Raw genomic sequence first — 144,179 nt, 5'->3', positions numbered from 1 at the left:
ATAGCTTACAGCAGGCTCTGCGTGAGACATAATGCACAACACTCAGTGGGTGGGAGGGAATGGCAGCACTACACTTGCTTTAGCAATGCTAATGTGCATTTGGTTCTGTCAATAAAACTAATTTGAATGCAAGAGGAAATCTACGGGAAGTGTTTGCAATGAGTGGAAATTTCTTTAGGACTGCCCTCCCCCCCCCACCCTGACTGCTGGAGATGAGCTAAAAGTTGCGTGTTAAACGCACTAAGGTCTGCTGTGCTCAAGCACATGTAGCCATTCTGCAGTGAGGAGAGCAGACTTTATTAATTCTATTGAGGGGGCTTCTTTCCCCAGGGTGTTGCTGGTTGCTTATGATTGGTTAGCATTAGAAAGAGGAAGACACACACTCCCCCAGTGAAATCTGTCTGGTCATTCACACTTGGACTTGAAAAATAATTCTGTTTAGGTGCACAATGCTTTGATCTTTAAAGTCTCTGCAATAGTGAGGTGAAGTAATTAAAAAGTGTTGTTCTGCTCTGCACTGCTTATTATATCGTGTGTACAGTTCAACATGAATCTTTGGTGAGAAGTCCTCTAATAGCGTTACCTGATGTAACCAGTTTCCTTTGAACGGCTGTCTGAGGTCCATAGCTGGAATCGAGATTAGTCTGGCGCCACCGCCGAACAACCATTTCCCGCATTGCTGCATGTGACCGACAGGTATCTCACTATGTACACGTGATGGAGAGAAATGTGGGTCCCCTGCAGCCATGCTGAGAGAAGCCGGCCAGGGGCAGCAGCAGGCTATTCTCTGTGTATGCTCCCTGGCCGAATCGTTCTAGTTATTTAGTCTGAAATGCCAGCATGGCTATAGAAAAAACAGGTCAGTTGTGTTTGACTGTGTCATCATCCATGAAACAGACAGGTGCTGATGCTGGGCTACGTTCACACGATGAGGTTTCGGCACGATTTTGATTAGGTTCCTTGCGTTTTTTCACTTCGTTTTCTTGTTTTTTTTCTTAGGCTACTTTCACACTTCCATCGGTATGGGCCCGTCGCAATGCGTCAGGCCAACGTACCGACGGAACCTGTGAAATAACTGCAAGACGTGGGCAGCGGATGCAGTTTTACAACGCATCCGCTGCCTATTCTGCAGTCCGGGGAGAAGGGGGCGGAGTTTCGGCCGCCCATGCGCGGTCGAAAATGGCAGACGCGACGCACCAAAAAACGTTACATGGAACTCTTTTGTGCAGACGGTCCGCCAACACACGACGCATCCGTCGCACGACGTGTGGCAATCCATCGCAATGCGTCGCTAATGCAAGCCTATGGAGAAAAAACGCATCCTGCGGGCAACTTTGCAGGATGCGTTTTTTCTCCAAAACGATGCATTGCGACGTACGTCACACGAGGCAAGTGGGAAAGTAGCCTTACCATGCGTTCTTGATGCTGCGTTTTTTTGCCTGTTTGGAGTGCCATGCTGTAAATAAAGTTTCGTTTTTGAGACTTCCTGTTTATTTTGCTTTGACAAAACTTTGACACGCTTAGGTGCGGATTATATGCATTTTTACGCATTTCCGCCACAGAAACGCACAAAAAAAGCATTGGCATACTGGCAAGAGAAATTGACATACTGCGGATTTGAAACTCGCACCTCAGATCAGTTTACGTTACATAAAATAAAAGTGCAGTGGTCATGAGATTTCTATAAATCCCATCTACTTTGCTAGAACTGTAAGACGCTGTGTTTTTTATGCAGCATCAAAAATGCAGCAAAAGCTCATCGTGTGAACGTAGCCTTAGACGTCGATCTGCATTCCAATGGTGCGATCTTCATGTGGAAAATTTGCCATCTGCCGCGGTGGCTATAATGGGTCAGTGTACTCTCCATGTGCAATACATAGCTGAATATATGCTTGTTTGAATGATCTTTTACTCTTTACAAGGAGGCAATTCCGTTCCATCATTTTCTATACTGACCTGGAAGAAAGTGATGTCTGCAGTCTGACTGCTATTTGGAATTGATTCTTTTTTTTTTTTTTGTATACACTTTATTTTGTATATGAGGCCAATGAGGAGATGAATTGTTGCAGACCCCACCGTTTTCTGGTGTAATTGAAGTAAAACCAAGGTCCTTACATCAGTCACTTATTTAGCTCCATCACTTTCACATTGCTCATAAGACTGACCCATCTCACGTAATAAATATGCTCCAACATTACAGTTTAAATGAGAGAATATCACTAGGTGAAGCCTGACATTAACACCCGCCCGTTTCAGCCAATTTTTGTTTTTGCGCTTGTATTTTTTCCTCTCCTCTTCCAAGAGCCACAACTTTTTAATTTTTCTATAAACATAGCAATATGAGGGCTTGTTTTTTGCAGGATGAAATTTTGAATTCCTGCAATTGCTAACGAGAAGCGCAAACGCTATTCTCGGCAGCCATTTCTCTGTTCTCGCCGCAAGGCACCTGCAGAATGCACAGGGGAATGCTGGATGCGCAAAAATCCCGTTGCCTGAAATCTCTGGGGGCGCAGGACCTGGGTAAGGCTGCTTTCACACTAGCGTCAGTACGGGCCCGGCGCGCTGCGTCGGCCCGACGTACCGACGCAAACTGTGATAAAAATGCCCGACGTGGGCAGCGGAAGCTGTCTTAAGACGCTTCCGCTGCCCCATTGCAAGGTCCGGGGAGGAGGGGGCGGAGTTTCAGCCGCGCATGCGCAGTCGGAAATGGCGGTCCCGACGCACAAAAAAAGTTACATGTTACTTTTTTGTGCCGGCGGTGCGCCAAAACACGACTCAACCGTCGCACGACGGTTGCGACTTGTGGCACTGCGTCGCTAATAAAAGTCTATGGAGAAAAAACGCATCCTGCAGACAACTTACTCTGTCGCCTCATTGGGGGACACAGGACCATGGGTGTTATGCTGCTGTCCACTAGGAGGCGACACTATGCATAATCTGAAAAAGATTAACTGTGGCTCCTCCTGTGCAGTATACACCCCTGGACGGCATCAGCCTTCTCCAGTTTTTGCTTAGTGTCGCAAAGGAGGCACACCTAAAGATTTTTACTCCGTTTTACTCCGTTTCCCGTTTTCCGACGGGATTACAGATGAAGAAAAGAGGGTCTCCTGTGAGACTCCCGGCATGGCTCCTTCCTCGGCCCCCTATTATGGGGTGCCCAGTTGAAGTTGAGATGGCTATTCCCCATGCTGCTCCTTCCCCAGCCCCTCGGGTGTTGGTTCGAAGTCGAGACCCCCCTCCTTCCCCAATTCCTTTTGGTTTCTGGGTTGAGGTCGAGGCGAGGATAAAGGCCCCTGAAGGTGTGACAAAAGCACCCTCCCTATCCCCCTCTGGGGGTATTAGGTTGAGACACCTCAGGTAGGGCCTGTGCAGGCAGCATCCTACAGCTCCCAGCAATGGGCCAGCATACTGCGCCTGCATCCAGGGACCCCAGCCCAGCTGCGGGCTCCTGTTGGGGCCGGGGGGAGTGCAGGCAAGCATGGCACATACAGACACAGGGCTCCCTGCGCCCCTGTCTCTGCGGCAGCACCAGCTCTATACTGCCTCAGGGGGACCCCAGCCGGGCTCCCCCTTCCGCTTATAGCCCCACCGCCATCCTGCCTTCAAATCCGGAGGGGTCCGGTTCAGATCCGACCCCCTCCCGGACTTTCGCGCCGGCCTGGAGCCCTTCTGGGCCTCAGGCATCTAATTTAGGCCCCGGCTTCGGCCTAGCTGAAGCAGCAGCCTCCTCTCCGCCCCCCGGCCCGCCCCCCGGATGACAAATATGACACTCTACAGTGTCATACAAGGGGCGGATCGAGAAAGAAAGGGCGGGTTTTTTATAGCCTTGCCGCCTTTTTCCAGCTCTCCGCCCCCTTCTCCTCCTCTCTCCTCTGTCTCTGCAGCCATTTTCGGCTGCAGATTAACCCTGCATCTCCCGGTCTGCTGGACCAGGACCAGGCAGCCAGTCTCCGGGGGGCACAGGACTGGATTTTCGGTGCTGGACCTAGGGGTACACTGGTGGGGTAAGATCACAGCTGGGTTATCTTTACTCAGCTGTGAATCCATATTACCTATAAGGCTCCCCTGTAGGTTCTCTACCCCTGTAAGGTCCATCTGCTGGCAGCACTTCTGCACTCTGTGCACTATGCCGGGCTCAAGGTCTAAGAGAACCAGGCAGAACTGCTATTATGCATTCTGCACAGCCTGCGGGACCGCTCTCCCCAGTAGTAGCACGTACCCGCATTGTCAGAACTGTATACAAACTACTGTGTCACAGCCTCAAGAAGCCCCTGCCAATGCCTCGGTGTCTAATGCCACACCGGAATGGGCTACTCAGATATCGCAATCTATGACGCAGTCTATAGATAACCTAACTTCCACATTGCTTCAGGCTCTGCAGGGTCATGCCCTGGCTATGACCGTTACCCAGCAAAGGGAGAGCTTGACTCAGGAACAAGATGACCCTGGCACATCCACGTCTAGGTCACGACGCAAGCGGATCCATAGATCAAGTCCATCTGCGTCATCCCATAGCACACGGTCATCCCCCTCTAGGGAGAGACACCGTTGCTCCAGGTCATCTAGACCGTCCCATTCCAGGGACAGACAATGCAGATCTCCGCAATCCCCAACCAGAGAAGGCCTCCTCCCCAGCTCAAATCCCTCCTAGCAATACAGCGCTAGTTGAGGACATAATATCGTCCATCCATCGGGTGCTGGACATTTCTGATCCGCCACCAGAGGCCCCAGAACATCAGATTTCCTTTGAAGGACCTCTGAAGCCGCCTAAGGTTTTCTCTAACCATCCAGAGTTTAAGGCGATCCTTAAAAAACAGCTCTCACAGCCTGAGAAAAAATTCGCTAATCGCAAATATCTGGAGGCGAGGTACCCCTTCCCACAGAAGGACACCAAGGAATGGACAGATCCACCTGAAGTGGATCCCCCAGTCTCCAGGCTAGCAGCACAGACTCTCCTTTCACTGCCAGATAGCTGAACCCTAAGGGACGCAGCAGACCGGCAGGTAGAACGCATGGCTCGTTCAATTTTCGAGGCAGCAGGGGCATCCCTGGCTCCCGCGTTCGCCTCAGTTTGGGCTGCCAAGGCCATCCTGGCCTGGGCAAACAATTTACAAGCCTTCCAAGCATCCGCTCCTGAACTGTCGGACCAAGCGGTTCAAATTGCTGTTGTAGCAGATTACATGCTCCATGCAGCTCTGGATTCAGCAAGGGGAGTCGCGGGGATAGCATCAAATGCCATCACGATTCGGCGTATCGTCTGGCTGCGGGAATGGAAAGCGGACGCAGCCTCAAAGAAGTCCCTCACGCACCTCCCCTACCTCAGTGGGAGACTTTTCGGTGAACAGTTGGACACTATGATATCCAACGCCACAGGGGGTAAGAGTACTTCTCTTCCCCAACTGAAACCTAAACGCACTTACAAGAAGCGTAACCAAACTCGATTCCGATCCTTTCGGAATTCCTCCGGCTGGTTCTTCTCACGTCCAGTACAAAATCGTAACCGTTCCCCACGCAGGGACAACTCACGATCGACGCAAAGGTCGGACAAGACCTGGCAGTCAAAAGCAGGCCAGTCTAAGCCCAGAGGAGGAAAATCTCAGTGTCTTCCGGATACAAAATAGAATTCACCTCCAACCCACCGGACCGGTTTTTCCTCTCTGTCCCCCCAAAACCGCCAGCCAAGGCTCGAGCCTACCACCAAGCGGTCTCCTCGCTTTGTCAATCAGGAGTCATAGTACCGGTACCCACGACCGACCGCTTCCGAGGGTTCTACTCCAATCTGTTCGTAGTTCCCAAAAAGGAGGCAGCGTACGGCCCATACTAGACCTAAAACAGCTCAACAAATATGTACGGGTCCGTCATTTCGGCATGGAGTCCCTTCGGTCCATCATTGCGTCCATGGAGAAGGGAGAATATCTCGTCTCCATAGACATACAAGACGCATACCTGCATATACCCATTGCACCTGCCCATCAGAGGTTTCTCAGGTTCGCAATAGGCCAGGACCACTACCAATTCGTGGTTCTCCCCTTTGGACTCGCCACGGCTCCCAGAGTGTTCACCAAGGTCATGGCAGCCACCATGGACGTCCTGCACTCCAGAGGCATAGTAGTCGTTCCATACCTGGACGATCTACTCATCAAGGCTCCCACCTTCAAGGACTGCGAGCTCAGCATCTCAATCACAACCGATACTCTCAGTCGCATGGGCTGGTTAATCAACCTACAAAAGTCATCACCAACCCCGAGTCAGTCCCTGACCTTCCTGGGAATGTTATTCAACACCTCCAGGGGTCTAGTGCTCCTTTCCAAGGACAAGGCACTGGCTCTCCGACTAGCAGTTCGCACCCTCCTCCGCAAACCCCCTCGATCTCTCCGGTTTGCCATGAGAGTCCTCGGCAAGATGGCAGCGGCAATAGAAGCTGTCCCATTTGCCCAGTTTCACCTCAGACCTCTCCAACTAGCCATTCTCAAGTCCTGGGACAGGAATCCCTTTTCTCTCGACAGGGAGTTCCAGCTAACGTCGTCAACCAGGAGGTCCCTGCACTGGTGGCTCAAGCCAACCTCGCTAGCAAAGGGGAAATCCTTTCTCTCAGGTCAGTGGAAGGTCCTGACCACCGACGCAAGCCTGACGGGTTGGGGTGCGGTGCACCTACACCACAGGGCACAGGGCAAGTGGTCCCCAGCGGAAGCGACCATGCCCATCAACATCCTGGAAATTCGTGCCATCCTACTGGCATTGAGGGCCTTCCATCACTTACTAGCAGCCTCTCACATCAGGATACAGTCGGACAATGCCACGGCTGTGGCATATGTGAATCATCAAGGGGGGACCCGCAGTACCCAGGCGATGCGGGAAGTGTCACATATCCTCCGCTGGGCGGAGGACACAGGGTCGGTTCTTTCGGCGGTCCACATTCCGGGTGTGGACAACTGGGAAGCAGACTTCCTCAGTCGACAAGGAATAGACTCGGGAGAGTGGTCTCTCCATTCCGAAATTTTTCAACAGATCTGTCTCCGCTGGGGGACCCCGGATGTGGACCTAATGGCATCCCATTTCAATGCCAAGGTCTCCAACTTCATTGCCAGAACACACGATCCGCGGTCGCTCGGAGCAGACGCTCTGGTTCAGGACTGGACCCAGTTCCAGCTTCTGTACATTTTTCCACCTCTCCCCCTGATATCCAGAGTGGTGAGGAAGATCAAACAAGAGGGAGTTCCAACCATCCTCATTGCACCGGACTGGCCCAGACGTACATGGTACGCCGACATCGTACAACTCACAGCAGACGCCCCTTGGCGTCTCCCCGACCGCCACGATCTTCTATCACAAGGGCCGTTCTACCACCAGAACTCAGGGGCTCTCAATTTGACGGCGTGGCCCTTGAGACCTGGGTTCTAACCCAGGCAGGGCTCTCGGCAGATGTCATTGGAACCATGATCAGAGCACGAAAACCAGCCTCTGCCAAGATTTATTACCGTACCTGGCCAGATCCCACTCCCTTATTCCATACCCAAAGTACTTGGTTTTCTCCAATCGGGTCTGGAGGCCAGGCTGTCATTGGGCTCGCTTAAGAGCCAGGTGTCAGCCCTCTCAGTGCTTTTCCAAAAGCGCATTGCTACCAAGCCGCAAGTAAGGACTTTCCTTCAGGGGGTTTCCCGATTGGTTCCCCCCTACAGACGACCACTAGAAACGTGGGACCTCAACCTGGTCCTGACAGCATTGCAGGAACCACCCTTCGAACCTCTTAAGGAGGTCCCGCTCCGCCTTCTTTCCCAGAAGGTGGTTTTCCTGGTGGCAATCACCTCGCTACGCAGGGTGTCTGAACTGACAGCACTCTCCTGCAGACGGCCTTTCCTGGCATTTCACCAGGACAAGGTAGTTCTTCGTACGGTCCCATCCTTCCTCCCGAAGGTTGTGTCCGACTTCCACCTCAATGAGGAAATTTCACTACCATCCCTTTGTCCGGTTCCGGTTCATAGAGTGGAGAAGGCTCTGCATACGCTTAACCTTGTCAGGGCTTTGCGTATATACGTGTCTAGGACTGCGTCCTTCCGGAGGTCTGATTCCCTTTTCCTCCTTCCGGAAGGCGGCCACAAGGGTATGCCAGCTTCCAAAGCTACTCTTGCCAGGTGGATCAAATCCACCATACAAGAGGCGTACCGCCTTAAGAATTCTCCTCTTCCAGCCGGTATTACGGCACACTCTACACGGGCGGTAGGGGCCTCCTGGGCCATTCGGCACCAGGCTTCGGCACAACAAGTGTGTAAGGCGGCCACTTGGACTAGCTTACACACGTTTACTAAACACTACAGGGTTCATACCCAGTCCTCAGCGGACGCGAGCCTGGGTAGACGTGTCCTGCAGGCGGCGGTGCCCTAAGTGTACGGGCCTGTCTGCACAATATTCGTCCATTGCTTCCCACCCAGGGACTGCTTTAGGACGTCCCATGGTCCTGTGTCCCCCAATGAGGCGACAGAGTAAAGGAGATTTTTGTGTACTCACCGTAAAATCTCTTTCTCTTAGCCTCTAATTGGGGGACACAGCTCCCACCCTGTTGCCCTTTCCGGGCTGTTGTAACTGTTGAGTTCTCATATTGTTTCTTGAGCTCGTACATAGTTGCCTTCTTACAGGCATAATTATGTTATTCATGTTACGTTCCTCCTACTGCTTTTGCACAAAACTGGAGAAGGCTGATGCCGTCCAGGGGTGTATACTGCACAGGAGGAGCCACAGTTAATCTTTTTCAGATTATGCATAGTGTCGCCTCCTAGTGGACAGCAGCATAACACCCATGGTCCTGTGTCCCCCAATTAGAGGCTAAGAGAAAGAGATTTTACGGTGAGTACACAAAAATCTCCTTTTGCAGGATGCGTTTCTTTCTCCACAACGACGCATTTCGACGTGCAGTGCCCGACGCTAGTGTGAAAGTAGCCTAAGCTGCAAACGTTTAACCCCTTCCCTGCAGTATTCATTCTCTGACCAGCCATAAGGGCCAATATGTCTCAGCCTAAGACCTCTAAGAAGGCTACTAAAACACACACAGTTGTGTATGCCTCATATAACACATGTAATGACCCTCTGCCCCGAGGGCCACAGTACTTAATTCTGTATGGCCTGCGATCCTACATTCGCACAGGAGCCCTCCACTACTGCCGACCCTAGTGGACCAAGCCCCCCTGAGTGGGCTATGTCTCTGGCACAGTCCATGGCTTCTCCGGCTAAGGCTATAGAGTCCTTCCGTGATTTCTCCTCAAGCCAGGGCATCTGCTTGCCTGGCGCAGAGAGCCCTTCAGCCATGCAAGAGACATCCTTTGAGAGGAGCCGTCCCACAGCAAGGAACATGCAAACTTCTAGAAAACGACTCCGTAGGCCGTCCCCAAGGCACTCTTGTGCCTCGGCGTCTGCGAGTTCTGTTTCCCACTCCCCCTCTCCAGGGGTTCGCAGCGAACATGACTCAGAATATGAGTCTGATATGTCTATAGACCTGGACTCGCAAGAATACCAGGAGTCACTGGACTTCCTCATTGAAGTGGTCAATAAAGCTCTGAGGGTGGACGAGGAGCCCAGGACTAGTCTGAGTCACACTGTGACTTTTAAAGAGCTGAATGTCCTCACAGGGTGTTTTCTAACAACCATCCCGAGTTTACGGACATCGTCCAGAGGCACAGGATTTGCCTGGACAAACGATTCACTGGACAAAAGCCGCTTGAGACACGATATCCCTTTGCTCCTACTCTAAAGAAAGAGTGGTCTGAGTCCTCTTAAGTGGATCCCCCCCATATCACGTCTCGCTTCCAAAACCCTCTTGTTTTTGTCTGATGGCTCTTCTATTAAGAATCCCACAGACCGACAGATTGATAATCTCGCCCAGTCAGTCTTTGAAGCTATTGGCGCAGCACTTTCCCCATCCTTTGCTGCAACATGGGTGGCTAGAGCTATGTTGGCCTGGGCGGAGGCTCTGGCTAAAACTAGCCAAGACAATCTCGCCTACCTGACTGCCCGGGCCGGGGATTATGTTGTTCATGCCTCACTAGATGCAGCTAACTGCGCCGCCCTAGCAGCTGTGAATGCCATTACCATCAGGAGAGCACTATAGCTCAGAGAGTGGCGAGCAGATTCTGCTTCCAAAAAATCTCTTCAACTTCTCTGCCTTACCAAGGTGGGCACTTTTTTGGAGATAAACTGGACCAAATTATCTCCGATGCTACTGGAGGGAAGAGCAAATTCCTTCCTCAACGAAGGCCCAGTCGGCCTTTTCCGAAACCAACACCAAGTTCGGTTCTGGCAATTTCTCGTCACCACAGGCTTGTCCTCCACGACCGCCTCCTCTGGCTCGGCTCGCCGCCCTCTGCATATAGACAGGGATTCCCAGGCTTCGTACAAACCCTCGCATTCCTGGAGGGTCTCAGAGTTAGAGGCCATGTCTTGCAGGCCACCATTCCTGGTTTTTCTTTATCAGGACAAGATGGTCTTGAGGATGCCTCCGTCCTTCCTACCCAAGGTTGTCTCTTCCATCTGAATGAGGACATCGTTCTGCCCTCGTTCTGCCCAGTACCGGTTCATCGTGTCGAGAAGGTCCTTCATACATTGGATTTGGTTAGAGCGCTTAGGAAATATGTTTCCCAAACGACACCTTTCCGCAGGTCGGCTCTTCGTGCTTCCAGAAGGGCACAGGAAGAGCTATTGTAGCCTTAAAAGGCAGGTAGACCAAGTGGATCCTTTCAGCGATCCAGGAAGCTTACCGTATCAGAGGAAAGTCTATCCCAGCGGGAATTAAGGCACCCTCCACTCGGTCAGTGGGGGCTTCCTGGGCCATCTGGCATCAGCCTTCGGCTCGGCAAGTCTGCAAGGCTGCGACTTGGTCCATCTTGAACACGTTTGTGAAACACTACAACATTCATTCTCGGGCTTCTGCAGATGTGGCCCTTGGCAGACAGATCCTGCAATCGGCAGTATCTCATCTGTAGAACAAATGTAGCCTGATGGTACAAGAGGTTTTAGCTGTCGTGCGGTTTCCCACCCAGGGACTTCTTTAGGACTTCCCATGATCCTTTGTCCCCCAATGAGGCGAAGGAGAAACGGGGATCTTTGTATGTACTCACCGTAAAATCCTTTTCTCCGAGCCAATCATTGGGGGACACAGCACCCACCCTGTTAGCCTGATTGGCTGGTGTTTGTTCTTTGGTTTTGACATACAGTGCCTAAAAGTAGTATTCAACCCCCTGCAGATTTAGCAGGTTTAATAAGATGCAAATAAGTTAGAGCCTTCAAACTTCAAACAAGAGCAGGATTTATTAACAGAAGCATAAATCTTACAAACCAAAATTTTGTTGCTCAGTTAAATTTTTATAAATTTTAAACATAAAAGTGTGGGTCAATTATTATTCAACCCCTAGGTTTAATATTTTGTGGAATAACCTTTGTTTGCTATTACAGCTAATAATCGTCTTTTATAAGACCTGATCAGGCCGGCACAGGTCTCTGGAGTTATCTTGGCCCACTCTTCCATGCAGATCTTCTCCAAGTTATCTAGGTTCTTTGGGTGTCTCATGTGGACTTTAATCTTGAGCTCCTTCCACAAGTTTTCAATTGTGTTAAGGTCAGGAGACTGACTAGGCCACTGCAACACCTTGATTTTTTGCCTCTTGAACCAGGCCTTGGTTTTCTTGGCTGTGTGCTTTGGGTCGTTGTCTTGTTGGAAGATGAAATGACGACCCATCTTAAGATCCTTGATGGAGGAGCGGAGGTTCTTGGCCAAAATCTCCAGGTAGGCCGTGCTATCCATCTTCCCATGGATGCGGACCAGATGGCCAGGCCCCTTGGCTGAGAAACAGCCCCACAGCATGATGCTGCCACCACCATGCTTGACTGTAGGGATGGTATTCTTGGGGTCGTATGCAGTGCCATCCAGTCTCCAAACGTCACGTGTGTGGTTGGCACCAAAGATCTCGATCATGGTCTCATCAGACCAGAGAACCTTGAACCAGTCAGTCTGAGTCCTCCAAGTGATCATGAGCAAACTGTAGACGAGCCTTGACATGACGCTTTGAAAGTAAAGGTACCTTACGGGCTCGTCTGGAATGGAGACCATTGCGGTGGAGTACGTTACTTATGGTATTGACTGAAACCAATGTCCCCACTGCCATGAGATCTTCCCGGATCTTCCCCTTCCTTGTTGTCCTTGGGTTAGCCTTGACTCTTCGGACAAGCCTGGCCTCGGCACGGGAGGAAACTTTCAAAGGCTGTCCAGGCCGTGGAAGGCTAACAGTAGTTCCATAAGCCTTCCACTTCCGGATGATGCTCCCAACAGTGGAGACAGGTAGGCCCAACTCCTTGGAAAGGGTTTTGTACCCCTTGCCAGCCTTGTGACCCTCCACGATCTTGTCTCTGATGGCCTTGGAATGCTCCTTTCTTTCCCATGTTGACCATGTATGAGTGCTGTTCACAAGTTTGGGGAGGGTCTTAAATAGTCAGAAAAGGCTGGAAAAAGAGATAATTAATCCAAACATGTGAAGCTCATTGTTCTTTGTGCCTGAACTACTTCTTAATACTTTAGGGGAACCAAACAGAATTCTGGTGGGTTGAGGGGTTGAATAATAAATGACCCTCTGAAAAGACTTTACACAATTTAAAAAAAAAAATAAACAAAGAAATAACATTCTTTTTTGCTGCAGTGCATTTCACACTTCCAGGCTGATCTACAGTCCAAATGTCACAATGCCAAGTTAATTCCAAATGTGTAAACCTGCTAAATCTGCAGGGGGTTGAATACTACTTGTAGGCACTGTATTGTTCTCGTTTGCTAGTTATGAGCTCCTACTCCTATGTCACCGAACTGGTTCAGGCTAGAGCCAGCGGGATTTGGATGTTTCGCCCCCAGCAGTTCGCCCCCGGGTACATTTCACCCTGTTTGTACCCTGTTTTGCCCCCAGAATTTTGTTTGGATATTTAGCCAGTTTGTCCTTGTGGTTCATGAATTCCTGTCCGTCATCAATCCACATGTCACAAAAGTACTGTACAGAGTGCTTCACTTTTGTGACATGTTAAATCAACTGTTTCCATCTGACGTCGCAGGGAACCGGTAGACTGCACTCTGTGACCCAAGGAGCTGCAGCTGCGACAGGTAAGTATCATCCTGGGGGGCCAAATGCTGGGGACAAAATGTACCTGGGGGCGAACTGCTAGGGGTGAACTGCTGGGGGCGAACTGTTGGGGACGAAACATCCTATAACCAGAGCCAGCAGAGAGTGTATACTGCAGAGGAGGAGTTATTCTTTTCTATGTTTACTTAGTGTCCTCCTAGTGCCAGCAGCATAACACCCCATAGTCCTGTGTCCCCCAATGATTGGCTCGGAAAAAAGGATTTTACGATGAGTACACAAAAAAATCCCTGTTTATTTCAGTTCTTCGCTACAAAAAGTGAAACTCATATATTATATAGTCATTACAAACAGAGTGATCTATTTCATGCTTTTATTTTTGTTAATGTTGATGATTATGGCTTACAGCCAATGAAAACCCAAAAGTCATTATCTCAGTAAATTAGAATTCTATATAACACCAGCTTGAAAAATGACTTTAAAATTTGAAATGTTGACCTACTGAAATGTATGTTCAGTAAATGCACTCAATAGTTGGTCGGGGCTAGTTTTGCATCAGTTACTGCATCAATGCGGCATGGCGTGGAGGCAATCAGCCTGTGGCACTGCTGAGGTGTTATGGAAGCCCAGGTTGCTTTGAGAGCAGCCTTCAGCTCATCTGCATTGTTAGGTCTGGTGTCTCTCTCATATTCCTCTTGACAATACCCCATAGATTCCCTATGGGGTTAAAGTCAGACGAGTTTGCTGGCCAATCAAGCACAGTGATACTTTTGTTTTTATTGGTATTGGTACTTTCGGCAGTGTGGACAGGTGCCAAATCCTGCTAGAGAATTAAATTTCCATCTCCAGAAAGCTTCTCTGCAGAGGGAAGCATGAAATGCTCTAAAATTTCCTGATGGATGCACTGACTTTGGTCTTGATGAAACACAGGGAACCTACACCAGCAGATGGCATGGATCCCCAAACCATCACTGATTGTGGAAACTTCACACTAGACCTCAAGCAGCTTGGATTGTGGCCTCTCCACTCTTCCTCCAGACTCTGGGACCTTGATTTCCAAATGAAATGCAAAATTTTCTTTCATCTGAAAACACCTTGGACCACTGAGCAACAGTCCGGTTTGTTTTCTCCTTGGCCCAGGTAAGAAACTTCTGGCGTTTTCTATTGGTCACGAGTGGCTTGACACAAAGAACGCAACACTTGTAGCCCATGTCCTGGATTCTTATGTGTATGGTGGCTTTTGAAGCAATGACTCCAGTAGCAGTCCACTCCTTGTGAATCTCCCCCAAATTTTTGACTGGCCTTTTCTTTACAGTCCTTTCAAGGCTGTGGTTATCCCGGTTGCTTGTGCACCTTTTTCTCCACACTTTTTCCTTCCACACAACATTCCATTAATGTGCTTGGATCCAGCACTCTGTGAACAGCCAGCTTCTTTAGCAATGACCTTTTCTGGCTTATTCTCCTTGTGGAATGTGTCAGTGGACATCTGTCAAGTCAGCAGTCTTCCCCATGATTGTGGAGCTACTGAAACAGACTAAGGGACCTTTTTAAACGCTTAGGAAACCTTTGCAGGTGTTTTTTGTTAATTATTGTAATTTACTGAGATAATGACTTTTATCCTCAACATTAACAGAAACAAATGCATGAAACAGATCACTCTGTAATGACTCTATATAATATGAGTTTCACTTTTTGTGTTGAAGAACTGAAATAAATTAACTTTTTGATGATATTCTAATTCTGTTAGCAGCCCCTGTATATTGAATTCTAATTGTGCAGGCTTGGATTAAGGTTGCCTGCAGTTTGGGCAACATGAATAGGGTGAAAGTTTCCCTTATATGTAGTGAATAAAAAACCCTGATATTTATAAAATCGCCACATAAAAAAAAAAATGTAGACTTGTAACTTTTTTAGATTTCTCCATCAATGGAGCTGTGTGAGGGGAGCTAGTTTTTTGCAAGCCAATCTGACATTTATGATACCATTTTGGGGTAGATACGAGGTTTTGATTGCTTCATATTGCAATCAAGTAACAAAAAAAAATGCAATAGTGATGTTTTCATTTACGTCTTGTATCGATCGGGTTAATGGATCTGACTTTTACAAACCTAGTGATACCAAATATGTTTTTTTATTACATTTATTAATGGGAGAAAAGAGGGGTGATATATAATTGTGTATAGCTAATTTTGATGGGTGTATCCTGGTATCTTCACTAAGTTTCCCCCATTGTGTTTCTTTCTTGCAGCAGAGAAAGACCACAGTGTATATGGTGCTCCAGCCAGGTGGGAGAACGGAGATGTGACCGGCGGCATCATACAACTTGAGAAGGACACTCAGATCCGATTTCTGAGGCATGGGATAGTCAGGTCAGTCACATGTATATGATTGCTCCTCTTTGCCCAAATGACAACCTTGTTCCCTGGTATTATATCCAGCTGCGTAGCATTACTTTGTAGTAAGCATGTCTGCAAAGAAAATGCAGTACTTCAACTGGCTAATGCAATTAATGGATTACCTGTAATTTTGACTAATGAAACCAAACACTATAGGCATATATATTTTACTCTGTCCTGTACATGCCTATAGAGGCTGCAGTCTCACTAGTGTCCGCATTGACAGATTTGCTTTACCGCAGCTAAAAGAGCCACTGACACCATAGACTCTCTGTACATGAGCCATAGTGTGGGGGGAGGGTAAATCTGACCTCGCCATTTGTGAATGATGGATCCTGATATCCTTGTAGAGATGTGAAATATCATTGTAATCCTGCCTGTTATGATAAGGAGATAAGTACTGAAAAATCTCATTTTAGCCTATTATGAGGTTAATTGGGCATATTGAAAATTGCAAGATGTCTGGATTATTAGGTCCAAGTTTAAAGAAAAAAAAAAAAAAAATCCCAACAAAAATCTTAAAGAAAACAAAGTCAATAAATAATTTAAACACTTTCCTTGATTGTGCATTCCCCTTAAGCAATGACCAGATTAGATCCCATCTTGTGAGGATCAGGAAATCTTTCCCAATATCCCAGTACATGAGCAATGACTTATGACTTTCTTGTATGTATAAGTGAGGCTGATACTTTATCCCTCTAGTAAGACCTAGTCTAGTGTTTCATATATTCTCATACAACCGATGTATGCAAATCCTGGGAACGTGTCAGCAGGACACAACATGGGACTTTATATAATGAAGGTATTGAAAAAATAATGTTCTCTAATGATGTTGATGAAGGAATTTAGTTTTTGTATGCATTGATTTCACTGTGATGCTTCAATTATTTATATTTATGGCAGGAAAGATCTCCGAAATTAGATCCTCTTAATTGCAGTGTTTCATATTGGCGCCTGGGCCTAAAAACGGCCAAAAATAAAGTGCTCTGAAAAAGAACAATGTGTTCATGTAAATAGTTCCCTCCAGAAGAACAATGCCGTCATTAATTTCCCTGGGGTTTTCACCTTTTTTGTAAAACTTATATGGCCTCTAGGTTGTGTTGGAGTATACAGCTCGCATGTCATAAACATTTTACTACTCTGTATAATGCTGTATTACCACTTGGAAATGTATTTGAACTTTGAGCATGAGGGTTCATCCTATGAGCACCATACACCAATATATAAAAAAGTGCCATTAAAGTGGATTTATTGGTTTCAGAAAACCTCTGTCCCCTGCTGCAATGTAATAAAACAAACAAACTGTCCTTTACACACCCGTCAATGTCCATTGCTGAACCTGGGCCATTGCTCCGGTATCAGTTGTTTGTTTTTCAGGGGACAGGGGTTTCCTTAAACCAGAAAATTTCTTTAAACTCTACCCAGCATAGAATATGTCCAATGTTGGCTGCGGGTGTACAGTGCAGGCTCCGGAGCTTAACTCCCTCTATGCCGGGCAGGTTCCAGCTGTGTGATGCAGCCGACACCCAGGCTAGCTCCGATGGCTACTGTTTAACTATTCAAATGTCAGTTTCCCATCACAACCATCAGTGTACCCCATAGGCCGGGTTTCCTAGGACGACACAATTTCTTCTATATACTGTAGTAGTACAGTAGATATAGAGCAATTGATCACAAATTCAAGTCTCTGAAGGGGATTCAAATATGAAGTAAAAAAATTAAGAAAACTTAAAAAAAAAAAAAAAAAAAAAGTTTGTATCACCTTCTTCTTTTTCAAAGTAAAACATAAAGGAGTAAACAAAACTTATTTATCGCCATTTCCTTAAAAGTCTGTTCTGTGAAAATATAGGATCTATTAATCCATATGGTTAAATAAAAGGGTGATCATATGTACCCCAAAATGGTATCAATAGAAACATCTGCTCTCCACTAAAATAGCTAGCCCTCACACAGCTACAAAAAATGAGAACTCAAAGAACATTTTTTTTGTACACACTCATATTGACAGCTGATTTTTACTGCAAAGTGAATGCGTACATGTTTTGGTTTAGCTTCTTATACCATGTGGCAAGCCTCCTTAATTGACTTTCAGGATTGTTACGGTGGTGTAAGATTTCAAGTTCTCTTCCTCTCTGAAGAGGCTATTTGCATATTTAAATTACCAGAGGAGCATTGTATGGCCTATAAGTCTCCTTACGCATGCTTGGCACCCTCCATGAGGAGAAACATTCTCACTTAGACCCATAGTAAGAAGCCTCTCATCAAGCCAAATCCGATCTCCCCAAAACACCGTGTCACCAACGAGTGTCTGGTTTAGCTTCTTATTCTAAGTCATGTGGCAAGGCTTGTTAAAGGGAACCTGTCACATTATTAACATGCAGATGTGGGGGTTAATCTGCAGGTTAATGGCGTTCTGGATCTGCACTTAGACCCACGCTGCAAGGAGGAAATAAATTTAATTCCTCCAGGTAGTGTTCGGGTTTAAATCAAGGGGGCAACGTTGGCGCTGGGTCAGTCACCGCTCAGGGTATAGAGTGCCGGCTGTAACCGTGCCCCCGTCACTGACTGACAGGAGCTGCCGGTGGGCGCGGATACAGCTGCTGCTTTCTTTACACTGAGTGTTGACTAAACCCACGCCAAGATTGCCCCCATGACTGAAACGCAAACGCAAATTAATTTCCTCCCAGCAGCGGGGCTTTAAGTATGGGCGCTGGCAAGGTTCAGAATGCTACTAACCTGCAGGTTAAATGCGTTTTTTTTCATGGTTTCCTTTAAAAGGTCGCTATAGATTTTTTTTAAGATGGCAACATCCAATAGATGTACATTGTCATGATTGCCAGTTGCATATAGTAGTTCGTGCAGCTGAGAAATAATTAATAGTATGTATACTTCAGAAATAAGCTCTAGATTATATTATTGATCTAAGGCTTCCTTCACACGTCTGTGTCTCTGGTACATGTGATGACTGTTTTCACACGTACAGGAGACACACATGTAGACCCATTCAAGTGTATGGGTCTGCGCATAAGTCAGTGTGTCTCCACCGATCGTGTGTCCATGAGCAAAACATGCTGACATGTCCCTTTTTAGCAGCATAAAAACATGTATAAAATGTAAAAAAAAAAAAAACAAGAATGCAATGATTTGGAAATCTTTTATAGCCATAAAAAACTGATCAGAGGTTGAAAGTTATCAATTTTTTCCATTTCATTTGAATAAATTAACTGACTTAGAAACTGTTGACCGCAACATATCCCAAAAGTGGCACTAATGGAAGGCTGGAAGGGCAATTTTTAGCTAAGTGACATGACTGTATAAAAGAGCATGTTTGAGAGGCAGAGTCTCTCAGAAGCAAAGATGGTCAGAGGTTCACCAATCTGAACAATTGCATCTAAAAATTGTAGAATAATTTCAGAAATATGTTCCCCATTTGTAAAATTACAGACTTTGAATATCCCATCATATATAGTATAAAATATCTTAAAAATATTCCGTTGTGCACATGGATTTTTCTTGAATAAGGGGCAAGGCTGAGGGTTAATATTGGACGCTCATGATCTATGGGCCCTTAGGAGGCACTGCAATAAAACCAGGCATGATTCACTCATATAAATCACTGTATGGGCTCAGGAATACTTAGACATCATTGTGTGTGAGCACAGTTTGCTATATAATCTACAAATGCAAGATAAAGCTCTACCATGCAAATAAGAAGCCATATATCCAAATAATCCAGAAGTGCTGCCGTCTTCTCTAGGCCAAAGCTCTTTTAAAATGGTTGAGGCAAAATGGAAAACTGTACTGTGGTCAGATGAATAAAAATATGAAATTCTTTATGGACATCCGAAAGCTGTGTCCTGCAGACTCAAGAGGAGAAGGACCGTCCAGTTTATCAGCACACAGTTCTTGCATCTCTGATGGTATGGGGTGGTATTGTGCCTATGACTAGGACACATCTTGAAAATGCACCATTAATTGCTGAACCTTATATAGAGTTTTTGGAACAACATATTCTCCCATCCGGACAATATCTGTTTCAGGTAAGGGCTTCTTCAGCAAAGATTTTTCAGCAAGACCATGCTAAACCACATACTGCATCCATCACAACAGTATGGCTTCCCAGAGGAGTTTGGGTGATAAACTGGCTGCCTGAAGTCCAGCCCATTCACAAATAGAACACATTTGGAACATTCGGAGTTAAAAAAAAATCCAGCGAAGACCCCGGACCGTTAAGCATCTAGAAACTGGCGCTCATAAGTTTAAGGACATCCTTGGGGGATTCATAGAAATGGGTTGATACTCGCTCTACCACTCTCTCAATTTGGCGGGATATATCATCGAATACTGTATTCCCAGCGCCCTCATTCTCCTTTTTATGTCCAAAAACATAGATCTTTTGTGCTGTACCTCCACAGAGATGTCTGGAAATACTGAAAATATTTGGTCACCTAACTGTATCTCTTGCTTTCTTAGTATAATGTCCCGTTCTTTATAATTTTAATAGGATTTTAATTAGTATGGGGCGGGGAGGTCTGCCAACCTGGACAAGGCCTTGTAGGTACCCTATGTGCACGCTCCACTAAAAGACAAGGGAGTAAGGATCTCTTTGCCAAAAGTGTCCAGTAGCCATTCTTCAAAATATCTGTTGCCCCCCCTTCCTTTTCCACCTTTTATAGCACCCCGACCAGTCTGATGTTATTGCGTCTTAGGTGTTTTTTCTGGGTCATTTGTCTTAGCATATAACGACGCCACAGCTTGTGTATGATTCTGGACATCCCTTCCTATCAGAGGGAGAGCATCCTCCAACTCATTCACTCTGCCCTCAGCCTCTGTTGTACGTGACGCTCCCTTTTGTACATCCTGGCCCATAATAGGTTTCTTGGATAAAGGCCACCTAGCCTACCAATGTCGTAAGGGTAGCATTACATTTATTAACTACAGTGAGTACATCTGTGAATGAAGGGAATTATCCTGATGGCACAACAACAGACAGGCTTTTATTTCTCCTTTGGGGGTTTGGCGCTCCCAGGATATCCTGTATAGCAGCCTCCATTTCAGGAGATTCTTCACTCTCTTCATCATGCGCTACGGGGGAATATCTGGATCCTGCAGGAGATGTTTTCTGGGGCATCTTTAAATTCATTCCCACTTTCTGTCTCATGGGATTTGTATTAGGGGCTCTGTGGTCATGCTACCCCAGTATGGCTGCAGCATCCCCTCCAACATCCCTTTGCCTTTTTCCACAGGGCGTTCTGTTACCATCTTGGGAGCTCCCCTGCTGTTCATCTCCTTCCCCAACTTCCTTACTGCCTATCATTATCGCACTGCAGATCACCAGATCTTGGCCTCCTGCCCCTGGATTACTTTCAGCTCTCCTGCTGCAGCCCCTCTGATTCACTGACGCTTACAGCCAGCATGAGCTCTCAGCGGCACTAGGAACCTGGGGAGGCCGTCCTCTCCTGCTGCTCTCTTCGGCTGTGAAGATGGTGATGGGGACCACCAGAGTCTCAGTGCCGGAAGCAGTAATGTATAACTGCCTCAGCCATCCTGCTCTTCTCTCCCGTCCACACTCCTCTGTCGGCACTGCCACCACACGCTGCTGCCCAGGAGCTCTTGGACCTCAAGAACTGTCTGGGATCCCAGTATGATAATGTTCAGAATGTATGGCGCTCTGCTGAAGCACGTCTTCTCAGGCCAAGAGCATAGCCACGTCCCAAGCATGTAGAATCTGACATCAGACATAAATGGGACAAAATTCCTGTCCCAAAACTATCAATCTCTTCACTTCCCAAATGTTTACTAGCGGTTGTAAAAAGAAGAGAAGATGCTACACAACAGTAAACATGGCCCCGTGCCAATTTTTTTTTAGATGTGTTGCTTCCTTGAATTACTAAATTAATTTTTTCAAATGAACTGGAAAAATGTCTAATGTTCAAGTACGAATCTGTGTCCTGGGTTCTGTTGTGAAAAAAAAAACATGGCTAGAGGTCTCCAAATCCTTCCATTCTTCTTTTCTTTACATTTATACAGTGTCACAACTTTTTTGGAATTGGGGTTGTATAAAGCTTTCATAATAGATGTTTTAAGAAAAAAAACAAAACAAAATTTCTGAAATTTCTCTTTCAAACCTTGATACCCTGCTCTTTTGCTTCTGTGCAGATTGTGCAGTGAAGGAGAAGTCTGTTTATTGTATTACTCCACAGAGAATAGCCGAGTTTACCACCAGGCGGCACCAAAGTCTATGGAAGTAGATGCGGAGGTAAGAGAATCGCCAAATTCTTCAAAGTGGCACACATGAGTTAATTAATTTTGCACGTTCTGCAAATTGTCTCTTCAGAGAGGACTAGAACTTTACAAAGCTGCCTGTTAGAAGCAGCGATCCTACAAGTCACTATTCACTCATAGGCCGGTTCCACACTAGCCTTTGTGTCAGCAGCGTACCTCTTTCCTTCAGATCCGCATCCGTCCTGCGTACTTATATTTAACATTGTGTACGCAGGGACATGCTTTGTATGCGGATGCGTCCCTGTGCATGATTTTGACGTGCCTGCTGAACGCAACAATAGGCGCAGGCAGAATGGCGATCCGCCCACTCCTATTAACTAATTTAATGCCGCTGTCAAACTCTTGACAGCGGCATTTAACGCGCACCGCTGACTCCTGTCATGTGATCGGGGGCCAGCGGTGCGTCAGCATGACATCCAGAGGTCTCCTGGATGCCGGATTGCTGTGAGCGACACCCTGTGGTCGGCGCTTATAGCAATGCAGTAATTCTACTACATAGGGGCGATCTAAGCATCGCCTCTGTGTAGCAGAGCGGATCAGGCTATGCCAGCTTCTAGCCTCCCATGGAGACTATTGAAGCATGGCAAAAGTATAAAAAAAAAAAAGTTTTTAAAAATATGAAATCAAATCGCCCCCCTTTCACCACATTCAAAATAAAATGAAAAAAAAAAAATCAAACCTACACATATTTGGTATCGCCACGTTCAGAATCGCCCGATCTATCAATAAAAAAAAAAAAGAATTAACCTGATCGCTAAACGGTGTAGCGAGAAAAAAAAAATTCAAAACCCCAGAATTGCGTTTTTTTTTGTCAAAATGCAATAACGGGAGATCAAAAGAATGTATCTGCACTGAAATGGTATAATTTAAAAACGTCAGCTCGGCGCGCAAAAAATAAGCCCTCAACCGACCCGATATCCCAAAAAATGTAAAAAAAACTAGAGATAGAGGGCAACATCTAACTAATAATTAAAGATGCTCAACCCGCAGCATGTCAGACCAGTACAATAAACCAAAAAGAAAGAGACATGCATAACTGCAGGGATCATCAAAATATAACAAATTTTATTGAATCATAGTCCTAAAACCACACCACTTATAATTAAAAGCATTTAAAAATACATTAAACACAGAATGAATCTAACGGGTGGCTTTGTAAAGTTCTAGTCTGCTGCCTCTCTGACGAGGCAATTTAACAATCTTTAATAACCTTCAAATTAAAAATAATTTCCACAATTGGATGTGTTATAAAAAAAATTTATGTGCTGAGATAATCTTATAAATGTGCCCCTGCTGTGTAATGGCTGTGTCTGATTGTACAGGAACATGGTCTGATCACACCACAGCTCCTGGGAAGGGGAGGAAGCAAAAGATACAGACAGGACAGCAGGGGATCACAGCTGATTCTTTCTGTGCTGTAAAACATATTTTTAATCAGGCAGGGAAATGTTTTACTTCACAGAAAGCGATCTCCTGCTGTCCTGTCAGTATACTCTCTTTTCGTCCTGCCCTGCCCAGTAGCTGTAGTATGGTCCGCCCATGTTCCTGTACAGTAAGACACTGCCATTACACTGTACACAGCAGGGGCACATTTATAAGATTATTTCAGCACAGGAACATTTTTTTTTCAATACATCCAATTGTGGAACTGATTTTTATTCCAAGATCCATTGATTAAAATTGAGTTTTGCAGCGGGACAACCACTTTAAGGTGCCACTAGGGTGCTCAACATTAGGTGAAAAAAAATTGTTGTCTCTACCTGGTGTTCTGTATCCTCTCCTCTGACACAAGGAAGCTCAGTTTAGTGATAAAAGCAGTAGGAGACCAGTGACAACCAAATAACCATTCTATAATTAAAAGAACCAGGAAACAATATGACATGAAATTGGTAAGAATAAAAACATTGGCCACGGGCTACCCAAAAATACTTGTGGGACACAAACACCAGGAATTGGGTGGGATCTGTGTCCCTCAATTTACTCAATGAGTGAGGTGTTTTATGGTAAGTACAGAAATCCAATTTTCTTGTTAATAGCATTGAGGAACACAAGACAGGGTGACGTTCCAGAGCAGTCCCAATGGGTCGAAAAAATGTACAGATGACCAATACAGACTGCAGTCTGTAGCACTTTATACCCCAAGCTTGCATCAGCAGAAGCTTTAGAGTGGATCTTCTAGAATTTCATGAAGGTGTGTACAGAGGCCCCGGTGGCCATCTTTCAGACCTGAGAAATAGAGGCCTGATGCGAGACTACAAAAGTAACCTGAAATTTGGAATGGATAGACAAATGAGGGCCCCATCCACACACTTCGGCTTGAAAAGGGGAGTGCTTGTCTGATGGACTGAAAGCCAACTCTGTGCTGATGCACTGGTGAGCTGGCTCTCAGTCAGTGCTGGAGCGTGGTTACAGATCTGGCTCACTATGAACTGAGCGGTGGCTGAAGCTGCGACTCCCGGAGGCTGCTGGGAGGAATAAAGCTATTTCCTCAGGTAGCTGGGTTTTTACTTTGGCCAACACACAGCATTAGCGTGGTATTAACCTACAGATTAACCAGTGAAGCAAAAAAGAGAAACAGACTAGGTCTATAGTATGAAGGATCACCACACAAGACTATGGCTATAATAATAGAGACACAATTTTATTCAAACAACAATATATATAGCAAACCACATACATTTTTTAAAAACACTTAAAAAGGCATATATTTTGCCATTCAACACAAACCCACAATAGGGTTAGTAGCCCACACTGTACTCACTAAATTAATGTAGTGGTTGTCCTAGTACGTCCTAAACTGCATAGACAGCATATCCTTATTTTACAAATAGCCAAATACAGTGCTAAACAATTGCAAACCCTATAGGTGAATGTGCAGGGATGAGGCTGGACATTGGGGGTTAATAAAGTGCTTAGTACATAAGCCCCACCAAATGCATCAATACACCCTAACCGCCAATAAGAGGGCAGCTATATAGCAACATGGCTAAGAGAAAAAGTAAAAGTATAAACAATAAAGAGGCCACAAAGGGCTACTCAGATCACTGGTATACTGAGCAGTTTAGCATGCTTATACAAGAAGAGATAGAGCCAAGCGGCCAACAGATAACATAACCGCTTAATGGTGAAGTGACGTATAGTTACCAAAAAATCCAGCAACCCCTAGTACGCAGTAAAGTCCTGCAGCTGGACTTGCTCTAAGTGTGGGCTACACAACTACCCAACGCGTGTCGCCACCTGCTGGTGGCTTCGTCAGGGGTAATGTGTGCGTATACAGTCTGCTGCTTAAATACAGAAAGCATAAAAGTTTTTACCTGAATCAGCTGTGTCGCTGGAAGTTCCGCCGCATGGAGCTACAGGCGGCAGCCATTACACACAGGAGCGCATGCTCCGGCGTGTAGTGGGCGTCGGCATACTTAGGCAGAGTTGCCAAGGATACATAACCTACAGATTAACCCTATATCTGCAGGGTAAAGGCAATCTGTCACCTACTTTTTCATATATAAGCTTCAGCCACCGCCATTAGGGGCTTATCTACAGCATTCTGTATTGCTGCAGATAAGCCCCCCGATGTAACCTGAAAGATAAGAAAAACAAGATAATACTCACCTGGGGGGGCAGTCCAGTCCGTCGCGGTCTGGGTCTGGCACCTCCCATCTTCATGCGATGACGTCCTTTTCCTTGCTTCCTGTCACGGGCAGAGAAAAATACTGCAGTGTGCCGAGAAAGGTCCAAGAATCCCAGCGCCTGCGCACTGCAGTATTTTTCTCTGCCCTCAACAGGGCAGATAAAGTATGCCTGCGCAGGAGCCGCGACAGGAAGGAAGAGGACGTCATCGCATGAAGATGGGAGGCCCTGGACCGGATCGCGACGCCCATCGGACCGGACCGTCCCCCCAGGTGAGCATAATCTAACTTGTTTTTCTTATCTTTCAGGATACATCGGGGCTTTTCTACAGCATTACAGAATGCTGTAGATAAGTCCCTGATAGCTGTGGCTGCAGCTTATATACGAAAAAGTAGGTGACAGATTCCCTTTAATAGCGTTTGGTGACTTTAAGACAGCTGAAGAAAAGGACACATGAGGTTGAATCAATCTTATTATCCAGTGGGTCACTGAGGGACGATGCATCAGACATGCTACTCGGGGACCTATGGAAGAAGATGGGGACATTTGACAACCAAGTACCATTGACACGAAGTTCAATCTTTTTTGGTTGGGGAATATGACTTGTTGTCAGCACTGCAGATGGAAGTAAACCATTTCCTGAGAGTGAAAGGTGTCCCTCACTGCTCGGATAAGGTTGTGCATGGCCGAAGTCAGTTTAGAATCCTACTCTGATTCATAGTGGTGCCACCCGGTGATTCTGACTGGGCAGTAGGAGGAGCAGTCTCATCCCCTATGGCTCTGTCTTAGTAGTGATCTGGGGAGGTAGAAGAGGACCAGTGGGAAAGATCCAGCAATTTTGTCAGAGTGGCTGTGAGCAGAACTCCTCAAGTTGTGTGTCATAGAAAGCTGTGTGACCTGTATGGCCAAGAGAGCATTGACTGGTGAGCTGGGCTGACAAGTGCTCCAGGAAATCGGCCATAGATTGGAAGAGGTTGGTAAAGTTGACTATGGCGTGGTTTAAATACTTGACCCATTCAGGGGGACACAGTTTCTAATGAAGATACAAGGGTCCTGAGCATGCAGGGGGTAACTGCATTGGGGATTGAACGAGCCTGGGTCACTTACCAAATAGTAAACATTTGTCAAAGCATGAGCAAATAATATTGGAGCACCCAGGTCATGGGGGGTTGAATTTAAAAAAAAAAAAAAAAAAGGTCCTCCCTCTGGTGTAGTACATCCAGCGTGAACATCGGCATGGTAGGCCTGAAAGTAAAGTAAGACCTTTGATCGACAATGAAGTCCAGTATGGATCTAGGGGTTGTCCCAAGAGCAGGAAACCCCCATCCATGAAAGGGGCATAAAAAGTGCTCTTACTTTGTAGTGTGCATTGCAAGAGGTGGACCTAAATGGAGGAGGCCCAAAGAGGTGAGAGCCCGAGGGGAAGAAAAATGAAGGACAATCCCCCAAGTAAAGCCACTAGATAGGGAAGAGAAATGGTATGCGGTTTTGGACACCCGTAAAGTTACCTCCTTTCAAGATTTTGGGATCACCAGAACTCCTCCTGGGTAATAGGCTGACCTGCTCAGCCTTGGTAAACGGGTTGGCAACGGAAATGTGACCTCTGCATGGAGATACCCTACTGAGGAGCGCGCGGTCTGTGCTCCCTAACAAGAAGAAAAAGATGGAGGACAGCCGCGTCACTTGGCTAGGAAAAAAAAAAGGCAAAAAAAACTTCTGTAGTACCTGATTTGCCTAGTGTGTAAGCAGATATAAAAGACATGCAAACCTTTCCGAGGCATTTTAATCATCTGCTGCTAATGTCCTGGTGCCAGATACCAGAGGAAACTTCAAAGGTCTTGTGGACTCTTCCTCAGCAAGTGGTTTAATGTTATGGCTGATTTGGTGTCGATTGTACTCTGAATAGTTGAGATGTGGCCTCTCCTTTTATGTTATTGATAACGTCACTGTTTCTGTTACAGCATATGGATGCAATAGAATATCTCATCCACTGTTATCCTCAATATGCGACTGTAGAAAGCCTTCCCTGTGAAGACCTGGATGACAAGGTAGACATGGTGACATTTTTTTTTTCAAAGGTTGCTACTATGAGTAGAATAGGTATTGATGAGTTGTTCTATATACTATTTGGTGACATCTCACATATTCTCGATGTTTATACATTGCTGAATTCACATTATACGTTGGGTTTTGGTTGAGCTGTAGCTACAGGACTGCAGAAATAGAAGAATGCTGTCATATTTATTATATTAACCTGATAAAGACCAGGAGTCATAAATTTATGTCACTTAGTCCTGGGCTTTAGCCCTGTGCCATTGTACATTAGTGGCACAACGTTAGAGCAAAGGTTCAGTCATGGACCCTGGGGGGAAGACAGAAGCAGTTTATTACCTCTTCTGTTTTCTAGTTCACCAGCTACATATAGTGCTTAATGTCGTGCCACTCACTGGCTACATATAGTGTATGGTACTGTAGCATTGGCACTGCCAGTACTTATGTAGGATCTGGCAGAGCTGCGGAGTCCTAGTAAATCAAGATCAGGTATGCCACTGATCTATTTTCCCCTGTAACTGGGACGCCTATGGATGCCTTAAAGGGAACCTGTCACCCCGTTTTTTCCGTATGAGATAAAAATACTGTTAAATAGGGCCTGAGCTGTGCATTGCAATAGTGTATTTTGTGGACTCCGATTCCCCACCTATGCTGCCGAAATACTTACTACTACAAAGTAGTCGTTTTCACCTATCAATCAGGCTGGTCTGGTCAAAAGGGCGTGGTGTCTTCCGCCAGATCTTGCGTAGTTTTCCGTTGGTGGCGTAGTGGTGTGCGCATGCCCAAGGTCCCGAATCCACTGCACAGGGGAGTGAAAAGATCGCGATGTGCGGTATTTCATTGGTGATCGGTGGGCGCGGCCATCTTCCTTTGGCCGCGCGTGTGCAGAAGCGGCGCTCTGCTGGCCGCGGCTTCAGGAAAATGGCCACGGGATGCCGCGCGTGCGCAGAAGAAGATCGCGGCGGCCATTTTCCTGAAGTCGAGATGCGAACTTCGCTTCAGGAAAATGGCCGCCGCGATCTCCATCTGCGCACGCGCGGCATCCCACGGCCATTTTCCTGAAGCCGCGGCCAGCAGAGCGCCGCTTCTGCGCACGCGCGGCCAAAGGAAGATGGCCGCGCCCACCGATCACCAATGAAATACCGCACATCGCGATCTTTTCACACCCCTGTGCAGTGGATTCGGGACCTTGGGCATGCGCAAACCACTACGCCACCAACGGAAAACTACGCAAGATCTGGGGGAAGACACCACGCCCTTTTGACCAGACCAGCCTGATTGACAGGCGAAAACGACTACTTTGGTAACGTATTTCAGCAGCATAGTTGGGGAATCGGGGTCCACAAAATACACTGTTGCAATGCACAGCTCAGGCCCTATTTAACAGTATTTTTATCTCATAAGGAAAAAACGGGGTGACAGGTGCCCTTTAATTACTTATAGTGGAAAAAATTAGCAATAAAGTCAAAGAGAAAAAAAAATCTGATTTTTTTTTATACTATATATATTTTATTACATATATCAGGGATAGACATACCATTTGTGCAACATTTGGCACCACAGGGGCTCAAGATGTAAGGGGGTCGTCCAGCTCGAGAGAAGCATATATAATAAGAGGAATAGGATGGGATTTTTTCAAAAGCTGTGGCAGCCATGGCTGGATGGGAATAACTGAACGGCGGTGGTAAAATGATGCTAATAATAAATATGTATGTACTGCTTAATCTTTTCTTTCCAAGAGAATTGTATGATTGGAGTTGGTCGTTAAGGGGGGAGGGAGGGAGGCGGGGGGGGGGTTTGTTTCTTGTAAAAATCAAAATATTGATGTATATTGTTATCTGAATGGATATTGTTGTATATCTTTTGCATAATAAAAAATATTTGGTTTAAAAAAAAAAAAAAAGATGTAAGGGGGTCCACAATTGCCTCTAAATTAAATGGAATGGTGCATTATGATGAGCTATTGGAATAAAAAGAGCCCATATATTGATCTTGTATAGGGGCTCCTTTTAAATTTGTCTGCCCCGACATAACAAAAAACCCTACATGTTATGTATCTACCTGTTGAATGAAGTATTCAGATTATAACGGTTGTGTAATTTGGTGTGAAACATTACCAGTAAAAATATAAACTAAAAATAAAAACTGTCAAAGATAATGATCTATATTTACGTCACAATAATAAAAAAAAAGGAGCACCAATAAGTTACAATGTAACTTTTTTCTTTAGATTTATATAAATTACTGTTTGCATAAAACAAAGCCTTAGGCCATGTTCACACTTTGCGGTTTTTACTGCGGATCCACGGCGATTTTGATGCTGCGGGTCCGCAGCAGTTTCCATAGCGTTTACATTAACATGTAAACCCTATGGAAACCGCAATCCGCTGTGCACATTCTGCGGGAAAAACCGCGCAGAAACGCAGCGGTTTACAACCCGCAGCATGTCACTTCTTTGTGCAGAATCGCAGCGATTCTGCACCCATAGGAATGCATTGTTCCGCTTACTTCCCGCATGGGGCTGTGCCCACTTTGCGGGAAGTAAGCGGCTAATGTGCGGTTGCTACCCGGGGTGGAGGAGAGGAGACTCTCCTCCAGGCCCTGGGAAGCATAAATAGTGTAAAAAAAAAAGAATTAAAATAAAAAATGATGCTATACTCACCTCTCAGCGCTGCACGCGGCCGTCCAGTCTTCGGTTTGCTGTGCGAGCAGGACCTGTGGTGACGTCGCGGTCACATGACCGTGATGACGCCGTGGTCACATAACCGTGACGTCACGAAGGTCCTTCTCGGCACAGCATCTTTGGAACCGGAGCGCCGCGTGCAGCGCCGAGGAGATCCGGACATCAGAGGGTGAGTATAACCAATTTTTATTATTTTTACCATTACTATTGATGCTGCATATTGCTGCATATGCAGCATCAATAGTACAGGAGTAATCCCGCAGCGAAACCGCGGAACAAACCGCGATAAATCTGCAGGGATAACCGCAGCGGTTTTGCCCTGCAGATTTATCAATTCCGCTGCGGGATAAACCTGCAGAGCACACCGCAAAGTGTGAATATGGCCTTATACAGCCACATCAGTATAAAAAAATAAAGTTGAGAGGCAAAAATAAAAAAAAAAATTAGCCAGCAATAAGGACCTCTAGAGATTTCGACAAGGGTGCTCTACTATTTGTCAGTCCCATCGACCATGATTAGAGCAAAGATCATGCAGTGTTCAACTCTGATCAGGAAGGGGATGCAGAGTCCCTTTCTCAGCGATCCCCAGTGATCACGTTATCCCCTAAACCATTGATACAGAAAAACTTGATTTTTTTTTAAATAACCCTTTAATGTTCCTTCAAGTCTGGTTATTAAGGGATTGTTTTTTGGATTTTTTTTCAGCTTGCTGTGGCCAACATGTTATTTGAGAAGGGTCTGCTGACCACGAAAGAGCGGCTGACTCCATTATCAAGAACTGTGGCAACTGAGTGATCTCAGAATGAAGAACCATCTATCGATACTGTGAAGTGATTGTGTCCTATGAAGTTCCGAGAACTGTACACACCTTAGAGATGATCTGCTTCGAGATGTTTACCTCCATATTAAGTTAATATTTCTTTGAAATGTAATTTAACCCCTTCGCGCCATGCGCCGTACTAGTACTGCGCTGCCGGCACTGCATTTGTGCCAGCCGCAGTACTAGTACGGTGCACCGATCACCGCGGTCTCGCGCTGAGCGCCGCGGTGATCGGGTGTCAGCTGTATATGACAGCTGACACCACGCAGCAATGCCCACGATTGGCGCTATTGCCGATCGCGGGCATTTAACCCCTCTGATGCCGCTGTCAGTAGTGACAGCGGCATAGAGGGGGATCGCGCAGATGGCCGCGGGACTCTGGCTAGCCGGCGCCTGCTGAGAGCAGGCGCCGGAAAGCCTCCTGAACTTGCCTGTCAGATCGCTGATCTGACAGAGTGCTATGCACACTGTCAGATCAACGATCTGATCTTCTACAGTGATGTCCCACCCTGGGACAATGGTAGAAAGTAAAAAAAAAAATATATAGAATGTATAAAAAAATAATAATCCCCAAATAAAGAAAAAAAACACATTTTCCAGTAAATCCATTTATGTAAATAAAAAAACAAACAATAAAAGTACACATATTTGGTATCGCCGCGTCCGTAACGACCCGCTCTATAAAACTATCCCACTAGTTAACCCCTTCAGTGAACACCGCAAAAAAAATAAAAATAAAAAACAAGGCAAAAAACAACGCTTTATTATCATACAGGCGAACAAAAAGTGGAATAACACGCGATCAAAAAGACGGATATAAATAACCATGGTACTGCTGAAAACGTCATCTTGTCCCGCAAAAAAAAAGCCGCCATACAGCATCATCAGCAGAAAAATAAAAAAGTTATAGCTCTCAGAATAAAGCGATGCAAAAACAATTATTTTTTTTATATAAAATAGTTTTTATTGTGTAAAAGTGCCAAAACATTAAAAAAATTATTTTATGAGGTATCGCTGTAATCGTACTGACCTGAAGAATAAAGCTGCTTTATCAATTTTACCACACGTGGAACGGTATAAACGCCCCCCTAAAAGAATTTCAGGAATTGCTGGTTTTTGTTCATTCCGCCTCCCAAAAATCGGAATAAAAAGCGATCAAAAAATGTCATGTGTCCGAAAATGCTACCAATAAAAACGTCAACTCGTCCCGCAAAAAACAAGATCTCACATGACTCTGTGGGCCAAAATATGGATAAATTATAGCTCTCAAAATGTGGTGATGCAAAAACTATTTTTTGCAATAAAAAGCGTCTTTTAGTGTGTGACGGCTGCCAACCATAAAAATCCGCCCAAAAAACGCTATAAAAGTAAATCAAACCCCCCTTCATCACCCCCTTAGTTAGGGAAAAATAATAAAATTTTAAAAAATGTATTTATTTCCATTTTCCCGTTAGGGTTAGGGCTGGGGTTAGGGTTTCAGTTAGAATTGGGGAGTTTCCACAGGGGCTCTCCAAACGCGACATGGCGTCCGATCTCAATTCCAGCCAATTCTGCTTTGAAAAACTAAAACGGCGCTCCTTCCCTTCCGAGCTCTGCCATGCGCCCAAACAGTGGTTTATCCCCATATATGAAGTATCAGCGTACTCAGGACAAGTTGCACAACAACTTTTGGGGTCAAATTTATCCTGTTACCCTTGGGAAAATAAAAAATTTGGGGCAAAAAGATCATTTTTTGTGAAAATTAGTATGACATTTTTTTTACGGCTCTACATTATAAACTTCTATGAAGCACTTGGAGGTTCAAAGTGCTCACCACACATCTAGATTAGTTCCTTGGAGGGTCTACTTTCCAAAATGGTGTCACTTGTGGGGGTTTCCACTGTTTAGGCACGTCAGGGGCTCTCCAATCGCAACATAAGTTCCGATCTCAATTCCAGCAAATCTTGCATTGAAAAGTCAAATGGCGCTTTTGTGAAAAAAAAGTTAAATGTTCAATTTTTTTTTAAACATTCCAAAAATTCCTGTGAAACACATGAAGGGTTAATAAACTTTTTGAATGTGGTTTTGAGTACCTTGAGGGGTGCAGTTTTTCGAATAGTGTCAGTTTGGGGCATTTTCTGTCATTTAGACCCCTGAAAGTCACTTCAAGTGTGAGGTGGTCCGTAAAAAAAATGGTTTTGCAAATTTTGTTGCAAAAATGAGAAATCGCTGGTCAACTTTTAACCCTTATAACTCCCTAACAAAAAAAAATTGTTTCCAAAATTGTGCTGATGTAAGGCAGACATGTGGGAAATGTTGTTTATTAACTATATTATGAGATATAACTCTCTAATTTAAGGGCATAAAAACTAAAAGTGTGAAAATTGCTAAATTTTCATAATTTTCAACAAATTTCTGTTTTTTTCACAAATAAATGCAAGTCATATCGAAGAAGCTTTACCACTATCATGAAGTACAATATGTCACGAGAAAACAATGTCAGAATCACCAGGATCCGTTGAAGCATTTCAGAGTTATGACCTCATAAAGTGGCAGTGGTCAGAATTGTAAAAATTGGCCCTGTCACTTAGGTGAAAACCGGCTTCGGGGTGAAGGGGTTAAAGAAGTTTTTATTTCTATAATATTGGCATTTTCTATAGCCTTGGAAATGACTTGTGTATATTGTAAATGCTTCCTTGACCGAATGCATTATATTTTCAATAATTAAATAATTAAATATTTTAGGAGTATAATTAAGACTAAGGAATTTTGTGTATATGCTAAGGTATGTTTGTGTGTGTATGTGTGTGGTGTTTTTTTTGTATTTGTTTTGTTTAAAAAAAAAAAAAAATCACCCTGGACCATGCCAAGACAGAAAAATCCATGTTTTTTTTTTTTTTCCCAGCACAGTGGATTTCAGCACAATCATGGTGTAAATGTACTCTACATGGCTTAAATTGGGGGGACACCTGACCTGTATTAGTTTGTTGTACTTATTCTAAAACCGCATTCCTGAGGTTTGGCATGGATGTTGAATGAGAAGGTCTTGCACTGTTTTCCAGTTTCTCAGAGGTGAGCTCGCCTGTACCAGGTGTAGCCCCGGAGTACAACGATATCCTATGTATGTTCGAAAACAACTTTTGAGGCACAGTGCAAAGCTTAGAAATGAGGAAGAGACATGTTCGAGTTCAGATTTTGCTGGAATGGTTTGAGGGTGCCATGTCACATTGGCAGAGCCCCCGAGGTGCGGCCATTTTCCTGAAGGCCTGCTACGCAGAGTAGTGAATCTGCGCACGTGCGGCCTCAGCAAGATGGCCGCCGCCACCGGAAAATACCATAACTCACCAGCGCTGCTGCTCTCCATCAATATCGGGCCGCGGATTCACCTCAAATATGGATGGGACCTGCTCACGCCATACAGCTCACCGTGCCACATCATGCCCGCACCTCTGTCGCCGCCACAATGTCGGTAAGCCTGCGTTCCGAATATAAGACGCACCCCCCATTTTCCTCACAATTTTTTTGGGGAAAAAGTGCGTCTTATATGCCAAAAAATACGGTAAGTTGTGGTGCCCAGATCATGCTTCTGGAGACACGCACCTGTAAATTAGACGGTCTGTCATCGCTACAGAAATGCGGATGCTAAATGTGGATTAGGTACACTGGAGCTCAGAAGGGAGAGGGGCATTTGGATTTGGGAGCGCAGAATTTGGTGATTTCTTTTGGGGTGTGAGGAGCCATAGCACTTTTTTGTCTGCCAGTCTCTGTTTGAAGATTTCTATTGAAGGCGAACTCAGTACCTCTCGTGGCAGCCTTTTCCCACTCATCGATCATACTCACTGTCAATGTTTTTTCTAATACCTAATTTGTATCTTCTCCCTTTCAGTTTCATTCCATTGCTTCTTGTGTTTTCATGTGCAAATGAGAATAAGGATGATCCCTTTACACTGTGACAGCCCTTCACACTGTGACATCCCTTCAGATATTTGTAGACAGCTATTACATCTCCTCTTAGCCTTCTTTTTGGTAAGTGACACATACCCAGATCTTTTAATCATTCCTTGTAAGACATACTTTGCAGTCCGCTCTCCATCCTGGTAGCACTTCTCTACACTTGTTCCAGTTTTTCAACGTGTGGTGCCCAGAACTGGACAAAGTATTCCAGATGTAGCCTAACCAAGGAGGCGTAGAGGGATAATTACTTCACACGATCTAGAGTCTATGCTTTTCTTAGTACACTGCTCAAAAAAATAAAGGGGGAATGGGCGGGCCCGTCCATAGCTTCAATGCCTTCATCTTGCAGGAACTGCTGACCCACTCCAGCAATATGAGGTGTGGCATTGTCCTGCATTAGGAGGAACCCAGCACCAGCATATGGTCTCACAAGGGGTCTGAGGATCTCATCTCGGTACCTAATGGCAGTCAGGCTACCTCTGGTGAGCACATGGAGGGCTGTGCGGCCCTCCAAAGAAATGCCACCCCACACCATTACTGACCCACTGCCAAACCAGTCATGCTGAAGGATGCTGCAGGTAGATTGCTCTCCACGGCGTCTAAAGACTCTGTCACATGTGACACAGTGGGAACCTGCTTTCATCTGTGAAGAGCACAGGGCGCCAGTGGCGAATTTGCCAATCCTGGTGTTATGTGGCAAATGCCAAGCATCCTGCACGGTGTTGGGCTAGGAGCACAACCCCCATCTGTGGATGTCAGGCACTCAGACCATCCTCATGGAGTCAGTTTCTAACAGTTTGTGCAGACACATGCACATTTGTGGCCTACTGGAGGTCATTTTGCAGGGCTCTGGCAGTGGTCCTGTTCCTCCTTGCACAAAGGCAGAAGTTGCGGTCCTGCTGCTGTGTTGTTGCCCTCCTGCAGTCCCCTCCACGTCTCCTGGTAGCGCCTCTGGACACTATGCTGACACACAGCAAACCTTTCCACAGCTCGCATTGATGTGCCATCCTGGATGAGCTGCACTACCTGAGCCACTTGTGTGGGTTGTAGAGTCCATTTCATGCTACCATGAGTGTGAAAGCACAACCAACATTCAAAAGCGACCAAAACATCAGCCAGAAAGCATTGGTACTGAGATGTGGTCTGTGGTCCTCACCTGCAGAACCTCTCCTTTATTGAATGTGTCTTGATAATTGCCAATAATTTCCATCTGTTTTCTATTCCATTTGCACAACAGCATGTGTAATTGATTGTCAAACAGTATTGCTTCCTAAGTGGACAGTTTGATTTCACAGAAGTTTGATTTACTTGGAGTTATATTCTGTTGTTTAAGTGTTCCCTTTATTTTTTTTTAGCAATGTATATCCTAGAACTGTGTTGGCTTTTTTTCCTGCTGCATCACACTGTTGACTCGTGCTGTCTGTTATCTATTAGTATTCCCAAATGTTTTTCACATGTGCTGTTTCTTAGTTCTATTCCTCCCATTCTTTAGATTACATTTTTATTTGTCTTGCACAGATATAGAATCTTGCATTTCTCCCTGTTAAATACCATTCTATTAGTCGCTGCCCATTGTTCAAGCTTAACTAGATCCTTCTGAATCATTTCTCTGTTAGCTATCCCTCCTAGCTTGCATTGTCTGCAGTTTGATCAGTTAACTCAGTTCCCATATCTAGGTCAGTTATAAAGATGTTGAACAACACTGGGGCCAGGATACAGCCTTATGAATCAACCTAACCATAGCCTTGTCAATCCCATACTTGGTCATTTTTTCAATAAGGATAGTATGAGATGCTTTATCAAATGTTTTGTGGAAGTCGAGATATATTGTATCTACCGCATTTCCCTGATATCCATCATAGATGGAAATTAGAAACCAAACAAACAAATATGGACCACAGAGAAGTATATATTGAAAATCTTAATAAAGTTTTATTTGAAAAAATACATTAAAATTGTATTTAAAAAAGCCTTAGTACATAAACGTATAACAAAAAAATGGGGGATAGTGACATCTAAGTGCCACATCCAAGATGGAAGGTTATGCGTATCAAACCAGTGTAGGGACCCCAACGCGCGTTTCGCTATGGTGCTTCTTCGGGGGGCACTAGGTGTCACTATCCCCCCTTTTTTTGTTATACGTTTATGTACTACAGCTTTTTTAAACACAATTTTAATGTATTTTTTCAAATAAAAATTTAAGATTTTCAATATATACTGCTCTGTGGTCCATATTTGTTTGTTTGGTTTCTAATACTGTATGTATGGAAGAGCTAGGATTACCTGGCCTTTTGTTTGGTAAATAGATGGAAATTAGATTAGCCTGGCATGATTTGTTTGCTACAAACCCATGCTGGCCCTGAAACCCTTGAGGGATCCAATCACTATGAGGCAGCACTGTTAGTCTGGACTCAGTCTGGCCTCTATTCAGCGGTTTCCTTCCTTTCAGAAGTGCAGGCTTAAGAAGACGGACATCACCAGACCATAGGCCAGGCAGCATCCACAGTGCCTCAGTCTGCCTTGTTATAGGGAATCTTTTGCTGGGGGTTCCGTCTGAATCATATATTTCAGATATTTACACGGAAACCCCGCTGTACGCGCTCAGTGCGGTATAAGTGATTAGACTACTTTATTCTGTGCAATTACAGCGATACCAGATTTATATCAGGATTTTATGTTTGGCTGCTGTCACACACTAAAAGACCTTTTTTCTTGCAAAAAAAATAGTTATTGCATCACCACATTTTGAGAGCTATATTTCTTCCATATTTCGTCCAACATTCATGTGAGGTCTTGTTTTTTGTGGGATGATATGACTTTTTTATTGGCACTGTTTTCAGTCACATTACATTTTTTGATCGCTTTCTATTCTGTTTTTTTGGGAGACAAAATGAACAAAAACCAGCAATTTAGGGTTTTGTTGGTTTTTTTATGCCGTTCCGCGTGTGGTAACATTGATAATGCAGATTTATTCTTCGGGTCACTACGATTACAGCAATACCACATTTATATTATTTTTACGTTTTGGCACTTTTACACAGTAAAACGTTACAGAAAAAAATAATTATTTTAGCATCGGTTCATTCTCTGAGCTCTAACTTAATTTTTCCACTGAAGGAGCTGTATGGTGGCCTGCTTTTTGCGTGACAAGATGACATTTTTCCTAGGCACCATTTGTATTTACATTCGTCTTTTTGATCGTGGTTTATACCACTTTGTTCAGCGATATCAAAAGATGTTTTTTTTTCCTTTTTTACAGTGTTCACGGAAGGGGTTAACTGGTGGGACAGTTTGATGGGGCGGGTCGTCATGGATGCCGTGTTTTTTCTGTATTTATTTATTTTTTTTTTAAACAAATTTCTATTTTAAATCAGTACAGTATAAAAGGGATGTGACAAAAATGCAAAAGAATAGGAAATTGTGAACATTTTTTTCACACATCTCTGTGGACAGGAAAATCCAAGAGTTAGAGGTGAGAAAAAAAACGAAAGGAGGAAATCAAAATCCCCTTGTTCTTAAAAAGTTAACCTGGTGATAAAATGATTGACAGATACTACCAGTTATGCTGGGTTGACAAAAGCATATACAAAATTGTCTGAGTTTTGTACAAAATTGTCTGAGTTTTGTCCAAAAAACTGAAAAGATTTTGTTCTCACTTGTCACACGTGTAATATTTTTTTTACATAGCAGCAGTGATTAAAAACTTACAATACTAAATACAGTTACTTTTGTCACCGATGCATGCTGATTTTTTTTTTCACATGATTTGTTCTATGAAGTTTTTTTTTTAATAATAAAATAAATAACGTTCATAAGTTCTGTTCTTCATGGACCAAAAATATGCCCCTGTAAACCTATCGTTGGAGGGGTACTGCACGCTGGATCATGTGGTGGAAGCGCAACAGTCCCAGGGCTAAGGTGGGAACTCCTGGATATAAGTAATCTGCCTATAAGGCCTAATTCAGACATCTGCATCTGTGTTTTTCACATATAGAATATGTATCTATAGTGTATGGGTCTGTTCACATGTCCGTTTGTTTCTGGTGGCACAGATGAGAAGGGCCAATATAAGACTGTGGGTCTGAAAAACTCACCTGTGTGCCATCAAGGTACAGGAGAAGCTTTGTCCTTTCTTTCTTTATCCATCTGTGAAAACCACTTGACGACATACTGATGGTAAAAATGTACACATGGGCTAAATACTGATTAGACATACTTGAAAAATGGTACCAATGTAAACACGGACTTGTGAATGAGGCCCAAGAGAGGGGGCACACAGTCTTAGTGTGATTTCGGTGGGGAAGCTTTGTCTATAATTATGGCGGTAATGTGGAGGGCACTCTGGGTATCACTACTGTGAGCGTGAGTAGTGGATGTTACTAATCAGGAGCATTAGATGTGGCTCATGCCATCACGCTGAGCTGAATATGGTTCTGGGGGAATGCTGCAGTGCTAACTACTGAGCCACCGTGCTACCCTAATGGACGCCTGGTCAGTTAGGCTATGTGCACACGCTGCGGAGTTTTCTGCGGATCAGCAGAGGATTTGACGCTGTCGATCTGCAGCAGTTTTCCATGCGTTGTACAGTACCATGTAAACCTATGGAAAACAAAATCCGCAGTGCACATGCTGCGGAAAATACAGCGCAGAAACGCAGCTGTTTATATTCCGCAGCATGTCAATTTTTGGTGCGGATTCCGCAGCGGTTTACATCTGCTCCTCAATAGGAATCAGCAGGTGTAAATCCGTAGGTGGAATCCGCAAAAAAAACACGGTAAATCCGCAGTGCGGATTAACCAAAATCAATGCGGAAAAATCCGCACACCATTCCGCAGCGTGTGCACACACCCTTAGAGTAATGGTAGGGTTACATAGGGGCAGTTGATGAGGAGCCCCCAAACTGTTTCAATTTAGGTTTTCAACCCCTGCTGTCAGGAAGGGAATTGTGAAGGGTAAAACTAGTCCCTGTCTCCCCTTATTTTTTATTTTTTTTAAACCATTGGCTTTCTGTGCAAATGTGTGTGCACGTATAACTTTACATGTGTGCATATGCTGTATGTATGCTGCCCATTTAGCACATATATATTTAATACTAGTGATGAGCGAATATACACGTTACTCAAGATTTCCCGAGCATGCTCGGGGGAGTATTTTTTTAGTGCTCGGAGATTTATTTTTTTTCGCCGTAGCTGGATGATTTACAACTAATAGTCTGCTTGATTACATGTGGGGATTCCCTAGCAACCAGGTAACCCCCACATGTACTTATGCTGGCTAACAGATGTAAATCATTCAGCTAAATCTCCGAGCACTAAAAAATACTCGGAGGACCCCCGAGCATGCTCGAGAAATCTCAACTAACGAGTATATTCGCTCATCACTATTTAATACGTTTGCTTGAACGAACCCTGACACTACTTTAATTTTTTTATACAATTTCACAAAACTGTGAGCTAGCGTAGCTGGTGGGCACATAGCTAAATCTTCCTCCATAGAGCTTGGTCATTCATGCAAAAGGAGTTCACGGACAATGCTATAATTAAAATGATATAATTTGAGTCACAAAAAAACACCCCATCGATTGTGTAGTAATTGTGTAATTCTGTCATTTTTTTGTTTGTTGCTCACGTTTTAATACAGTATGGAACTTTTCTGTTGATTTAGAAAATTAAAAGTACCTATGCCAATTTTAATGGGGAACCTGTTACCAGGCTTTCCCAATATAAACCAGCACCACCATCATTTCCCTACAACCCCTCTATAGCACCCTTGCCTGTTTGAAAGTGCCCCATTCTGTATGATCGCATCAGTTTAAAGCACCCCCTCTGCCCCTGATTGATGTGTACGACACCTACAGCATCCACAACACTTCTCTACAACCCCTCTATAGCACTCCTGCTGCCTCGCCCTACTTTCAAATTGTGCAAGCTTCTCTCCACCTCTGGCAGATATATCCTACATCATCCACAGAGCCAGACAAATCTAGCACTGGTGCTGTTGCTCAGCAGACTGCGAATGTGCATTTCCAGGGCATAGGAAAGCGATCATCTGAGCATGTGCAACATTTGGCTGGCACTGTGGTAGATATCTGGAAGTCCTTGAGGGTTTGCAGACTGTTACCTTGAGGACACACAGGATTATTTAAAAGCTGTAAACCACAAGACAACACATTTTTATTAGTTTGCAAAGCTTGTTAAAGGCATTGGAACAATATATGATTGGCTGCAACGATGAGCATATGTTTCAGTATCTCCAGACTATACTCATGAGTGAAGTCCTCCCGCTCTGATTGATGGGCTTCTCGTCCGTATATGGAATTACATGACAGACACACTTTAACATTAACAAAAGAAATATTACATCCCTATATTCTACAGCTGGATCCATGAGTAGACCATGACCCGCACTGGAGAGAACATTTGCCTTCATCATCACTACACAAAGTAAACTGCCGGTTGCTTTTATTCCGGTGTTCCGTTGCCTTTCATAGTTTCGGTTTTGTCCTTGGCATTTTTATCCAGGATTGTAGTTGGACTTGCAGTGCGTTTTTGGGAATGCATGTATTCCACAAATGACAAAAATCCATCCTTATCCAGATCATCTTCTTGTAGAACCTCATCGGTCATTTCTGTCCAGAGATTAAGAAGTGGGTCACACATGGGGGGAACTAGGAACAATCACTTACAATAATACCATATACATTACGTTCCACTCACAGTGAATACTCAAGCACAGGTTGTGTGAATAACTTAGTAGTTGTCTATCATTCTTTATAAAGTGAAACGATCAGTCCAGCTGGACAGAAAGTGTGACAACAGATCCTCTCTGATCGTTGACCCCTCCATGGCAGTAGTCAGAGACCACCCCCATTTCCATCATCAAGCAGTAACATCATGGCCACTATTCCTCAGTAGGCCCTGCTGCCACTTACCTGCTGCTCTGGCCATCTCTAGTCTACCAGTAGCCACATTAACGTATCACGACAGTTGTCTCTCTTCCATCACTGATTACTGGTAGCACACAGGGTGCACTGCCATAGTCACAAAGCCCCCTCCCCTCTCGTTCCTTCTGTTCTGGGTGGTCACTCATGCCCTCTCTTCCGATGTGGTAACAGTACCCTCACTCTTTACCTGAAGATACAGCAGAACCCAATCCTTTCGTCTTTTTGCTTTATGCCAACACATCAGAAATTGATCGGAGCATGATTTGTAGGGTGAAGCTTCTTGTTTCTACGCTAAATAAAGCCTGAACGAGGAGAACATGGAGCTGCCATTTGGAAACCACCACACTCTTCTTCTCCGGCAGGAGGGGCCCTGTGGCTCATCTGCCAGATGTATGGCAAGCAGACAGCAAGGCCTGGTTGCCAAAAACTAAATTTTCTAGTCACCATAGAAACCGGAAAGAATAGCTGTTGCTCTTTGCATTACATTAAAATCAGATTTGTGATGCTGCACACTAGGGGCCGTAGGCAGGCGGGGGGGGCCAATTTCCTCATTATCAATCTGACAAGCGGCACAGGACCCTATGGGCAATGTTGTGATAATGAAAACAAGATCTAGATTAATGTCGCTTGCCGTAAATGAAAGGCATGGTTTTTAGGTAAAATAAATACTATTTTCACCCTTGAAGATAATGACATGCAGTGTGAACACCAGAGCTGACATTCTCCTACAGAGATGTAATCTCCAGCGATGTGCCGTGACAAGCGAGCCTCTGGAAGCACACACATCTCTGCTTTGATCTGCTCATCAGAGCGGCAACCTAGTTTTCCGATCACTTTGAACTTGATTTGCACAACTTTTTGTTTTGCCTTTTAAAAAGGAAAATTTAACTATTCAGCAACAAGAAGAACGAGAAGAAAAGAAGATCCAAAGCCGATCAGCTCTCTGGAGAGAGCCAGTATATAGCGACTTGGCCTGGTCCTACCACTATACCCTTAAGGCTTTGATTTGTATTCACATGGATGTCCATGTCAGATGGCATCACTCCTTCTAGCACTGCTGGCCGCATTAGGCTGCAATCTAATTATCATGCTCGCATGCACTGCCTGATGGTGGAAGCTGGTGGCAATTTTCTTCTTTAACTGAATCATTTTTTATTTTTTTTAATAGGCCAAGAAGATTCATTTTGGCAAGATCAAGTGAGTCAGCACGAGTCAAGATTTATTTGTTAGACATCTAATGCGAATGTACGGTACGCTAAACTTTTGAGAGCTGGGCAGTTAGAAATTTTGTAACAAGCTGTAAATGATTTGGAAATTTCTATGTACGGTATTTGACCTAATCTGCAATTTATAAGGATTGTTACAGAGGGGAAAAAAAATAAAAATCGGTCATATCCACTGCCTCATTGAGCAACACTGGGTGGGGTGCTGTACATTTTTTCATTAACAGCACTCAGACCAAAACTAGGGTTCTGTAAATGAGCCCCAAGACTGAAAATTTTTGCATATAATTACATTTACAGAAAACGAGCACAAAAATACAATTCATCGATCCAAGCTCACCACTTACCTATATAATGCTTCATTTTTTCCTCCTTTGAAAAAACATTTCCAATATGCTCATCAAGAGATTCCTGTAATGCAGTTATTATTTCCAGCCCATCTAGGAGCTTATTATGATCAAAGTCATGCATTCTGCAATGTACACAGGGGCATGACGTTAGTAACAGTATCTCTACAGTCAATTACACTTTGGACTATACCATTGTACCATTGAGCCGCTAGTTCTTATAGTATATACGTCAGAGGTGTCAAACTGCATTCCTCGAGGGCCGCAAACAGGTCATGTTTTCAGGATTTCCTTAGCATTCCACAAGGTGCTGGAATCATTCTGTGCAGGTGATTAAATTATCACCTGTGCAATACAAGGAAATCCTGAAAACATGACCTGTTGGCGGCCCTCGAGGAATGCTGTTTGACACCTCTGCTAAATGTGATTGCTCAATCAATAAATTAGTAATGCTGAGGTCTGTAGAGGGTCATCTCAGTCCGTGTAAGGTAGACTTACATGAAAGCCACAGTCTGTACATTGTAAAGGTTTTGTGCTCTATGTATACTGCAGTATATGCTTCTACAAACAAGCAGTTAGTCATGGCTTAAAGGAGGCCTGCCGGCTCTCCTAGTCCATGTCTATTTTATTAAATACTTGTGTTCCCCTTTAAAAAAAACAACAATTTGTATGATTTTTTTCTAAGAACTTTGCACTGTGCGATGCCTCTGTTACACCTACTGGAAACAGGAGAATAAATTGATGAGATCAATGGATGTCAAAAGGTTGTGTACCTTGGGATCTAAGGGGTAACATTTCGCCTTGTGGAGAGTGACAAGTCAGGCCTGGCATGTCGGAGTGAGGAGACTTCTACGCCATGCTCCTCTGGAAATTTAAATATGCAAATTGCCTCTTCAGAGAGGAAGAGGACTAGAACCATAGTGCCATCAATTGGACGTAGAAATCCTAAATGTTAATATCAACCCTTTAACGAGCCTTGCCATATGACTTAGGGTAAAAGCCAAAACAGAATCTCAGTTTGCAGACACAGTGTTTCGGCATACTGCCCCTAGTCAGTGGAATGTATGAGATCTTATTTGGTTCCTGAAGAGGCAATTTCCCAGAGGAGTATTGCATGGCATATAAGTCTCCTCACTGACACACCAGACCTGGCTTGTCACTCTACACAAAGAGAAACGTTACCTCTTATATCTCAGTCTTAGGCTATTTGCCCACGTTGCGGATTGGTGTGGATTTTTCCGCACTGTTTTTGCAAAGTCTGCAGGTAAGTCACACTGCGGACTACCCGCCGATTCCTATTGAGGAGCAGGTGTAAACCACTGTGGAAGCCACACAAAGAATTGACATGATGCGGAAAATACAACGCTGCGTTTCCGCACTGTATTTTCCGCACCATGGGCACTGCGGATTTTGTTTTCTATACGTTTACATGGTACTGTACAACGCATGGAAAACAGCTGCAGATCCGCAGCAAAATCCGCAACGTGTGCATAGCCTTAAGCCTCTCACCTAGCCAAATCAGATCTCATTCTTTGCACTGATGAGGGGCAATACATCAATCACTGTGTCCATTGGCCAAATGCTCTGACCTGTAGCAGCTGGATGGGAGAAGAACAGCCTCTTACCTTTTAGCATCCGCAGTTGTTCTTTTGATTAGCCAGCCTGGGGCAATGTTATCATTGCAGTATGATACATATGTAAGGTCACACCGAGCCAACTGATTAAAAGAAGAGCCTCAGCTGCCGTCAACCAAGAAGTGTTTTTCTCCACTCCTGTCCATTGGCCACAGACCATTGTGATGTGCACATTGATTCACACCAACTCGAATTCTAACGTAATGGCTTTATCGAGTAACATTCTAAGAATAGACCATCTTAGAAAGACAAGAGACAACACAGCTTCTTTCTTTGAGGCCTGCAAATCAGACACAGGATCCTGTATGGAAATAATTTTTTTTTAGCTCAAAAAGGTGTATGGATTCAATTTATGTCCATATTTACATGTAGGACCGTTTTTTTCCAAAGTCTGAAATAATTAAGGTTGTGAAAAGCAGATGTAGATCATCATATTATATTCTTCTCTATGTACAATTTCGATTTTAAAGGGACTGTCGGAACAGAATGACTGTTCAAACTAAGGACAGGCGCTAGGTGCATCATGGTGTGGCCGATCATTTAAGTGCACCTTCACGCCTGCTAGTTTTCCTTCTTCCTCCACCTTCCATCTTCTTTGATTTACAGCTCAAGCTTCATAGAACAGAGAATGGAGACAGATGGAAAAGACACAGGTGGGAAGGTGCACTTAATTGTTTGGCCTCGCCAGGATGCACCAAGCGCCTTTTCTTGGTTTGAACAGTCCTTCTGTGCTGACAAAGTCCCATTAATATTCTAGAGACAAAAAGTGATAGATGACCAACTGCTGGTAACCAAATGGACATCTTGGCTTCATCCCTCTGGTTATAGAGGACTAAGCAGGTGATCAGCGTGCAGCCTGCTACCTCATACAATGGGGGGGACAGGCGCTCCTGCACGAGTGACTCATCAGGCCAACAAAATTACCAGACTGCTGGACCCTTATGCTACTATATGAGGCAGCTTTGTCACTACAGCATCAGAAGCACATTAGGACTAAAGTTGTCCCAGCCTCAGTGCAGGGCTTCCAAGATCTAGAGACTGTAAGCACTGAACATGATCGACCAGTCTCATTGTAAAGGGGAGTGGGAAATGTAAGAAGTGAATTAGATACTTGCTTATTTTCACAACAGATATCCCATTATACCCATTTAGGGAGACAGGAATAATCCTTTAGCAGTCTGTCAGCTTGCAGTTAATAATGCCCAGCCCAAAATTAATCTTCCTGTAGGGCTTTGCGTCACACTTACGTGAAGTAATAGAACTCAAGCTCATCTTCTGTAGCTTTGTCAAGGTCAATTTCTCCCAGTTCATGCTTCAGTTCTTCTTCAAGATGACTAAACGTTGACATGGAAACAAATGATAGAAGGAGCAAATGACCAGTATGACCTATCCAATAATAGTGTGTAGAATATACAGTATATACAGAGAGAAACATTTCTAAAACTTAACATGGACAAAACCGAATTCATCGTCTTTCCCCCATCTCATGCGCCCCCCCCCCCAACAAACCTATCCATTACAGTAAACGGCTGCCCACTCTCCCCAGTCCCACAAGCTCGCTGTCTCGGGGTAATCCTTGACACTGATCTCTTTTTCAAACCACATATCCAGGCCTTTTCTACTTCCTGCCGCCTTCAACTCAAAAATATTTCAAGGATCCATACATTCCTAAACCAAGAATCTGCAAAAACCCTAGTCCATGCCCTCATCATCTCCCACCTCGACTACTGTAACCTCCTGCTCTGTGGCCTCCCCTCTAACACTCTCACACCCCTCCAATCTATTCTAAACTCAGCCGCCCGACTAATCCACCTGCCCCCCCCCCATTCCCCGGCCTCTCCCCTCTGTCAATCCCTTCACTGGCTCCCCATTACCCAGAGACTCCAGTACAAAACCCTAACCGTGACATACAAAGCCATCCACAACCTGTCTTCTCCAGACATCCGTGACCTCGTCTCCCGGTACTTTCCTGCACGCAACCTCCAATCCTCACAAGATCTCCTTCTCTACTCCCCTCTTATCTCGCGCATCCCCCCTACTCTGGAACTCTCTACCACAACACATTAGACTCTCGCCTACCATCGAAACTTTCAAAAAGAACCTGAAGGCCTACCTCTACCGAAAAGCCTACAACCTGCAGTAACCACCGATCGACCAAACCACTGCACGACCAGCTCTATCCTCGCCTACTGTATTCTCACCCATCCCTTGTAGACTGTGAGCCCTCGCGGGCAGGGTCCTCTCTCCTCCTGTACCAGTCGTGACTTGTATTGTTCAAGATTATTGTACTTGTTTTTATTATGTATACCCCTCCTCACATGTAAAGCGCCATGGAATAAATGGCGCTATAATAATAAATAAGGTTTCTGTAATGCTATTGTGGGAAAAGTCAGAGGGTTTGAGGTGTGTACAACCCTATCTAACATAAGGCCATATATAATGCCAACCTTGTACATACCACAGCTGTATAGCAAATAATAGGGCCAATAACGAGGATTAAAATGAAGAAGTGGTCAAATTAAACAACCTGCTTTATTTCACCCCTGGTGAGTACCTCCAGTCTCTGCGTCACAGCCATTCTTGAACATGATCATTCATTAACTGGTTCTGGTCAAGACAGAGCTGCTTCTCGACTTTAGGTTTGGTGTAAACACCCCAATAAAACCCCTCCGTATATTTGGTATAGGGCTGCATTACTCTGATAGAAGGAAAGTTTACTGCCCTGATTGGCTTCTACTGAATGGGAAGCATAGTAGACTTATCTTTCCTATAAAGTGGGTCACCATAAAAACAGGGAAAAAAGTACATTGTAAAATTGAAAGTTATTGGGGCAAATTGACATAGCCGACTGTACTGCTAAGCCGTGGCATAACATCAGCATTTTCTTTTGAGGTTTAATTTTGTGTTTGCGCTGTGAGGAAGATCACCCAGTGTGCACCGAACCTTACTGTAAGGCTACATAGATTTTTTTTTTTTATGGGGTATGGAAGAGATAGACAGAGAAACTTGTCAGACATGAACAAACTTACTGATGGTCGGTGATGATGGTCTTATTGTGAAAAGCATCTTTAGGAAATTGTCCCCTCACTGAAGTTTCTGGTTGCCCCTTTACAAGATTCCAAGGTACAAGAATAAAAAGCCCAAAACAAAGCATGCTTCTTGCTGCTCCCTCCATGATGAATGTGTCTGCACCGAGTGCTGAGGTGTCCTTATGAACACCTGACGAGATTCCCAGAGAACCGAAATTACGGAGCAAGGAGGACTTGTGTGTATATTAACCTTTCACAAAAGGTGAGATAGAAAAAGCAGTAGCTGGTTTGCAATGGAACTTGTCTAACTGAAAATAGCTGTGTCTGTTCTATGTGATTTTGGCATATGATCAGGCCTCACAATTACTAGGAAGAATTCCTCTTAGGATAGTGGGCCGTAAACCCCCTCATCTGGTTGCTGCTGAGCAATTGAAGGAAATTTCAACATTTACATATCTCATAAATCAGTGAGAAACGAACAGATGATGAAGAGTTTATCCATTATAGGATCCAACAATTTGATCAAAATGGTCTTTAAGCCTCAGGCAATTTATTTCCTGCAAAATAAACCACTGTTGCTCCCCTCAGTATTTCTGGATAGCTGAAGAGCCCCATCTGAATGGAACAGTGGTCAATCCTCCGTCCCATTTATTCTTAATGGCTGTGCCAAATACTTGATCTGTTAGAAATGAATGACAACTGGACATGTGAACAGTGCCAAAAAGATGGAAACCTCCAGGAAGCAAAAAAAAAACAAACAAAAACCAAAAAAAACCCAAAAAAACCAAACCACACTTCTCAGACATTTACACATTATTTTCTGAATTTATTTTGGTTTAGCTTTTTGCTCCAAGAAACAAAAAATTTAAACTCACCAAAAAATACAATTACAATAAAAAGCATTAGCAATGCAATATAGTTACAAAAAGAAAAACAAAACAAAAAATAAAAAATCAGGCAGCAACATACAAGATCCATATTATGTACAGTGTGAGTATAACACTCTGAACAATGCTTCCAAAGATTAGTTAAAGGGAACTTGTCAGCTGGTGTTTGCTGCGTAACCTGACAGCAGCATGAGGTAGGGACAGAGACCCCAATTCCAGCGATCGTCACCACTGCTCAACTCAAACTGTGACAGTCAGTTCTCTCTTCTGCAGATCTAGCAGAGCTCAGTTGTTGTGCTGGGTGTAACTCGCCCTCACCACAGCTTTCTGTGTACCAGTTAATCAATACTGGGGGAGTAGTTGGACTGGGATGCATGAGTCCAGTGGTCTTGTAGTGAATCTCCTCCTGATAAAACACTTAGGGCTCATTTCCACTTGCAAGAGAAAAAACGGTCCGTAATCTGGACCGAAATAACGGATTTAGCGTATGCGACTGTCATGCGATTGTCATGCGAGTGTTATGCGATTTTTAATCGCACCATCCGTTTTACATCCGTATGACATCCGTATGCAATCTGTTTTTTTTCTCTGCAACTATTTTTATACAATCATTTACAGTGTTCTATGCCACAGAATGGTAAGGTATCCGTAAAAAACAGACGGAATAGGGATGGTCCGTATTCCATGTGTTTTTTTTCTCGCACCCATTGACTTGCATTGGCGAGTCTCGTCCGAGACTCGCAGCAAATCGCAGCATGCTGCGATTTTTTTCTCAGTCCGATTTTGGCTGAGAAAAAAAATCGCAAATGAAAAGACACCTATTGAATAACATTGGTCCGAGTGCAATCCGATTTTTTATCGGATTGCACTCGTCCGTGTTCCTCGCAAGTGGAAATGAGCCCTTATTCTCACATACCCCAGTAATCAGAGTCTCTGCTCCTACATAGCATAGTAAAAAGCTGGTGATAGATTCCCTTTAAGTCTACTAAATAGGCTGTATGTAATCTCTACACAACTTCATGTGGGTTTAAAAAACACAGACTTCTTATCAGATACTGAAATTTGTCCGAGTCGGCCTTTTATACAAACACAGACAAACATTGTTGGGTCAAGAGCCCCGTCCTTATTATATCAGAGGGATTAACCAGTGCTCTTGTAATACTGATGACATCTCTTGAGAATACATTATAGCAGTGGAAACCCAGCACCATCACCAATCAGCCGCTACGACCTCCAGATGTAAACAACGTATGGAAGGGAACATCACTGCTCCATAACCGTGTAGTGCCCACTGCCGCGTACTGCAGATCACCTTCATTTTCAACTATTTCCATGGAACCGTCAGCTATGGGAATTATAGTGGTCCGGTTTACCCCCCAGGTAGCACTTCTGAGATGGAAAGCCATGTGTAAATGTGGCTCTCCCCATCGTAAACTCAATGTCAGACTGCAATGTAGAGAACCAAATGCATAGATGGCCACCATTAGAACTCGTACACATCTCAGTGGAGGGATCAAGAAGGGGAACCCACATGCAAACAGCCACTTATAGGCAAGCATTTCTGTGGCCAGGTGGTTGGGAGCCACACAAAATGGTACAGCGGGTCACGTGCAGACTAGGCCCGCAGATTGTGCACACCGGCATTATATCGTTTTAAGATTTTGGTAGAGGAGCTGGACAACGTCTTTAATGGATGGCAGCAAGTTATATATTACTACAGCCAGAAGCTTTATCATTGAATAAATATATCTCTCTTATATTTAGTGTCCTGTATCTGGCACCATGAATGTATGACCCGACTGTAAATCCTTATGAGTGAGATACAACATGGCAACTGATAAAACCATTACTAATCTGGTTTATAAGAGGACTTCATGTAAGCCATGCACAGTATGAATAAAGCACAGTATAACACTATTCATTATTGCACAGTAAAAGCCCAGACTAGAGGCATAGAGGTGGGCATCCAACACCAACCCTACAGAAATCTGCTGAATTACTCCCTATGGAAGCATGCAACTGTACACAGGATTATCATTATTATTTCCTTTAGAAAACAATATATTGCTGTATCCAATATTCTCACTTCCCCTTCTGGTTTTTATTAAGAGCTTTTGGTAGTTTGCTGTATGTGTAATGGCCCTCAGTAAAAAGTCCTGGTGTGGGCCCAATGTTCCTCAATCTGACACTGCGTACTCCTCTGTATGGGTGATCGCAGTCCTTACATGTAAGACACATACGCTGTGGTCACCAGCAGTAATTCTAAGCAACAGATGGGAAGCAATAGTGTTTCATTGTATAAAAGTGGGAAGACCGAAGACAAAAAAAAAAAAAAAACCAAACTGCATACAGCAGGTGTGCAAGTGGAGTAAGGCCATGTTCACACATTCAGTATTTGGTCAGTATTTTACATCAGTATTGGTAAGCCAAAACCAGGAGTGGGACAGTCAGAGGAAAGTATAATAGAAACAGGTCACCATTTTTCACCTTCTCCTGTTTTGGCTTACAAATACTGATGTTGACTACTGAACGTGTGAACGTGGCCTTGAGGACCGACCAGCAGCACTAAACAATTGCCAGTGGATAACCCTTCACCAATCGGCGGTCGTTTATTATCCTGCTCACATAGACTGCGGTAAACAATGTGCAGGGAGCGATCTGTAATGGATCTATACCAGGTCGCTCGGTGCACACAGGCGGTCACCGGTCTCGGAAGTGTGAGCTCTGGTTACACACAATGATGCACTGCCGAGAGCGAGGTCTTCTGCTCTGCACAAAAGATCAATTCACACAAAGAATGGGCGTTTTGCTCCTTTATCGGGTGATCCACAGCCCGTTTACACTGAAAGATTATCGTAAAACGAGTTATTAACCCCTTAGTGACCAAGACCATTTTAGAAATCTGACGTGTCACTTTGTGGTAATCATTCTGTAATGTTTCAATACATCATAGTGACAGACTTTTTTCGTGACATACTTTACACTAGACATGAATTTAAGTCAAGTTTATTTTTAAGAATACAAAAATTAGCAATTTTCCAACTTTGAAATGTTCCTACGTTGATTCCAGATACTTAACGGTTTTGTGTGATATGACTTCTTACATTTTCCTCATATCTTCTTTACATCAGCACTACTGTAAAATGTTCTCTCTTTGGGTTAAAGGGAACCTATCACCCCGTTTTTTAAAGATTAGATAAAAATAGTGTGAAATAGGGGCAGAACTGGGCTTTACATTAGTGCCTTTTTGGTGCCTTTACACCCCCGTTAGGCTGCCGAAATACCTTTGTGAAGTGGCCGTTTTGTCCTGTCACTCAAGTTGGTCAGGTCGGATGGGCGTGGTCACAGCGCTGTTTCTCCCCCAGATCAGGCTCATCATTACGTTGGTGGCGTAGTGGTGTGCGCATGTCCAAAGAGAAGATCCACTGCCCAGGAGATTCAAAACAGCGCGGTCTACGCTATTCGCCGTTTACCGGTGGGCGCGGCCATCTTTCCTGTGGCCGCGCGTGCGCAGATGGAGCGCTCTGCTGCCCGGGGCTTCAGGAAAATGGCCGCGGGATTCCGCGCGTGTGCAGATGGAGATCGCGGCGGCCATTTTCCTGAAGCCCCGGGCAGCAGAGCGCTCCATCTGCGCACGCGCAGCCACAGGAAAGATGGCCGCGCCCACCGGTAAACGGCGAATAGCGAAGACCGCGCTGTTTTGAATCTCCTGGGCAGTGGATCTTCTCTTTGGACATGCGCACACCACTACGCCACCAACGTAATGATGAGCCTGATCTGGGGGAGAAACAGCGCTGTGACCACGCCCATCCGACCTGATCAACTTGAGTGACAGGACAAAACGGCCACTTCACAAAGGTATTTCGGCAGCCTAACGGGGGTGTAAAGGCACCAAAAAGGCACTAATGTAAAGCCCAGCTCTGCCCCTATTTCACACTATTTTTATCTAATCTTTAAAAAACGGGGTGATAGGTTTAAAAATTTGGCAGCAATTTTTCATTTTTTTGAAGGAAACTTACAAAACGTATTTTTTAGGGACTTCTTCAGCTTTGAAGTGACTTTGGGGAGACTGATATATTGGAAAACTCTCAAAAGTGACAATCCACATATTCAAACATTGCTGACAGGTAGTTTATTAATCCTTTAGGTCAGAGGTGGGGAATCCTTTCTGCCAAAGGCCATTTTGATATTTGTGGCAATCTCCGGTGGCCGTACAAATTTCGCGCTAACTTCGTCCACAAAGTACGTCCTGACGCTGGCACTGGTGCCAGGATGTAATCTTTAATTGCACGCGCCTCAGAGTTCAGTAGTGAACGCTAAGTGCACGTGCTCACAAAGCAACAAGAAATTAATAGGCTGGCAAAATACGGCTGCTAAGGGTCCCCACCCCTGCTTTAGGTGCTTTCCAGGAATTAACACAAAGTGGAATAGTAGGGACGAAAATTTTCATTTTTACTATTAACATCTGAACAGGTCACTATAGCTGGCACACCCTAGGGCAATTACTGGGCTGTGGTTTGCTATGGCAACCATCAGGACAACAAAATGACAATCTCAGGCTGCCGCTGGGGTAAAAGGGGATGTCCCACGGTCTGTTAACCATCTAGATGTCATTGCCACCATTGACAGCAGCATCTAAGGGGGTTAAATGACCACCCCTGTAAGCTCTTCAGAGGTAAACAAGGTAATGGGGGTAGTCCAAAAACACTATCAGCTACTCACATTGTAAGTGATAAGTTGCTGATCACATGATCACAGGTGTGTGGGGGCTGGGACCATCACCGATCCCCTAAAGAGGGGTACGGGTCCCTTGCTTGAATAGAGTGACCGTCAAATGTACACAGTGCGGCTTTACTGGGCCTGATGTATTAAACGGCACACTTGTCTAATAGAAATTAAATATCCTACATTCCCCAGTTCCCTCATCCAAGAATTGATCCTGCGGGAGCTTTGGAGCTGTAGAAGGGGGTCAATAGTAAAACCAAATCCCACTGGAGAGACTCAAGAAATCATGGGCTGTAATATCTGCTGGAGCCGAGTGTGTTAGCGAGAATATATAAGGGACTTGCAGAGAATGTAACTCCTTAATTCATTACCAAGTGCTCCCTAGCATTAATGCCTTTGTTTGCTACAATATTACACAAATACAACTGGACTTACAGTGGAAGCGGGACAGGAAACTGGCTTACAACGCAACGTAGAAATAAAAGAGAAAATGTGAGGCCCAGCCCTACGGTGGCGAGTCTGCGGGCTGCCAGCTTACCATTACAGACAATGAGATTGCCGGTCATGGCGCTTTTCCAACCTGAAGATCCTAATATCCAATTACGCTAATAGGTTTATCACCTGGTTTGGAATCCTATAAAGGAAATGCTTGGAAGTTGATGCATTTACAGATACTATTAGTTGGGTTCAGTGGTGAAAAAAACAACCACCACTATATATAGTGACGCCGGGTGGGCTCTTCTCCATAGATGGCTGCGAATAGCTGTAGTTAACTCCATAATGGCATCTTCACACGTTCCAGATTTTCTGTGGCAGAACAGGATTTGTAAGAGTCATACAATACAGACGCAATCACTCATCTTTTATCTGAAGCATAAGTCTCTATTATTAATTCAGTGCTTCAACAAATCTTTATGCATTTTGGCGGCTGCTGTGATTCTAAGGAATCCTATTTGTGCTCCTTGCATCTGTTTGGAATCCTCCTCTCTAGGCGAGCGTGGAGAAGAAAGTCCATGCCCAATTAAAGTCACCCTCCACCCTGGCATTGAAAAGCCACTACACATTTGGCATGTATACTCACCCTACCTGGTGCACTCCGTTTACGTCCTGGTGATTCTTCTACCGAGACCGGGATTCTGGGGGTCCTCCAACATCCGAGGTGGACACAGCAGTGGCGGCAAAAGCTAAGAATCATTCCTCCATAACACCGGAAGAGGCATCGTTCAGACTCACCGCTGCCACTGCAGTGCCCATCATGGATGAAGGACGACTTCAGTGGGAGAAGAGGCAGCAGGAGGCAAACAGAGGGCACCAGGCAGGGGGACTATACATGGCATAGTGTCACTTTTTAGTGCCAGGATGGAGGGCTCATTTGGAATTAAAGGGAACCTGTCACCTGAATTTGGCGGGACCAGTTTTGGGTCATATGGGCGGGGTTTTTGGGTGTTTGATTCACCCTTTCCTTACCCGCTGGCTGCATGCTGGCTGCATGCTGGCTGCAATATTGGATTGCAGTTCATTCTCTGTCCTCCATAGTACACGCCTGCGTAAGGCAAGATTGCCTTGTGCAGGCATGTACTCCGGAGGACAGAGAATGAACTTCAATCCAATATTGTGGCCAGCATGCAGCCAGCATGCAGCCAGCGGGTAAGGAAAGGGTGAATCAAACACCCGAAAACCCCGCCCATATGACCCAAAACTGGTCCCGCCAAATTCAGGTGACAGGTTCCCTTTAAACACTCTTAGCGTTCTATTAGAGGATCACATGAATGTTTACTCTAGATTTTTGCCCGCCCAAAAGGAAAAAACACAAAACACAAACTTATTCCTTGATATATTTGGCCAACAAAAATGGAGGTTTATTAGAGGTTAAGTGCATGTTTTGAAAAACGTGATGACTGCTGTAAGCAGATATGGGATGCGACCTGAATTACTGCGGCCAACCTTAGCTTTCTGTCAGTATGGCACCAACCGAACTATGAGCAGATTGTGTAGCTCTATAAACCAGACCATATCATTATGAAGGAGCTTTAAGTTCGCGCACCCCAGAAACTAGTTCATATTTATATTGCTCTGTCCATCAACCCAGGGAAGAATTGCACTGACCTCAGAGCAGAGAAGAAAGTTGGGCCTTACACCAGCCGCTTACTCATAGACCAGGAATTTTGAGGATAAACCGTTTTATTTACATTAATGGCAATTGATCATACAAACATATAACATGGGTGATCATTGGAACAATGGCAGTGCAAGGTATGATAACCAACCATCAGCCCCTTCATTTCTCCCATACTCTTTATTCGGTAGACTATACATAACACTGGAAATTGAAGGCAGTTTTTGGTACTCTACTATGAAGAGTCCGCAGTAAACGTGCAATGTTCTACCCAAACCTGGATTAACCAGTTAGGGGTCCTTTTTGGTGAGAAGTCGGGGTCCAGCACAGAAGCTGGTGAGGTTAAGGATTTAAAAGCTAACATAAAAAACTTACTCAAAAAACGGACAAAAGTTTGGTGGAACAAAGTTTCACTTGAAACCTACTTACAGAGAGATATTATCCCAAGGGGGCTCAGGATCCAGATCTACCCTACAGCTGAATGTGATCCTCTGTTTACTAGCAAATGGGAAGACACCTTGTCCAAATGTTCACGTACTCTCTTGGAACTTCTCATTGGTGCCGATAAGAAAAGATTGGAACAAGTAGAAGGAGAAATAGATGTACTAAAGAATAAAATACAAACCTCTCTGACGGCAGATGAGTGCAGTCAATTTGACAAAGAGGTAGAGATAGAATTGGCTAAATGGGAAAAAGAGATTCAGAGTCAAAAGATTCGTAAGTTTCACAGAGACCAGCAGGATTTTGAGCAAAAAAGAATCTATAGGTGGCAATATAACAACAAAAAGCGAGAACGGACAGCGGTATCGCGATCATCATCTGTTGCTTCTAGTCTGTCTGAAGAATCATGTGGAGAGCCTTTTTTAGAACAACGGAGTGGGGGAGGCGAGGGAAGGCATTTAAATCAACCGCCCCATACATCCGGTACCCCACTCCCTCCAATGCGTACCAGGAATACAACAAGAGGGAACAGGAGACCACGTCGATTCTAAAGGTAATCAACCTTTCAGATAGAGTGCTTACATCCTCACAGATACAAGTACTAGAGAGAGGATTGACTTTTGCACCTGTGGCTGCCTTCAACTCCTTTACTCTGGTAAAGGACTTGGAGCTATTTGCCAGAAAACTGAATTTTAAAAAGTTTTTTGCTAATCAGGCCAAAAATATGTCTCCTTGTGACATTGAAGCTAGAGCATTGACTGATCTGGAAGATCTGTTGGCGGAACAAGATACTCAGATTCATAGGGGCGTTCCCACATCTCTGTATGGTGCATCACAACATTTCCCCCCTAGTGGGGTATGCCCGAATGTCGATATGTTTGTTAAACTTGTAAAAAGAGAGATGGCTGGGATTTCGAAGAAACCTAGGCACTATAATCTGTCGGCAGCACAAAATCAGGCTATAAAAGAACTGAAGAATATGCGAGATGTGGTAATAAAGCCTGCCGACAAGGGGGGTAATGTTGTGGTTTGGCCAATAGAGATGTATGAACGTGAGGCTTTCAGACAGCTCAATGTTCTGCAATGCTATAGACGTTTAGAAAGCAATCCACTTGAACGCTATAAAAAAGAGTTAGATGGCCTGTTGGTAGCGGCAAGAGATAGAGGTGTCATTTCAACAAAAATGCTGGATGGTCTTACAGTGGAGTTCCCAGTGATCCCTACATTCTATTTGACACCCAAGATACATAAGAATGCCAATAATCCATCAGGTCGACCTATCGTATCGGGGATAGGTAGTTTGACTGAAGGTATTTGTAGATTTATCGACTTTTATCTTCAACAATGTGTCGAGACATTACCTTCTTTTATCCGCGATACGACTGACATTCTGAATCGTCTAAATGGCATTCAACTAGAAGATAATATGTATCTTGTAACATGTGACGTTGAGTCTCTATACACATCTATAGGGCATGACCATGGGATCACGGCGTGTCATTTCTTTTTGAATATGGCTAATTTGGATACAGATTTGGGCTCATTCATTTTGGAGTTGCTACAATTTTCTTTAACGCATAATTTTTTTGTTTTTAAGGACCACTACTTCCTACAGCTCCAGGGAACAGCGATGGGGGCGACTTGTGCGCCCTCATACGCTAACCTTTTCCTGGGGCTGTGGGAAAGGGAAGTTGTCAATAACACTGAGGGCATCGACGCCGTGATCTCATGGTCCCGCTATATAGATGATGTACTGTTTATTTGGCAGGGGTCTGAGTCCTCTCTTGTTTTGTTCCTTAACAGGCTCAATGACAACCAACTGAATATTAACTTGACATGGAAATTTAGCAAACATTCAGTTGAATTCTTGGATGTTGCTCTCAAGAAAGATAGCAGAGGATTTATTACCACCAACGTCTTCCGTAAGTCTACTGCCACCAACGCATTATTACATGCCAAGTCATCCCATCATCCCCAAACTTTCCGTTCTGTGCCCATCAGTCAATTTCTTCGTATTAGACGAATCTGCTCGGATGACGAAACTTTTGAACAGCAAGCAAAAATATTGAAAAGTAACCTGCAGCAGAGGGGTTATAATCATAGAACCATACGAGCTGGCTACAGGAGGGCTAAATTTACAGCTAGGGACACACTTCTGGTTCAATCCAGACATGTAGTGCCCAAGACAAATCCTGCTGAGCAGCCCGTGCGGTTCATAACTTCGTTTAATTCAGAATGGAAAGAAATAGCAGGCATCCTAAAAAAGTATTGGCCTGTATTGTTAGCAGACGAGGATGTTGAACCACATATTTTGCAACATCCGTCAATTACTTGGCGTAGATCTAAAAATCTCAAAGATCTGTTAACTAGAAGCCACTATGTGGCTCCTCACAGGCCATTATTTTCAACATCGGTGGATCCTAGATGGGGGTCATTCCAGTGTGGAGGATGTTCCGCATGTAAATTTATGGAAAGAACCTTTTCATTTGATAGTAGCGATTCCACCAAAACCTTTCCTATTAAGCATTATATCAACTGCAAAACAGAGAATGTAGTATATTACGCGAAATGTATATGCGGCCTAATCTACATTGGAATGACGACACGGGAACTGCGGGTGCGCATTCTCGAACATGTACGAGATATAAAAAATGGAGCCCAAGTGGTGGATATAAATATGTTAAAAACAATACCGAAACATTTTCGTATACACCACAATAGCAATCCCAAATGGCTCAAGTTTAGAGGCATAGATCGTGTTCAGTTGGGGATCAGAGGTGGCAACTACAAAAAAGAGCTACTAAGGAGAGAAACCAGATGGATGGTAGATCTGGATACGGTTGCCCCCAAGGGTCTCAATGAGTATGTTAGCTTTAAATCCTTTCTAGGGTAGCGCGAATTTTAGGCTGTCTTTTGTCTTTGTATATTTATTGTTTATGCCATACTCTTTTTGGTATTTTTATTGTGTCTATGTGGGATGTATAATGATTACTAATTATTACTGTTTTCCATCATAGTACTGTAATGGTGACTATTGACCATGGGCATATCTGGCGGATGATGATGACTTTATCAGCTACATTGTTATTTTGAAGATGAATATTCCGTCTTACTGTGCAACAATGAAGATGACATATCTATAACTATTGGATATAATAGTATTGGACAGAATTTTAATATGTCTGTTTTCGTTGCTGCTATTCGTAGTATATCTATTTATATTTATGCCTATGAGAGGTTACCGTTGCCTAGCTATCCCACAGTGTTTATGTCTGTTAATGTATTATGGTTTTTCTGGTGGGCTGAGTTATGTAGAGTAGTATATGTTAAATGCAGCTATACACCATAACGACTGGGGCGTTTTTAAATTGGCCCATGATATGTGTCACGTAGATATGCCGCTGGTATGGCGATATAGCTGTTAGTATTCTAATACTTACACTCTGCCGTCCTGTGTGTGGCCGCACGACGCGCATGCGCTGTGTTGCCGCTGTGTGGGAGCGCTCTCACAGTGCTTCGCGTCGTCCTGGTTACATGCCGGTCATGTGACCAGAGCATGTGACCGGATGACGTGCGCATTGAGCGCCATCTCTCTCAGCGGCGAGACATCATGACGTCGTTGCGACGTTGACCACACATGCCGGTGATTTATGAAAATAGGCCCACTATAAGAATAAGGAGACAGCACCTCGATTTCACTTCCTGACGAAGCCGGGTGACCGGCGAAACGCGCGTCGAAGTGTGCTCCGGGCTGTGCGACCCCCCTCCTCCTCAGGCTATACAACATGACTGCAGGTATTATATTTATGGTTGGTCTCTTACTGTTTGTATAGCCCTCGGTCAGCTAACCAGTACTTTGATTAATGTAGGATGAATAGCCACTTCGCAGGAAGGTCTGGATTACCCTTATATCTGATAATTCTGTTCATTTAATCAGACCTATGGTGTTTCCCTATTACATGCCAGGCATTTAGATTCTGACCAGGAGTGCCATGATTGGTAGATACTTAGATTAGAGGGTGGTCATCTCAGTCCCCGGCTCTGTAGTGACTCCGCTTATGTGATTGTTTCTCACCTTGTTATTTATATTATGTCTAGCTGATTTTATCTTGTTATATATCAATAAACATATTGTTTTTATGGTTATAATTACTTTTGACCCAGTCTCTTCATTTGTTCTTTTTATTTAATGTTCTACCCAAAGTATACACCTCTTGCTGAGAAAGTGAAGCATGGCAGTCAGTGGCCAGTGGGGCCACCTTCAGTTGAATGGATCTGGGCTATGCTGCCACCCAATAGCCATGTACAAAGTGTTTATGTATGGGGAACCAACTACATACAGGTAAGAGGAGCTGGGCACTCAATGAATGTCCACGTTCTCCCACCAGTAGTTCTTCTGAACACCAACTTTCACCTTAATCAAACAAAAGAGTGACTATTAGTGATGAGCGAACGTGCTCAGATAAGGTGTTATCCGTGCTCAGGTGCTAGCCAAGTGTCTTCGGCGTGCTCGTACAATATGTTCGAGTCCCCACGGTTGCATGTCTCGAAGCTGGTAGACAGTCACAACACATGTGGGGATTGCCTGTTAGACATGCAGTCACGGGGACTCTAATATATTTTTCGAGCACGCCGAAGACACTCTGATAGCACCTGAGCGTGGATATACTCAAGCTACTTACCAGGTAGCGGTGTTTTTCAGGAGTCCATGACAGCACTAACAAGAGAGGGGATCCGCCCTTCAGGGACAGGAAACCTACAGAGATAAAAGGGCGGCACCTCTCTCCCGCATCAGTTGGATTACAGAGCATGAGAGGACCTCCATTGATTAGTAACACATAAATATCTAACACATTTCACCTTGTGACTAAATTTTGTAGAAAATTAACCTACATGAGAATATACTTATCATGGTGAAACCCATACCAGTAGAAAGGGAGGGAATATAGGAGTGCTGTCATGGACTCCTGAAAAACACCGCTACCTGGTAAGTAGCTTGAGTATTTATTCAGTCGTCATGACAGCACTAACGAGAGAATTACAGAGAAAGAGTATTAGGGCGGGACTACTGCTTCCAGCACCCTTCTACCAAATGTGAGATCGCTGGAGCCACCAAGATCTAATCTATAATGATTAAAGAAAGTAGACGGAGATGACCATGTGGCCGCCTTACATATATCCTCAATCGACACCTCCGACCTCTCCGCCCAGGAAGTCGCCATGGCACGGGTGGAATGAGCTCTTACGCCTTCTGGGACTTCTAGGCCACCTGCTGAATAAGCCAAAGAAATTGCCTCCCTAATCCATCTACCTAAGGTGTTCTTGGATACTCTAAACCCTTTCCTGACTCCCTGATAGGATATAAACAAGGAATTATCTTTTTTCCAGGGATCTGTTAAAGAAATATATTTAAGAAGGCATCTTTTGACATCTAATGTATGGAGCTTGAGTTCTTTTGGGTTTTTAGGATTAGGACAAAAAGTGGGGAGATTTATCTCCTGAAGCCTGTGGAACTTTGACGCTACCTTCGGAAGATAGAGGGGATCGGTTCTTAATACTACCCTATCTTCTCTAATCTGCATATATGGAGTCAGTCTAGAGAGGGCCTGTAAATCACTAACTCTCCTAGCTGACGTAAGAGCAACCAAGAGAGCTGTTTTTAAGGACAGGATCTTTATAGAAGCAGATTCTAAAGGCTCAAAGGGGGGTTCCGTTAACGCTGAGAGGACCAGGTTTAAGTCCCACGGGGCTAGCCTTTTCTTAACGATGGGTCTTGATCTAGCCGCCGCTTTAATAAAACGAGCAATTCAATAATTTTTAGCTAATCCACAATTATACAATGCGCCTAAGGCTGAAACTTGGACTCTAAGGGTGCTTGTAGCTAGCCCCATCTCTAAGCCTCTCTGCAGGAACTCCAAGATTTTTGGAATATTAGCTTTCTGACTCAAAACTGATCCTGAAACCGACAGGAATTTTCTCCAGATTCTAACATAAATATTTGTCATGGAATCTTTTCTACTTTTTAATAGGGTATTAATAAGTCCATCTGAAAACCCCTTTTTCTTTAACAATGACCCTTCAAATCCCACGCCGTCAGATGTAAACTGGCCACTCGTGGATGGAAGATCGGACCCTGTGAGAGGAGGTCTGGGAGCTCTGGGAGAATCCACGGTTGAGAAATGGACATTTTCCTCAGCCAAGGAAACCACGGCCTCTTGGGCCAAAACGGCGCTATCAGAATTACATGCGCTTTGTCCTCCCGAATTTTCCTCAGAACAATCGGGATCAAGTTCAACGGAGGAAAGGCGTAGGCTATTTTGAAGTGCCAAGGAATTAGGAGGGCATCCACCGCCTCTGGATTGTCTCTGGGGTTTAGGGAACAAAACCGACGACATTTTTTGTTTTCTTTGTTGGCGAAGAGGTCTATCTGTGGGCACCCCCAACGATGGGTGATCTGATCGAAGATGACCTGATTGAGCACCCAATCTCCTTGCCCGAGCTTCCTGCGACTTAGAAAGTCGGCTACGACGTTGTGTTTCCCTTTTATATGCAGTGAAGTGAGCGACTGTAGATGATTTTCGGCTATCTGTAAGATACGACCCGATACCTCCATTAAAGATCTCGATCGGGTTCCCCCTTGGTGGTTAATGTAAGCTACAGTTACCCGATTGTCTGAGAATAGCCTGACGTGATGGCCCTGCAAGGATATAAGGAAATGGCTCAGAGCTCGCTCTACGGCTAATAATTCTTTAAGGTTAGGGTACCGTCACACAGTGCAATTTTGATCGCTACAACGGCACGATTCGTGACGTTCCAGCGATGCATTTACGATATCGCTGTGTCTGACACGCTACTGCGATCCGGATCCCCGCTGAGAATCGTACGTCGTAGCAGATCGTTTGAAACTTTCTTTCGTCGTCTAGTGTCCCGCTGTGGCGGCATGATTGCATTGTGTGACACAGGTTGTATACAATGTGCGCACAGTAACCAACGGCTTCTACATCGCAAATACGTCATGAAATTATCGCTCCAGCGCCGTGTATTGCAACGTGTGACCGCAGTATACGACGCTGGAGCGATACTTATACGACGCTGCAACGTCACGAATCGTGCCGTCGTAGCGATGAAAATGGCACTGTGTGACGGTACCCTTAGATGACATATTCTGTTCGGAGTGTGACCAGACCCCCTGGACCCACAATTCGCCCATATGCGCCCCCCATCCCGTGGGACTAGCATCTGTGGTTATTACACGCGATATGTGGTTTATCCAGGGAACCCCATTACGTAGGTTTGGAGTGTGTAACCACCAACGTAAGGACTGAATAGTGGAATCAGATAAGGAAAAAGAACTATCCAAGCGACCCCCTAACAGACGAGTGTTGTATAAAACCTCCCACTGTAGGACTCTGGTGTGGTACTGGGCCCAAAGTACTGCCGGGATACAAGACGTGAGTGAGCCTAACAGTGACATTGCTCCCCTCAATGTTATTAACGGATTATGAATCACTCTAAGTATCTGTCGTTGGATTTTTTCCAACTTAACGACAGGTAGACGGCATTCCTGTAACTTTGAGTCCAATATGAGACCCAGGAATTCTTGAACCTCTAGAGGCTGCAACCGCGATTTTTTAAAATTAATTATCCACCCCAACCTTTGCAAGGCTGCAATAACTTTGTGTAGTTGGGACGTGCAGTGTGATTCAGAATTTCCTATTATTAATAGGTCATCCAGATATGGAACTATGAGAATATCTTGCTCATGGAGATGTGCCATAACCTCTACCATTATCTTCGTGAACACCCGAGGGGCCACTGCAACACCAAAGGGAAGTGCTCTGTATTGGAAGTGTTTGACTGATTCCCCTAAAAGGACTGCAACTCTTAAATAACGCTGGTGGTCTACGTGTATGGGGACATGATAATATGCGTCTTTAAGATCTAAGACGACCATAAAACACCTGTCAAACAATAACTTTATTGCGGTTTTGACCGACTCCATTTTAAAAGACGGGATCCACAAAAACCTATTTAGGCCCTTAAGGTTTATGATTGTGCGAAAGGTATTATCCGGTTTTTTAATCAAAAAGAGGGGAGAATAGAATCATTTACCCCTTTGTACTTCAGGAACCTCCACCAAAACGCCTTTCTGTTGGAGATCCTGGACCTCGGTCTCTAACGCCAGCTGTTCTGCGGGAGAAGAACGTATCGGTGTTATAAGAAATCTGTCCTTAGGCATGATCTGAAAGTCAAATTTTAGTCCAACTTCAACAATATTCAGGACCCACGGGCTATTGGAGATATTCCGCCACTCCGGATAGAAGGCTAGAAGCCTGCCTCCTACCCGGTCCGCCAGTCATTGTGGCTTCCTGTTGTCTCGAAAGGAATTAAACATATAGCCTCTACCTTTCTTTTTATTGGCGTCATATCTGGGTTTATCTCTATTTGATCTTGTTCGGTCAAACCACCTCCTATTAGTGCCACGCCTGTAAGAGGGTCTACCAAGGTAGGGAAAACGTTTACTATCCCCCGCTTTTTCCAATAATTCGTCCATCACTGGACCGAATAAGTGCGCCCCTTCGCACGGAATGTTGCATAATTTAGATCTGGCCTGCATGTCCCCTTGCCAACATTTCAGCCAGATTGCTCTACGGGCTGAATTAGAAAGGGCGGCCGACCTGGCTGCCAACTTAACCGAGTCCGCTGAAGCATCAGCCAGATACGCCGCAGCGCCCTGAATCATAGAGAGGGAGGATAACATTTCGTCTCTTGGGGTTTTGTTTTTCAGCTGATCCTCCAGGCTATCCAACCACACCATCATAGAGCGTGCTGTGCAGGTGGCAGCAATTGATGGTCTAAGAGCCCCTGCTGAAGTTTCCCAGGCTCCCTTGAGAAACACATCTGCCCTCCTGTCCAGTGGGTCTTTTAAAGTCCCCAGATCCTCAAACGGCAGAGAGGATTTTTTGGAAGCCTTGGCTACAGCTGCATCAAGCTTCGGGGCTTTATCCCACGTTGCCGATGCTGACTCTTAGAATGGATACTTCCGTTTAAAGGATGGAGGAAGAGAACCTTTCCTTTCCGGTTTTTTCCATTCTCTGGAAATTAGGGCGCTAACTTTCTCTACCACCGGAAAGCATCGGCGGGATTTACGGTCCAGACCTTTGAACATGACATCTTGCATGGATTTTTCTGGCGGCGTCTGCTCAATTCCAATTGTGTTATTTACCGCTTTTACGAGGCGGTCTATCCGGTCAAAAGAAAAACAAGAATGTCCGTACTCAGTGTCCGAGGAGGATACCGATGTGTGAGAAGCTTCTGACTTTAGATCTCCTAAGTCACTGTCCTCACGTGAACTTGGGGATCCAGGGTCTATTATTTTAGACCCCCTACTCTGAGATTGAGATCTTGAAGAACTTCTAATCTCTTGTCTAACAATTTGTCTTAGACTAGTAGCGAAATATGGTGTCTCCTCCGCTATTAGACGTTGGATACACGGACCACATAGTTTTTTAACGTATTCGTCTGGGAGAGGAATACCACATTCTGCACATTCCTTGTGCTTGGACTTAGAGGACCGCTTTTTTCCCGAAGATTGCGGGGGGACCCTCTCCACTGAAGCAACATCCATACGGCTTGAGGACTTTCCGGCTTTAGAAGATTGATCAGCTCTACCTCCAGGACGACTACTGCCACTAGAACGTCGCTGGGTGTTCGCTGCATGGGGCTTCTCCAGGGGTTGACACTGTTGCTCTGAAGGCAACGGATCCTGCTCCTGAGACTCCATTGTGAAAATGGAAGCGAAGCAAGAGGAAGCCGCAGCTGAATCATTAAATAGCCGGCCCCAAAGGTACCTCCCCCAGATAGGGGTCAGCAGGCCAATCCTGATGAACTGCCCGGTACATTACAGCATGTGGGAGGCCCCTCCTCCACGAGAACCACTACCAATGATACTCACACTGTCCCCCAGGAGAGCGCTGCCGTATCCAGCCCCTCCTTTGATAAAAAACCGCCACGAACGCTGTTTTCGGTAACTCCGACAGGGCGCCGCCATGTTTTTTCCCCCCGGCGCGGCCTATTGCGCATGCGCAGCATGTCATCATTTGCTGCCGCTCCAGGCCCCGCCCCTTTCCGCGCGTCACTTCCGGTGCGCCCTGCAACTTCCCAAACGCCGCACACGCAGCGCACACGCCAGAGGGGACACCAACACCGCCGACAACGTGCCGCAGCCGCCACCCCGAGCGCGGACCATAGCGCTGGCTGATAGGGCACCGGTGACCCCTATAACACTGTGCGGTCACGCAGCACAGGGGAAAAAGAAATCTACTCGGCTCTAGGGGCACTACCCCAGCTAAAGGGAGCCCCCAACACCCGCTATCAGAAGGAGGCCTCCCACATAATACTTACCCGTACCTGCGGCGATGGGACACCGAAAGAGACAGCACTCCCCCTGAAGGCTGCTCCTGCTCTGCTGCTGCCTACCCCCACAGCCCTCTATGGTGCGGCACTTCCAGCATCGCGATCAACACCGAGGAAGGGGACCTCCCGCCTCCAGGATCGGTGAGTCGGACCTGGGTCAAAATCTTCATTCTTCACCTTTCTTCCTAAAGGCATACTGCAGGGTCCCCTGTCAGGGACAGGAAACCAACTGATGCGGGAGAGAGGTGCCGCCCTTTTATCTCTGTAGGTTTCCTGTCCCTGAAGGGCGGATCCCCTCTCTCGTTAGTGCTGTCATGACGACTGAATAAAACACCTTGTCCGAGCACATTCGCTCATCACTAGTGACCATAGATCCAAATAAATTAGGCCAACTGAATAAGGCATAGGAATGGGCTGAGCTTACACACCGACAAATGTTTGGACACTTCTTATCCGGAGAATATGGATGGTGGAAAGCTTGTTACCAAGTGCTAAAATATTCATACATATGGTAAGCATTTATGGGTTAGAGGCTATAACATCAATTGTAGAAATACTGAAAGTCCCAATAGCCATTTAAAGTAATCAATTCCATCATTTCTTCTTTGGCTACTTATAACTATACGAGATGACTCTAGACAGAATCAGTCTCCTTCCCCTACTGGCAGCTGCCAATATAGTCTCTTCTTCCTTCTCTCACAACGCCTTCTCAGCTATACCCCCATGCTACTACAAACCCTCATGTCTAACAATAAGAAGGGCAGAAAGTGCATTCTTTTAAGTGTTCTGCAATGAGCATGGGGAGAGACCTGTCTGCGGGAGAGTGATGGAGGACGTCTGTCCACCTGACTCAGCTCATTGGCTGGCGCACAGCTTAGTATCAAATGGTAAAACTTTATATTCTTAAAAAAATGTATCACTCAATATACACTACATTACCAACTGGTGAAGGCATTCGATTACGAGAAGTGAAAGTGGATTTAGTCCATTTCTTGGAAATTTAAGCACATAAGTGAGAAACGGATATTAAACATTTGTGGTGGAAAACCTTTTGATGCAATATGAAATGCTCAGATTAATGCAATATATTGCCATATACCGTTCCAGTCTGTGGTCCAGGTCGGTGTGTGCACGCTCATGTAAGATCTATGTGCAGCACGATTTGTTACACAATCAGTAAATCTATAATCCGGCAGTACCTTAAAGGGGGATTCTCAGAATAAAGCTATACCTTACTGATTGCGGAGAATCAGGCTGTGCAGAGCTCGTGCTGAGCGGAGCAGCAGTGTACGCTTGACTTCCGCTCTATTCATGGTCCATGGAGTCAGAATTATAGTACTGCGCACCGCTATACCATGTTAGATTCTGGGAATACCACTTTAATAAAAGTGCGCTAATTTCTTTTGGTTGGTTTTCAGTAATTAAAATGTCACTTTTTCTACATGAAAACCTTTAACAAGCCACGAATACCCAATGGACGAACGTTAGCAAAACTATTAGGCTGTTCAGGCAGAAACAAGCATCATAACTGGACTTGCAATGGGCCATGCTATTGTAGGCATTCACACAAGCAGCTGTTAGACCTGTCAATAGTAGCTGCCATACTTGCTGATGGTTTCTACATGGCGCACATTTTTTATTTGAGTAAATTGGACTGTACAGTATGTGAAAACAGAAAATGTGAAAGATTTTATATTTGCTGACTGTATATCCAATGCTGATTAGTGTTAGAGCTTCAATTTAAAGACAAAAGGGCATTTCACAACAAAAACCCAGCATAAAACAAGTGAACACATCTACAGCTATACAAGTAGCCTGCGGTGCATATAAATGGTATTTTAATATACATTTGTGTGTTCATGTGTCAGTGCAAATAGCATATGATCCCTTTTGTAAAATTAGAGTAAAAAAAAAATATTGCTGTTCTGCGCTAAGGGACGATCACAATCTATTCAGGAAAACAATAAGAATTTTTTTTCCCATCTTTAAACCTTTAAAAGTGACTTTTTTTGTTTTTGCATGTATTTACTGTAAAAATAGAATTCAACACATAAAAACAAGTTAAAACTGTACATTTGTTCTAAATCTCGAGTCGCACATTGGACTATATTAGGAAGACCATGCCCTGGGTGGGGGATGGGCAGAGTCCCTGTGTTCTGCACCATTGCTGCCGGGATCTCATAATACTTGGCTATCACAGACGACATGAACAGCTGGTTACTTAGATCAACATGCTCAAAATACCACTTGACGTATAGAAATGGGATGCTGATGAATGCAGATGCAGCTACGAGGTCTGCTGACGGAGAGGAACTTCAAAGTGATCCAGGATAAATGCATCTTATACACAAGTGATGACCTCCTCGGGAGCCAGGGACTATTAGGTGGGGCACAGAACTGTGAAGGGAACAGACAGCAGAGTCACACAAAGAGCAGGAATATTAAAATGAATGAACAGCTAGAACACAAGACACTAAACACTTACCTACTGCACCACCACTACTACTACACACGGCCATCTTGATCAAGGACATGTCTTACATTTACCCTATCGTCATTTGTTTACATCATCAATTTCAACCAATAGTCTGCAGTTGTTTGTGGCAGTGACATATCTCATTCACTAATCTGATTTTACCAACTAATCAATTTTCACAGAGCAATTAAAATCTCCATCCCAGGGCCCATACAGGGGCTGAGGACTTGCCATCTCTGGAACTATGGGATAAACTAAGCAATATGCATTTCCATGATAGAGACACAGAGTAACCGTCATTTTATTTTTTCACTTAATCAAATAGTACACATGAAAATGAGCAACTTGTTAATGTCTTGCTATCAGAACTATGCATCTTTCTCATCCTAGACCACACAAGTCACACTTTGGCCCGCAAGCCAAACCTGGCCTGCGACGTTGGCACCATTATAATTGCCATTATTTTATATAGAGGACCATGTGGGGCTCATTAACCTGTATGGAGGACTATGTGGAGGCCTATTATACTGTATGGAGGACCATGTGGGGCCCATTATACTGTATGAAGGCCATTGTGGGGGCCCATTATACTGTATGGAGGACTGTGTGGAGATCACAGTAGGGGTAACATACGGTGTTGAAGCCACCATACTTTGCTAGGGGGTGCAATAGAGTCATCATACTGTACGTGTGGAGGAATTAACTGTGGAGATATACTGTGTTTGGGGGGGTGGGGTAGGGAACTTGGTGGCATCAAGGATGGCCCGCGACTTTGTTCAAAGTTTTTTTTTTGTTTTGGCCCTCTGTGTATTTGAGTTTGACATCACTGTGCGACCTCATCTTTCACTTAATTCATAGGTAAAATCTGTATTCAGTAAAGACAGATTTTCCCATTACTGAGATAAATGACAGTTGTTGCTTATAAAAGTCTATGGAGATGTGAGGAGGGAGGAGCTAGAGGCACACAGACATTCTGCTGCAATTTCTCCATAGATCTTTATGAGCACCGACTGTCATCTATCTCCGCAATGGCAAAATCTGTATTCGCGGAATACAGATTTTACCAGTGAATTGAGCGTTTTGGACAATGAATGCTCAGTACAGGAGGAGAAAGAAGCAGATTTCTTTTAATGAAATAAGAAACTTGGTATTACATCTAATGTGTACTATTGATTATTGAAATAAAATGAGAGTTACGCTAACATCTCCCACTCCAAAAAGAAAAAGAAAGCAGATATTCACATCCTGCACATGTGTAGTGGCACTATAACGGGCATTTCTTCTGCAGTAAGGGTCTATGAATGAGACTGCCGGTGTGAATATACTCTATAAAAAGATCCATTGTGTCCGTGCATGGTCGGATTTGGATCCAACATAAACCAATAGTTAAAGACATGCTCTTCACAGTCTCATGAACACACCTGAACAAACCTCATAGCCATCCAGTATTACACCAGGGCTAGCACAACACAAAAACAAGAGAAGGTAGGTGAAACAAAGCAGAAGAACATACAGAAAGCTGATAAACATATATAGAAGACCTTGTGTCCGGCATTTTTTCTAGATGTAACTAACATTTTCAGCTTTAAATATGCAGATATGACTATATGAAACAAGGCAACCTGGTTCTGCTCGTTTCCGCATGGGAAGGAAGCAAGGCCGGTGACGTCACGTCTACAAATACCTCCCGGCTCATACGTGTAAGTGGCAGATATCAGTCACTGGTGCTATTCATTAGCACAGGATGGCCCCCGGGGCAACTTACCAACCACTATGCACATAAACCGGCAGATATCCAGAGACATCACACTTCTGCTTACCTCTGATGCGGAAATGAGGGTAGACGGATTAGCCCTTTAAAAGAGAATGTCATCAGTATAAGCTGCTTTAGGGTACTGTCTCACAGTGGCACTTTGGTCGCTACGACGGCACGATCCGTGACGTTACAGTGTCGCTTGATTATCGCTCCAGCGTCGTATACAGCGGTCACACTTTGCAATGCACGGCGCTGGAGCGATAATTTCATGACGTATTTGCGATGTAGAAGCCGTTGGTTACTGTGCGCACATCGTATACAACCTTTGTTACACGATGCGATCATGCTGCCACAGCGGGACACTTGACGACGAAAGAAAGTTTCAAACGATCTGCTACGACGTACGATTCTCAGCGGGGTCCCTGATCGCAGTAGCGTGTCAGACATAGCGAGATCGTAACTATATCGCTGGAACGTCACGGATCGTGCCGTTGTAGCGACCAAAGTGCCACTGTGTGACAGTACCCTTACAATCACACACTTTGTGACCTAATGACGATAAATTAGATCAAGTGTTGAAGCTTAGATTTTATTGTTAAGTGGTGGGCACAGAGTGGGGTCCCACATAAAACTCGCGAGACTGAAGAGTTCTCTGCTTATTTTGTACAGTTTACAAAAGGGAAGAGGAACCTCTAAAACAAATAAGCCATACTTTCCACTGGACTGTGCCGCCGGATCGGAAGCCATGACGCCACAACCACCAATGACCTGACCACCGAGACTACTGAAAGGCTGCAGGGTCAGGTGACTGCTCGCGGCCACCTCTAGCTCAGTGGTGACTGCCATGCAGGCAGCACTAGCACAGGGGGAAGGTTCCAGTTGGAATTATGGCTTGCTCATTTTATAAGCACCCTACAATCTGTAAACGTTATAGAAAACACAAGTGATACACTTCAAGAGTCTAAAATTGTGCGCTATGGGCCATCTGTACTCTTCTTCACGACTAAAGAAGGGGAGGGCAACGTATGTGGCCATGACACATTCTGGATAGAAAGTGCATTGAGAGGGTAAGAAACTAAATATATTAAATTCACCATTTCTTTAGAAAGGGTCAAACCAAGAAATGCCACACAACATGGAATGTAAGGGTGCAGGTGCTACATCTTTCATTTCCCAATACAAGTGTTTCCAGTCTAACAATAAGCCAGAGAGATACAGAAATGTCTTCTAGGAACAATCCAAATCATAGAGCTGCACAGAGAAAACTATCCTTTTTCTATAAACCAAAAGTTCTTACATGGGCACTAATTTATGTAACTGCAGCCTTTGTTCTGGGATTTTTCCAATCCCAATTAGTAAATATTTAATATCAGAACATCAGAAGTCACCTCGATGTCAGATAGTGAATTGCTTTTAACATGACAATTATTGTCATTTTTTATTACAAAGCAATACCCAAACTATTCCTCTGAAGTGTTATTATTTGTACAGAGATATGCCGAAAGGTGTCATGTGAATGTCACATTAATCCACTGGTCAAAAAAAAAAAAAAAAGGGAACACTTAATCAACAGAATATAACTCCAAGTAAATCAAACGTCCGTGAAATAAAACTGTCCACTTAGGAAGCAACACTGACTGACAATCAATTTCACATGCTGTTGTGCAAATGGAATAGACAACAGATGGAAATTATTGGCAATTATCAAGACACTCAATAAAGGAGTGGTTCTGCAGGTGGGGACCACAGACCACATCTCAGTACCAATGGTTTCTGGCTGATGTATTGGTCACTTTTGAATGTTGGTTGTGCTTTCACACTCATGGTAGCATGAGACGGACTCTACAACCCACACAAGTGGCTCAGGTAGTGCAGCTCATCCAGGATGTCACATCAATGCGAGCTGTGGCAAGAAGGTTTGCTGTGTCTGTCAGCGTAGTGTCCAGAGGCTGGAGGCGCTACAAGGAGACAGGCCAGTACACCAGGAGACGTGGAGGGGGCCATAGGAGGGCAACAACCCAGCAGCAGGACCACTACCTCAGCTTTTGTGCAAGGAGGAACAGGAGGAGCACTGCCAGAGCCCTGCAAAATGACCTCCAGCAGGCCACAAATGTGCATGTGTCTGCACAAATGGTTAGAAACCGACTCCATGAGGATGGTCTGAGTGCCCGACGTCCACAGATGGGGGTTGTGCTCACAGCCCAACACCGTGCAGGACGCTTGGCATTTGCCACAGAACACCAGGATTGGCAAATTCGCCACTGACGCCCTGTGCTCTTCACAGATGAAAGCAGGTTCACACTGAGCACGTGACAGACGTGACAGAGTCTGGAGACGCGGTGGAGAGCGATCTGCTGCCTGCAACATCCTTCAGCACGACCGGTTTGGCAGTGGGTCAGTATTAGTGTGGGGTGGCATTTCTTTGGAGGGCTGCACAGCCCTCCATGTGCTCGCCAGAGTACTGACTGCCATTAGGTACCGAGATGAGATCCTCAGGCCCCTTGTGAGACCATATGCTGGTGCAGTTGGCCCTGGGTTCCTCCTAATGCAGGACAGCGACAGACCTCATGTGGCTGGAGTGTGTCAGCAGTTCCTGCAAGATGAAGGCATTGAAGCTATGGACTGGCCCGCCCAATTGAACACGTCTGGGACATCATGTCTCGCACCATCCACCAACGTCACGTTGCACCACAGACTGTCCAGGAGTTGGCGGATGCTTTAGTCCAGGTCTGGGAGGAGATCCCTCAGGAGACCATCCGCCGCCTCATCGGAAGCATGCCCAGGCATTGTAGGGAGGTCATACAGGCATATGGAGGCCACACACACTACTGAACATCATTTCCTTGTCTTGAGTCATTTCCACTGAAGTTGGATCAGCCTGTAATTTGATTTTACACTTTGATTTTGAGCATCATTCCAAATCCAGACCTTAATGGGATATTCATTTTGATTTACATTGATCATTTTTAATGTTTTATTGTTCTCAACACATTCCACTATGAATAAAATTTGCAACTGAAATATTTCATCCAGGGATATCTAGGATGTGGTATTTTAGTGTTCCGTTTATTTTTTTGAGCAGCATAGTAGTATATACAAAGTCATGAAGGAATCAAAATATGCATCCAAGCTACAGCAACACATGATCTGGATGGCAAATGTTTCCTTAGAAGGATCTGATGAGAAGGCTGAAAATAACAGCAAATTAAAGATCTAAGAAACATACAGCTGCAATGAAAATTTAGTCAAGTCCCATCACAAATTAGGTTTATTAGCATAAGTTAATCTTTCTTCTTTTCCCTTCCATAACAAGTGTATTAAGTACTTAGTCGAGTCCCCTTAGCAGTTAAGACCTGCAGCAAATGGGATGCATTGCTAGTCATGCACCGGCTTCCTGAGGCATCTTAGTCCATCTCTCATGGACAATGTTTTCCAGTTCACAAATATTCTCAGGAATGTATGCCACAGCTGCCTTCTTCAAATCCCACCAAAGATTTTCTAGGGGTTTCAAGTCAGGCAACTGACAGCCACTCGAGAATCTTTCAGGACTGAAACAATGGCTTGATGGACTTTGATGTACTGCTATGATTCCCAAGTCTGGTTTCCTCACAGAATAAGTGGTTTTCTCAAAGGTTTTCCAGATACTTGATTGAATCCAATCTTGCCCTCCATACAGTTCGGGATTCCTATACCAAATGAATCAAAGCAGTCACAGAGCTTCACTGAGCAAACGCCATGTTTCACTGTAAGCAGGGGGTTCTCTTCAAAGTATACTTTATTTTTTTCTCTTCCAGACACACCACTGATCCATAAGCCAAAAAAGTTGTAGTTTTGTCCCATCGTTCCACAGAACAGAATCTTAAAACGTCTGCAGATTACTAATAGTTGTCACCATATTGGAGCAGACTTGTGGGGGCAGCGTTGGCCTCTGCTTTTCCTACATGTCGGATATTCTTCTTAAAATTCGCACTGACTGTGCACTCTCTGGACAGCTCTTTACTTCTGATCAGAGCCAGGGAGCGAGCGCACTGTCACTGCATATTGCACAGTAACAAAAATCTACTGAGCATATGGCCATGACCGCAGCCTCTGCCCCTGATGACGACTTGTTTGTGTATCCCAGCATGCACAGGGATTCTCAAACAAAGCGTCAAAGAGGAATTAGATTATAAAAAAAAAAGTAACACAGAAAAGTTAGCTAATGCAGTGAGGGAACAGTAAGGACTTTTAAATTAAGGTATATTAGAACAGAGATTAGATTACGACAATAAGTAGACATTTAGGATAACTTAGTTCTGGACCACCCCTTAAATTTGGAGAATGTAGTAGTCATATCAAGTGGTTTCTCTAAATTCAACACAAAATGCCATTTTTAATATTTAATATTGGGCCATTTAAATTGTTCTTGCTTTATTGCTTTGTTGCAAACAGCAGAAAGTATAAATGTTGCTAATAAATCCAATTTGCAATAAGGATTGAATAATTTTGATTACAAGGATAGGCAAATAAATTTGTCCTGTTCTACATGTTTGAGTGGGAGCAGGCAGAGCAAACAATGGTCATCAGCCAGAACATGGCACAGACTTTGAATAAATCATGCAATAATTCCCAGTCTGCATCTCCTATCTACTAAATATGTAATAGACTATTGACTACTGGGAGTCCCGCCACTGGGATCCCCAACATTCTCATGGAAGGGAACCCCATTCTTCTAGCTACAAGACTGCACCTTGGAAGGAGTCGGAATGATATGGCAGTCCAGCATGGGCCCCGCCGGACCATCCCAAGTCCATGGCATTGACGGAAACAGCCGTGCTCCAGACTGCTGGTGGACTGGTAACCTACCGCCTGACAGTGCAGGAGACTTTTCTAGGCACACAGACTGCTCATGGTCTGTCCGTACAACAGAATCAATAAAAATGTCAACTATTCGAGATCTCAGCTATAGTCCAAACCCAGTCCTCACATGTAGGTGGCTTTTACATTGTTTTATCTGAACAAAGACCACCAAGGGTTAACATATTTAGGTATACATTTCCTTTTGTTTAATTATGCATTCTCCTTTAATGAGAGCAGGGAAATTAAACAGACTGTCACAAAACAGTAGGGGATGACAGGATGGGAAAAGCTGTTGTGATACATTTCATTTACTTATTGGAAATATTCTAAAGAATTATTGCGAAAATGTACTAATGATAGAGAAAAGAATGAAAAAAAACAAAAACCTTCTGTTTAAAGGGAACCAGACAGCTGATACATGGTGCAGATCTGTGGGCAGTATGTGTCAGGCACTGGCTGTATGATCTCAGCCAGGTAGGTTTATTGTGAACATACTTTAAAAGTAGCCGGGACCGAGCTGCACTGGAGCCTAGTCAGACAGGCAGGTCCCAGGCGGCTTCTTCCCGCCCATTACAATGGACCGACAGGTCTCTGCCTGTACGGACATGTAGGCATAAACATGTCACTCCAGAGCAGCGGGCGGGAAGAAGCAGCCAGGGATCCACTTGTCCGGCTAGTCTCCAGCACGTCTTGGTGTACAGATCAATAGCGTTCTGACACCATGCAGCGCCACCACCGAGAGTCCCACTGCCAGGAGGAAATCAACTTTATTCACCCTGGCAGCAATCAGTTTCCAGTCATAGAGGTGGCACCTGCGCAGCTTCAGTCACTGCTCTGTACATAGAGAGTGGTGACTAACAGTGTCCCTGGCACGGACTGATAGCCGGCCATAATGCTTAGCCTCCTGTCAGTCAGTGTCGGGGGTGCAGTGTACAGTTGATGCTCTATACAAACCTTGCCGCCACCAACCCTGTCACTGGAAGGCTGCAAACATCAAATTCTGGCCTTGGCAGATTCTGTTATGTGCATCAGGCAATGTCTAACATCTATTCTGCATAGGTTTGTGGTTTTTTTTCTATTTTAAAACTGTAATACAGACACTATTTTCCAGAGTGAAGGGAGGAGAGAGAACAATAAATGCTTGGCTTGTCATTTATCATTTTACATCTATCTATACTGTTGCTTGCTGTAAGCCAAGATAATGTGATTCCATATTGCATGCATTGTGATTACAATAATGGGCATTACCTTTTAATATGTAGTCTGTTAGCAATGTTGGTACTTTCTCGCTGTCATCTTTCATTGCGTGGAGAACTGGAAATAAATAAAATGTAAAACAATATTATACCACCATAAAAAGAAATCCATTCTAGATATTCCCATGTAAGTAGTTCTATACAGTGTAGTCAAACACACTTAGTGCTCCAGTGGAGGTTGAAATCATCAATCTCCACTCAAGAAAAAAAAAAACAAACAAAAAAAAAACACAAGTTACTATGGAGCAGTCTTTCCCAACACATCATGTCTTCAGGACTTCCTCAGTACTGCACAGGTGAGAACCTGGGACAATTTCTAATGACCTGAGCAATATTAAGGAACTCCTGACATCTGTTGGGGGCTGCGAGGACTGGGGTTTGGGAAACACCAATATAGAATAACAGATTTACTGCATGAAATGTACAGTTGTGTCAAATGTTCATTAACAATATAGCAAAAAAAAAAGAATATGGAGCTGGACACGCCATGTAATAGCGCCTGCACAGCAAACTTTTTTTCTTCTCCATTGCAAAAATATTAGCAATCAAACTGTTGCTAATACTAACTTCTTTTGTGTAAGAGGGTGTTAGACAGTTTTCACTGGGGGCGTGTGATTTTTCCCCCCCTCTATGATGCTGACCAATCATTAGCAGGCAGCAACTCAGCAGAAAAAAATTTGCCCCCATCACAGCTTAGCGCAAGTTTCTCAGCGTGTGAACAATAACGCTAAATCTCTGTTCTAACCTCCTGCATGATTAGATAGCACAATGACAAAAACCTTTCAGATAAGGTCCCTGGATTGATAGGGGAAGTGCAGCCAAGTTTGTCTGTGTTCGATTGCAAACCCCTCAATTAGCTTTCCTCTTTTAGCACGGTCACCTCTGCTGTACTGCTCCTTTCCCCATACAGCCTGTCTGGAGAGGTGTCAGTATCATACTTAAACACATTGTACTCAAGACAACTGGTACTCGCTCCACAGTGAGATCAGCGTTGTCACTGCATCTCACACAGTAGTCGTCCCGCACAGGCAGGTTACTCCTGTGTGAGACATAATGACACCCATGATCTCACTGCAGAGCAGTTACAAGTTGCCTCAGCACAGCAGACGTGTGTGGTTACTGACATATGCCATAATGCCTCTGCAAGAGAGGCAAAACATAAAAAACATCCAACCAGTTTTTTTCCCCAACCTGCAGCTTCTACTACATCCTGTGTCCTGTTCAACTTGAAAAAAATCGTGAAAGGTCCCCTTTAAACCTGATGGTCCATCATAGCAACTTATCACCCATCATGAAGACCACCCATTCCCAGTCTCACTGCTGGGACACTCACAAATCCAGTGACATGCAGTCACCGGAGCGACTGTTAGAATCGCACACCACTGTTCTATTCATTGTCTATGGACTGATGGAGATAGATAACCAAGTACAGCGCTCAGCAATTTCTAGAAGAAAAAAAAAAGCGACACTGCTAAAATTGCTGACCTGTACAAATTAATATAACTTGGCACATGGCATAAAAAGAGCTTAAAAAGAAAAAATAAATTATAGCACAATTGTATGGCCCTGTGAATGCAGAGACACAAATTCCATTTTCAGTAACACAACTGGACAATTTGTCCTACATAAATAAGCATCATACAGCTTCATCAGAGGCTTTAGGAGGAAAATAAAAGGTACATGGGTCCTAGAGACCTAATCTAATTGGGACTTTAAGGAGCTACGTTCGGATACACCACTAGGACATCAGCAGCTTTACTTTGTGAGGTTCCATTACAGGAATTCCATTGGTTCACACTTACTTTTTGTAAGAATTTGGAGGTCTTCAACAGAAGGAGGGACATTTCTCTTTTCATACGGAATAACAGTTGTTAAATACTGTAAATAGAAAGCAAAACCTTTTACAAAAGCATTGTGCAAGTCCACGTCACATAACTTTATAAACATGCAGACTAGTCGTTTTAATTCATCAATCAATAGTACACATGAAAAGAAGTAACTTAGGAATATGTCTTATCAGAGAGATCTGCTTCTTTTTCCACCAGGACTGATCATTAATACACAATTATTGATTTATGGGTAATGTTTGTTCAGTGGAAACAGATTTTTCCATCACTGAGATGGAAGTTGTCACTGATTAAGATGCTATCTTCTATGTAGCGGGTGGGAAGAGGAGCTACAGTAGAGGCAGAGCTCCTAAATCCTCCGCCTCTGCGCGCTCTACAAAGAATCAGTAGCACCTGCCATCTCCAATCTCAGTAATGTAACAATCTGTCTTCACTGAATACAGATTTTACCTGCGAACTGAGAATGAAAGTTCAATCTTGGTGGAGAAAGAAGCAGATTTCTCGGATATGACATATTACAATGTTTCTTATTTTCGTTATTTCATAAATCAATAGTACACATGAAAATACCTTACTTTTTACAGTAGCAATAGGCACAGAACATGCACAAACCAGCCCTCCCACCCTCAAAACTCTGCTTCACAAATAGAAATGTATAAGAAAGCTGTGTCCCAGTAGCGATGTCACCCCATCTATTCTTCACAATGCTATGTCTGGCTATAAGACAACCGGCTGCAGCAGGAGCCTCCCGGACGTAGAAGATCCTTGGCACTAACAAAACAAGATTACCTCCGGTTCCTTTTGTCATTCATTTCTAAGCTCTGTGTTTCTTTAAAGGGAACCTGTCTGTTGATTCATGCTTAAACCACAGGTAGCATGAATCGGACTGCTGATTGCAGCCGGGCCTGTTTTTGTCTGAAATGATCCGGCGTGTATGTAGCTTCAGACTGGTGAATCTTCAGAGAGGACACTGGGTCTTGTGAGGAATCTCCGATGTCGGGAACGGGTGGTCATTTGACTTACTAGTATGTGCTTTGCAGACTTGCAGTCACAATATGACTAGACATGTCCGGCCTCACTCAATACACTTGCATTGAGCAAGGCCACGCACGTCTAGTTGGAATGTGACCACATGTATGCAAATTACACCCCTGCGGTCACGCATCTGCCCTGGCACCGGAGCAGTGATGCGCTGAGAGGATTCACAAGTCTACAGTTACATAGAGAGACTACAGACTTGTATTTAAAGGGGTTGTCAGGCCTAAGGGTACAAGCAGAGGCAATATCCTCAACATGTAACAATCTTTCTTTTAGAATCAAGACTCAGAAAGTGAAGATTGGAGTCTAAATAGTCAATAAAAAAAACATGCATCCCTGTTGTGCAGAGGTAAAAAAAAAATAAAAAAAAAGTGCGTGCAACTCTTGTCCTACAAATGTACCGGGAACACTGAAGGAACCAGATGGTCATGTCTACCTGGTAATTGGCACTTGATCTGGCAGATCAGCATTAATGATGTCCTGCTGTACTGGGAAATGCTTATCCCACAAATTAACTAGTGAAGCCATAGAATGTGTTCTCTCCAATTAGTCTTGAAATAACTTCAGGAAACATTGTGAAAATAAATTATTTTACTTTTATGTGGCCATATGTAATAAAAAGGGAAGAAAAGAAATGATGTACTATATACAAAAATGGGTGGGGGAGGGGGCAAGAGGCATTAAGAAACAGCTAAATATGTAAAGCCCATCAGTCTTCTCTTTTGTGTCTGCTGTGGGCTCTGAGTACAGAAGTCAGAGTCCTTAGGTCTCATTCACATATCTGAAATACAGTCTGTGTACAGACTGAAAAAAAAATAACAAAAACTTTCCCCATGAATCAAGACCACATACAACAGATGTCTGAATTTGTCTCTGAAAGCAACTGAAGCCCCCATAATATAGCAACCCTTTACAAGCAGCTATTTTATCTTCTAGTAGATTAACCTTTTAGAAGCAGCCAAGTCCTCCTCTTGGAGATGAACCCTTTTTAAGCAGCTGTGTCCTCTATTTGTGCTGCACAATATACATAGATATCTTATACATCAGTAGACAGAAAAAAATCATTATCATGGCTGGAGGTAAACAAGAACATTACAAGCCATATCAAAAGAAAAAAGTAGTAGCACTCACCGATCCTTTAAAATGGGTTAGTCAGTCGGAACCTGCACACTCTTCCCTGCACACCCCCGAGCCATGAATGTTTTTACAGTCTTTGAATAAAGGACTAACCAATTTTAAAGGATGGGTGAGTGCTACTACTTTTTTTCTTTGGCTATGGATTGCATTTCTGTTACTTTCGGTAAAAGCACCCGAGATCCGAAGGCAAGCTTCAATTGAAACCAGGTGTGTCCCGCACCATTACTCGGACAAATTGGCGGTGCTGTCTACTTTTCACTTCTGACAGACAAAAACATTACAAGATTTACATTTTGCTAATTCACAGCATATCAGGGGATGCATTGATGAAGTCATTAAGAAGGAAATATGTGAATTGATTCTCCCACTGTATTATATGGGCCAGGAAAACAGCAAGACAGCAAACCTGGCAAATTGATTTGTTCATCTTGAATTCCGCCATATCTGGTGCCAACACTCCATTTATAATTTAGATGATGTATAGAATCAGCTCCCCACTCCTAGAGAAGAGAAGCCGATTTTGTGCTTACTCTAGTAAAATAAACCAGGCTTTCCTGTAATAGGGAAATACTCTCTTTTGCCAATTATAGGCGTTTGAGAAAAGTTTTCTAATTTAATTTAGGTCATGTTTGGAGTTTTCCCAAAAAATGATAGGTCCTCTCTAAATGGGTTGTCCTCTTTGGACAATCTTTTTGCAAAGCTGGATTCATGGACTAGCTGCAGGTCTTCTGTCCCAACAATGACAACCTCATATATATCTTTGAACCCTTTGAGTTTGGGTCGAAAGAATGATGGTCGGCCCATGAGTCTTCGGACCGTGACACACAGATGTGCGAATGCAGCACAAAAAGATCTAAAAGGACACCCCGCTGCTGGACTCCTGAGTGACCAGCAGTAATCTGTTTCAAAGATACTAGAAGAATGTATTCTCCTCACTAAAAGGCTTTATGAAAAAGGTTCGTTACAGAAGAAATCTGTGTTAAAAGGGATTTTTCAGGATTTTTTTTTTTTCAACAGGCATGCCTTGTGTAAATATTGCCGGTCAATCACGGGACTCAGTGGTCATGGTGAAATGGTCATCATAAAACAGCTGTAGAGGTCACACCCTTTGGTCAGGTCATCATCTCTGCAAATGCGTCAGCAGAAAAGCAGTCCTGAAGCTGCAGCAGGTAAGTAAGGATTATTGTGTTATTTTAAAGTAGATGAAGTTTAAAAAAAAAAAAAAAATTACCCCAGAAAACCCCTTTACCTACAGGCTGAACGCAGACTGACGAAACGCCTAAACAGACTCTGGCAGGACTTTTTCCTATGCCTAGTACAACCCTCTAATCACTGGGAGCAGAGTACGGAACACTGACAACATAGAAATTCAAGTTACTGAGAAAGGGAAGACAGGAGCAGAGGAGAAAGAAAAACCCAGCACCTGTTTTTCTCCACCCGAACTCCCAAACGTCTGGCGAAAGCTATTCTGTATGACGTTTGACAAGCCTTCCATACTGAAACGCTAAAGGAGCGCAGAAGCACAGCAAGCAGTAAAGGAAGAAAGATAAAGAAGAGGTTAGTAAGTGGTTAGATGTAATGTGAGACTCAACAAGACAACCAGTACACACAAAGATCGAGAATATCATGGACAAGGAAAGAAAGGCCAATGTTCCCACCTAAAATGTATTTAGTTATCATTATGACTCCTCTAATAATGAACTGTGTGTGGTCTGATTTGGCTTCTAAAACTAGGACTGCACAGATTCTGGCATCGCGGCCCGTTCCTACCCGTGTCCTCTTATCTTGGCCTCGGGTCATTTCAGTTCACAGCAGGACATCACTCAGCCAGAAGTGATGTGTCCATTTCCCAAAGACAAATTCATATGCGAGGTGAATTACATCTTTAAGCCTATATGAATATCTACCTAGTTAAAGTCAAACCATGCACGAGTATAGGAAAAGGGTGGAAATTGCTCAGTGGAGCGGTTTAATCCCTTTAAGGATGGGCGATTTTTCCTTTTTTGCATTACCTTCTTACAAGAGACATCATTTTGGTTTGTTTTTTTGCGGGAAAAGTTGTAGGTTTTAATAACTTCATTCATTTTACCATATGATGTATTGTAAAATTCCAATCCTCAACTCCCCAAATATTCTCATTTATTTTTGGGAGGGGGGTTTTGTTTCAACAACGCTCATTTTAGTGTAAAAATGACCCGAGAGGATGATTCCCAATGTCAGTATCATTACGATGATGCCAAACAGACTTAGATTTTTTTAAAATTCTAATCTAATGGTTGAAAAAAAAAATGTACAAAAAAAACACCATAAGGCTGGTTTCACATTTGCGTTTGTGGCCGCAGCGTTTGTACCGCATATAAACGCATGCATCGTGTTTTCCTATATTTAACATTAAAAACGCATGCGTTTTTTTTTTGGTCGCGTTTTGCCGCGTTTGCCAACGCATGCGTCGTCTCGTCGTTTGCGGCTTGGCGCGGAAATGCAACATGTAGTAATTTCTAGAGGCGTCTATTTGGCGCCAGGAAACGCATGCGTTCGATCGCACAAGGATTGCGACAAAAAAACGCATTGCTGTCAATGTAAACGCATGCGTTTTTAAGCACATGCGTTTTGTTGCTTTTTTGAACACATGCGATGTACAGTAAAGTCACACTGGCAGGTTACAATAGAGTAGATATATACACATAGAATAGGTATATATACATATATATGTATGTCAGTGAGACACCTATGTATATATATTTATATTTAATGCAGCGCTAGATAGCATAAAAGCCGCTAATTCAATTACCGGCTTCTGCTATCTCCTTCACAAACCCGACAGGATTTGAGACATGGTTTACATACAATAAACCATCTCATATCCCTTCTGTTATTACATATTCCTCTTCAGTAATGTAAGAAGTGTCTGCGTGTCAAATCTGGGGGCTCTAGCTATTAATTAGGGTTAAATGGCGGAAAAAATTGGCGTGGGCTCCCGCGCAATTTTCTCCGCCAGAGTGGTAAAGCCAGTGACTGGGGGCAGATATTAATAGCCTAGAGAGGGTCCATGGTTATTGGCCCCCCCTGGCTACAAACATCTGCCCCCAGCCACCCCAGAAAAGGCACATCTTGAAGATGCGCCTATTCTGGCACTTGGCCTCTCTCTTCCCATTCCCGTGTAGCGGTGGAATATGGGGTAATGAAGGGTTAATGTCACCTTGCTATTGTAAGGTGACATTAAGCCAGATTAATAATGGAGAATCAATTATGACACCTATCCATTATTAATCCAATCGTACAAAATGGTTAATAAAACACACACACATTATTTCAAAGTATTTTAATGAAATAAAGACACATGTTGTTGTAATATTTTATTAGACTCTTAATCCACCTGAAGACCCTTTGTCACTTGAAACAAAGTTTAAAAAAACAAACAACAATATTCCTTACCTTCCGTCGTTCTGTCCCACGTTGTAAATCCATCTGAAAGGGTTAACTAGTTTTACAAGCAGAAGCCTGTTAATGCAGCCGCCCCTGCCTGTAAAAACCCAGGGAATGAATGGATTGGAGGGGAATGACCTGTAGTTACCTTGAGTCGCGGTGATGCGCCCTCTGCTGGATGTCCTCATATGAACTCGAGCGTGGGAACTTTTACCAGGCTCGAGTTCATATGAGGACATCCAGCAGAGGGCGCCTCACCGCGACTCAAGGTAACTACAGGTCACCCTGCTTTCCATTCAGTACCCGGGGTTTTACAGGCAGGAGCGAGTGCATTAGCACAGCTCCTGGCTGTAAAATGATTTAACCCCTTCAGATGGATTTACTTCGTGGGACTTGACCTGAGCGAGGGAAGGTATGAGATATTGTTGTTTTTTTATTTTTCCTTTGTTACAGAACGAGGGTCTTCAGGTGGATTACCAGTATAATAAAATATTACAACAACCTGTCTTTATTTCATTAAAGGACGTTGTAATAATGTGTGTGTGTTTTCTTAACCATTTTGTACTTTTGGATTAATAATGGATAGGTGTCATAATTGACGCCTCTCCATTATTAACCTGGCTTAATGTCACCTTACAATAGCAAGGTGACATTAACCCTTCATTACCCCATATCCCACCGCTACACGGGAGTGGGAAGAGAGGCCAAGTGCCAGAATAGGCGCATCTTCCAGATGTGCCTTTTCTGGGGTGGCTGGGGGCAGATGTTTGTAGCCAGGGCGGGCCAATAACCATGGTCCCTCTCTAGGCTATTAATATCTGCCCCCAGTCACTGGCTTTACCACTCTGGCGGAGAAAATTGCGCGGGAGCCCACGCCAATTTTTTCCGCCATTTAACCCTTTAAATTAATAGCTAGAGCCCCCAAATTTGACACACAGACACTTCTTACATTACTGAAGAGGAATATGTAATAACAGAAGGGATATGAGATGGTTTACTGTATGTAAACCATGTCTCATATCCTGTCGGGTTTGTGAAGGAGATAGGAAAAGCCGGCAATTGAATTAGCGGCTTTTATGCTATCTAGCGCTGCATTAAATATAAATATACATATATAGGTGTCTCACTGACATATATATATATATGTATATATACCTATTCTATGTGTATATATCTACTCTATTCTAACCTGTCAGTATGATTTTACTGTACACCGCGCTGAATTACCAGCTTGATTTTTCTCTTGTGAAATTTCTCATCATGCGCACCATAAACGCAAACGAAACGCAGGAAAAAAAGCATGTAAACACGTACAAACGCGGCGTTTTTTTAACAGCATGCATCAACGCATGCGTCAAAAAAACGCCGCGTTTGTACGCGTTTATATGCGTTTTTTCCACCACTTGCGGATGCGTTTTAAACGCTGCGGATTTAAACGCAAATGTGAAACTAGCCTAAGTGTGTTGATTTTGGTTTATGGTGCCATTTTCCGAGACACCTTACAGTTTTATTTTTCATTTTCTGGAGCTGCATCAGGGCTCGTTTTTGCAAAATGTTTTGATACCAATTTGGGGTACATGCAACGTTTTGATCGATTTTCAATGCATTTTTTTCTTCTTGGGATAGGGTAACCTTACAGGAAAACTGCAATTCTGGAGTTTGAACAGATATATTTTTAATCTTTTTAAAGGACTTGAACCTATGATTGTCCACATGCTTATTCTATATACGGTAATACTTCGGCATTGCAGTCCATGGTGGAAACCTTGGCTGGGCTTCCCAGTAGTACCAAGATGACAGGTCCCCAGCGGCCATGGTATCAGGGCCATATGGGAGCTGGTGTGCACAAGCGCCAGGAACCATGCCATGTACCGCCACTGATGGACTGCAGCATTTAAATGATTAACAGCAGTAATTGGAGCTCAGCTATGGCCGCAGCTATTAGATACAAATTTTGGTTATGTAATATAGCTGTAATGAACTGCGTGCAGATAGTTTAACTCTTTCCCCACCACGTTCACCCCCGCAATCATGTACATGATACTGTGTTAAGGTGATAATAGCATAATAAACTACAATAATTGACTATTCTATAAAATACATTTAGAACAATACATATATGGTGAGCGCCAACATTCATAACCTGAAAGGCAAGAACAATAGCTGAACACAAAACTAAAGGGGCATGTAGACATCTTAATAGGAGGATGGATCCCCCTCCTTAATCGGACCAATCTAATGTATGGATTCCTCTGGTGATGTGACTTCCAAACGTCTATGGGGTTGAAGATTATCCTGGCACACAAGTTGAATCACAAACGTGGAGTGGACCTAGCCCACCATGATACTCCTCCTGACGCTACATGAAGGCAGAGTTGGCAGGCCTCATTTCCATTCTGTTACTGGGAACGTGTACTGACTTTCCGAAGCTGGACGTAAAGCTGAGGTTTAATATCATCATATGACTCCTTTATGTGATGAGGTCAACTAGCTGGACGATCAGTCAGGAAAAATGTGGTCTTAGGATCTCAAGGAACTAAAACTACTTGAATGGCAAATATGAAGAAAAAAAACCCTGAAGTCTTAGCTTTGAATGGACATTTTGATCCTATGCCTCGTGTTTTCACCCTGGCGGACATATATCCTTACCGTTCCCGGCAGATGACCCTTCTCCTGTTTGCCATTCTGTGTGCTGTTACTTTTCAGCTTTCGCTTCTTCTTCACATTCTCCTTGTGTTCCTTCTGTTTGTTCTGCACTTCAATGAGTACAGAGATAAAGCTGTTCTTCACTTCTTTCTCAAACTCCAGCTCATCCCGTAAAGCCAGCTGCTGCACCAGCTCCTCAGAGTAATCCTTAATGGCCATCTCAATTTCCTCCAAAAGATCATTTAACTCTGCCATGGACATCTGCTTCACTTCTGTAGAAAAGAGAAAAAAAAGACACAGCAGTCAGAGAGCAAACACTTCCCACTAGACTGATGTATAACCGCTCAGAACAGGATTTACGAGTAAGATAATGATTACTATTCCATAAAACCAATGCCTTACCTTACAATTTACTCTACCACTCAAACTGTATCTATAGTAAAATGCCAGGAATTCACAGTCTGGAATCACATTATCCGGTAGATCTCACACTAAACCAATGGCTCATGCACAAATCTGTAACACGCATGGGGTCCTGTACAGCAGTGTGTAGGGCTTGACGGATACCCCCCAATGATCGCTTCTGATACCCCCCAATGATCGCTTCTGATACCCCCCAATGATCGCTTCTGATACCCCCACTGATCGCGCCAACCACAGGGCAGTAGAAGTCGGCTCCTGCATGAGCATGCACACAGCAGTGTATGGGTCCAGCAGACATGATATTGGTCTGGATAGCTGTGCATATGGTCTTACAGGGATGAATGCTTTTAACTAATGATAAACTATCTATCTATGCTTTACTTGCCCTTCTCCTGTCCAGTGCAGAATCTCCACCACTGGCTCCTGTTATCACTTATTGTCTGCAGTGCTGACGTCAACACGAGCAGACGCTGCGCTCAGTTACTGGCTTTAGGCTACGTTCACATTTGCGGTGTGCGCCGCAGCGTCGCCGCCGCAACGCACAGCGCAAATGTGAACACATGCACAACGCTGCTTTTTGCGCCGCATGCGTCCTTTTTTCCATTGATTTTGGACGCAGCAAAAATGCAACTTGCTGCGTCCTCTGCGCCCCGACGCGGGCGCCGCAGGGACGCATGCGGCGCAAAAAGCAAGTGCACCGCATGTCCATGCGCCCCCATGTTAAATATAGGGGCGCATGATGCATGCGGCGCCGCTGCGGTGCCCGACACTGCGGCGCTAGCCGCGAATGTGAACGTAGCCTTAGTGATGTTATCGAAACATCAGCACTGCAGACAATAAGACACGGGAGCAGTGCTGGAGACTCCGCATTCAGAGAATTGGTAGATTAACAGCAGAGAAAACAGTGATATGATCAAAATAACAGCAAGCAACCCAGTAAGTGACATTACTGGAATTAGGGTCTCAGCCCGTAAATCATGCTGCTCTCAGATTAGATAGCAGAAACCTGGTGACAGATTCCCTCTAAAAGCTGTGAACCAGCATCTGATACCCATGAGGAACATAACATGTCACACAATACAGTAGATCCCTCCAATTTACATCTGTATCTGCATTCTCCGCTCTCTCAGTATTTGGCGAATACTGACAACATGCTTCCACCATATCCAAGTCTAGTGTTTGATCGTTGGAGCCATTTAAAGCCCCATTTATTCGAGTCCAGCTGTTTCTCTTTCACTGTGAGATGCAGGAGGACTGTACATGGCCACATCTCCAGACACTTTCCATTCAAGGGCGGAGAAGCTGCCTGGTGAATAATCTTAAAGTAATTAGAAACTCCTTTCATGTTGGATATTCAGTCATGCCAACCTACACATTAATGAACAGGATTCACTGCATAGGACAAAGGAAGCTGCTCATATATCAGTTATGAAAAATGCATAATCTAATGAGAAAAATGGGCAAAAAAAATAAATTTCTGGGGGTAATTTGAGGCCTATTCACTCTGTGCTGCAAGTTCTGACGGCTCTTGCTCTTCTGATGACCCCGCAGGAGGGAGTTGGGGAACACTGGGATAATCTGCTGATCTGAGCATCAAACTGAGCTCTTATCATGCAGTGCACACTGTGGTCTGTGCGGTTGATTCACAGCCAAAAAAATATATACATAAAAAAAAAAAAAAAAAAATCACAGGAGGAGTTCGATCAAGAATTACATAGAGCATCTATTATGTAATAAGTACTAATAAATGATACAATGACTAAACAAAATGTTACATTTTTACATGGAGCGACTAGTCAAGACCTGCAGGTTCCTATTCTTTGGCAGGTATGTACATCACACTGGGGAAGTGTTCCCATTCTGGATTAACATTATACTACAAGTCTGATCTATAAGGAGGCCAGACCGTACACGAGTGATGAATACATCCTCGGGCTGATAAGGAATCAATAATTACTATGTTCCGACACATCCATCTACTTACTATCCTCATAGCCATTACTGGAGGAAGACTTTTTGAGTGTCTGGATCTCTTGTGAAAGCATCGAGAGGCGATCCGACTGAGACGGAGTGTCATCCTCTTCTGGGTCAGGCGACTCCTGCATCATTTCCTCAATTTCTTCTATAACCTGCCAGGAAAACAGAGATCACAGCTAATGAATTTTGTGTGAGTTTATAAAGGTTCCACAAGTCTTTAATGTGAAGTTACATGGCAAGGAAGACGTATCACACAACCAACACAGAGAGCAAGGTCTTAGGTATTGCTTGAGAAAGTAATGGATGATTCAAAGGGGCACCAAGATGGCGTGATCGGGCCTCCAGGAGCTCCAGGCTACCATGCCAGCAATCCAGCAGCACCCCACAACTGTGTTGGAAGGAACAACCCACTGGATTACAACACTTCAATGACCCAGTCAAGAGTCATTTGTTTCTGATCATACCTTGCCTATATAGTTTCATCAAGTTTTTGTGAGATATGTATTTTTTCAAAAACATTTTGGCAATAAAAAAATAAAATAAAATTGAAATCTTAATTTGGTCAGAGGCATTTTTTTAAGATTCACACTTCCTGTGTTTTCAGGAAGAGTTTTCAGCAGGCCCCTTATCCGCAAAGGCAGGATTAGAAAGACAGGCAAAACCTCTATATACAGCTGATAAACGATCCATAAACCGTAACTGACGATGTCACACATGATCCTGCCGCCCCTTCCTACAGTGACCTTTGCACCTGCTCATTAGGTGCTTCTTTATAAAAGATGGGGTCGTGGTCTGACCCTTGTGGCTAAAGTGCATGCATCTGGGGATCAGAAAGGTTATTGTGAGGTCACAGGGGAGAGGATGGGGGTATGGGGTGTAAGTGGGTGCTCTGTCCCCGCATGGACCAGGGATCATCCCACTGCTGCCACTATAATGTGGAGACATGGGGGGGGAGGTCAGCTGGCGCACTGGTCCACTAGCCAAAACCGCCTGAACGCCCGCTCTCCTTTCCCCATGGGCGTAATACTACTCAAGACAACACAAGGGGAGGGTACAGTGCCCGACAGAAGCTGGGCGCCCCTGCTGGGGATAGTCAGCCTGGAAGCCCCAAAATTGCAGCTGCTCTAATCCCGGCGAGCCAGCAGAAGGGTGAGACTCTAATGTGCGCCATCTTGGGTATCTGCTGGGACTGTTCTATAGGTTATTTGTTGGTGGTTCAATAAATTATTGCCACGCTGCTTTACCCTTGCCCTGTGTTGTCTGAGAAGTGTTATGCCCACATTAAAAGGAGAGCGGGCGATCAGTGGGATGATCCTTGGTCCATGCGATTTCGAGCCAGTGGACGAGAGCACCCACTGACCCCCCGTGTCCTCACAGCTATGTTCACACGCAACGTTATTTTTTGCTTGTGAAACATGGAGTCCAAATTACAGATTACATATGCGGTTTGTCAACAGTACAGAAAAACACCACAAAAAACAAACACGTTTTTACTTTTTGTACTCTCCCATTAGTGTGTACGGGTGATACACCAATGAAAAACTGCTGAAAGAATTGACAAACCGACAGTGCAAGAAAACACAAATCACCACTGTGGCTTTTTTTTTTCTTTTTCAGTGCTGGAGTGGCGCTTTAATCCAAAAGGTCCCTGCCCCTACGCTTATACTCACCCTCTGGCATCTTCCCCTTTTTTCAGTGACCCCCCCCCACCCCCCTGTGGCACCATCTTATATCATATATAGGCCCTATATGGAGAGGTTTCTTCATGATATATCAAACAAGGGGGTCACACTAGGCCATGTTCACACTCCATGGATCTGCTGAAAATTTCACAAGAGGATGCCGATCAATGGTGCCGTGAATTGGCACAAAGCCCAGCTCCATTGCTGCTCAATGGGTTAATCCTCCGCTTTGTCACGCCGAATGCGATGGAACAATTCCAAGAACCCCATTCACATGCAGCGAATGTATGGGAATCTGGCACCACATTAATACACTGAAACCAATATTGTAATGCCCATTTGCTCTGCAGGAGGGCACACCAAAAATCAGCTTAGGACGTGGTCATTAGCATAAATCAGACATTTCAAATTGCACAATCCTCCACATGTCAGTGATTACACGCCGGGTCAGAACCTAAAGCGATCGATCGTATGAATGTAATAAGAAGATTGTACCCCACTGTGGACCCCTCTATTATTCTAAAAAGAGCTACTGTCCCTCTACAAGACCCTTTATTTGCAGGTTATACTTTTATCGAGAAGAAGTAATGGAAGTGTGAACAGGGTGTTCTTCCATAAAGCCGGGTAATAGGAGATCCTTACTCACCTGCTCGGCGGTGAAGAGCGGCTCGTCGTTTATGCAGGACACGATTATTGAATGCATGTCCAGCTGTTCCCTCAGCTCCTCGTCATCAGACAGGTCAAGGTTTAAGTTACTGTCCACCTGAAATGAGAAAATACAGTCAGTGATTAACTTCTCGATCTAGAATTTAAAAAAAACAAACAAAAAAAAAACTAGAATGAAATAGAGTATAAGAAAATAAAAGGATTGAGAAACCTGCCACAACATTTCATGGGAGACTTTCTGCAGCTCCTCAAAACCCCATTGATTTGCCAGAATGTGAGAAAGTGGCTCAGTGGTTAGCATTTATTCTGATCCTCTTATTTTCCATTTGTCCTGTTAGGCTTTCAGTCTGGTCTTGTTAAAGGGACTCTGTCACCTGAATTTGGAGGGAACAATTTTCAGCCATAGGGGTGGGGTTTTCGGGTGTTTGATTCACCCTTTCCTTACCGCTGGCTGTATGCTGGCCGCAATATTGGATTGAAGTTCATTCTCTGTCCTCCATAGTACACGCCTGCACAAGGCAATCTTGCCTTACGCAGGCGTGTACTCCGGGGGACAGAAAATGAACTTCAATCCAATATTGCAGCCAGCGGGTAAGGAAAGGGTGAATCAAAAACCCGAAAACCCCGCCCCTATGGCTGAAAATTGTTCCCTCCAAATTCAGGTGACAGAGTCCCTTTAATAGTCCACAGATGTTAGTCATCGCCAAGTGGACCATGGGGAACATCCTGGTATGTCTAATAATGACTTCTATAGGCGAGTATTGTGGCCTTGCTCTAGGGAGCAAAATGATGTCCTCCATTATCTACACCCAATGGTGGGGTGAGACAATAGTCAGTAATTAGGAGATCGCCTGAATATTTAACAAATAGTTGTCACCCATCCTCCTTACCAAGGGGGTGCATCCACACACAGTGATGTAACAAATGGGAAGATCCAGTTATCAATTTATACATTTCTAGGAGGAACAACAGAGGAAGTCAAAGAAAAAATGCTCCAGAATGGCTTTCTCATACGGAGACATGACAGATTCTTTTTAAACATGGCTAGTCCCATGGCTATCATTAGGATATGCCATCACTTGATGATTGGGAACCCCCTGAAACTTTGGAATTATGGTCCATCTGTGAAGTTCTCTGCCACATGCTGCCCAGAAAAAAAAAAACTGATGGGTATTTAGCACTTAAAGGGAATCTGTTACCAGGATTTTGCCACCTAACGGGAGAGCAGTATAATGTGGAGACAGAGACCCCCGATTCCGGGTATGTATCACTTACTGGGCTGCTTAGGGTAGTTTTGATAAAATCACTGTTTTCTCAGCAGGAGATTATCACTGGAGGCCTAGTAACCCTGCTGCTTATTCATGAGCTCTGTATAACCCCGCCCCCAGCTTTCTATGTACATGGGCAGAACGCAGCCAGTGGTGTGGGGGGCTCAAGTGCTCAGCAGTCATTTTTCAGTTCCCATAATCGTAACACAGGTGTGAATGGAGGCCAATAACGCCTACTATTTATATATGGCATCTATTCCCACCAGTCACTGCCAATGAGGGGCACTCAGTGACTAGACGCTCTGTAACCACCGGTCTACTGTGCGGCCTGTTAACCCCTACAACTGTCTACAACTGCATTTACAGCCGTTACTCACACATCAGTTCTACTTCCCTGATTCAGGAGGACGCTCGCTTTAGCCAGCCGCCTTCAGTGGTGATAGAAGGGAACGCTGGCTGCATACAGAACACCTCGGCTCAGGGTCATTGCTCTTCTCGATGTGGATTTTAAACAGGACCATTTGTGAATGTTCCCAGTGACATCTGTATTCGGAGGGGACAGATGACCTATTTACGGTTAGAGGACTATTTTTTACACTAATTCAGTTTAGCGTCGATAAACGCCCCGAGTGTCCTGTGCTGACAGCTAATGGGGCATGTTCTGAAATGCACAAACCCACACACTACTCCTAGTCACAATACACTGTACGCGTGTCGGCTCCCACGCTCAGAACACACGATCTGCTCACATACCCCAGGTCTGCAGGATACAACTGAAGGGAATCTAATCAGCAGGTTTTTTGTCATTTAATCTGGAAGCAGCATCGTATAGGGCAAGAGAGTGCGATCTCAGGGATGTAACACTTATTAGGCTGTGTGCTGTAGTGTCAGGTTTTATCAGCAGGAGATTACCACTGCCTGACTAGGTCTCAAGTGCAGGCCAGTCCAGCTATTCTATGCAACCCCGCCCCCATCACTGATTGGTAGCTTGCTGACAAGGCACAGTGCACACAGGAAGCCACCAATCAGTGGTGGGGGCGGGGTTATACAGAGCTCAGTATTCTTACAAGTGCGACATCTACAGCAGAGAAAACAGGGATTCTATTAAAACTGAATCAAATAGCCTAGTAAGTGACATCACTGGAGTCAGGCTCTCTACCCCTACATTATGCTGCTCTCAAATTACAAGGCCAAAGCCAAGACGACGCACAAGCTATGTGAGAGATTGGTCAGAGCTATTGAGTGCACTGAAGAAATGACTGGTGTGTAACTGGGGAGCAGTCGCAGCAGTCTGAGGAACCGCTAGTAAGTGATGATTTTGCCTGGTGGTCTTGTGTTAACTTTGCACTATGCTGGTGACAAGGCTAGGTCAGCGTGGGGTCAGGATCCCACCTCTGGTTACATCCAGAGAGCATATAAGGCAGGGCTTTCATGCTGGCCTGAGGGCAGACACAAAGACAGTACAGACAAGCAGAAGAATCTGGACCATAGTGATAACCACCTGTGCCATAACTGACCAGCATGTGGGGGCAAGTATCCGATATAAAGGGGTCTCACCACAGGGCATGGCAGCTATGTCACAGGACCTGTTGAAATGCAGACAGCGTGAAAAAGCTGTCACCCCACGAAGTGTTCCACCATTCTCTTGATGAAGCTTCTATAATATGAAATTAAGGAATGTCTTACTTGGAGGGCGAGTGCCACCTTTTTTCTCATTCTGGACAGTTATTTAAAACTTTTTTCTGGTGTGCACCGATGTTTTCATGCAGGCTGATGAGGTAAATTGCAGTGGCAAGAAACGGGATCTGGTGCCAGTAGGTTTTCTTGTCTTGCAGTATATATAGAACAGACACTGCTGCAAAGGGGTGAGAGGTATGGGGCCTGCACCTCTGTTGCTGTTGTCCAAGTTTCGTTAAAGGGGTAGTCTACTACTAGGACAACCCTTTCTTGATCAAAATGTTTGGCCCTCAAAATAATAAAGCCTATACTCACGTCCCGTGCCTGCACCGTTTCCACGGTGGCAGCACTCGCTCTCCCTAGGGCTCCCGTGCGGTGTTGTGATACGTGGCGCCAGTGCCCAATCAGAACTGGCGTCACTGTCCCTGCCTTCAGACAGCTCGAACATGAGGAGGAAATCTGGGCAGCAGCTGATCGCAGACTTCCTCTTCCTACTCAATTTGACAGGAAGTGGGGACAGTGACAGTGATTTGGCCATTATGTCTATGTTAAAGGGACGAAATTGTGGCCTACGGGCAGCACCAAGCCCATGCCCGCTATCCATCCACATCCTCGGGATGCAGACAGCGGTGAATACATTGGTGGAGGACGGGGCCGCTGGAGTGTAGGATAGTAGATTCGATGACGTTATTCTGTGGTATCTGTTGTACAGAGTGTAAGTGCCTCGGAGACCAGAGGAATAAACGTGAAATGCGTTGCGAACAATAAAACATGAAAATGATCAATGTAAATCAAAATTAATAACTCACGGAGGTCTGAATTTGGAATGATGCTCAAAATCAAAGTGGAAGATCAAATCACGGGCTGATCCAACGTCAATGGAAATGCCTCAAGACAAGGAAATGATGCTCAGTAGTGTGTGTGGCCTCCACATGCCTGTAGGACCTCCCTACAACACCTAGGCATGCACCTGATGAGGCGGCAGATGCTCTGAGGATATCCTCCCAGACCTGGATTAAAGAATCATTCAACTCCTGGACAGTCGGTGGTGCAATGTGGTGTTGGCGAATGAAACGAGACATGATGTGCCAGATGTGATCGATAGCATTCAGGGCTGTGCAGCCCTCTTAAGAAATTACTGACCCACTGCCAAATTGGTCACGCTGGAGGATGTTGCAGGCAGCAGAACGTTCTCCATGGCGACTCCAGACTCTGTCACATCTGTCATATCTCCGCAGTGTGACCCTGCTCTCATCTGTGAAGGGCACGGGGCGAGAGTTTGCCATGTATGTCAGGCAATCTCCTCAAGTTTTGTGGCTGTCTAACAGCCGTGGGTTTCGAGCATGTCACTCGAGAACCCACGATATTCGGTGCATACCAAAGCACCCTCGGCAATCTTGAATAACGAGCACTTGCGCTCATCACTACTGACAGCTCCTTTGCTTTGGGAGGGGGGGGGGTCACACACAAAAATATCTGTTAGTCCAGCAAGAGAAGGCAGCAAGGTGGGGAAGAAATCTGAAGAGACAGAGGCTTGGTAAGAGCTCTGTTATACCCAAAACAATTCAGCCTCATTTTAATATTGATGAGGGTCTGTCATAACCCATGTCGTGTGTCTGTATTCTCATATCATAGAGGAAGGTAATTTTGTAGAGAAGGGAATGCATTAAATGATGAAGTCACCGACCCCATGTTTCCCCCTCACCCGTGATTGCCCATTTTCATATTGGTGAACGTGTGAAAACCATAAGTGGTCATCTCACACCCCGGAGAAAGGCTAGGAATGTGTTATTTCTATGGATGGCTTCTTAGCAAGAGGTCACAGTGTTCTAGACACTGAAGCATTATAAAATCTACCACATGTTCATTAATCCACATACGAGATCCATAACGCTGGGAGCAAATTAGGACCGAATCCAATCAGAGGAAAGGGGAGAAGACAATAAAACTGCTTCCTGGCAGATGACTAAAGAAAAGACCAATAGACAAATTTACGCATATTCATGAACGTTCCACAATTTCTTTTTTGGACCTAGAATTGACAAGGCAGTCCTAATCAATTGAATTCAACACGAACTTACATTAAGCCCATTGCAGGAAACACGATCCTTCACGCAAATAGCAGCCACCCAAAGCACACTGTGAAACCTATCCCCGTGGGGGAGTTCACAAGACTGAAACGCAACTGCGCACTCAAAAGTGATTGGATGAGATCTTGCAAGAGATTTAACAAACGGGGATATCCCAATTGGATATTGAGCATTAAATATAGTCTCCAAAAAAGAACAAAGTGATCTCATTTCGTCTGAGGTTTGTCACGTTAGAAATAATATCACTAAAAATGACATTGTTGACAAACCATTTGTGTGCCTGCAATATAGCCCCCAGTTTAATGCAATTAAAAATATCACTATCAAAGCGATACCGATTTTGTATGAAGATCCCATTCTCACTAAAAGTTTTACAAAAAGGATGTAACATTGTAGCCAGGAGGGCGCCCACATTGCGGAATATTTTATCGCCGAGTACTTTTATTTCTCAAACAACAAGACACCTGGCTCAAATGTAAGGGTTGTTACAAATGTAATGTTACTAATTGCACGACATGCAAACAAATGGTTACTACTAAATTTTTTAATGATCACAAGAACAGCAATACATTTACAATTCAAGATTTTATTAATTGTAATACGCGATATGTGATATACAAAATAGATTGCATTACATGCAATAAAGCTTATATTGGCTGTACCATCAGGAAGCTGAAAAACCGCATTTCTGAACATTTATATGATATTTCTCACAATGGAAACAACAACCGTAACATTTCATCTGCAGCCAAACATTTTATTGAGCATCATTTCCGGGATATTGATTCTTTGAGGATTACGGGCATAGAAAAAATAATAAAACCTATTCGTGGTGGGGATATACATAGAACTTTATTAACACGTGAGGCCTATTGGATCTTTAATTTGGGTACGAGATTTCCTGACGGTTTAAACAAGAGGAATGAGTTAATGTTTCATTAATAGATCAAATGGTTATGGTGCAACATGTTTATATTTTATATAATTTTCTTACATTTTACGTATATTTTCGTGTGCATTTTCTCTGATTTTTTTGGTTATTTTGTTATGTTCTTAGTTAATAGGACCTTTCCGTTCTGACATCTCATTGGCACTGAGGTCTTTTTATACTAAATGTGTTACATGGTAGATCAGCTTTGACAAAGACCGCTGTGTCGGTCGAAACGCGTAGCTTGCCTCGCATGTGATATGGTGAGGTCTCAGGAGCACCTTGTATTTTAAACATGTTCTAATAAAATTTTCTATTTTATTCGGAAGAAGCTGGAACATTTTCCCCCTTTTTTCTATTGTGCTTTATCACGTCTCATCAGGACGGCGTTCTGGGCCTCTTCATAGGATCGGTGAGCTGGCTTTTTTCTTACTTGTCTTATAAAGAAAGCCCTAAAATCACAGCACTAAATACAGCATGAATATACACATAAGCTAGAATAATACACAGTATATACAGAGGGATGTAAAAGTTTGGGCACCCCTGGTCATTTAAGCTTCAACTTGCTTAACTGTTCACAATAACAGTCATTTTGATCTCTCACAGGCCAACATGACATTTCTTTTGTATTTTTCCAGGAAACAAATGTTTAATCTTTTACATTTCAAAGAGTACAAAAAGGAAAATGGGCAGATGCCAAAATTTGAGCACCCTTGGAGATTTGTGGCTCAGAAAACTTGGACCAAGTTTCAGACCTTAAATAGCCTGTGATGGTTATAGCTTGTTCACCATCATTGTTGGAAAGGCTAGGTGATGCAAATTTTCAAGCTTTAGAAAAACCCAGTCTCCTCTAACCTTGTGCCAAAAAACAGCAGCCATGGATTCTTCTAAGCAGCTTCCTAGGAGTCCGAAAATGAAAATGGTGGAGGCCCACAAAGCAGGAGAAGGCTATAAGAAGATAGCAACGCGTTTTCAAGTTGCCCTTTCCTCAGTTTGAAATGTAATTAAGAAATGGCAGTTACCAGGAACAGAGGAGATCAAGATAAGGTCTGGAAGATCAAGAAAAATTTCAGTGAGAGCTGCTCAAAGGCAAATGAGAATGCCCGCTTGACTGCAAAAGACCTTGAGAAAGACATAGCAGACTCTGAACAGTAGAACAATGTACCACAACTCCAGAGACACCCGCACAAATATGGCCTCCATGGAAGTCATCAGTGGAAAACCTCTGGTGTCCTCACCATAACAGAAGTATGCCCAAGAACATCTAAACAAGCCTGGTGCACTTTAGAAGCAATTCCTGTGGAACGATGAGGTTAAAATACAACTCCAAAAGGTATGTGTGGAGAAAAAAAAGGGCACAAAATTTCAGGAAAACCTGTCATCAGAAAAAACACCGTTAACCTACAGGTTAACAGTTTTATTACACTGCCCGGTGCCTGCACGTAGCTGAATGAAACAGGGAGAAAATGAAAATAAAATGTTTTCTCCCTGCCAGCATTTTGTATTCAGTCATGGGGGCGTGTAGAGCCAGTATCAGTCAGGGACAGGGGCGCGGTTACAGCTGTACCTGAACCTGCGGCGCCCCATACTGGCCAATTACTGAACGTATTATTTTTCCATTTGTAAAAAAAAAATTACATTTGCAATGCTAAATACAGACAGCGCATGAAATGACACACAGATGGCCTCTGTGTGCTGAATGTGTTTTTCACAGACCCATTGACTTGTATTGGCCTTTTTCATACATGCTGCTGTAAAAAACAAACAAAGTAAAAAAAAAAACAAAAACAAAAAAACACGTACACGCAACATTGACATCTGAATGAGGCCTAAGTAAAAAAAACAACTCAAACCCTAAAAAATATCTATCTATATCCATCTATTACACACACATATATATATCCAACTAGGGGTATGCAGGAGAGATGATTTAATATTTATTGGGCTTTTGATCACTGTGACAGGGTCTATCACAGTGATCAAAAGGGTACCAATAAGAAAAATCCCTGTTGTGGGCGCACTGCACTCACCATTTTTCCTCATGAGGAGGTGGTGGATGACCGGGGGATGGTGCAGGAGGGCTTGGGAACATCATTTCTCTCCTGTGACAGGTTATATCCTTTCAGAAGAGTGAAATTATTTTAATAGCGGATCATCTTTTTGTTTTTTTCATGTGACTGTCATTATTTATTAAATGACGACAATCATGTGATTAAGGACCGGAAATATGGCCCTGATTGTGTTCTCCAGGGTCTCAGCTACCCCTGGCCGTTACGGGGTTACTCCAGTGTTCAACTCTATTCTATAAATCCCATGGACAGGTCGTGTTTTCAGGACTTCCGTAGGTTTGCTCAGGTGAGAATTTCATTATCTGTGCAATACTAAGGAAATCCTGAGAACACGATGTGTTGGTGGGCTTTATAAACGAGACTTGAGAAAAAGGGATTTAAAGAACAATTTAACCCTTTAAAGACTGCCAATACACATTAAAACTGACAGGATACACTACATAACAAAAAAATGTGTTCCCAAAAATGTGCTGATCTAAATTAGACATGTGGGAAATATTATTTATTAACTATTTGGTGTGAAACATCTCTGTGATTAAAGGGCATAAAAATGAAAAAAGTTTGAAAATTGCAAAATTTATGACAAATTGCTCTTTTTTCCTCCTCCTTGCCGGCAGTTTTCTGTCTGAGACAGAGCACGGGATTCACTGGATGATGACGTCATCCAGCTGGTCTGCCAGACAGGAAGCATAACGCTCGCGAATATTCATTTTGCTTTAGCAGCGGGGACAGGATCCTGTTTCCAGCTGCTGCTACGATGGCACAGGGTGGGCCCCCTTGACTCAGGGGCCCCATAGCCACTGGCTGGGGGCCCCTGGAGCAGTGGGGGCCCTAGGCAGCTGCTGGCCAGTATGCCAGCAGGTGTCAGTGCCTGGGCCCAAAGGAAAATCCCTGCAGGTGTCAGTGCCTGGGCCCACAGGAGAATCCTCCGGTTCTCCGGTGGGCCAGTCTGAGCCTGGGCACAGTGCCGAAACGGGTGGCCTTGCTTTTTTTTTTTAAATCGGCGACTCATCACCAAACTATGGTGGATTTTTAATCACAAAATGGAACAACATTACATTTTTATACACGACTTCCCTATTGGACGTTTTTCTGCCCTCTTCCTCTGAAGATTATCCCAGTTGCGTATCTGGAATTTCTGTGCTGGGGAAATACTGGCAAGAAAACGCTCTCCTTCATTAGTTAAAAAGCAAGTACATAAAAACCATAAGAATAATTCAGGAAGAACGTCATCTGTTAGCATCACAACAAAAATGAGCAATCCTAAGATGTCACTGTCAGACAGTCGTCTGTGCTTTACTAGAGGGCAGTGAAAAGTTCTTCCATGGAATAGATCACCCAACCACACCAGGCAGACAGTGCGACATGGGCACTCAAAATAAACATTTTATTTGTCATTGCATTAAAGAGGTATTTCCATCTCTCCAAGATCCTTTCCCAATATATAGAAGGTATAATGGCTAATACCTCCAATTAGTGTAGCATAGTTCTTCTGATTCGCTATGTCGCTTATCCCATGTGCAGGGAATTGTAGTAGCTTAGGTAGCCATGGCTACAACTACTCATACAGTGACCATTAGTTTTTAGTGGTCGTAACCTTGGCTACCTAAGCTACTGCAATGCCCTGCACATAGAGTAAGCGACATAGCAAATCAGAAGAACTATACTACATTTCTAATTGGAGGCATTAGCCATTATACCTTCTATAAATTGGGAAAGGATCTTGGAGACGGGACAACCCCTTGAGTTCTCATTAAGATATAGATAAGAAAAATTCCTACTGACCATTCTCTTCGTGTAAGTCGGGGTTCATGTATACTAGCCTTGGCGCCCAATATTATTCAACAGAGATCAGACATAGGTGTCATATAGGAAGCTCTTTAGAAATCTGCATGGTTTGGTTCGGCAGCATTTAGGCAGGCAATGATACATTATTTTATACCTAAAACGACTAGGAGAATGAAAAGACATTTCACAATCAAAACCCCGTATTTCTCTGAGCTTCCAAAAGTGATCTTGGTCAAGATAGGACACTGAAGTTATCAGGAGGTACTCACCGCTTTCTCCAAAAGGTTAAGCGTTGGTAAGTGCAAGGTTCTGGTGTGAGACGTCTTCCAGTCCACGGCCATTACATTGCCATAGTTGTCCGTTAATGCATTCCAAATTCTTTAAAGAAAAAAAAGAAGAATGTTATTATAATGATATGTAACATTTCCCTCTTCGGTCCAAACCCACTGTAATTCCAGGGGTGACAGTGTGCAGCTTTTGCTTCCAGCAGATGACAGGCATTTTTGTGTAACCGTTTCAATGCAGGCTTTTACTTTCCCCCAAATACAAAATGTTCTAGAGTTTGATGAGAAATCTGATTGCCGGGAACCACCCCCCCAAAAGAACTGGGTCATGGATCCCCCAATCCCTACAAAGGATGATGTGTTGCCAACCAACATTTCTTGGCGCTCAATGACAAATACTTTATTCTTTTGCTTGCCATATGATTGCAGGGCCCGTTTACACTGTGCAGTGATCAGGATGGAAAGTTCAGGTGATCACTGCTCCACATAAATGGGAATTCAATGAGCGAGGAAGGAAGAGAAGCTAAGCGCATATGGTTATGTGATGGCCACTATAGACAACATTTTCACATTGCATATTTTATTTATTGCTAGGATTCGAAATGCTGAATTGCTTGATGAAAATTGTTGCTGGCTCCAAGGTATGTACATAGGAAGAGATCTGTGAGGTGGTGAGAAGCCGGACAGGACGGTGTCGGACTAGTCAGTCTCTCCTTACAGTCCAAGGAGAGAGAGCGAGAAGAGAGAAGAAGGAAGAAGAGAGAAGAGAGAGAGATGACGGTCAGCTACGGATCCTGCGTCCATAGGTTTCCATTATAGCTGACGACGGACAGTGCAGGATGCGTCGCTGACCGATTTTCCGATGTGCAGAAAAAACGTTCCTCTGAACATTTTCTCCGCACGACAGACCCAGTGCACGACGGATGAAACGGATGGCCATCCATCACAATCTGTCGCTAATACAAGTCTATGGGAAAACGCAGGATCCTGAATGCTAAAAAAAAAATAAAAATCAACGGATTGTGAAGGAAGCTGAAAAACGCAAGTGTGAAAGTAGCCTAAGGCTACTTTCACACTAGCGTCATTTGCAATACGTTGCAATGCGTCGTTCAGGAGAAAAAACGCATCCTGCAAAGTTGTCTGCAGGATGCGTTTTTTCCCCATAGACCAACATTACCGACGCATTGCGACGTATTGCCACCGTCGTGTTTTGGCGGACCGCCGCCACAAAAAAACGTTACATGTAACTTTTTTTGTGCGTCGAGTCCACCATTTTCGACTGCGCATGCATGGCTGAAACTCCGCCCCCACCTCCCCGGACCTTGCAATGGGGCAGCGGAAGCGTCGGGCATTTCTTTCACAGCATGCGACGCACTGCGACGGGCCCGTACCGATGCTAGTGTGAAAGCAGCCTAACTTGTAACAATGAGAAATGTGACAATGTATCAGTACATCTCAGCGGAGGGCAGCGCTGTGGCTGGGAATAATCACTGCAAACAATTTGCTGAAGTCAGCACAGCAGAGAAATAATTACATTACAAGGAGCCAACAGACGACACTCAGCAATCCTGACTAATGAGCCGCCGCAGCCAGGATGCAGCACATGGCACCTGTCACTGGCTGGGAAGCAAGGGGTTAACGTATATACTCCAAGCTACAAGCTCAAAGCAGGATAAAAAAAATCAGACGGGGGTCCCAAGACGTGTTCACATCATCCCCGCCACCATGAAGGGCTGCCCGGGTATACGGACATTTAGAGTCTGCAGAATATTAATTGGGCCTCTCTCTTCCATCCCATTGCAGGGTGGTGCAGCCCCTCGAGCAGGCCACAAAGCCCCTTTATGTTACAAGTGGCTGTTAAACTGAAACAAAAAAGTAATCTAAATTAAAAATGTCAAAGCCCCCAGTGAGCAGTGGGGAAGTGTCACATTTACACAGTAAGGGTATGAGTCCACGGTCCGTAATGACGGCGCTTTGGACGGAGCAGAAACCCCGCTCCACCCAAAGTGCTGCCCCCTTCTGTACGCGCAGAGATTCCGGATGTGTTTATTGCACACATCCGGATCGCCACACCCCATACATAGGACCCTGTTATTTGTCTTTAGGAGACAGAGCGTCGCCCCAAGGTAAATAGACATGCTGCGTTCTAAAAAGATGCGCCACAAACGCATGGACGCCGGGTGCATGTTTGCGCGCATAGTGGAGACAGGATTTCATAAAATCCCCTCCACTATGCTGTAACATCTGGACGCTGCGGGTTGAACGCTGTGGCTGTACACAGCGCTCAATCCGCAGCTAATCCGGATGTAATCCGGCCCGTGGACACATACCCTAACTTAGAGAAAATGTGCTATAAGCATTCAGCAGGAAAAACTGCTGAGGGCTCTCAGACTTTGAACAATGTCTTCTGATGGCTTTGAGAAACAATCGTCTTATGCACACGTTGCAGATTTCCTGCAGATCTACAGCTTTTTTTTCCGCGCAGAAACGCTGCAGATCTGCAAGTGATTTATAGTACAATGTAAATAAATGGCAAAAAAAAATGCTGTTCTAATGGTGCGGATAATTCTGCACGGAAAACGCAACAAATTCAAAAAAGGACCATGTCACTTCTCTGTGCAGATCTGCTGCGTTTCTGCTCCCATGACATAATAGAAATCTGCAGGAGTAAAAAAAAAAAAAAAAGAAGAAGAAATCTGCACAAAAATCTGCAACGTGTGCACATACCAAAAAAAGGAGCAGATTCTGACCTGCGTTTTCTGCCTAGAAATGCAGAATCTGCACAGAAAATTCCACAGTCAAATCTGCATCGTGTGCACATTCTCATCAGTAATGTCTAGTGTGCTCTGCTTATACAGAACTTAGTTCATTTTCTATTATAGCTATACCTCAGAACGTCAACAAGGGAAAATCACAGTCTTCGGAGATGTATATAGATTGCCAATGCCATCGCTATGCTTACCTGGCGCGCATGCGCGCTGCTTCTTCCCTCACATCCTTGAGTCTCTGAAGACACGTGTTCATGTCCCAGCTTCAGAGAGAATTAAATTACGGTACCTATATCTAATGGGTAATTAGACTTGGCTGTGGTTAAATTCTTGTTAATTAGAATATTGTAGCATTTTACCTCTAAGGCTGCCGTCACACTAGCAGTATTTGGTCAGTATTTTACCTCAGTATTTGTAAGGCAAAACCAGGAGTGGAACAATTAGAGGAAAAGTATAATAGAAACATATGCACCACTTCTGCATGTATCACCCACTCCTGGTTTTGGCTTACAAATACTGAGGTAAAATACTGACCAAATACTGACCGTGTGACGGCAGCCCAACGCTTTTTTTAGGTTGTATTTATTTTGGCATCTTGAATTAATTTGTTAAAGGGAACCTGTCAGGTCCCCCATGCCCCCAGAACCTCCAGTACTTGTGTCTACCTAAGAACCCTGCCTAACATACATTAAACACACAAACAGATCTTTAGAAAAAGTATATATGTAAATCAAACCTTTGACTTGTCCAAGGGGCGTTGGGTGTCCCCCAAACTAGTCGGCCCACTTAACATGTTCTCATTAATATGTACCTTACAAGCGTCATCACCAGTGCTATGCTGTACGCGTCCAGGGTTCAGAGAGGCACACTGCGCATGATCAGAAGTTTTCTGCACTTGGGATCATGCCTTGTGCGCCTCTCTGAACCCTGGATGCATACAGCCGGCTTCAGAGGATCAATGTAGTGAGGGAAAGCAGTGCGCATGCGCGAGGCAAGCATGGCACTGGTGATGACTAGTGATGAGCGAATATACTCGTTACTCGAGATTTCTCGAGCACGCTCAGGGGTCCTCCGAGTATTCTTTAGTGCTCAGAGATATGGTTTTTATTGCCGCAGCTGAATGATTTACATCTGTTAGCCAGCATAAGTACATGTGGGGATTCCTTAGCAACCAGGCAACCCCCACATGTACTTATGCTGGTTAACAGAGGTAAATCATTCAGCTGCAGCAATAAAAACTAAATCTCCGAGCACTAAAGAATACTCGGGAGGACCCCCGAGCATGCTCGAGAAATCTCGAGTAACGAGTATATTCGCTCATCACTAGTGATGATGACGCTTGTAGGGTACGTTATCGTGCTCATAGGGGCGTGATAACATGTTAAGTGGGCTGACTAGTTTGGGGACACCAACGCCCCTTGGACTAGTCAAAGGTTTGATATACATATAAACTTTTTCTAAAGATCTGTTTGTATGTTTAATGTATGTTAGGCAGGGTACTTAGGTAGACAAGTACTGGTGGTTCTCGGGGGCATGGGGGACCTGACAGGTTCCCTTTAACAAATTAATTCAAGACGCCAAAATAAAATACACCCTAATGAAAGTGTTAGAGGTAAAATACTACAATATTCTTATTAACAATAATTTAACCACAGCCAAGTCTAATTACTCATTAGACATAGGTAATTTAATTCTGTCAGCAATAGCACCCCATGGAAGAGAAATGTCACAAGACCTGAGAAAGAAAATTATTTCTTTACATGAGAAATGTGAAGATCAGCAAATTTTACTTATCGGCCAGAATACTGTAACAGAAGTGATACAAAAATAAAGACAGAACTGCAACCATCTCAAAGAGAAAAGGAATGTAGTCAGCTTACCGGTCTTAGATGAAATCCCCAGACCTGCCAACGGCCAGCACGGTTCGGGGTGAGCACCCACAGCAAATGAAGACAAAAAGAGAAATGATCCAGCTGGAGGTGGAGGCAGTTCAGACTTTGTGAGACTTTATTAGACAACTAAAGCGATCATGAGTAAGACTTCATAGTTGAAACGCGTTGATCCTCCTCACTGGTGTGCCAGGTGTTTGCTATGTAAAGATTTTTCTTTTTGAAGAACTATTTATCGCTTTAGTTGTCTAATAAAGTCTCACAAAGTCTGAACTGCCTCTACCTCCAGCTGGATCATTTCTCTTTTTGTCTTCATCTCAAAGAGACGTCCAGGACAACCACAGAGGTTACCACTTAAACTAAAGAGTCTTCTGATGAGAAAGGTTAAATAAAATTGACATGCTAGTTCAAAGAAGATGGCTAAAAAAAAAAAAAAAGAAGAAAGCCAAACTGGGGTGAGTGCATCCCATGACACAATATGGCATACGCTGCAGAAGAATGACATGTATGGGTGCTGTCCATGAAGGAAAACTCTCCAAATACCCATGCACAAAAATGCAAGGGCCCATGCTGAAAAATGTGAAGGCTACTGGGACTCTATACTCTGATATACAGTTAGATAGATATTGTGGCATCTCTAAATAAAGTTGAAAAACAACCTGCTTCCTGGAAACTCCCGGTAACGGAGCAGTAGACCTTTGACCTTATCAACTATGTTGTCAATTTTTTATGTGCCATTAAAGAGCTGTGATTTATCAGTGAAAGACATAGACAGAACAAGCATATAAATAATGGCAGTATGAATGAAGCCTTATACGAGGTCCAGACTGTTATATTTTACTAGCTATTGAACCCGTTCTACGCCCGGGTGGCGAGCATTTATATTGGTATATGGTCTCCATCCTGGTATGTGCTGCTCCCATCTTGCTCTCCCATCCTGTCATGTGCTGCTCCACCGTGTCATGTGCTGCTCCATCCTGCATCCCCATCCTGTCATGTGCTGCTCCACCGTGTCATGTGCTGCTCCATCCTGCATCCCCATCCTGTCATGTGCTGCTCCACCGTGTCATGTGCTGCTCCATCCTGCATCCCCATCCTGTCATGTGCTGCTCCACCGTGTCATGTGCTGCTCCATCCTGCATCCCCATCCTGTCATGTGCTGCTCCACCGTGTCACGTGCTGCTCCATCCTGCATCCCCATCCTATCACGTGCTGCTCCATCCTGCGCCCCCATCAGTGCGGGCGGCTGTGCTGAGTGCGGGCGGCTGTATGTGGCTGTGCTGAGTGCGGGCGGCTGTATGTGGCTGTGCTGAGTGCGGGCGGCTGTATGTGGCTGTGCTGAGTGCGGGCGGCTGTATGTGGCTGTGCTGAGTGCGGGCGGCTGTATGTGGCTGTGCTGAGTGCGGGCGGCTGTATGTGGCTGTGCTGAGTGCGGGCGGCTGTATGTGGCTGTGCTGAGTGCGGGCGGCTGTATGTGGCTGTGCTGAGTGCGGGCGGCTGTATGTGGCTGTGCTGAGTGCGGGCGGCTGTATGTGGCGCGGCTGTGCGTGGCTGTGGGCGGCTGTGCGTGGCTGTGGGCGGCTGTGCGTGGCTGTGGGCGGCTGTGCGTGGCTGTGGGCGGCTGTGCGTGGCTGTGGGCGGCTGTGCGTGGCTGTGGGCGGCTGTGCGTGGCTGTGGGCGGCTGTGCGTGGCTGTGGGCGGCTGTGCGTGGCTGTGGGCGGCTGTGCGTGGCTGTGGGCGGCTGTGCGTGGCTGTGGGCGGCTGTGCGTGGCTGTGGGCGGCTGTGCGTGGCTGTGGGCGGCTGTGCGTGGCTGTGGGCGGCTGTGCGTGGCTGTAGGCGGCTGTGCTGGGTGCGGCGGCTGTGCTGGGTGCGGCGGCTGTGCTGGGTGCGGCGGCTGTGCTGGGTGCGGCGGCTGTGCTGGGTGCGGCGGCTGTGCTGGGTGCGGCGGCTGTGCGTTGCTGTGGGCGGCTGTGCTGGGTGCGGTGGCTGTGCTGGGTGTGGCGGCAGTGCGTGGCTGTAGGCGGCTGTGCTGGGTGTGGCGGCTGTGCGTGGGTGTGGGCGGCTGTGCTGGGTGCGGTGGCTGTGCTGGGTGCAGCGGCTGTGGGTGGCTGTGCGTGGCTGTAGGCGGCTGTGCTGGGTGCGGCGGCTGTGCTGGGTGCGGCGGCTGTGCTGGGTGCGGCGGCTGTGCTGGGTGCGGCGGCTGTGCGTGGCTGTAGGCGGCTGTGCGTGGCTGTAGGCGGCTGTGCGTGGCTGTAGGCGGCTGTGCGTGGCTGTAGGCGGCTGTGCGTGGCTGTAGGCGGCTGTGCGTGGCTGTAGGCGGCTGTGGGCGGCTGTGCTCGGTGCGGCGGCTGTGCTGGGTGCGGTGGCTGTGGGTGGCTGTGCTGGGTGCGGCGGCTGTGGACAGCTGTGCTGGGTGCGGCGGCTGTGCTGGGTGCGGCGGCTGTGGGCGGCTGTGCTGGGTGCGGTGGCTGTGCTGGGTGCGGCGGCTGTGCGTGGCTGTGGGCGGCTGTGCTGGGTGCGGCGGCTGTGCGTGGCTGTGGGCGGCTGTGCGTGGCTGTGCTGGGTGCGGCGGCTGTGCTGGGTGCGGTGGCAGTGGTGGGTGCGGCGGCTGTGGGTGGCTGTGCTGGGTGCGGCGGCTGTGGACGGCTGTGTTGGGTGCGGCGGCTGTGCTGGGTGCGGCGGCTGTGGGTGGCTGTGCTGGGTGCGGCGGCTGTGGGTGGCTGTGCTGGGTGCGGTGGCTGTGCGTGGCTGTGGGCGGCTGTGCTGGGTGCGGCGGCTGTGCGTGGCTGTGCTGGGTGCGGCGGCTGTGGTGGGTGGCGCGGCTGGGTGCGGCGGCTGTGCTGGGTGCGGCGGCTGTGCTGGGTGCGGCGGCTGTGCTGGGTGCGGCGGCTGTGCTGGGTGCGGCGGCTGTGCTGGGTGCGGCGGCTGTGCTGGGTGCGGCGGCTGTGCGTGGCTGTGCTGGGTGCGGCGGCTGTGCTGGGTGCGGCGGCTGTGCGTGGCTGTGCTGGGTGCGGCGGCTGTGCGTGGCTGTGCTGGGTGCGGCGGCTGTGCTGGGTGCGGTGGCTGTGCTGGGTGCGGCGGCTGTGCTGGGTGCGGCGGCTGTGCGTGGCTGTAGGCGGCTGTGCTGGGTGCGGCGGCTGTGCGTGGCTGTGCTGGGTGCGGCGGCTGTGCGTGGCTGTAGGCGGCTGTGCTGGGTGCGGCGGCTGTGCGTGGCTGTGCTGGGTGCGGCGGCTGTGCGTGGCTGTAGGCGGCTGTGCTGGGTGCGGTGGCTGTGCTGGGTGCGGCGGCTGTGCTGGGTGCGGCGGCTGTGCGTGGCTGTAGGCGGCTGTGCTGGGTGCGGCGGCTGTGCGTGGCTGTGCTGGGTGCGGCGGCTGTGCGTGGCTGTAGGCGGCTGTGCTGGGTGCGGTGGCTGTGCTGGCTGCGGCGGCTGTGCGTGGCTGTGCTGGGTGCGGCGGCTGTGCTGGGTGCGGTGGCTGTGCTGGGTGCGGCGGCTGTGCGTGGCTGTAGGCGGCTGTGCTGGGTGCGGCGGCTGTGCGTGGCTGTGCTGGGTGCGGCGGCTGTGCGTGGCTGTAGGCGGCTGTGCTGGGTGCGGCGGCTGTGCTGGGTGCGGCGGCTGTGCTGGGTGCGGCGGCTGTGCTGGGTGCGGCGGCTGTGGACGGCTGTGCTGGGTGCGGTGGCTGTGGACGGCTGTGCTGGGTGCGGTGGCTGTGGACGGCTGTGCTGGGTGCGGTGGCTGTGGACGGCTGTGCTGGGTGCGGTGGCTGTGCTGGGTGCGTCGGCTGTGCTGGGTGCGGTGGCTGTGCTGGGTGCGTCGGCTGTGGACGGCTGTGCTGGGTGCGTCGGCTGTGCTGGGTGCGGTGGCTGTGCTGGGTGCGGCGGCTGTGCTGGGTGCGGCGGCTGTGCTGGGTGCGGCGGCTGTGCTGGGTGCGGCGGCTGTGCTGGGTGCGGCGGCTGTGCTGGGTGCGGCGGCTGTGCTGGGTGCGTCGGCTGTGCTGGGTGCGGTGGCTGTGCTGGGTGCGTCGGCTGTGGACGGCTGTGCTGGGTGCGTCGGCTGTGCTGGGTGCGGTGGCTGTGCTGGGTGCGTCGGCTGTGGACGGCTGTGCTGGGTGCGGTGGCTGTGCTGGGTGCGGCGGCTGTTGCCACCTGATTCATTTCCGCCGCCATTTTCTTGGTCCTGCTCCCGGAATCGGCGTCTGCGCAGTCCGCGCTTTCCGGCGCCATTTTCGTGAAGACACACTGCAATGTGTCTTCAAGAAAATGGCGCCGGAAAGCGCGGTCTGCGCAGGCGCCGATTCCGGGAGCAGGGGGACATTCATGGCCCGGAATCGCGTCGGTGGAACGGGACAGGTAAGTATACTCACCCTCCTGGCTCGTCCCTGTTTCTCCGTTGGAGATCGCAGTGTGCGTGCAGCGCTTACGCATACCGCGATCTCCTGGGAGCGTCGCTCTGTGGGGTCCAGACTGCGCCGGCGTTTACGCTTGCGCAGTCTATAAAGGCTTCGGACAGAGTGACGCTCCCAGCGTTATATTATAGATGGTCCATACATGGATTTAGAGAAAACACAACCACCTCTTGACTCACTTACAAGGAGAAAATGGCTGGCATGAGATGGCGGTCCACACCAGCAAGGCATCTTGTGTCAATGCAGTAATTGTTGTGTATGGAAATTTTCTTTCATAAAAAAAAAAAAAAAAAAAAAAAAAAGAAAGTGGAGTCCAAAAGACTTTCTAGAACAAACAGACCAGTTAGGCTTCTTTTAAACTTCCTTCGGTACGGCGCCGTCATGAAGCATCGGCGCGACGTACCGACGGAAGTGTTTGCTTTCACATTTCTGTCTGCGTTGCCGAGCAGGAAAGATCGTGAGAGCGATATTTCCTGCTGGGCATGCGCAGTGTGAAAGACTGGATGCGACGTATGGAAACACGTTCCCTAGAACCTTTTTCCGAGACGACGGTCCGCCAAAACCCGATGCATCCAGTAGACGACGGATGCAACGTGTGGCCATACGTCGCGATGCGTCGCTAATGCAAGTCTATGGAGAAAAAACACATCCTGCAGGCAACTTTGCAAATGCGTTTTTTTCTCCAAAACGACGCATTGCGATGTTGGCCAAACGACGGAAGTGTGAAAGAAGCCTTACTCACTCTTCCCGAGTCCAGGGCTAGCTGTCTGCCGCTGCTCTGATCTCAGTGCTTTGGCTGCAGCCACTGGACTCTGTGGCTCATCCGAGGTAGAGGACATGTCATCATGAAGTCACCATTGAGCCAAAACACAGACTAGATCAGTGGTAGATTACTAAAGCTGGACCCAGGAAGGGTGGATAACTGCTTTATTAATCACTTCACCTCCCAGTCCACATTCATCTTACTGACCAGGGCAAATTTTACAATTCTGACCATTGTCATATGTGGTAATAACTCTGGAATGATTCAACAGATCCCACTGATTCCGAGATAGTTTTCTCGCAACAATTGTAAATTTTAGGTTGAATTTTATTTTTTTGGGCTCATTTGTGAAAAATACCAGAATTTTGGGGAAAATTTTCACAATTTTCCATCTTTCAATTTTGATATTCTTAAATCAGTTAGTCAAGCTATATAAAATAGTTTAGAAATAAGATTTACCACATGTCTATTTAACAGCAGTATACATTTTTTAAACAATTTTTGTTAGGAAGTTAGGATCGTTACAAATTACGGTAATCAGCAATTTTATTTTCCAACAAAATTTACAAAAAGCAGTTTTGTTGTTTTATAGGGACCACATCACTTTTGAAGTTACTTTCAGGGGCCTATATGACAGAAATTACCCAAAAGTGACACCATTTTAAAAACTGCACCCCTCAAAGTGCTCAAAACCCACAGTGAAGTGTATTATCTATTTAGGTGCTTTACAGGAATTAAAGCAAAGTGGAAGGAAAAAATATGATAAATTTTCCCACAAAAATGTTCAATTAGCCCCAAATTTACTATTTTTACAATGGGAACAGGAGAAAAATGAACTGTACAATTTGTTGTGCAATTTTTCCCCGAGTACACAGATACCCCACATGTGGAGGAAACCATTTTCGGCACACAGCAGGGATCGGAAGGGAAACCATTTAACTTTTGGACCGCAAAATTGGTTGGAATAGATAGGGGATGTTTGTCAAGTTTAGAGAGGCCCTGATGCCTAAACAGTGTAAACTACCCAAAAGTTACCCTATTTTGGAAACTACACCCCCTCAAGGAACTTCTCCAGATGTGTGGTGAGCACCTTCAACCTTCAGCTGCTTTACAGAATTTTGTAACGTTGAGCTGTCAAAAAGTTTCCCGCAAAAATGTTGCTTCAGCACCAAATTTTTCATTTTAACATGGATAACAGGAGAAAACGGACCATACAATTTGTTGTGCAATTTTTCCCAAGCACACCAATACCCCATATGTGATGGAAAACAATTGTTTGGGGGCACGGCAGAGCTCGGGAAGGAAGGAGCGCAAACTGAATTCTGGTTGTAATTTTGGCTGGAATAGATCAAGAATGCAGGGTCACATTTGAAAAGCCCCCAACATGCCAACACAGAATAAAAACCCCGAAGTGACCCTATTTTAGAAACTACACATCTTGAGGAATTCATCTAGAGATGTAGTGAGCAATTTTAACCCCCAGGCGATTCACAGAATTGTATAACATTGGGCCAAGTCAATGGGAAATTACCATTTTTCCACTAATAATAATAATCTTTATTTATATAGCGCCAACATATTCCGCAGCGCTTTACAGTTTAATAGTTTCAAACACAACAGTCATAAGTAACAACGCTAACAATACAATAATTAAAGCAAAATAAGACCCTGCTCGTGAGAGTTTAAAGGGAACCTGTCACCCCCAAAAATCGAAGGTGAGCTAAGCCCACTGCCATCAGGGGCTTATCTACAGCATTCTGGAATGCTGTAGATAAGCCCCCGATGTAACCTGAAAGATGAGAAAAAGAGGTTAGATTATACTCAGGGGCGGCCCCGGTACGATGGGCATCGCGGTCCAGATCCAGCGCCTCCCATCTTCTTACGATGATGTCCTCTTCTTGTGTTCACGCTGCGGCTGCAGCGCAGGCGTACTTTGTCTGCCCTGTTGAGGGCAGAGCAAAGTACTGCAGCGCGCAGGCGTCGGGAAAGGTCAGAAAGGCCCGGCGCCTGAGCACTGCAGTACTTTGCTCTGCCCTCAACAGAGCAGACAAAGTACGCCTGCGCCGCAGCATTTAGACAAGAGGACGTCATTGTAAGAAGATGGGAGGCGCTGGACCTGGACCGCGACGCCCATCGTACCGGGACCCCCCCTGGGTGAGTATAATCTAACATCTTTTTCTCATCTTTCAGGATACATCGGGGGCTTATCTACAGCATTACAGAATGCTGTAGATAAGCCCCTGATGCCGGGGGCTTACCTCACCTTCGATTTTGGGGGTGACAGGTTCCCTTTAATACAAGGGCGTCATTAATAGGCTGCAAACCAGACACTGTGCATCACACTTACCTGTGTGAGACTGGCGTCCTATGCAAGCTATATCAATGTGCATTATTTCTACTAGGCAGCCAACCCCTCCAATGTCTGGTAGTGTGGGGGTGGCTGTTTATACCAGTAGTTTGCACCTGTGCTGCCCCTTGCCTTTATCAGTGGAGGCCTGCTGCATCCTGCTAGATGTACATTTGTCATGAGACAGGGTTTTGGGAAGGCCGTATATCTTATGGTATGTGTTTATTTAGAGATTTTTCTATGTTAGTTGTATTTGGATTTGGAAGGCGAGAATTTTCCAATTTCATTTGAGGGGCGAGGAGCGATAGCACTTTTCCAAAACCTTTGTGCTACCAGTAACATGCAAGACCCCTAGATTTCCACAGATGATGGATCGAAGTGGGGAGTTTCTTTTATGTGTGGATTGAGTTGAAGCTTTTATTGGGAATATTTTATATAACATTTTGGATCACATTTATCCTGCGCTCTATGCTGAGCGCTTATATCAGGGTTGTGAGGCGATTCACAAAGATGTGATTACGATGAAATCCCCGAGTGATCCATTCACTATAACGAGGCAACAGTTACTCTGGAATCCAATCTGTCTGGTCTCTTTTCAGAGGTGCACAAAACTGACCGAAAGTGCTTTTATGCACACTTAACCCCTTCACGACCGTGAGATTTTCCATTTTTGCTCCCCTTTTTTCTCCAGAGCCTTAACCTTTTCATTTTTCAACTCATGGCCATGTGGGAGAATTTTTTTTGCGAGACAAAGTGTACTTTCGAACACCATTGGTTTGACCATATAGTATACTGGAAAACGGTAAAAAAAAAAAAAAATCCAAGTGCGGTAAAATTGCAGAAAAAAACAACAAAAAACATAAAAGTACAATTCCACAGAAATGCTAAAATTGACCTGCCAATAAGATTCTCCAGGTAGTCTCTGCACTTCTGATCACGCGCATTGCACCTCTCTGAAGCCAGGACACATACACCTAGCTTCAGAGGATCAATGATGAGGGGGAAGAAGCCACAAGCATGGGCGAGGAAGTATAGTACTTGCGGTGTCATCGGTGCTTGTAAATAATGTTATCATGCCCACAGGGGTTTGAAACCTACTTAGTGGGGACACTGACACCCACAGAAGTTAGGTAGTGTGCCTACATATGTAGACAAATGCTGGTGGTTCTGGGGGCATGGGGGACGTGACAGGTACCCTTTAAGTTCTGTTTTTCCATTGTATCAAATACTTATTTCATGCAATAAAATGCTAATTAATTATGTAAAAAATCATACAATGATTTTCTGTTTTTTATTTGTAGATTCTATAACAATTGAACTGTACCTACGAAAAAAATCACACACTTCTCCATTCTTTGTAGGAGGAAAAACTTGCAAAATCGTCAGTGTATTAAATACTTATTCACCCCACTGTACATTACACACATACGCGCGTCACATTGAAATCACCCCCTTTATATCAAAAAGATAAAATAATGTAATATTATCCAAGCATGATAAACATAATAATTTAAACTATATGTTACATGCAGAAACAAAAGTTTATACACACAAACTCACAAAAAGTTAGGGATATTTGGCTTTTGGGTGAAATTTCAGGATGAACCTAAAATGCACTCTACCCTTTACACCTGAACTTAGTGCGACTTCCTCTAAACTTATGAATGCCCATGTCAACTGCTCAATGTTACTTTTGCACAACTATGTGTTCTCTAATAAGGAGCTTAATGGCAAAATTCACAACAGATGTTTGATCCATAAATCTCCCAACACATTTCAGGGTTCAGTTAGAATTGGTAATAAACAGTCCTCATAATGTTGTTCACATTTTGACATCATGAGAACAAGAGGACACCCAACATCAAAAGAACCTCACCACTGTGAGACTTCAACCAGGATGTTCTCAGACAGAAGAGGACACCGAACGTCATCCCAAGGTGGCAACAGAAATACAGAGACTAGTAGAGTCCCAGAAAGGCAGAAGTAGACGACCTATGGCCACATCACACAGCGATGACCGCTTCATTGTGAACAATGTCCTTTGGAACCGGATGATGAATGCCACACAACTCTAGGCACATTTAAAAGAGGCAAGAGGCACCCAAGTGGCACATAAGACCATTTGAAAAAATTTACATCAGCAAGGTCTGCGTGCTAGAAGACCTGCAAGGGTACCTGACCACACCACCAGGCGCAGGCATCATCAATGCTGGACGAGGGACCAGTGGGCCTCAGTGCTGTCCACTAATGAAAGTCGATTAACAGAGCAGAAATGATGGCCGCTAAAGATGTTGGAGACATCAAAGAGAGCATCAGCCACTGTTGTCACCAGACGACTCTTTGGTGGTGATGTTACAGTGTAAGTAGGTGCATCTAGTCATTGCCCAACACTTTGTGAATGGTACAGTGACAGGTCCCTAATACTTGAACAACACCATTAATCGAGTCTGTGCCTCTACTTGAACAGCAGAGGACTAATTTTCATGGATGACGAACGATGCTCAAGCTCATCGAGGTAGCATCATTAGGGAACTGCTGGAGACTGGGGGACCTCAAATGGAGAGGCCTGCACTTTCTCCAGAGCTGAATCCCATAGAAAACCTATGTAGAGGCTAATATCGCTGTACCCCAGAATCTAAATAACCCTTCAAGAAGAGTTGGGTGCCAAGTCTCAGCAGACAATAACTCGACTTTTGACCAGCACGAGTCATCATCCTCAGGGTGTGATTGATGCTGAAGGCCACATGACAAGTTATGGAGACTTTGACCTTTTTTTTTTCCTTTTTTTTGTGGGGGGGGGGGGCAATCGGGCAGTTGTACCACTGTTCTAGGCTTGTTTGAGATGAGGAAATTGGCATTGCATGTTTCAACTTAGGGTACTGTCACACAGTGCCATTTTCATCGCTACGACTCGTGACGTTCTAGCTATATCGTTAGGCTAGTTTCACACTAGCGTCGGGAACAACCCGTCGCTGTGCGTCGGGCCGACGTTCCCGACGCTAGGGTGGTCTCCGCCGCACAACGAGGGCAGCGGATGCATTTTTCCCACGCATCCGCTGCCCCATTGTGAGGTGCGGGGAAGTGCGGGGAGGTGGGGGCGGAGTTCCGGCCGCGCATGCGCGGTCGGAAAAAGTGGACCGTCGGGAGCAAAAAACGTTTTTTTCTCCCGACGGTCCGCTACCACACGCCCAAGCGTCGCAAAACGGACGCGACGTTTGGCAATGCGTCGCTAATGTTAGTCTATGACGAAAAAACGTATCCAGCAAGAACTTTTGCTGGATGCGTATTTTCGGCAAAACGACGCATTTGCGACGTATTGCAGTTAACGCTAGTGTGAAACTAGCCTTACGATATCGCAGTGTCTGACACGCAGCAGCGATCAGGGACCCTGCTGAGAATCGTACGTCGTAGCAGATCGTTTGGAACTTTCTTTCGTCGCTTGATCACCCGCTGACATCGCTGGATCGTTGTGTGTGACACCGATCCAGCGATGCGTTCGCTTGTAACCAGGGTAAACATCGGGTAACTAAGCGCAGGGCCGCGCTTAGTAACCCGATGTTTACCCTGGTTACCAGCGTAAACGTAAAAAAAACAAACAGTACATACTCACATTCCGGTGTCTGTCCTCCGGCGTCTCAGCTTCTCTGCACTGTGAGCGCCTGCCGGCCGGAAAGCGAGCACAGCGGTGACGTCACCGCTGTGCTTTCCGGCTGGCACAGACACAGTGGAGAGAAGCAGAATGCCGGGGGACAGACACCGGAATGTAAGTATGTACTGTTTGTTTTTTTTACGTTTACGCTGGTAACCAGGGTAAACATCGGGTTACTAAGCCCGGCCCTGCGCTTAGTTACCCGATGTTTACCCTGGTTACCCGGGGACTTCGGCATCGCTCCAGCGCCGTGATTGCAAAGTGTGACCGCAGTCTACGACACTGGAGCGATAATCATACGACGCTGCGACGTCACGGATCGTGCCGTCGTAGCGATGAAATGGCACTGTGTGACAGTACCCTTAGTTTTCCATCAATTTCACCCGAAAGCCAATCATCCCTAACTTTTTGTGAATAGTGTATTTATACATCATAGGGTAAAATGAATGGTGTCTTTCAAAATTATGATACAGTCCACAAAAAAAAATTAAAAACAAAAAAAAACAAAAAACAACAAGTTCTCATACAATAATACAGGAGGGAAAAAAAACAAATGTGCAAACATGAAAAAACACTGGGTCTTTAAAAGGGTGAATATTGAATAAGAATTCTGAACTGTGTATTTTGTGCAAGTTAATACACATGATTTCAGACCAAATTGGATTTGTGAAATTATTTCCATTAAAAGAAAGGTCTGGAGTAGCCTTGCCGAGCCGCCAATATATTACTAGAAGGTGCCCTACTGTATGATAGGGAAAGGTCATGTCTCTCCCACAGGCAAAATCAATATGACCACAATTCCCAGCACTGCCATTCAGCAGTGATATAACTCCCACAGAAGAGGAGTAATCAATGAGATCAGCAAACACCTCTGTCAGCAGCCGCTCCGCAGTACGGATGTGGAAAGCAGCACTGCACCAAGCAGGGAGGGACGCTCGCATGGTCGGTAAGATGTGCGAGACCGGGACAACTACTTCTAAACCACCTTATAACTCCGGAACCTTACTTAAGGGGGGCGGCTATCTGCATTATAACAATACTGCCAAAAGTAAAAGGTGCAATTACACTGAAAAATTGAGAGCGCGCTCCTGTGAACACTCACAATAACCATACAGTCTATCACCTGATGAGCAAGCAAACCGCTCGTTCATCCAGTGAAATAATCTTTTGGTTTTCACGAAGGATCACTGTTCTTGGCAGCACATTGTCCTGTGTAAACAAAATACGTGCTGCCGAGAAAAAGAGCAACCTACAAACACAATCTATGAAAAATCATTCAGTGAGCATCATTAAACAGGCTGTCCACTACTTTTTCATTGATGACCTGCATAGGTAGTCAATATCTGACGATGGGATACGACACCCGGCCCCCGCTCATCAGCTGTCAGCGGTGTCGGCCCAAAGTAGTCCATTGCGGAGTTGGCCTTTCTTCTCATAGTGGCCGAGGCCTTGCACTACACCTCCGCCTGCTATTCAAATCAATAGGAGGCGGATGTACAGTATCAAACTATCACTATCAGAAGACAGCCAACTTCGCGAGTGACTACATTCGGCAGTGCCAGGTGTCAGACCCCAACCGATTAAACATTGATGACCTATCCAAAGGATCGGTCATCAAAAAAAAATAGTGAACAACCTCTTTTTAAAGCACCACTTTTTTTATTGCACCGTTGAAGTGGTGCTTTAAATTCAAGTCCCCTGCCGGATACTTACCTTCCGGCGTTTTCATGCGCTTTTGCTGCCACTTCTGGCTTTCTCCGGCAAAAAGTGACTTACCTGCCTCCAGTGTTTCACAGAGCTTTATACCAGTCTATGAGAGCTTTGTTCTGGCTCTCATAGACGTGTACTGAGACCTAGTGATGTAACTTCTGACTTCCGGCCAGTCAGAAGCTACTGTCACAAGACAAGCACCGCTGCACTGAAAAATGGGGAAGACATGGGGGGAGTATGTGACTGGGGGTCAATATTAAAAGAGCCACTCAAACACTGTAAAAAAACAAACAATAAAAAAAACAAAAACGATGCAGTGCTGCATTAAGTATGGTCAGCCTGTGTAATCAGGATACTAAGGCTGGTTTCACACTTGCGTTTTGATCTGCAGCGTTTTTTAAAAAAACGCATGTGGTGAAAAAACGCATGTAAACGCATGCAAACGCTGCCGCATGCGTTTTTGCGCCAAAAAAAAACCGCGGGAAAACGCGGCGTTTTCCCACGTTTACATGCGTTTTTTCCCGCGTTTGCGTTTTTGAAACGCATGCTGAGAAGTATGTGACAGCTGCCAATCATCAAAATCAATTAGAAAACACACTATTAATAGAATTAGCTAGGGTTAGGATCCCTAGGGTTAGGGTTAGCTTTTTATTAGAATGTCCTGGTCACCAGGTCCTGATAAGCCACCCCCCACCATCAAGGTGATAAAGGGATCCAAACCCTAACCCTAACCCTACCCCTAACCATAGGGGATCCTAACCCTAACCCTAGGGATCCAACCCTAACCCTACCCCTAACCCTAGGGATCCTAACCCTAAGGGTTAGGATCCTAACCCCAACCCTTAGGGTTAGGATCCCTAGGGCTAGGGTTAGTATTCCTAGTGTTACTAAGGGTTAGGGTTAGGATCCCTAGGGTTACTAGGGATCCTAACCTTAGGGTTTGGATCCCTATGGTTAGGGTTTTCTTGTTTTTTTTTGTGTTTTCTTGTGTTTTTCTATAAAAACGCATGCGTTTTTAACGCAAACAAACGCATGTGCTTAAAAACGCATGCGTTTACATAGACAGCAATGCATTTTTTTGCCGCGAAAAAAACGCATGCGTTTTTTCGCGGCAAAAAAACGCCGCTAGAAATTACTACAGATTGCATTTCTGCAAATGAACGCACGCGTCAAAAACCGCATGCGTTGCCGAAAACGCGTCAAAACGCATGTGTTTTAATGTAAAGTATAGGAAAAAAAACGCATGCGTTTTTTTGCATTTTTTAGCGCTAAAATGCAGCTTACAAAAACGCAAGTGTGAAACCAGCCTAAGACTATGCGCACACGTTGCAGATTTGACTGTGGAATTTTCTGTGCAGATTCTGCATTTCTTGGCAGAAAACGCAGGTCAGAATCTGCGCCTTTTTTTGGTATGTGCACACGTTGCAGATTTTGCTGCGGATTTCTTCCTTTTTTTTTTTTTACCCCTGCAGATTTCTATTACTGGGTGCAGAAATGCAGCAGATCTGCAAACATAATTGACATGGTCCCTTTTTGAATTCTGCTGCGTTTTCCGTGCAGATTTTGCCACACCATCAGCACAGCATTTTTTTTTGCCACTGATTTACATTGTACTGTAAATCACTTGCGGATCTGCCGATTTTAGGTGCGGAAAAAAACGCTGCAGATCTGCAGGAAATCCGCAATGTGTGCACATACCCTAAAAGTGCATTTATATAAAAACACACTGATCTGGTGCACAGATGATTGCAGTGAAATGGACAGCACCTGTCTCCTCCTCTGTGTGTTGGACTTATCTGAACAATCTCCTGCCTCAGGTTTATCCCCAGAGTTAGTGAGACACAGGAGCTGACCTGACCCTTACACTGCCATCATCTGTACACCAAATGGTTACATTACCGTATCAATGCAGCTAAAGGACACATTCCCAAAGCAAGTTTAAAAGTTTCATAACCATGCTGGCCAAAACTATAACAATATATAATAGTTATTCTAAGTCCACCTTAACAGCACACATGACATCATCCACTTGTTATAGCAGGAACAAGAAGACGACGGGTTAAAAGTTCATTTCCTGCCCCGGTTTTATTCTGAATGAAATCGCTCAACCAAATGAAATGCAACGGCTAAAAAAAAAGAAAACCAACGAAGAAAAGGTAAGAGTTAGAATGGTGTCATGGTGGACTTTGACAAATCGGTGGCTCCAATTCTAACTTTACACTATGACACCATAACAGCACAGATGAAAAATACCAATGACATAAGGAAGGACAAGAGCAAGAACAACTTTTCTGATACCAGCAAAATCCTGACTTGCATAAACATCTAGCTTCAAGAAGGTGCGAGGACAGGAAGAACTCTATACATCTGTTCTAAGAAAGCCGAAGATCCCCCAGGCACGGAAGCTGAAACCCCTCTGGTGGAGTGCACCTCAAGACCAGCAGGAGGAGATTCCAAAAGCCTCATATAGGCTTCACGTATCGCTGAAATTGGCAATTTAGAAATGGACGATTTAGAACCTTTTGGTGCTTAATTTTCTTCAGTGTCAAAAGAAAAAAAAATGATTATACTTGCTCAACTACCCAGTGACTGATGGGCAAGTTAAAAATACATCTTCCAACATCCAGAGTGTGGAATCTGTTTACTAGTTAAGGAAAACTTATATCCTGTGAATTATGAAAAATCATTCACTACCTATATTAAAAAAGTTATCCTTTTCGCCCAAGTACGACTCAGTCTCTGGCTTCAGAGACTATTTAGGAAACAGAAAATGTCTGAAGCTCACTTCTCCATCTCCAGATGTCATTGCAAGTAGACAAACTACCTTTAGGCCTCGTTTGCAAGTCAGATTTTCCACATGTGTGTTCCATCAGTGTTTTTCTTGTACAGACCTTTTTCACCCATATGCAGAATTGTTCAAAGACTTTTTGGAGCAGAAAATCCTCTTCTAGATTTCAAGACTCCTCAAAAAAAAAAAAAATATATAGTTTCTGCTCCGAAAAGTCAGCAAAAATACTGTGTACACGTACTGGAATGTAGACCTCAAAGTAACCAGGTGAGAAAATTCTAGAATCCTTGTCTCAGAACATCTTCGCTCTGTGGAAGAAACAGAAGGTCTTCCAGTGACAATTTTTTTTTTTTTGAAGGCTAAATCAAACGTTTTGGCAAATGGAACCATCATCCAATAATGAATGGGTAGATGAAAGTAAGCATCTTTTAAACCCATTGTGGCTAAGAGGGTGTCATTTTGTATTAATGGAATCAATTTATACAGGAGGATGAACATGTAGGCACACAGTGTCTACTCATATTAATTTTATAGGATAAGTGGATAGGCTGGAAGAACACAGTGGCCACCAGACCTTATCCAAAGGGGCTTTATCTTTTGGGAAGTTATCAATGACTAATTATAATCGAGTAAAATCAAATAGTTGACAACATGACGACAATACGATTAATAAAAGAAGCAAACCAAGAAAATGCATGCCAATAAAGAACTTGATGCCAAAGTGTGCAAAAATTAGCAATGAGCAAATAGTGAGGGCTGCTTGAACGTAGAAGAAATCGTAAGTACGGTAATCTTTTGTTATTCACTAAATTACTGTAACTGTATGTCTATTATAGTTACCAATTTAAACTGTATACCTTCTGTAGTTTTGATCTTAAAACATCTATACAGAACTCGACATATCAGAAATGTCATTTATTAGTGTATGGTATGAACAGTTTGCACTAAGAGCTGTCAAGTTAGTCTATAGAGTTTACAGTTGCCCGTTATGGATGATGAAGGCAGGTCTGAGAGGAGACTCAAAATGTCCAAGGTGTTCTGAGGAAGGAGCCGACCTTCTACACATGATGTGGTCGTGTTCTCGCCTTCAGCCCTTTTGGGTGAAAGTGCTCAATCTGATCAAGAAGTGATGGGGGTAAATATTGGGCGTAACCCGCTGACTTGCCTCTTAGGATGTATGGATGATATTGCTACGGATGAATGTGGGAAACTGGCTATTGCAAGATTGCTATATGCTCCTAGGCAGCTTATTGCAATGCATTGGTTAGATGAAAAACCGCCAGGCAGAAAAGAGTTAGTGAATAAAATAAACTTTATTGTCCTCATGGAAAGGAAGATTTGCATGAAGAGAGGTCAACATACAAAATCTGAAAATGTGTGGGGCGGATGGATGGATTGTCCGGGTGTGGGGTCTGTTGAGCTACTGCAGAGTAGGTTGGGAGTCGGTTAATTACCTGTGCAGAAATTGTACTTGTGCGGCTGAGCTTTTGTGAAGCGGTGTTTAAATTTATCAAGAGGAGATGAACCAGTTTGATAATAAATGATATTGGGATGGGGTACTGGATAAAGGGGCTAGTTTATGTTAAATGAAAATGTTTCAATCTGCTTTGTAATTTTGGTATCTGTCTGAAGTTTGTTTCAGACTGTATTACATTTTTGATATATGCCTTAATAAAAAGTACTTGATAAAAAAAAAAAAAGAAAAGCTGTCAAGAATAGTGCCCTCCACCTTGCTCCGTTATTGGAATGGCGGCCCCCAGCTGGACTAACTTCAATACACCTTCTACCATTCTTTGAAGAACTGTCCTCTCCAACAGCAGCAGGAACCTTTCCTTGCAACCGGAAAAAAATAAAAAATAAAACCTGTCCATTTATAATGACCACAGACAAGATAAAGATCCCCAATTCACACCAGGACTACAAGATACCAGGTACTTTCAGCTCCATCACATCTAATGTGGTGTACTTAATTATTTGTACTAAATGTCCACCTGGGGGTCTGTATCTTGGGAGACGGGGCAAAAACTGAGAACAAGAATGAATTCTCATCGTCACACAATAAGAGAAAAAAAAATGGATCTACCTGTGGCAATACATTTTTGTATGCCTGATCACAGCACCATGGACGAGATTACTTGTATTAAATGGTAATTTCAAATCTCAGAGAGACAGAAAAGTTTGGGAATATACATCAATGTATAATCAATGTCTTTTTACATCAATTAAGGAATTTGCTCCTCAGACCACGTGGGGGCATCATAACAGAGAACCAAACCCCAATCAGAGGACAATAAAACATTCACACTCCTTATCTAGGAACTGTTCCAATATTTATGGACATAATTATTAATAATGGTAGTTTTGCTTCATGTCACCTGTTTTATCTATGACATTATTTCTGGGCTGTATTGTGTATAAATATGTGATTCGTCAGAATTTGTATTAGTCTATGTCTGATGAAGAGACCTGAGTAGTCTCAAAAGCTTGCAATTTGTTACCATCTTTTCAGTTAGCCATTAAAAGGTATCAACCACTGAGGACTCTGAAATTCTAAACATTATACTAAGTGATCAGAAATCTTGAAGCTTGAAACAGCATTGGAAACCAACTCTACTATGCATCCATTCTTGACTTTAGTTAAGATCCAGGAATTTTTGGTTAAAAGTTCCCACTGATGAGCGAAGTTTGATAATCTTCCTCAAACTTTTAGGCTGTCAATGTTCCTTATTTAGCTGATTGAGATAGAGGATGAAATCTCTGCCTCTACCTCCTGTAAACCTAATGCCTGCCTTCCAATTTACCATGGTGTTCAAGGTTTTTATGTCTGGAAGGATGAAAATATTTTGAGGACTTTAACAGGCTACTCTCCAGTGAATCCCATCTTGACTTCAGTACTTTTTTCAAGAATTTGAAGAGCAACAAAACAGAACACTGGCTTTCCTACTGAGGAAGTAGCATAAAGTTTGGCTTTAGAAATTGGGTCACCTTGCCAGAGAGATCGTTTTGCAGAGCTGAACGGGACCTCTATATGAGCAACCATGCATATTGACTCTGTAAAAGCATCTGCGAAGAGTCAAGTAGGTAGTTTAACCCCTTTCTGACATTAGACGTACTATCCCGTTGAGGTGGGGTGGGCCCATATGACCACAGACGGGATAGTACGTCATACGCGATCAGCCGCGCTCACGGGGGGAGCGCGGCCGATCGCCAGCTGCATATCGCAGCTGACATCAGGCACTATGTGCCAGGAGCGGTCACGGACCGCCCCCGACACATTAACCTCGGCACACCGCGATCAAACATGATCGCGGTGTACCGGCGGTATAGGGAAGCATCGCGCAGGGAGGGGGCTCCCTGCGGGCTTCCCTGAGACCCCCGCAGCAACGCGATGTCATCGCGTTGCTCCGAGGGTCTCCTACCTCCCTCCTCGCCGCAGGTCCCGGATCCAAGATGGCCGCGGCATCCGGGTCCTGCAGGGAGGGAGGTGGCTTACCGAGTGCCTGCTCAGAGCAGGCGCTGGTAAGCCTGCAGCCCTGCACAGCAGATCGCCGATCTGACAGAGTGCTGTAATGTCCCCCCCTGGGACAAAGTAAAAAAGTTTAAAAAAAAATTTCCCACGTGTAAAAAAATAAATAAAAAATAAATTCCTAAATAAAGAAAAAAAAAATATATTATTCCCATGAATACATTTCTTTATCTAAATAATACAAAAAAAAACAATAAAAGTACACATATTTAGTATCGCCGCGTCCGTAACGACCCAACTTATAAAACTGTCCCACTAGTTAACCCCTTCAGTAAACACCGTGAGGAAAAAAAAAAAAAAAACGAGGAAAAAAACAACACTTTATTACCATACCGCCAAACAAAAAGTGGAATAACACGCGATCAAAAAGACTGATATAAATAACCATGGTACCGCTGAAAACGTCATCTTGTCCCGCAAAAAACGAGCCGCCATACAGCATCATCAGCAAAAAAATTAAAAAAGGTATAGTCCTGAGAATAAAGCGATACCAAAATAATTATTTTTTCTATAAAATAGCTTTTATCGTATAAAAGCACCAAAATATAAAAAAATGATATAAATGAGGTATCGCTGTAATCGTACTGACCCGAAGAATAAAACTGCTTTATCAATTTTACCAAACGCGGAACGGTATAAACACCTCCCCCAAAAGAAATTCACGAAAAGCTGGTTTTTGATCATTCTGCCTCACAAAAATCGGAATAAAAAGCGATCAAAAAATTTCATGTGCCCGAAAAGGTTACCAATAAAAACGTCAACTCGTCCCGCAAAAAACAAGATCTCACATGACTCTGTGGACTCAAATATGGAAAAATTATAGCTTTCAAAATGTGGTAACGCAAAAAATATTTTTTGCAATAAAAAGCGTCTTTCAGTGTGTGACGGCTGCAAATCATAAAAATCCGCTAAATAACCTGCTATAAAAGTAAATCAAACCCCCCTTCATCACCCCCTTAGTTAGGGAAAAATAAAAAAATTAAAAAAATGTATTTATTTCCATTTTCCCATTAGGGTTAGGGCTAGGGTTAGGGTTATTGCTAGGGTTAGGGCTAGGGTTATTGCTAGGGCTAGGGTTAAGGCTACAGTTAGGGTTGGGGCTAAAGTTAGGGTTAGGGTTTGGATTACATTTACGGTTGGGAATAGGGTTGGGATTAGGGTTAGGGGTGTGTCAGGGTTAGGGGTGTGGTTAGGGTTACCGTTTGGATTAGGGTAAGGGGTGTGTTTGGATTAGGGTTTCAGTTATAATTGGGGGGTTTCCACTGTTTAGGCACATCAGGGGCTCTCCAAACGGGACATGGCATCCGATCTCAATTCCAGACAATTCTGAGTTGAAAAAGTAAAACAGTGCTCCTTCCCTTCAGAGCTCTCCCGTGTACCAAAACAGGGGTTTACCCCAACATATGGGGTATCGGTGTACTCAGGACAAATTGGACAACATCTTTTGGGGTCCAATTTCTCCTGTTACCCTTGGGAAAATACAAAAACTGGGGGCTAAAAAATAAGTTTTGTGGGAAAAAAAGGATTTTTTATTTTCACGGCTCTGCGTTGTAAACTGTAGTGAAACACTTGGGGGTTCAAAGTTTTCACAACACATCTAGATAAGTTCCTTTGGGGGTCTAGTTTCCAATATGGGGTCACTTGTGGGGGGTTTCTACTGTTTAGGTACATCAGGGGCTCTGCAAATGCAACGTGACACCTGCAGACCAATCCATCTAAGTCTGCATTCCAAACGGCGCTCCTTCCCTTCCGAGCTCTGCCATGCGCCCAAACAGTGCTTCCCCCCCACATATGGGGTATCAGCGTACTCAGGACAAATTGGACAACAACTTTTGGGGTCCAATTTATTATGTTACCCTTGTAAAAATACAAAGCTGGGGGCTGAAAAATCATTTGTGAAAAAAAAGAGGAATTTTTATTTTCACGGCTCTGCGTTATAAACTGTAGTGAAACACTTGGGGGTTCAAAGCTCTCAAAACACATCTAGATAAGTTCCTTAGGGGGTCTACTTTCCAAAATGGTGTCTCTTGTGGGGGGTTTTAATGTTTAGGCACATCAGGGGCTCTCCAAACGCAACATGGCGTCCCATCTTAATTCCAGTCAATTTTGCATTGAAAAGTAAAATAGCGCTCCTTCCCTTCCGAGCTCTGCTATGCGCCCAAACAGTGGTTTACCCCCACATATGGGGTATCAGCGTACTCAGGACAAATTGCACAACAACTTTTGTGGTCTAATTTCTTTTCTTACCCTTGGGAAAATAAAAAAATGGGGGCGAAAAGATCATTTTTGTGAACAAATATGATTTTTTATTTTTACGGCTCTGCATTATAAACTTCTGTGAAGCACTTGTTGGGTCAAAGTGCTCAACACACATCTAGATAAGTTCCTTAAGGGGTCTACTTTCCAAAATGGTGTCAGTTGTGGGGGGTTTTAGGCACATCAGGGGCTCTCCAAACGCAACATGGCGTCTCATGTCAATTCCAGTCAATTTTGCATTGAAAAGTCAAATGGCGCTCCTTTCCTTCCGAGCTCTGCCATGCGCCCAAACAGTGGTTTACCCCCACATATGGGGTATTAGCGTACTCAGGACAAATTGAACAACAACTTTTGGGGTCCATTTTCTCCTGTTACCCTTGGTAAAATAAAACAAATTGGAGCTGAAATAAATTTTGTGTAAATAAAAATGAACATTTAACTTTTTTTCAAACATTCCAAAAATTCCTGTGAAACACCAGAAGGGTTAATAAATTTCTTGAATGTGGTTTTGAGCACCTTGAGGGGTGCAGTTTTTAGAATGGTGTCATACTTGGGTATTTTCTGTCATATAGACCCCTCAAAATGACTTCAAATGAGATGTGGTCCCTGAAAAAAATGGTGTTGTAAAAATGAGAAATTGCTGGTCAATTTTTAACCCTTATAACAAAAAAAAAAATTTGGTTCCAAAATTGTGCTGATGTAAAGTAGACATGTGGGAAATGTTACTTATTAAGTATTTTGCGTGACATATGTCTGTGATTAAAGGGCATAAAAATTCAAAGTTGGAAAATTGCGAAATTTTCAAAATTTTCACCAAATATCCGCTTTAACAAATAAACGCAAGTTATATAGAAGAAATTTTACCACTATCATGAAGTACAATATGTCACGAGAAAACAATGTCAGAATCGCCAAGATCCGTTGAAGCGTTCCAGAGTTATAACCTCATAAAGGGACAGTGGTCAGAATTGTAAAAATTGGCCTGGTCATTAACGTGCAAACCACCCTTGGGGGTGAAGGGGTTAAAAGGAACCTATCACCTTGGAAAACATTATTTTACTACAGATATGGGGTTAATCTGTGCCAGAGAAAGATGTCACAATGCCAGAAAGTGCTTACAGACACTGTTCCACGGTTGTGAACAATAACAGTAGCTGCTTCAAGCATGCTTCCTTGACTGAAAGTCGGCAGCTCCTGGGAGGAAATAAGTTTGTTTTTTTCCCCAGTAGCAGCATTTTCAGTAATGTGGGCAGTCAGCATTGTAATGCTAATTACCCGCAGATTAACTCCATATCTGCAGATAAATAGTGTTTTCCAAGGAAATACTATCTTTTTAAGCATAGGCAAAGAAGGTATTCTCTGAATATTCTTCCACCAACAATTTAACCATATGAAGAGATCATTGGAAGCAATATAAGACTTCAAAAAGGGCAGCAGAGGCATGTCATATTCTATGAGGCAAACCACCAGACCAAATGGTCACAGGAGTGTGATGAGTAGTGTTGAGCGATACCTTCCGATATTCAAAAGTATCGGTATCGGATTGGATCGGCCGATATAAAAAAAATATCGGATATTGCCGATACCGATACCCGATACCAATACAAGTCAATGGGACACAAATATCGGAAGCTATCCTGGATGGTTCCCAGGGTCTGAAGGAGAGGAAACTCCTTCAGGCCCTGGGATCCATATTCATGTAAAAAATAAAGAATAAAAATAAAAAATATGGATATACTCACCCCTCCGACGGACCCTGGCTCTCACCGGTGCAAGCGTCTGCCTCCATTCCTAAGAATGCAGTGAGTGAAGGACCTTCGATGACGTCGCAGTCACATGAGCGGTCACGCGACCAATGACAAGCTGCGACGTCATCGAAGGTCCTTCACTCACTGCATTCTTAGGAAAGGAGGCAGACGCTTGCACCGGTGAGAGCCAGGGTCCGTCGGAGGGGTGAGTATATCCATATTTTTTATTTTTATTCTTTATTTTTTACATGAATATGGATTCCAGGGCCTGAAGGAGAATCTCCTCTCCTCCAGGCCCTGGGAACCATACGCACCGCACACGCCTAGGAACTTATAGGAACTTCCGATTCCACATAAATATCGGAACTCGGTATCGGAATTCCGATACAGCGAATATCGTCCAATACCCGATATTTGCAGTATCGGAATGCTCAACACTAGTGATGAGTCTTCAAAAAGGTAGCAAAGTCTTCTTTACCACCTTTACTATTTGTACAGTACATAAATTGTGCTTTTTTCCCCATATTTTTCTATCTTAAGTGGATTCTTTGTTTTCCTGGAAACCTCTAGCTTCCTTTTCAGTTGCTATCTTTCACTTACGAATAGTAAAAACTAATCTCTTGCGAAGACCAAGAACAACAAACGTTTCGGAAGAACATGATTCTACCTTTTCGTCTATGTCTGTTGTACTGGCATGTCTGAAAATGCCACCAAGCAAGCACTGTGGCAGAGCAGATCCTGAAGGGACCGTGCTTATGAACATACAACTCCCCTTGAAAGCAGTTCCTCAGCATGGACGAGAGTCATCTGAGCAGCAGAGATCTGGCACAGTTTGTAGGAATAGTGAAACACAGTTAGGAATCTAGGATCGTCCGTCTAAAGGACTACAGAAAATGCCTCCAGGTACAGCCAAAGAACAGACCTCTCATCCCTACCTTAATGGGACCAGGAAAGACATGGGAAACGTTTTTAATCTTGCTGTCCTTTCCGGAGGAGTGAGACATCTTAGGCTACTTTCACACATCAGGTTTTTGTCGTCAGGCTGAATCCGGCGAATTTTGAAAAAAAAAACAGAACCGGCGAAAGATGCCGCCGGATTCGTTTTTTTCTCATAGACTTGTATTAGCGCCAGATTGCGCCGCATGGCCTCAAGCTGCGTCCGGCGAAAATTGTTTTTACGGCGTCTGGAAAAAATGTAGACAGTAACGTTTTTTGTCTGCGGCGAAAAACCAGACAGTGCCGGCTTTTTGCTACAACGGAAGCTTATGGGTGCCGGATTCCGTTTTTTTAACTGAGCTCCGATACAATTGGCCAGCCCCCGGGAAACAGATATAAACAATGCCAGTGAGGCCTTCACTCATCCATTTCCTAGCCAACAAGACAGAACACCTTCCTCAAGAACTGAACCTGCCGCCAGAGCTGAACCTGCTCCAGGCCAGCCAGCCAGCAGCCAAGCCAGCCACAGCCATGTCTTCATCTGGGAGCCCTCCCCCGCGTCATCAGCGCTGCGAGGTAAATACATTTTTGTCTTTTGGAGATGTTCGTCGTTTTTTTTTTTTTGGCGATGTTTACATAATAAATATATATTTGTTTTTCAAATTCATCTAAGGGGCACTTCCTTCTGTCTGTCACGGAAATCTTGGGTTGCGGCACAGCGAAATCAGCGACGGGCACAGTCCGGCCGCGAATTCGCCCCTTCCTACTCTGTCAGTGCCCCCTCCATACTCCCCTCCAGTCAGCGCTCACTGTGTGACCAACTTTTTACTATTGATGCTGCCTATGCAGCATCAATAGTAAAAAGATCTAATGTTAAAAATAATAATAAAAAAAAAATCATTATATACTCACCTTCCGGCGCCTTTCCCACTCCTTGCGATGCTCCGGGCCATGCATTGCGGTCTCGCGAGATGATGACGTAGCATTCTTGGGACTGGAGCGTCGCAAGGAGCATCGCTAAACGCCTCACCTGGATCCGGGGGCCGACGGAAGGTGAGTATATAACTATTTTTTTATTTTTAACAGGGATATCGTGCCCACATTGCTATATACTACGTCGGCTGTGCTACACGCTGCGTGGGCTGTGCTATATTTCTCTGCTGTATCTGTGCATCATGAATCGTGGTATGTGTTAGAGAGGGGGGCCCACTGAGACTCTTTCACCCGGTGGCCCTCAAAAACCTGGAACCGGCCCTAGCTTCACTGATCAGTCACGCCCGGCCGCGAACAATCAGCGACAGGCGCAGTCCGGCCGCGAATTGGCACGGAATTTGAACCACGCTTCGCTAATTGGTCACGCCCGGCCGAATCCTGTGTATAAATTGCATTATTCTGAAAACTACATAAATAAACTACATACATATTATAGAATACCCGATGCGTTAGAATCGTATAATATTATATATATATATATATATATATATATATATATATATATATATATATATATATCTATCTATCTCTATCAGCTCCCTGGTAGTTTTCAAGTTTTCAACCTTTTCCCATGTATCATGCTTATGGAAAATCAAAAACTGAAAAGTGGGGTGTGCAATATTATTCAACCTCTTTACCTTAATACTTTGTTGCGCCACCTTTTGCTGAGATTACAGCTGCAAGTCGCTTGGGGTATGTCTCTATCAGTTTTGTACATCGAGAGACTGAAATTCTTGCCCATTCTTCCTTGGCAAACAGCTCGAGCTCAGTGAGGTTTGATGGAGATCGTTTGTGAACAGCAGTTTTTAGCTCTTTCAACAGATTCTCGATTGGATTGAGGTCTGGACTTGACTTGGCCATTCTAACACCTGGATACGTTTATTTGTGAACCATTCCAATGTAGATTTTGCTTTATGCTTGGGATCATTGTCTTGTTGGAAGACAAATCTCCGTCCCATTCTCAGGTCTTTTGCAGACTCCAACAGGTTTTCTTCAAGAATGGTCCTGTATTCGGCTCCATCCATCTTCACATAAATTTTATCCATCTTCCCTGTCCCTGCTTAAAAAAAAAAGAAGGCCCAAACCATGATGCTGCCACCACCGTTTGACAGTGGGGATGGAGTGTTCAGGGTGATGAGCTGTGTTGCCTTTACGCCAAACGTATCATTTGGCATTGTTGTCAAAAAGCTCGATTTTGGTTTCATCTGACCAGAGCACCTTCTTCCACATGTTTGGTGTGTCTCCCATGTGGCTTGCTGCAAACTTTAAACGCCACTTTTTATGGATATCTTTGAGAAATGGCTTTCTTCTTGCCAATCTTCCATAAAGGCCATATTTGTGCAGTGTACGACTGATTGTTGTCCTATGGACAGACTGTCCCACCTCAGCTGTAGATCTCTGCAGTTCATCCACAGTGATCATGGGCCTCTTGGCTGCATCTCTGATCAGTCTTCTCCTTGTTTGAGATGAAAGTTTAGAGGGACGGCCGGGTCTTGGTAGATTTGCAGTGGTATGATACTCCTTCCATTTCAATATGATCGCTTGCACAGTGCTCATTGGGATGTTTAAAGTTTTGGAAATCATTTTGTATCCAAATCTGGCTTTAAACTTCACAACAGTATCAAGGACCTGCCTGTTGTGTTCCTTGGTCTTCATGACGCTCTCTGTGCTTCCAACAGAACCCTGAGACTATCACAGAGCAGGTGCATTTATACGGAGACTTGATTACACACAGGTGGATTATATTTATCATCATTAGGCATTTAGGACAACATTGGATTATTCAGAGATCCACAATGAACTTCTGGAGTGAGTTTGCTGCACTGAAAGTAAAGGGGCCGAATAATATTGCACGCCCCACTTTTCAGTTTTTGAATTTCCACAAAAATTAAATTTCATTCAACTTCACAATTGTGTTTCTCTTGTTGTTGATTCTTTGCCAAAAATTTATATTTGGTATCTTTATGTTTGAAGCATGATATGTGGGAAAAGATCGAAAAGTTCCAGGGAGCCGAATACTTTCGCAAGGCAGAGATATAGATATATATACAGTACAGACCAAAAGTTTGGACACAGCTTCTCATTTAATGATTTTTCTGTATTTTCATGACTATGAAAATTGTACATTCACACTGAAGGCATCAAAACTATGAATTAACGCATGTGGAATTATATACTTAACAAAAAAGTGTGAAACAACTGAAATGATGTCTTATATTCTAGGTTCTTCAAAGTAGCCACATTTTGCTTTGATGACTGCTTTGCACACTCTTGCCATTCTCTTGATAACCTTCAAGAGGTAGTCACCGGGAATGGTCTTCCAACAATCTTGAAGGAGTTCCCAGAGATGCTTAGCACTTGTTGGCCCTTTTGCCTTCACTCTGCGGTCCAGCTCACTCCAAACCATCTCAATTGGGTTCAGGTCTGGTGACTGTGGAGGCCAGGTCATCTGGCGTAGCACCCCATCACTCTCCTTCTTGGTCAAATAGCCCTTACACAGCCTGGAGGTGTGTTTGGAGTCACTGTCCTGTTGAAAAATAAATGATGGTCCAACTAAAAGCAAACCAGATAGAATAGCATGCCGCTGCAAGATGCTGTGGTAGCCATGCTGGTTCAGTATGCCTTCAATTTTCACTAAATCCCCAACAGTGTCACCAGCAAAGCACCCCCACACCATCACACCTCCTCCTCCATGCTTCACGGTGGGAACCAGGTATGTAGAGTCCATCCGTTCACTTTTTCTGTGTCGCAGAAAGACACGGTGGTTGGAACCAAAGATCTCAAATTTGGACTCATCAGAACAAAGCACAGATTTCCACTGGTCTAATGTTCATTCCTTGTGTTCTGTAGCTCAAACAAGTCTCTTGTGCTTGCTGCCTGTCCTTAGCAGTGGTTTCCTAGCAGCTATTTTACCATGAAGGCCTGCTGCACAAAGTTTCCTCTTAACAGTTGTTGTAGAGATGTGTCTGCTGCTAGAACTCTGTGTGGCATTGACCTGGTCTCTAATCTGAGCTGCTGTTAACCTGCGATTTCTGAGGCTGGTGACTCGGATAAACTTATCCTCAAAAGCAGAGGTGACTCTTGGTCTTCCTTTCCTGGGGCGGTCCTCATGTGAGCCACTTTCTTTGTAGCACTTGATGGTTTTTGCCACTGCACTTGGGGACACTTTCAAAGTTTGCCCAATTTTTTGGACTGACTGACCTTCATTTCTTAAAGTAATGATGGCCACTCGTTTTTCTTTAGTTAGAATTTGTATTATGGCAAGAAAAAAGCAGCTAACAGTCTATTCAGTAGGACTATCAGCTGTGTATCCAACAGACTTCTGCACAACAAAACTGATTGTCCCAACACTATTTATAAGGCATGAAATCCTACTTATTAAACTTGACAGGGCACACATGTGAAGTGAAAACCATTCCCGGTGACTACCTCTTGAAGCTCATCAAGAGAATGCCAATAGTGTGCAAAGCAGTCATCAAAGCAAAAGTTGGCTACTTTGAAGAACCTAGAATATAAGACATAACAAAAAATTGTGAAACAACTGAAATTAAGTATATAATTCCACATGTGTTAATTCATAGTTTTCATGCTTTCAGTGTGAATGTACAATTTTCATAGTCATGAATATGCAGAAAAATCTTTAAATGAGAAGGCGTGTCCAAACTTCTGTTGGTCTGTACTTATATATATATAATTTTTGTATAGCAGGAAGCTGCAGCAGAAGAGGTGCTTCCAGGGGGAGACGTAAGGGGTGGAAAGATAAACGTAGTGGGCTCGCAACTGGTAAGTTGACATGCATCGCGGAACCACATCATCACAGTACACACAACACATAAGCCTACATCCAAGCACATAATTTTTTTTTTTTAAAGTCTTCTGATTCTGGGGCTCGATCCAGAGGACCTCAAAGCACCTCCCAGGGTCGTCAGCGTGAGCATCAGGGCGGTCGCCATCGAGTAAGTACCTTTTTTTTGTTTTTCAACTTTATGTTGTTGTTTTGAATCTTAGGTCTTTGTGTTTTTGTCTTTTTTAACATGCTTCACAGCATGCTCCTGACTCGGATTGCGAGGACGTCGGGCTAGATATCAACCTCCTCATCAATCTAATCCGCGAGAGGGAGCCGCTGTGGAACATAGGTGACCGCCGCCATGCCAATATTGTTGTGACCCGTCGACTCTGGGAGCAAGTGTGCCATGAAGTTGCGGACAACTGGGACGACCTCGATGTTCGGGCCCAGAATCAAGCGCGTAAGTATACACAGTGCAGTTATGTTGCTGGATGTAATGTGTTGTATACTAACCAACATGTGCTTTCACTTTTCAGGCGAGAGAGTTGTCAAGCGGTGGCGTTCAATCAGGGATCGCTTCAAGAAGGAGTTTAACAAGGAGATGCGGGCCCCGAGTGTATGTGGAGGACGCAGGAGCAAGTACATGTATGCAAGGGCCCTGTCGTTCCTCCGGCCAACGATGGTGAGCAGAAGGTAAATATTACCCACCCCATTTAATAATAAATAATTATATGTCTAACACTTTTTTTGGGTTTCAGCCAGGGCCATGCTATATCAATATATTATTTATATATTTTTTCCACAGCACCATCTGCAGCACTGGTGAGCCTGCAGTGTTGAACCCTTCTGGGGCGATCCCTCAGGAGTCCGCCACCGAGGGACACTTCGACAGTCCCGGCCCATCTGCACCTTCCCAGCCTTCCCTCACATCTGGTCCCTCGGTCCCATCCACCAGCGCTGGAGCATCCTGGCCGCCTGCGTTGCATGAATCTACTGGTGAGGATATAGCCTTTCCTTTACCCCACTTATGCTGCCACCTCTAGTACACCTGTGGGTTCTGGACGGCCGCGCCAGAGGGGTCAGGAAAAGAGCTATGCGCCCGAGTTCTTGCACCTGAATGCAGCCTTCCAGAACGGTCTCAAAATGTTGTCTGAGCAAATGACTGCAGGATTTAATTTGCTCGGCAACAGTACTCTTGAGTTGCACAGACGTCTGGATAGGATGCATTCAGATGCAAGTAAATCGGCAAACCACTCCTTTTTCCATTAAGTACTCGAGCGCATGGACAAGTTATCTCCTGATCAGCAGATGCAAGTAATGCAATCGTGCCAGTCTGCTCGAGCGCATGTTACCTCCCAAGCCCCTCCAGCCGCCCCGGTAGTTCCTCCCACACCTGCCCCCCCCCAGCCACTGTCCTTCCTCCCCCTCCTATACAATGCCAGCATCCTGCCCCGTGCCAGTTCCCAACCACATCATCCCTCCCCAACCTCTATTCCCTGGCCACTACCACCAGTCTCCTTCAACACCCAACATGCCCTAAACACAACCCTCTTCTTCACCCACCACCTCTTCTGCCTCCCAATCCCTCCACCCCTCAAACCTTTCAAATTCCCAACACTACTCCCGATTTCATGTCCACCAGTTCTTTCTTTCTCCACCCCTTCACCTGTTTTACCTCCTGATCTGCCACCACATTCCTCTCTCCACACTCCCAATGTTGAAGGGTCCCTATCTGACAGCCCCTCCAGTATTATCTCCACCCCACGCTATTTAAATTTATAAAGATAGTTTGTTAAAAATTTGTTAATATAAAAAAGTTTTTTTGGTTTAAAAATGTTGTCTTATTTATTAATTTATAAAGGTTAAATACTTTGGTTAAAACAAGGTACAATACTATGGGTAAACAAGGTAAAATACGTTGGGTAAATCCCAACCAGGTACAATACTTTGGGTAAAGAAGGTCAATGACTTTGGGTAACAAGGTCAAAGACAAATTTTTCAAACTCTCTCATCCTGCCAGTCTACTCTTCCTTGAGGTGAAATAAAGTATTCAGCAATTTTGTCCCTCATTCTGGAAACTGCCACAGAACTTCTATACGTAATGTTCTGATAGTCATGCAAGGTGGTTTCTTCAGAGTGATCTTCAATGGAAATATGTTCCTTGCATATAACAAAATTGTGCAGGACCACACAAGCTTTAACCACCTCATCAACAGTGTCAGTCTTCAGGTTGATGGCGGTCAACAGAACTCACTATTTGGCTGTCGGAATCCCAAAAGCGCACTCCACCATTCTTCATGTGTGAGGCGGTAATTAAAAATTCTTTTAGTTGCGGCAATCCCCACTACTGGAGTAGGGTTTCAGCAGGTGTTCCGAGAGTTGGAAGGCCTCATCTCCAACACACACAAATGGCATTGGTGGCCCAGAGGTTTGAGGCAGTGGTCTTGAGGGGGGGGGGGTTGGAAGGCGTTTCCATACAGATGACGCCCCATTGCATATAATTTAAAAATTTGGGAATCGTTGTAGCCGCCATAGGCCCCTATATTGACCGCTATAAATTTGTATTCAGCGTCAGCGATGGCCATGAGCACAATTGAGAAATATTTTTTTAGGATAAGTTCACACAGGGTGTGACGCCCTAGGGTCCTGGTTGTCACAGTGGCATTGCTTTCCTCACGGGGAGAGATGTCACGCTTGGAAGCGAGGGAGGATTCCTTTTAACAGGTAATTAGCACATACAACACCATTCTGACTTCAGGCCAGAAGGGGGAGCAGGGGAGCTGCTCTCTCTTTGGTCGGGAGGAGTTAGTTGCTAGGCAGTTGGGAAGATTTAGACAGTTGGTGTTAGACAGCAGACTGGAGCAGTCTGAGGCAGATGGACGGGAGAGGGGCCGTACAGCCTGAGGTGCTGCAGCTCCTAGATAGCGAGATACAGAAGGAATAACAGCCTTTAGTGAACGTGCCGGAGAGCGAAGCACAGGAGTGTGACAACAGGGGGGAATAGCTGCGAGAGGGCTACATCCCTGATTGAGCTAAGACACCGGTAGCCGGAAGACCGAGGCTTTTGTGGGACTTTAAGACACAGCAGAAACCAGAAGGACAGCTGGATTATACATCACCTGTTCGCCCTAACACCCAGGAGACACAGTGACACAAAGCCCGGGTCGTGATAAGAGACCCTGTAAAAAGGCTCGAGTCACCTGTCATACGGGTTTGTGTCCCAGTTCAACAAAGGACAGAAAGAACTGAGAGGACCTTGCTACAAAGCCATATGCAGTAAGGGACTATAGCAACACAGTGCTAAAAGGAAGGCTTTTAACTCCACCTGATAAAGCTGGACTCTGAACTCGCTTCCAAGCCGGCCAGACCCTGCCTGTACCTGTGATCTGGTGCCCTGCACTGTGGCCACCTGCTACCATCAGTAAACCAGATAAAAAGACTGCCCAACTGTGTCCTTCGTTCTTTACTGCACCACTCACCATCTTCATCCATACATCGGGAGCCCTGGGGACCTACTTCACCTGTGGGAAGTTATACCATCTGGCTGCCATAATATCACCCCAGAGGACCCCTTTAAGCAGCATCGGTCCCCACTGACCTAATACCACAGGTGGCGTCACGAACTTTCCTAATTTCAAAAACCCCTTTAAAGACCTCCCCTTTAACATGGGTGCCCAGGTGTTATGACCCCAATGGACAGGGTCTCAGAGGTACGTGTAGTCTGCGAGATACAAAAATCCAGCTCATAGGGCAGTGGTAACTGGGTTGACCAAATATCTACTCCTAACACCAACACTAGAAGTAGCCGGGGATCATGCCTACGGTGATCGCTAGATGACTCGCGCCAGCCGGAGAATCTAACTACCCCTAGGAGAAGAAAACAAAGACCTCTCTTGCCTCCAGAGAAAGGGACCCCAAAGCAAGATACAAGCCCCCCACAAATAATAACGGTGAGGTAAGAGGAAATGACAAACACAGAAATGAACCAGGTTCAGCAAAGAGAGGCCAGCTAACTAATAGCAGAATAAAGCAAGATAACTTATTTGGTCAACAAAAACCCTATAAAAATCCACGCTGGAGATTCAAGAACCCCCGAACCGTCTAACGGTCCGGGGGGAGAACACCAGCCCCCTAGAGCTTCCAGCAAAGGTCAGGATACAGATTGGAACAAGCTGGACAAAAATACAAAACAAAACAAAAGCAAAAAGCAAGGAAGAGACTTAGCTTTAACAAGCAGGAACCAGGATCAGTACACAAGAGCACAACAGATTAGCTCTGATTTCAACGATGCCAGGCATAGAACTGAAGGTCCAGAGAGCTTATATAGCAACGCCCCTGAACTAACGGCCCAGGTGAGCATATAGGAGAAGACAGAAGCTCCAGTGTCAAATCACTAATGACCACTAGAGGGAGCAAAACGCAATATCACAACACCCAGGGTCACGGGCCGCGTCGCCGCCACCGTGACTCATCCCTTTTGGTAACGGACCAGGCTACCGAGTACCCCACTGCCCTGACAGGCAGCTCACGGGCGTTTTTGCTGCTTTTTTTTCTGCAGCAACATCTGATCTTCTTGGCAGGAAAGAAGCTGCGTCAAAAACGCAGGTTTAGGTGCGTTTTTTGTTGCATTTTTTTTTCTCTTTGTCCATGCTAATGTCCTTGGATTTTCAGTAGCAAAAACGCAGCAAATAAGTATACCTGCTTTTTTGCTGTGTTTTTTCAAGACCCATTCAAGTTAATGGGTGAAAAAAGCTGAAAAAAAAACGCAGCAAAAACTCTGAAATAAGTGACATGCTCCATGTCCAAAAAACACAGCAAAGCACAAAATACCGATCATACAAAAAAAACAATGTGTGTGCATAAGCACACATCCATCAAGATGTATAGCCAGCAAGGAAGTGTAGTGATGGATGAACATATAAAATCCCACACAAAATGCAATAGGGCAAACCAAAAACGAGAAAATGAGAAACACCTGGAGAAAAGTAAAAGAAGAAATCAAAACAAAAGACAATACAAACCATCAGCATTTGGACAGGGAACAAAGGGCAATTGCTCAGCAGACAGAGGAACTGACCATGCAGCAATAAGTCACCGGATCAAATCCCTAAACCGAGCTATGACATATATACTGCTGCATGAGTCATCGCTATGTGGCAGTATAGACAGCACTGTGAGCTATCACTATGTGGCAGTATACACGGCACTGTGAGCTATCACTATGTGGCAGTATAGACAGCACTGTGAGCTATCACTATGTGGCAGTATAGACGGCACTGTGAGCTATCACTATGTGGCAGTATACACGGCACTGTGAGCTATCACTATGTGGCAGTATAGACAGCACTGTGAGCTATCACTATGTGGCAGTATAGACGGCACTGTGAGCTATCACTATGTGGCAGTATAGACGGCACTGTGAGCTATCACTATGTGGCAGTATAGATGGCACTGTGAGCTATCACTATGTGGCAGTATAGACGGCACTGTGAGCTATCACTATGTGGCAGTATAGACGGCACTGTGAGCTATCACTATGTGGCAGTATAGACGGCACTGTGAGCTATCACTATGTGGCAGTATAGACGGCACTGTGAGCTATCACTATGTGGCAGTATAGACGGCACTGTGAGCTATCGCTATGTGGCAGTATAGACGGCACTGTGAGCTATCGCTATGTGGCAGTATAGACGGCACTGTGAGCTATCGCTATGTGGCAGTATAGACGGCACTGTGAGCTATCGCTATGTGGCAGTATAGACGGCACTGTGAGCTATCACTATGTGGCAGTATAGACGGCACTGTGAGCTATCGCTATGTGGCAGTATAGACGGCACTGTGAGCTATCACTATGTGGCAGTATAGACGGCACTGTGAGCTATCACTATGTGGCAGTATACACAGCACTGTGAGCCATCACTATGTGGCAGTATAGACGGCACTGTGAGCTATCACTATGTGGCAGTATAGACGGCACTGTGAGCTATCACTATGTGGCAGTATAGACGGCACTGTGAGCTATCACTATGTGGCAGTATAGACGGCACTGTGAGCTATCACTATGTGGCAGTATAGACGGCACTGTGAGCTATCACTATGTGGCAGTATACACAGCACTGTGAGCCATCACTATGTGGCAGTATAGACGGCACTGTGAGCTATCACTATGTGGCAGTATACACAGCACTGTGAGCTATCACTATGTGGCAGTATACACAGCACTGTGAGCTATCACTATGTGGCAGTATAGACAGCACTGCACTGTGAGCTATCACTATGTGGCAGTATAGACAGCACTGTGAGCTATCACTATGTGGCAGTATAGACGGCACTGTGAGCTATCACTATGTGGCAGTATAGACGGCACTGTGAGCTATCACTGTGTGGCAGTATACACAGCACTGTGAGCTATCACTATGTGGCAGTATACACAGCACTGTGAGCTATCACTATGTGGCAGTATAGACAGCACTGCACTGTGAGCTATCACTATGTGGCAGTATAGACAGCACTGTGAGCTATCACTATGTGGCAGTATAGACGGCACTGTGAGCTATCACTATGTGGCAGTATAGACGGCACTGTGAGCTATCACTGTGTGGCAGTATACATGGCACTGTGAGCTATCACTGTGTGGCAGCATACACAGCACTGTGATGCCCGGTCTCCCTGCCGTATGAGGTCACTGTCCCCGGTCACTGTATGTAGGGGGTGACCTGCCCCCCGCTCACACACGGTCCGCCCGGTGCCCCCATAAGGTTGGGCTGCCCCCCAGCACTCACTCGTCCTCCTTCATGACGCCGTCCTCGGTGATGGGCCGGACCGGGGCTATGTGGCCGGTGTCGGTGCTGTAATTGCGGAAACACACCGTCAGCTTCTCGTCAAAGTCGTTGACCAGATCCTCCATGGACTTGAAGCCCCCCATGATGTCCCCCGAGAAGTTGTTGTCCAGCTCCGTCAGGTCCTCCAGGGAGCTCCGGCCGCCCACGGGGGGATCAGCTCCGGGGCACGGACCGGGGGAGTTGGAGTTCACATGATCCAGACGGGTCTTCGTCCCGGGAGAAGAAGGCGGAGGACGGAACTCATAGAAGTCCTGCCAGTCCTCGTCAAACTGTGCGAGCGGCGCCGCCATGTCCGTGCGGGGTCCCGGGCTCTGTGCGCTGGAGGGGGGCTCCCGATACCCCCACTGGTCCGGGACTGGTGGCCGCACTCCCGGACGTGACACAAGGCGACACTTCAGCCACCCGTCAGATCTCGGCACCAGGGGCGCACTTCCCGTCACTGGCTATAGTGCGGCCATATACTGACTGCACGTCCTTGCGGGGATCTATTCTAAGCCTTGAATGAAGGGGAGAGTGGGAGGAGTCACACGTCAGGCTGGAGGCGGCAGCGCGGCGGCCATGTTAGCTCCTGGCAGGACGTCACTCGTGTTTACAACTGAGACTAGCAGTCACGTGACTTGCGGGTTTCGGACTTTTCCTGTAACGAACTTTCCCTTTTGTCCCTCACAGAAAAATGACAGTCAGTCCTAACATGGCGGGTAATGCTTCCCTGCCCTTCAACACTATTTCTAAAGGCGCGTTACCTTCTCAAGTGCAACCATAGTATTTATCATATCATTTATCATAGCCATTATCTCTGAGCGCCCCTATAAGCATACCTCCCAACTTTTGAAGATGAGAAAGAGGGACAAAGTGCGCCGCGTCAAATTTTAGGCCACGCCTCTGACCACACCCATTCATAACTAGTCACACCCATATCCACGTCCCAACCACACCCATTTAGCACTGCTGATCACACTGTTTCATATACAATAATTATAAACAAAAAAATATGGCCACACAATGCTCCATACTGTATAATGGCCACATATGATGCTCCATACTGTATAATGACCCCAAATGATGCTCCATACTGTAAAATGACCGCACATAATGCTCCATACTGTATATTGGCTGCACATGATGCTCCATACTGTATAATGACCCCACATGATGCTCCATACTGTATAATGGCCACATATGATGCCCCATACTGTATAATGGCCACACATGATGCTCCATACTGTATAATGACCCCAAATGATGCTCCATACTGTATAATGACCGCACATGATGCTCCATACTGTATATTGGCTGCACATGATGCTCCATACTGTATATTGGCTGCACATGATGCTCCATACTGTATAATGACCCCACATGATGCTCCATACTGTATAATGACCGCACATGATGCTCCATACTGTATATTGGCTGCACATGATGCTCCATACTGTATAATGACCCCACATGATGCTCCATACTGTATAATGACCCCACATGATGCTCCATACTGTATAATGGCCACACATGATGCTCCATACTGTATAATGGCCACACATGATGCTCCATACTGTATATTGGCTGCACATGATGCTCCATACTGTATAATGACCCCACATGATGCTCCATACTGTATAATGACCGCACATGATGCTCCATACTGTATATTGGCTGCACATGATGCTCCATATTGTATAATGACCGCACATGATGCTCCATACTGTATAATGACCGCACATGATGCTCCATACTGTAAAATGACCGCACATGATGCTCCATACTGTATAATGACCGCACATGATGCTCCATACTGTATAATGACCGCACATGATGCTCCATACTGTATAATGGCCACATA

At 44.8% G+C, this 144,179-nt stretch overlaps 3 protein-coding genes across 5 annotated transcripts in view; 1 reads left to right on the top strand and 2 right to left on the bottom strand.

Moving 5' to 3' along the window:
* Positions 1–31,687, top strand: part of RIOX1 (ribosomal oxygenase 1) — a 48,032-nt gene extending 16,345 nt beyond the window's left edge. Inside the window, exons 9-12 of the mRNA XM_077281455.1 lie at positions 15,352–15,472; positions 21,659–21,758; positions 27,373–27,459; positions 30,852–31,687. Of these exons, the coding sequence (XP_077137570.1) occupies positions 15,352–15,472; positions 21,659–21,758; positions 27,373–27,459; positions 30,852–30,941 (398 nt within the window). The 3' untranslated portion in view covers positions 30,942–31,687. The remainder of the gene's footprint in view (positions 1–15,351; positions 15,473–21,658; positions 21,759–27,372; positions 27,460–30,851) is intronic.
* Positions 31,688–41,055: 9,368 nt separating this feature from the next.
* Positions 41,056–48,272, bottom strand: LOC143809179 (multiple coagulation factor deficiency protein 2 homolog). Its single transcript, XM_077292323.1, has 4 exons — positions 48,076–48,272; positions 46,294–46,380; positions 43,413–43,537; positions 41,056–41,527 (listed from the first exon to the last, which is right to left on the bottom strand). The coding sequence occupies exons 1-4, from the start codon at positions 48,219–48,221 to the stop codon at positions 41,361–41,363; spliced, it is 525 nt and encodes a 174-aa protein (XP_077148438.1). The 5' UTR covers positions 48,222–48,272; the 3' UTR covers positions 41,056–41,360.
* Positions 48,273–68,734: 20,462 nt separating this feature from the next.
* On the bottom strand, positions 68,735–142,864 carry FEZ2 (fasciculation and elongation protein zeta 2). 3 transcript variants are annotated; one of them, XM_077282919.1, is made up of 10 exons: positions 142,280–142,864; positions 101,919–102,027; positions 91,810–91,926; positions 89,489–89,633; positions 87,085–87,353; positions 82,433–82,513; positions 78,790–78,865; positions 76,980–77,045; positions 70,558–70,595; positions 68,735–69,057 (listed from the first exon to the last, which is right to left on the bottom strand). In XM_077282919.1, exons 1-9 carry the CDS (start codon positions 142,627–142,629, stop codon positions 70,585–70,587), a joined length of 1,224 nt encoding a protein of 407 aa, XP_077139034.1. In that variant the 5' UTR covers positions 142,630–142,864; the 3' UTR covers positions 68,735–69,057; positions 70,558–70,584. The 3 variants fall into 3 exon arrangements, with proteins under 3 accessions (XP_077139034.1, XP_077139033.1, XP_077139035.1); XM_077282918.1 differs by lacking the exon at positions 70,558–70,595 and having other exon boundaries at positions 142,280–142,831; XM_077282920.1 differs by lacking the exons at positions 70,558–70,595; positions 82,433–82,513 and having other exon boundaries at positions 142,280–142,831.
* Positions 142,865–144,179: the final 1,315 nt, after the last annotated feature.

Source organism: Ranitomeya variabilis, chromosome 2 (assembly GCF_051348905.1).
Source record: "Ranitomeya variabilis isolate aRanVar5 chromosome 2, aRanVar5.hap1, whole genome shotgun sequence".
NCBI lineage: Eukaryota > Metazoa > Chordata > Amphibia > Anura > Dendrobatidae > Ranitomeya > Ranitomeya variabilis.
Note: the sequence above shows the minus strand (reverse complement) of the source record. Positions and strands in the feature narration are given on the sequence as shown.

Coding starts and splice junctions, on each gene's coding strand:
- LOC143809179 (XM_077292323.1), bottom strand. CDS start 48,221: ATGGAGGGAGCAGCAAGAAGCATGCTTTGTTTTGGGCTTTTTATTCTT. Junction 46,381..48,075: donor ACCATCATCACCGACCATCA/GTAAGTTTGTTC, acceptor GTCAACGTTTAG/TCATCTTGAAGAAGAACTGA. Junction 43,538..46,293: donor CTTGAGTTCTATTACTTCAC/GTAAGTGTGACG, acceptor TGTACATTGCAG/AATGCATGACTTTGATCATA.
- FEZ2 (XM_077282918.1), bottom strand. CDS start 142,629: ATGGCGGCGCCGCTCGCACAGTTTGACGAGGACTGGCAGGACTTCTAT. Junction 91,927..101,918: donor TTAACCTTTTGGAGAAAGCG/GTGAGTACCTCC, acceptor TTCTCATTTCAG/GTGGACAGTAACTTAAACCT. Junction 77,046..78,789: donor CCTCCAAATTCTTACAAAAA/GTAAGTGTGAAC, acceptor ATTTATTTCCAG/TTCTCCACGCAATGAAAGAT.